This window comes from Suncus etruscus, chromosome 6 (genome assembly GCF_024139225.1).
Source record: "Suncus etruscus isolate mSunEtr1 chromosome 6, mSunEtr1.pri.cur, whole genome shotgun sequence".
In the NCBI taxonomy this organism is placed as follows: Eukaryota; Metazoa; Chordata; class Mammalia; order Eulipotyphla; family Soricidae; genus Suncus; species Suncus etruscus.
The window spans coordinates 117,188,468-117,298,951 of NC_064853.1; the positions used below are offsets into that span (position 1 = coordinate 117,188,468).

General features: G+C 45.7%; 3 protein-coding genes and 1 pseudogene across 3 annotated transcripts; 1 reads left to right on the forward strand and 3 right to left on the reverse strand.

The window, feature by feature from the left end:
* Positions 1 to 18,503: 18,503 nt before the first annotated feature.
* SF3B4 (splicing factor 3b subunit 4) lies at positions 18,504 to 22,374 on the reverse strand. The gene is made up of 6 exons (XM_049775730.1): positions 22,305 to 22,374; positions 21,915 to 22,043; positions 21,236 to 21,778; positions 20,839 to 21,039; positions 19,203 to 19,376; positions 18,504 to 18,895 (listed from the first exon to the last, which is right to left on the reverse strand). The coding sequence occupies exons 1-6, from the start codon at positions 22,336 to 22,338 to the stop codon at positions 18,708 to 18,710; spliced, it is 1,269 nt and encodes a 422-aa protein (XP_049631687.1). The 5' UTR covers positions 22,339 to 22,374; the 3' UTR covers positions 18,504 to 18,707.
* Positions 22,375 to 24,495: 2,121 nt separating this feature from the next.
* On the reverse strand, positions 24,496 to 32,967 carry MTMR11 (myotubularin related protein 11). Its single transcript, XM_049775707.1, has 17 exons — positions 32,692 to 32,967; positions 32,342 to 32,432; positions 31,850 to 31,971; positions 31,582 to 31,642; positions 31,322 to 31,464; positions 30,499 to 30,577; positions 30,275 to 30,395; positions 29,994 to 30,081; positions 29,774 to 29,862; positions 29,559 to 29,683; positions 29,073 to 29,139; positions 28,808 to 28,878; positions 27,934 to 28,100; positions 26,863 to 27,036; positions 26,149 to 26,331; positions 25,467 to 25,760; positions 24,496 to 24,930 (listed from the first exon to the last, which is right to left on the reverse strand). Exons 1-17 carry the CDS (start codon positions 32,755 to 32,757, stop codon positions 24,838 to 24,840), a joined length of 2,034 nt encoding a protein of 677 aa, XP_049631664.1. The 5' UTR covers positions 32,758 to 32,967; the 3' UTR covers positions 24,496 to 24,837.
* Positions 32,968 to 38,439: 5,472 nt separating this feature from the next.
* OTUD7B (OTU deubiquitinase 7B) lies at positions 38,440 to 110,264 on the reverse strand. The gene is made up of 12 exons (XM_049775695.1): positions 110,172 to 110,264; positions 73,907 to 74,056; positions 66,792 to 66,983; positions 60,521 to 60,748; positions 58,087 to 58,188; positions 56,727 to 56,854; positions 49,475 to 49,587; positions 45,928 to 46,055; positions 45,166 to 45,315; positions 43,573 to 43,687; positions 41,183 to 41,267; positions 38,440 to 40,496 (listed from the first exon to the last, which is right to left on the reverse strand). Exons 2-12 carry the CDS (start codon positions 73,989 to 73,991, stop codon positions 39,309 to 39,311), a joined length of 2,514 nt encoding a protein of 837 aa, XP_049631652.1. The 5' UTR covers positions 73,992 to 74,056; positions 110,172 to 110,264; the 3' UTR covers positions 38,440 to 39,308.
* On the forward strand, positions 61,628 to 61,757 carry LOC126012457 (uncharacterized; annotated as a pseudogene).
* Positions 110,265 to 110,484: the final 220 nt, after the last annotated feature.

Below are 110,484 nucleotides of genomic sequence, written 5' to 3' on the forward strand. Positions count from 1 at the left end.
TCAACCAAATTCTACAGATCCTGGAGTTCTTTGATGAGGTTCTTTAGTACTGACAGTCCAGTTGAAGCAAACCAAATTAGATATATAAGTAGCATAGAAAGATCTGAGCAATAACGCAGTGGGTAGGGTGCTTGCCTTTCCCACAGCCAACTTGCGTTTGATTCTTGGCATCCCATATAGTCCCCTGAGCCCTCCAGGAGTTATTCCTAAGATCAGACCCAGGAGTAATCCCTGAGCATCGCTGGATGTGCCCCTCATAAGTAGCATAAGAAGACAACTAAGCTCAATAAATAAAAACAACAGAATGCTCAACTAGCATCAAACAGTTTAGTAAACCCTCAGATAGTAATTTAATGATTCCACTATGAAATACAATTTCCACAAACATATTTACTGAAGTACTTTTCAGTAAAATAGTAAGCAATATAAATAATAAGTTGTAACAAACAATATAAATAAATTGTGCCTTTCTCAGGGGGCAGACATGGAATTGGATGGGAAATGGGACAATTGGTTGAGGGAATGTTACATTGGTAGCGGGATCAGTATTGGAACACTGAATGCCTGAAACAACTGTATTGTGAACAACTTTATAAACCATGGTGTTTAAATAAAGTAATAATAAATTAGGGCTAGAGTGATAGTATAGCAAGTTGGGCACTTGCCTTGCACATGGCCACCAATAGTGATTCCTGAGTACAGAGTCAGAAGTAACTTTTGAGCATCACCAGGTATGGCCCCAAAACAAAATAATAATAAAGTATTAAAAATAAATAAAATAATCTCATGTTAGTAAAATATTTACTAAAAATAATTAGTAAAAGGAATGCCAACCTGGAGCCATGCCTGGGCTAGCACTCTTTCCTGGTTTTGAGGTGATCTGAGGCCCTTCATTTCCCCTAGAGAATAAAGCCCTCTTCAATTTTTTTCCTTTACAATCCAACTGGGAATCAGGGCTGGAGCAATAACACAGTGGATAGGACACACCAACTGGGATTCAGTCCCTGGCACCCTATATGATCCCCCAAGCCCAGCAAGAGTGATCTCTGAGTGCAGAGCTAGGAGTAAGCCCTGAGCACTGCCAGGTGTGGCCCCAAAATAAAAATAAGAGACCCATAGCAAAAGCTACCTCTGGAGTGCCAGAGCAATAATACACTAAACAGGAATCTTACCTTACATGCAGCCAGCCTAATTCAATCCCCAGAACCATCCCAGGACCACCAGCAGTGCTCCCTGAGTACAGAGCCAGGACCACTAGGTGTGACCCCTAAACAAAACCAAAGCATCATCTCTGAATGTGCTTCTGGCTGAGCAGAAACCAGGGATACTGGCCAGGAGAGAGGTGCATCATCCATACAAAGGATGCCCGTTGTAGTGACATGACCTGCAGGGACATCCCTGCCACCTACTAACTGACCTTGGGCACGTGGTTTTCCTAAGTCTCAGGGTCCTGAGAGTTCAACTGCAGATAATGATTTCGATTATCACTATTATCTGTAAGATCCTAGGCTCATACTGTAAGCATAATATCTGAATTTTTCTTCCAATCACAGTGAAAACGGAGAAGAGGAAGAAGCAACAAGGAATAAGCAAGGGTCTTAGATGCTATCAGTGAGTATCTCTCCCAGAGTCCCAAATCCCTCTTGTCTATATTCAAACTAACTGCAGCAGTGTTCCCTCCAGTCAGACCAGAGATGACACCTGAAACCAAGGTCGAGATGTCAGAGCAAAAGCTCAGGAAGAGGTGATGATCACCTAGGACACCCAACTGGATCCCTTTGGAAAGAGTGATTCAAATGACAGTATTGCCAACATGGGGTCTCAAGTACTTGTTCTTCCCGTTTTAATCCTTGTAATCCTTCACGCTCCGCCCCCAGGAGTCAAGGAAAATGGACAAACACGCAGTGTCTAAGAGGCTGGTGTGGCATAAAACGGGTCATGGATCTTCCCTTTTTTTTGTTTGTTTTATGTTTGGGGGACCCATCCGGTGATGCTCAGGGTTCACTCCTGGCTATGCGCTCAGAAATCGCTCCTGGCTTGGGGGACCGGTCTGTCCTGGATCAGCAGCGTGCAAAGCAAACGCCCTGCCGCTGCGCCATCGCTCCGGCCCCTGGACCTTCCCTTTTTGAAAGATCCTCTAAGGGGAACCACATAGAAGCTCCCTCCTTCACAAGACAAGGAGCAAGACTAATGTGATCATTGGTCACTCACCTAAAAATATCCTGATTCTCCCAGCTAAGGCCTTCATTATATGTCACACATATACACACATAATTGTGTGCTTACACGTAATGTGCACCCTCATGAGCATACAACTACATATGCATAAACACAGGGCGCACTCGTGTGAATATACATACATGCAGAGATGTACACACTGCAAAAGCATTCGCACGCAACATGTAAAAGCATCCATACACGCACACACATACATGCACTCGGGCACCCAGAAGCCCTAGAGGCAAGAGTGACCGGAACATGGTTCAGAAAGAAGCTCGGGCAAACCGGGCCCAATTCCGCAGGAAGGACAGACCGTGCAGTAGCCGTGAAGACCAGAAGGAGGAATCTGAGCACATTCTCCTGTGGTTCAGACCCAAACCCACCGCCTTGTTTTCCTCTTTTTTCCCAGCAGAGCTCTCCCCCCCCCCCAAAAAAAAAAAAAACCGGAAAGCAGCAGCTGACACCACCTCGCCACCCCACACCCTCCCCCCGTGGCCTGTATCTGCTCACGATTCATCCCTCTGCACTCGGCCCAACCACCGGGGCTGACCCATCCCAGCAGGATCTGAGGCTGCCACAGCCAGCTCCTACACACCCCCACCCCGCAACAAGCCCGAGAGGTTAGAAGGGAGAGAATCCAGGAGGCAAAATTCTGGGGGGCTGGGGAGGAAGTGCTGCTATTTTTAGCCCCAAGCAGCACCGGCGGCGGGTGTGGGAGAAGCCAGAATTGGGGTGGTGGGATTGACAGATCCAGGGGTCACCTACAGTCAGGCTTAGATGATGCACCTGCCTGGGAGATTTTCTGCCTAGGGGAAGAAGGGGGCTGGGGAGGAACCCCCAGAGCAGAGGTGGGTCTCAAGCCAGCCAGCTCCTTGGGTTGTAGAGGGGTCCACGGGTGGGGGCCCACGGTACCCCACAACTCAGTTCCTGGCATCGCTTCTGGGGCGATGATTGGGGGGCCCTGGGTGTCAAGGTCATTCATTAAGCACCCACAAAGAAGGAAGCGGGGGGCCCCGGGCTGCGAGGAAACACGGGTGAGGTGTCAGCTGGGGCGCGCGGAGGACGAGGCAGCTGCACCCCCGCCCGCTTCGGGGGGACCCTGTGCTGCAGGCACGCGCCTCCCTGGGCCTAGCAGGCAGGCCTCCCCGCAGCCCCCCGCCTTGCCAGGGCTCCCGCATTGCCGATCCCCGGGCCCCGAGGAAGGTGACTCGCGCTCACCCTCGCCCGCAGCCAAGGTCACGCATCCATCGTTCCCGGGGCGCCCTGGTGGGGTGCACGGCGCGGGGGGCCGAGGGGGCCCTGCCAAGCGGGGACCAGCGTTTGCGGGGTGCAGGCGGGAGCTCGCGGACCCCCGCAACCCCCGCCGCGCCTCCCCCGCCAGCCCCGAGGGTCCTTCCGCTCCGGCCGCCAAGGCCAAGGCCGCGGGGTGCGCGGGGCCGGGGTCTCACCTGACCTGCAGCCCGCGGGGCGCGCGCGGGGCTCGGCGGCGGCGTCCGTCCGCGCTGGTCCCTTCCCGCGGCAGCGCCACTGCAGCCCGGTCCCGCGCAGCCCGCGCATCCCCGCCCCGCGCCGCCTCCCGCGCCCCCGCCCGCGCCAGCCTCGCGAGAGAGAGACCGTGGGGGCGCGGGCGGGGAACCCGGGCGCGCGTCGCCGGCCCCTCCTGCGCCCCGCACCTCGGCGCCCGCTGGAACCGAGGAGCACGGGTCGGGTTTGCTTCCCCGACTGAAGGGCACTGAAGGGGGTTCTGGGGGCGCCCAGGGTCTCCCAGGCCTGACCCCCGCACCCCTCGTGGCCCACTCACCTGTCAGTGCTAGCTTTGTCCCCCACAAAACCCCACGCACGGTGCTCCAGGTCTGGGAGCACGGAGTTGGCGTCTGCTCTTTCTTTAGCCCCTGGGTGGGGACCTTTGGCCGCCCAATGCGCACATTCCTGTTCGTTCCCATTGGCATGTTGTTCCTAGAATAGGCACAGCTCTCATGTATGTAGAGATTACATATATCTGCATTTGTATATATACAACCCCTCCAAAATAATTCTTTTTCTTTTTTTTTGGGGGGGGGCCACACCCGGCGGTGCTCAGGGGTTACTCCTGGCTGTCTGCTCAGAAATAGCTCCTGGCAGGCACGGGGGACCATATGGGACACCGGGATTCGAACCAACCACCTTTGGTCCTGGATCGGCTGCTTGCAAGGCAAACGCCGCTGTGCTATCTCTCCGGGCCCCAAAATAATTCTTTAGAACATACCTCTATTGAGATGTGAGGTCGGGGCTGCAGATGGGGGAGCCCAGTTTGGGGAAACATATGCAGAATGTCTCCAGGAAAGGCCTTGAGGATCTATCCAGTTGGCTCTCACAGCTCCATTTGTGGCTTTTCTCTCTCCCTGCCTCCCTCCTTCTTTTCCTCCCTTTCTTCCTTTCCTTCCCTTTTTGAGCAGTGCTCAAAACTCATCCTTGGCTCTGTACTCAGGAATCACACCTGGCAGCTTCTAAAGCCATGGGTCGAACTGGAGAGGACCTCCTACGCCTAGCTTGCAAAGCACGAGTCCTAGTTAGTCCTGTAACAGCCCCAAGTTGCGGGTCCTTCATCCATCTCTCTGCCTCTTGGAACTTCAGATTTTATCTGGACAGCGGCAGATTTGGCCTAGCTGCCACAGGAAGCTTGCCTTTCTGTCTGCTTCACTAAGAGTGGAGGTCTCCAAATGCTGGCAGCGTCCCACAAAAAAGGGGTGGCAGATTGGGTCCCAAGAGACATCACAAGGACCGTTAGAAGCATTGAATTCATCAGTGTCAGGGAAGAGGACCTGGATTTCACCAACTCCAAAGTAATTCGTGCCAAAAAATAAATAAAAACACAATTTATTGAAATATAAAACCAGGGGCTGGAGCGATGGTGCAGTAGTAGAGCATTTGCCTTTCACGCGACTGACCCAGAACAGACCAGTTTGATTCCCCAGCCTCCCATATGGTCCCCCAAGCCAGGATTGATTTCTGAGCGCATAGCCAGGAATGGCCCAAAAATAATAATATATGTATATATACATACACATATAATCCATACATAAATGTTAGTTCATCTAGAAATTTAACTTCCCTAATCCAAAGGTTAAGACACTTCCCTAGAATATGGCTGCAACTGCATTCCAGCCAACACTTCCAAGTGTGGCCCAGAAGTCGAACTCACACTGAATGAAAACTCATGTCTGCATATCTAACATATTCCCTCTCTTTAGCCAAATCAGAATTTTAATGTGAACATATAAATTCATAATGGTACAAATGAATAGAACTATTTATATCTTTAATGGCATTTTGGCTATCCCCAAGCAGGACGTGTGCCAATGGGTTCAGAAAACTCTTCTTGGCTACAATTCTCCACATTCATTACTAGACTACAGACGCTCTTGCCAAGCTCCTGGACTGCACAGGTTGGCCGTACACTCTTTCCTAGATGGGACTTGGAACAGCTGCATTCAAGTAGGTCCCAGGAATTTTCCATCTTACTGATGACTCCTCTTTTCATTGCTTAGGAGTTACTCCTGGCTTTGTGCTTAGGGATCACTCCTTGAAGGCTTCAGGGAACATATGGAATGATGGGGAATGAATCAAGACCAGCTGCATGCAAGGCAAATGCTCTCCTGCTATACTATCTCTCTTTTTTTTTTTTTTTTCGGTTTTTGGGCCACACCCGTTTGATGCTCAGGGGTTACTCCTGGCTATGTGCTCAGAAATCGCCCCTCGCTTGGGGGGACCATATGGGACGCCGGGGGATCGAACCGCAGTCCTTCCTTGGCTAGCGCTTGCAAGGCAGACACTTTACCTCCAGCGCCACCTACCCGGCCCCTATATACTATCTCTCTTGATATTGTCCCTCTTAATATGACTCCTCTTGATACTCTGTTCATTTAAATATAATCATTTTTTTTTTTGTTTTTGGGCCACACCCGGTGACGCTCAGGGGTTACTCCTGGCTATGTGCTCAAAAGTCGCTCCTGGCTTGGGGAACCATATGGGACACTGGGGGATCGAACCTCGGTCTGTCCTAGGCTAGCGCTGGCAAAGTAGCCACCTTACCTCTAGCACTACTGCGCTGGCCCCTAAATATAATCAGATTTTCAATTAGATGATAGCCAAGTCTTCTTCTGTGACTTTTACTCTTTATTATTCACTACTTACTAAAGTAGAAACTTGTACATTAAAGAGAAAGCTTATGTGTTCTTCGTTTATTAAATTCCAAGGAAAGATTTCATCACTTTTCTCAGGATGCTAAGGTTCCAACACACTCCATCAGCCACTCCTTCCCAGACCCTTACTGAAATATTAACATTGGGTTTCCAGGAGTCACATGACTTGAATACTTGCCAATAATTCCCAGATATAGGGTCAGAGAGATAGTACAGTAGGTAGAGTTTTTGCTTTGCATGTAACCTACCTGGGTTCAATCTCTGGCATCTCATATGGCCTCCCATCCTCACAGGAATGATCCCTAAGTAAGATCCAGGAGTAACCTGAAGCACTGCTGGGTGTTGTCTAAACACAAAACAAACAAGGGCCAAAGAGGTAGCACAGTAGTAGAGCATTTGCCTTGCAGGCAGCTGATCCAGGACGCTTGGTGGCTCGAATCCCGGCATTCCATATGGTCCCGTGTGCCTGCCAGGAGTGATTTATGAGTGTATAGCCAGGAGTAAACCCTGATGATGCTGGGTGTGACCCAAAAACCAAATAAGTAAATACATAATAAATACATAATAAAAACAAAACAAACATAAATTCTCAGGTGTGTATCTCCAAACTTGAAGGTCAAATTTAAATCCCCATCAATACAGCATCATCTCATTAATGTCTGATAAACTTCTCTGCATTTAGGGATCATTACCAATGGCTTGGGGACCAGATGGGGTGCCAGGGAAAAAACCTGGGTTAGCTGTGTGTAAGACAAGTGTTCTACCCACTGTACTATTGCTCCAGCTCCAATCTTCTCAGACTTAACTGATCCATAAATAAAATCCTAATCTAGGAATTCCTTAACTCTTCAACCAAGGTGTCTAGGCCAAAAACAAGGCAATAATTCTTGCTGCCTTTATTTCTCTCCTTCCAATATAGCAATCCTTCTGACAATGCCTCTGAAAGATCATCTCATTCCGCTGCTTCTCTGTCACTGTTTCTCTAGACCAGTGTTTCTCAAATAGTGGGGCACACCCCCCAGGGGTGGGGGCCGAGACTCCGTAAAGGGGGACGCATTTGACCTGGGCAAACACTGTCATAACAAACTAAGTCCCGTGTTTATGTCTCTGTATGTCTCTGGAGCTGAGAGTTTCTGTGTCCTGCTTTAAACCCCGCTTCAAAAAGCTATGCATTGCAAAATGTGCTCATTGTAGCCATTAATCCAGACATCACCTCTGAATTAAAGAATCAGCTCAAATTATTTTATATATTTTTGTTTTTCAGGTTAAAGTTATTTTTAATATACTATTTACAGTCACATGGGGGGCCACGAAAAATGTTTTCTTCTTCCTAGGGGGGCATGATACTGCTCTAAACCAAACTCAGATTCTCTCTCTCCTCAACCACTTAAACAGCTTCTTAATTGGTTTCCCTACTTGCAGTTTGCTTCCCTTCAGAAGTCAAGTGACCTTTCAGAAACAAATCAGCTCTACCTAGCCAATCCTCCCCAAAAGAAATGAGTGCCTCTGTCCCATTAGTAAAATAAATAAATAAATAAATAAATAAGGGCCCGGAGAGATAGCACAGAGGTGTTTGCCTTGCAAGCAGCCGATTCAGGACCAAAGGTGGTTGGTTCGAATCCCGGTGTCCCATATGGTCCCCCGTGCCTGCCAGGAGCTATTTCTTTTTTGTTTTGTTTTGTTTTTTTTTGTTTTTGGGCCACACCCGGTAACGCTCAGGGGTTACTCCTGGCTATGCGCTCAGAAGTCCCTCCTGGCTTGGGGGACCATATGGGACGCCGGGGGATCGAACCGCGGTCCGTCTCCTAGGCTAGCGCAGGTAAGGCAGGCACCTTACCTCCAGCGCCACCGCCCGGCCCCCCAGGAGCTATTTCTGAGCAGACAGCCAGGAGTAACCCCTGAGCACCGCTGGGTGTGACCCAAAAACCAAAAAAAAAAAAAAAAAATAAATAAATAAATAAATAAATAAATAAATAAATAAATATAACAAGTATAGTGGGCTGGAGAGAATACAGTGATAAAGGGTGCTTGCCTTGCATGCAGCCCACCTGGGTTCAATTCCTGGCATCCCAAATGGTCCCCTGAACTCTGCCAGGAGTAATTCCCAAATGCTAAACCAGGAATAAACCCTGATCATTGCTGGTGGTAACCCAAAATTAAAAGAAAAATAAAAAGACAAGTACAAGTATTTGAATAGCAAGTGTATTCCCAACATTCAAAAATACCAAATGTCTCTCAGAGAATACCTTTAAATAACAAATTGTGATATATGAGTATAAGGGAATACCACGTAAAAATGGAATTGAGGGGCCAGAGAGATAGCATAATGGTAGGTCATTTGCCTTGCACGCAGCCGACCCAGGTCAGAAGATAGTTAGATTCCCTGAGCCTGCCAGGAGCAATTTTTTGTCTTGTTTTGTTTTGGTTTTTGGTTTTTGGGTCACACCCAGCAGCGCTCAGGGGTTCCTCCTGGCTCTACGCTCAGAAATCACTCCTGGCAGGCTCGGGGGACCATATGGGATGCTGGAATTCAAGCCACCAACCTTCTGCATGTGAGGCAAACGCCTTACCTCCATGCTATCTCTCCGGCCCAGGAGCGATTTCTGAGTGCAGAGCCAGGAGTAATCCCTGAGCACTGACGGGTGTGACCCTAAAAAAAAGGAATTGAGGGGCCGGAGAGATAGCATGGAGGTAAAGCGTTTGCCTTTCATGCAGGAGGTCATCGGTTCGAATCCCGGCGTCCCATATGGTCCCCCGTGCCTGCCAGGAGCAATTTCTGAGCCTGGAGCCAGGAATAACCCCTGAGCACTGCCTGGTGTGACCCAAAAACCAAAAAAAAAAAAAAAAAAGGAATTGAACAGGCAAACAACATAGGACCTTTTAGAAAATAAATTTTCTGTAATGAACCATTGTTCTGAAAAATCTTAAATAAAACGGTTTTTCACCTATTTAAAAAAAAATGGAGTTGAATGACTACATACAATATATTGAACAAAAGAAGCCAAATCAAAGACTCTTCAGTCCATTACACTTAATGAGAAGAACAAACAAAATCAAATCATCTATAGTGCTAGAGGAAGGGAAAATGGACTTAGATGTGGGAGATGAATGGGAAGGGATACATGGAATCTCCTGGCCATTGGGCATGTGCTGTATTTAGAGATGAATAGTCTTTTACAAAGTTGCATACTGAGCTTGAGCAGTAGTCCAGTGAATAAGGTGCTTGCCTTGTATACAGACGACCTGGGTTCTATCCCTACTGCCACATATGGTTCCCAAGCCCCACTGAGCAGAGAACCAGGAGTAAGCCCTGAGCACTTTTGGGTATTGTCCCAAAATAAAACAAACACGCACCTCTAAAATTGTAGTATGCTAGAAAATGAAATGATATGGCTCTTACGTGGTTTCTCACATATGCATATGCCTTGTTTGAGGGAGGCCACATTCAGCAGTGCTCAGGGTTTGTTTGAAATAATATATGGTGTGAGAAATCAAATTAGGGTCTGCTGCATGCAAGTCAAGCACCTTACCTCCCTGTGCTATCTCTCTGGCCCCTGTATGTACTTTTCATTTCTATTTAACAATTTTGGGGGAGGGGTTTGGGCAGCACTTAATATCCTTGAAGCAAAAATTCCAGAAAATGTATGGATCCCAATTAAATTATTTCTACATTAAACTGGGTTCCTTAGAAACTCTTTTTTGTAAGGGTCTGGTTCTTTTCATTTATATTATCTGAGAGTGTTATGTGGTATATGTAGCTATAAACATAATAACAGCAAATACTACACTCAACTCTTACTCTGTGTACTAAATTTTCAGTAACCCCTCACAGCAACAACCATAAATAGATTCTGGCAATACTGCTAACGATAAGGAAATCAATAGGGTCCAAAGAAATAGTATAGCAGGTAGGATGCCTGCCTCACATGTGGCAGATTTGGATTTGATTTGGACATTCTGTTTGGTCTCCTGAAGCCACCAGGAATGATTCCAGAGTGCAGAGCCAGGGGTAACCCTGAGAATCACTGGGTGTGGCCCAAAACAAACAAGAAACTACTTTAGTACATGCATTCTCAAGGGGGATAATCTCATTCATAAAGGGATCAAAAAGTGTTTGGAGAGAGATAAAAAAATTACAATAATTTGTGTCCATGATGGAGAGAGACAATTAGAAAATGTGTGTGTGTGTGTGTGTGTGTGTGTGTGTGTGTGTGTGTGTGTGTGTGTGTGTGTGTGTAGATGTGGAAAGGGGAGGATGCTTCCAAAAGGTTGAAAAACCCTAGTCCAGTGAATAACAGGTATGTAAATTGAAATACATTCATGTGCAGGCAATACTATCTGTGCTGTAAATTGCTAGACAACAACATCCGAAAGAGAAGAGATGAAGACTAGGGGTGAGTCATACTTAATGACAAGGGGTTGTAGTGATAGGACAAAAGGCAGGGCACTGGCCTTGCATTTGGCTGCCCTAGTTCTATCCTTGGATCCACATATGAAACCCAGAGCACTGACAGGAGTGATCCCTGAGCTCTGAACATCATCGAATATGTTCCCCACCCCCACCCCCACCCCCCCAAAAAACCGTAATGACAAGACACTAGAAAGTTCTTGTTGAATCAGTAAAAACATCCCAGAGATTCTAGGAGTTAATGCCTAAGGCTTGCACAGAGGAGGGGCATTCAGCAGAGGCATCAAATTACTCTCATAGGGGTGAATTTCTCAACACAATAATGAATATTGTGATAGGTTATTGTAATAACGGATAAGGTAAGAGGATAATTATCTCTATTATTTCTTGGGTAGCACATAGAAGCTCCAGTTGGAAATAAGCAAAACTTAGGAACCATCAGCGTCAGGGCTGTATTCATTGGCATGTTAGGAAGTTCAGGTCACTTAATAGAGGACTGGGGGGCATTGAGGACAAAGGAACTGTAATAAAATCTCCCAGCACCTGGGGCTACTCCGGGGCTGGCTCCCATCTGCTTCAGGTGCTCCTGGAGCCTCATTCAATGAGTGGATAAAACACCATGAAAGCAGAGCCCCAGTGAGAATAAAGAGGTCAGTTTGGTACCATTATAATTACCAATACCAAAGTCCTGAGCAATTATGGTGTGTGAAATATAACCACTGGTCTTTCCGAAGATTTATCCTCTGATAACCCGTTATGCAGCTTTGAAATGACCTCAGGAGGCTCATAGCTTCACTTGTCAACATCACCAAAAATGATGCTTCTTTGCACATAACTAACATTCCAAGTGCCAGAGAAAGTATAGGATGGAAGGCACACACTTCGTATACAGCCAGCCCTGGTTAGATCCTTGGTACCAGGTGGTCTCCTGAGTATTGCCAGGGGTCCCCATGAGTACAAAGCCAAGAATAACCCCTGAGTACTGCCCAGTGTACCCCCATACACCCCCATTCAATAAGTAAAAAAAAAATGTTTTTTTGTTTTGTTTTTGGGCCACACCCAGCGTTGCTCAGGGGTTACTCCTGGTTGTCTGCTCAGAAATAGCTCCTGGCAGGCACGGGGGACCATATGGGACACCAGGATTCGAACCAACCACCTTTGGTCCTGGATCAGCTGCTTGCAAAGCAAACGCCCTGTGCTATCTCTCTGGGACCCCCCAAAATTTTTTTTTAAGTTAACTTCACATGTCTGTTTTGTCTTCCTGCCATTTCCATCTGACCACCAATACTAGCATGTTCACCCCTCATATTCATATACACTAAAAACCAAAGGATGGGACTCCACCTTGAAAGACTAAACATGACTTATGGACACCACATCTTTGGCATTTATCACATATGGAAGACAAAGTTCTTACTCTGCACTGTAATAAACAAGGCTTTCGGGGCCCGGAGAGATAGCACAGAGGTGTTTGCCTTGCAAGCAGCCGATCCAGGACCAAAGGTGGTTGGTTCGAATCCCTGTGTCCCATAAGGTCCCCCGTGCCTGCCGGGAGCTATTTCTGAGCAGAGAGCCAGGAGTAACCCCTGACCCCTGAGCACCGCCGGGTGTGACCCAAAAACCAAAAAAAAAAAAAAAAAAACACACAAAAAAAAAACACAAACTGAACAATTTTCTTAAAGAGACCTGTGATGCTGTGAAACTTGTACCGGTCAGTGATCTAGAGGCAAGTCTTCACTGTCTGCTTAGCTTGGCTTCCACATTGAGAAGAGAACCTCTTTTCCTACACTGGCTTGCATATTTGCTTCATTGTTATGTAAAGATCAGGGTCCTAAGGCTAGAGTGATAATACAGACAATAGGAAGCTTGCCTTGCACTCAGCTGACTCTGGTTCAGTTCCCAGCACTTCGTCTGGTCCCGAACCCTACCAGCAGTGATCTCTGATTGCAGAGTCAGGAGTAAGCCTTGAGCACCACCGGGTATGGCCCCAAAACTAAAAACAACAAAAAGAACAGGATCCTTTGAGCCTATTAGGAATTTTCCCCTGCTTTTGGAAGAATTATTTTTGTTGTTATTTTTGGGCCAAGCAGTGCCCATCCTGTTCTGTGCTCATAGGTTACTCTCATGGTGTTCATATGAAGTGCAGAGAATTGAATCCAGACTCGCCACATCGAAGGCAAGCATCTTAACCCAGATATATTTCTACAGCCCAGATTCTTTATCTTTTGTTACTGGTTTCAGTGTCTTTGAGTCTTCCATTTTGGTTTGACTTTTGTACAATTTTCACTGTAGTACCTTGTATAGATTTCTTTACTGGAGTTTTCTTTAGTTTCTTCATCATCATCATCATCATCTTCTTCTTTTTTATTTTTTGGTTTTTGGGTCACATCCAGCAGTGCTCAGGGGTTACTCCTGGCTCTATGCTCAGAAATTGCTCCAGGCAGGCTTGGGGGACCATATGGGATGCTGGGATTCAAACCACCGTCCTTTTGCATGCAAGGCAAATGCTTTACCTCCATGCTATCTCTCCGGACCTCTTCATCATCTTCAGTTCAAAGTTGTACTTTCTATTTTTTTTTTTTTTTTTGGTTTTTGGGCCACTCCCGGCATTGCTCAGGGGTTACTCCTGGCTGTCTGCTCAGAAATAGCTCCTGGCAGGCATGGGGGACCATATGGGACACTGGGATTCGAACCAACCACCTTTGGTCCTGGATCGGCTGCTTGCAAGGCAAACACCGCTGTGCTAGCTCTCCGGGCCCTCAAAGTTGTACTTTCTACTGAGGAAACTTGCTTTCCTATTCAGAGGCTTTCTTTATATGCTTAGGACTTCATTTTCCCCTTCATGGCCACTAAGTGCTGTCCACAATTCACACAGGCCCTGAACCACATTTCAATTGAAAAACCACACTCAGAGCCTCAGAGCCCTCAGGGAGACTGTTGGCAGCATAGACATTTGCAAGGTTGCCAGTGATACTTTAAATTGTCTGCCATCGTAATTCTTTGCCTCTGCTTCATTCTTTGTGCCCAGTCCTCAGCAAACCATTCTGAAGGATAACAAATGCTCATTTCCATCATCATAATCTGAAAATCTTCAAGTGATAAATCATAGTTCATAAGAGAAAGGACACTTCTTGGGACCAGAGCAATAATATAGCAGGTAGGTTGCTTGCTTTGCACAGTGCCAATAGGGGTTCAATTCTCAAGCATCCCATATGGTCCCTGAGCCTGCCAGGACTAATTCCTGAGTGCAGAGACAGAACACCTGAGCATTGCTGGATGTGGCCCAAAACCAAAACCATACCAAAACAAACAAAAAAATGACAGGACAGTTCTTAGACCTGAGGGTCCTCGTGTCCACACCCTCCTCAAAATTTTTCATCAGGTATCCTTTGGTGTGGCCTGCACTGAGGTCGGTGATGGGTTGGATGGAGAAACAAGTGTGGCAGCCACATGTTGGTTTAGGACATTCTGTGTGGCTTTGGGCTATTGATTAACAGCATGGTGCCAAGTATATCTGGGTCTCATGCATGCAGAGCATGTATCCAGTCTGTTGAGCTCTCTCCAAGCTCCTGAACAAATAATTTCTTACCCCCTCACCCCAACATCCCCCCTATTATACACTATCTAATCATTAATTCACTTCCTGATTTCTTTCCAAATTTCCCAGATAAATTCTCTCTCCTTTCTCTTGACAGTCCTCATTGAGGACATAACCTGAATTTTGTTGTTTTATGGGTAGTGCCAAGGGGCCCATACTTTGTGTCCACAAGGCCTGGGTTCCATCTGGCACAGCATGGCCCACTGCACTGTCTGGAGCAACCACTATTTTGAGGTCATGGTGCCTGGAGCATCATCAAATAGAGCCTCAAAACAAAAGAACAAAAAATGGGTGACATAACAAGGTTTAAACAAAGCAAAAACTCCTTTATTCAGTTTTTATACTTAAATATAATGAAAATCAGGATTGGAAGAGGGAAATAAATAAAAAATATCATGCTAGAGGTGTTGTTTAAATATAAAGTCCTGGGCCCGAGCTATAGTGCAGCAGTAAGGCATTTGCCTTGCATGCAGCTGATCTAGGATGCACCTCAGTTCAATCCCCAGTGTCCCATATGGTCCCCCAAGCCAGGAGCGATTTCTGAGCGCATAGCCAGGAGTAACCCCTGAGCGTCACTGGATGTGCCCCCCAAAACAAAACAAAAAAATAATTATAAAGTCCTAGTGTGGGGAGTGAGGCCTTTCTCTGCTGGGCAAAGTGTCTATAGCCCCTTTGGTGGCAAGTCTGAAAGTTGCAGGGAAACCTCAGAGAAAAGATCCACAGGCAGTCAGTTGAAGTTTTCAGGAGTCAGCTTACTTAATTCCACGGCACTAATGGCCATGGGTGTTTCCACACATGGCTTCTAAGGGAAGCAGCAGCCTCTTTCCAGCTTTTCTCCATCCATCCTAGCTGCATCTGCCTATCTCTCCACCCTCCCCGCAGCCAGCCCTTTTATCCCCTCAAGATACTCCCCCCCCCCCGGGGGGTGCCAGAGATAGCATGGAGGTAGGGCCTTTGCCTTGCATGCAGGACAGTGGTTTGAATCCTGGCATCCCATATGGTCCCCCGAGCCTGCCAGGAGTAACCCCTGAGTGCTGCCGGGCGTGACCCAAAAACCAAAAAAAAAAAAAAAAAAGTATCTGAATACATACTTCACAGCAGGAGTTCTGTGTTATTAACTTTTTTTGTTAGGCCACACCAAAAACCAAAATAAAAAAAGAAGATACCCTCACCCATCCCATGTATGAGTGGGTCTGATCTTCAGTTGGGATAAGCAGGATGTTGGGGGAAGGGGAACACAGTACAAAGGGTAAAGTGTGACCTCTACCACCCTCCAAAAAACGATGTAAATTCAGTATTTCAGGTATCTGGTCAGAAACTTAAAAGAAAGGGCTCCTACTGTTTCAACCCTTTTTCGCAATTATGTGACACAATTACATGGTTTCAAAGAAAATTACATTAAGGGAGTATGCTAAGGGGACAGAGAAGGTTCAAAGTATCTGAATACAGGGGCCGGAGGGATAGCATGGAGGTAAGGCATTTGCCTTTCTTTTTTCTTTTTTTTGGCATTTGCCTTTCATGCAGAAGGATGGTGGTTCGAATCCCGGCATCCCATATAGTCCCCTGTGCCTGCCAGGGGCAATTTCTGAGCATAGAGCCAGGAGTGACCCCTGAGAGCTGCCGGGTGTGACCCAAAAAGCAAAAAAAAAAAAAGGGGGGGGGGCCGGAGAGATAGCACAGCGGCGTTTACCTTGCAAGCAGCCGATCCAGGACCAAAGGTGGTTGGTTCGAATTCCGGTGTCCCATATGGTCCCCCGTGCCTGCCAGGAGCTATTTCTGAGCAGACAGCCAGGAGTAATCCCTGAGCAGCTCCGGGTGTGGCCCAAAAACCAAAACCAAAACCAAAACCAAACAACAACAACAAAAATCTGAATACATACTTCACAGCCAGGAGTTCTGTGTTCTTTACTTTTTTTTGTTAGGTCACACCTGGCTGTGCTCATGGCATATTCTGCCTCCTGGCAGGGCTGACAGGGCCATTTGTAGTGCTGGGAATCAAACTTGGGCCAGTAGTGTGCAAGGTATCTAACCCGCAGAACTATTATCACTCTGGCTTGAGTTTGATCCAAGGTTATCAATTGGTCCAGAAACACTGCTAAAAAGTGACACTGAATGCCCAGCATCACTGTGTGGCCCCAAATTTAAAAACCATAGAAATTAGGGGCCTGAGAAATAGCATGGAGATAGGGCATTAGCCTTGCATGCAGAAGTACAGTGGTTCCAATCCCGGCATCCCATATGGTCCCATGAGCCTGCCAGGAGCGATTTCTGAGCCTAGAGCCAGGAGTAACCTCTGAGCGCTCCTGGGTGTGACCCCCCCCCCCAAAAAAAAATTAGGGCCAGAGATATAGCACAGCGGCAGGGCATTTGCCTTGCATGCAGAAGGATGGTGGTTTGAATCCCGGCATCCCATATGATCCCCCGAGCCTGCTGGGGGCAATTTCTGAGCGTAGAGCCAGGTACTCCTGAGCACTGCCAGGTGTGACCCCAAAAAAGCAAAACCAAACAAACAAAAAAAAGAAACCATAAAAATTACAAGATACACCAACCTGGACTCAATCCCTGGAACCCCATAAGGAACCCTGAGCCTGCCAGAAATAATTTCTGAGCGTAGAGCCAGGAGTAGCACCTGAGCACTGCCAGGTGTGATCCAAAAACCAAACAAAAAAAAAATAGAAACCATAAAAATTACAAGATACGGGGCCGGAGAGATAGCATGGAGGGTAAGGCGTTTGCCTTTCATGCAGAAGGTCATCTGTTCAAATCCTGGCATCCCATATGGTCCCCCGAGCCTGCCAGGAGCGATTTCTGAGCATGAAGCCAGGAGTAACCCCTGAGTGCTGCCAGGTGTGACCCAAAAACCAAAAAAAAAAAAAAAAAAAAATTACAAGATACACCAACCTGGACTCAATCCCTGGAACCCTATAAGGAACCCTGAGCCTGCCAGGAATAATTTCTGAGTGAAAAGTCAGGAGTAAGCTGATTGGGTATATGACCAAAAAGGAAAAAACATTTTTCTAAATAAGCATAATTTTTAAAAAATGATATACTCAGGACTGGGAAGATGCCTAAAAAGGGTGGATCATATGCTAGAGACCTCAATTTCAATAGTTCAAGCCCCTGAACTGAAGATCCCTAAAACTCAAGAGTCCTGTCGCAACCATCCACAACCACTGAAAGTAGCCTTTGGGCCCTATTCGCTACTTGGGAGGATCATCAGACCACAAAATCATCATACATTTAGAGGACACCAGCTTCCTTGAAGACCTTTTGGTTCACTAGTGTTATCAATTCTCACCAAAAAACAAAAAACAACTCATCCTTGGGCTGGAATACGGTAGGGTGTTTTGTCTTGCATGCAACTGAACAGACTTGGATCCCCAGATTTCTGTCATTCCCCAAGCTTATAAGGAGTGATTCCTGAGCAGAGCCAGTCATAAGCAAGCAAGCAAGCCCTGAGTAGCGCCATGTGAGGCCCCACCCCCCAAAAAAAGTAACATCCTATTTGGTCCTCCCAAGTCCCACCAGGAGTTTTTCCTGTGTGCAGTCAGGAGTATGCCCTGTACACCTCTGCCCAAGAAAACCAAACCAAACTCATTGTTCCATTTTGCAGACACAACTTCTCAATCATGGGCTGCACTTTGGGTAAAGTAGTGCACAGCTTCTGCTCTGCATTTTCTTCTCCTCACCCTAAAACCCTGCCAGAATAAATACTGCTCAGTCCTCTACTCTGGGTCTGATAGTTTCTACAGGCCCTAACTAATTTACTGTCTACTGCTACTAGAGAGCCAACAAGGAATTTCCTGTCACTCACTATATTTGCCAGGCTATCTCTAGTTACTTCACTTGCATTCTTCAATTCATACTCAAAGGGCCCGATGTCCCAGATATTGGACCTTTACCTCACATAAAATTCAAGGAAACAAGTGTACACTGAAGATCAGCAATTACAATAGTAAACTTGACAGAACAAACATTTAAAGCAAGGAATAAACATCATCACACCTCCTTTGCTCTTCTTTCCCAACATACTGACATCCCTTATTAGGGAATAAAACATTGAAGTTACATTACCAAGGAAAGAAAATACCAGAGATTAAACAAGGAATCTAGTTTATTTTCTCTGTGCATTAGCAAAAAACACTTAAGACCAACACAAGGAAAAAAAAATCCTCTGGTGGAAAAAAATTATTCTTAAAAAAAGAAGACCTCAGAGAAATTAGTGCCTTAGCCCCAGGGAGCACCAGCAACTCTGATTGGTCCAAAGAGTTGGAAAGATATTGAGAGGAAAAATAAAATATTACTGTGGGAGAGGGCCTCGAAGTGGGCCACGAGGAGGGACTGGGGGACGAGGAGTGGGTCTGGGTGGAGGCAGGGGGCCCCGCTGGTAGCCGTAGGGTGGGGGTCTTGGAGGGCCCGTGTATCCATGAGGGGGCATCAGTGGAGGGGGTCCACGCATACCATGTGGAGGCATAGGACCCGGATGACCTGAGGAGAAAGCAAGACAAGTTAGTCAAGAAAGAACAGGAGAATGAAATCAGAGATAGCACAGGGGTTAAGGTTCTGGTCTTGTACACGACCAACTTGGTTTTGACCCGTTACCCCATAGGGTCCCTTCTCCTGCCAAGAGTAATCCTTGAACATCTTTGGGTGTGGTTCCAAATCTCATCTTTCCAGAAAAGAATAGGGGGTAGCTGATAACCAGAAAATGGAGGAATGAAGCCAGAGGAGGAGAAATTTAATGAAGTGCAGGGATAGTGAGATGAGGCTGACAGAGGTGGGTTAATCTACGCACCCATGGGAGATCCAAATGGAGGCCCTCGAGGGGGCATGCCCATGGGAGGAGGTCCAGGATGAGGCATTCCAGGCGGTGGTCGGGGTGGTGGCTGTCCCCCTGAGCCTGGGGGACCTGCATGTGGGTGTCCTAAGCCATGAGGGCCATGATGGGCCAACTGCATCTGAGACATCCCTGTGGGAAAAGGGGACAGAAAAGAAAATCACAAGTAAAAGGCTGTGGAAAAGGGACAAGAACAAAGCAGGAAAAGTCACACAAAGAAAGTAAAGAAGGGAGATATAAATCATTGGTACAAACCACCTGACCAACTCCTTAGCAGCATCACTTGCTGATCCTTACCTTAGACACTAGAACACACTGAAGTAGTAATTAGAAATGACCATCCTACTGACACTTAGAAAAGCAGCAAAGAGGGGCCGGAGAGATAATATGGAGGTAGGGTGTTTGCCTCGCATGCAGAAGGACGGTGGTTCGAATCCCAGCACCCCATATGGTCCCCCGAGCCAGCCAGGAGTAATTTCTGAGCATAGAGTCAGGAGGAACCCCTGAGCACTGCCGGGTGTGACCCAAAAACAAACAAACAAACAAGAAAAAGAAAAGCAGCAAAGATATTGTCTGAGCAGAGCTTTAACTTGAAAAGCTGAAAATGAACTTTTCAGGTGGAGAAAGAATGAATATTCCACAGCGTTTTATAAAAAATTATGCTGGGAAAGAGCTGGAGAGATAGCATAGAGTATTTGTTTGCCTTGCTTGTGCCCAATCTGAGATCAATCTCTGGCATCCATATGGTTTCCCAAACACTGCCAGGAGTAATTCCTGAACTTAGAGCCAGGAGTAATGGCTGAGCATCACCAAGTGCAGTCAAAAAACAAAGGAAAAAACAACAAAAAAAAAAAAAAAAAAAAAAAAAAACAGGGGAAGAGGGTGTGGCTCAGTGATAAAGTATGTGTCTTGAATGAAAAGAAACCGGGTTCAATCCCTAGCATAGGGAGAGGGGGTAAGATCTGATTACTCGGGGGCGGGCGGTGGCGCTGGAGGTAAGGTGCCTGCCTTGCCTGCGCTAGCCTAGGACGGACCGCGGTTCGATTCCCCCGGCGTCCCATATGGTCCCCCAAGAAGCCAGGAGCAACTTCTGAGCGCATAGCCAGGAGTAACCCCTGAGCGTCACAGGGTGTGGCCCAAAAACCAAAAAAAAAAAAAAAAGATTTGATTACTCTATGAAAGTAAATTAAGTGGAGAAAATTGAAGCCTTAAGGTCAGGAAATTACTAATTATATGTGAAATGACAGGATAAGGAGGACCAGAACTGGGGCACTGGCTGAGTGGGAATTCACAGCAGTGACATATTGTCATTAGCCATTCAAAAGCAAGCCCTAAGCACTGCTGGGTATGGTTCCAAAATCCAAAAGCCAGCAGCAGCAACAAAACTGGAGAATGAGAACTCAATAGGCCGAGCAAATATTTTACATGCATGGGGCTTGCATTCCATACGAGGCACCTCATGGTCAGAAAGGAATAACCCTTTGGCAAATGCCATGTGTGAGTGCCTCCCTCCAAAAAGACAATTCAGCAAGTAACAAAGACAGGATGTCACAGTACTGTGATTGTTCAAGTGTTTGGTATAAGTAACACCCACCTGGATGGGGCATCCCACCTGGTGGGAATGGGTGAGGATGAGAATGTCCGTGTCCGGGGTGCCCTGCCCCTGGTGTGCCAGCCGAGGGGGGGCCATGTCCTCCGGGAGGCATCGGCGGTGGGGGCATTGCTGGGGGGATGCCAGGAGGAAGGGCTCCAGGAGGCGGCACTGGAGGTGGGAAGGATCCAGGAGGAGGTATGCCTGGAACAGAAGTGGACAAAGAGTTCATGAATGAGGGCAAAGTAAACAAGAGTCAGCGTCAATCTGACCTCTCTAGACAAGAAAAACACTTGCTGTCATCCCTTGATCATCTAGACATCACAAACTGATTCCTGTCATCCCCATCCAGTTCTTTTTCCTTTCCTTTTCTCCCCACCCCACCTGAGGTATTCCATACCTGGTGGAGGGAGTCCAGACCCCAGTGATGACACCACAGGATTGGGAGCTGAGGGTGGTGGGGGAGCATCTGCGAACAGCTGGTGAGGGCGGTCGGCTTGAGAAAGCGGGTTCTGGGCTGCCAGGAGTCGCTCGGCTGCAGAGCCATGCCGCTCGCCCTTCGAGTCTTTCTTGAAGGCGTAGGACACGGTGATGGGGCGGTTGCACAGGTACTGCCCGTTCATGGCCTCGATGGCAGCATCGGAAGCGTCGAACGAGGCGAAATTGATAAAGGCATAACCTTTGGAGTTGCCCGTATCAGGGTCCCGCATGATCTTGGGCGTTTGCAAAATGACCCCGAAGGCGCTGAAAGTATCGTACAATAGCTTCTCGTCGATCTCGGGGTCCAGATTGCCGATGAAGATGTTGGCCCCCACGTCCAGGTTCTTGTTGTGAGCTGACGCCTTGTTCACCCGGATAGGCTTCCCGTACAGCTTGATCATGTTCATGATCTTGATGGCATAGTCGGCATCCTCTTCGCTCAGGAACTCCACGAAGCCGTAGCCTGGAGAGGAAGACCCGTGTGTGTGTGTGGGGAGGGTGTCGTGTGGACATGGGACTTACCAGCCTGTCTTCGGGGCGCCAAGACGAAAGCCAGCAAGCAGCCCCTGCTTCTCCCTCGGGCCCCTGACCCCGCTCACCCTGGTGCTGCCCGGTCACCCGGTCCTTGGGCATGTGCGTGTTGACCACCGGCCCCGCCTGCAGGAACAGCTCCCATAGCAGCGGCTCGCTCACCTTCTCGTCCAGGCCCCCCACGTAGACGGTGGCATCTGGGGGCAGAGGAGAGGAGGCCAAGGGGGTGAGACATGGGGGATCACAGGCTTTCAAAGGCTGCGGACCCAACACTTCCCTCTGCACGGCCTCGCGGCCCCCACGCGAGGTCTGGGCGCCAAGGATCACCCCGCGGGCTGGGTTGCTTGGCCTCCACCGCCTCACGCCCTCCGAGGCGGCACGCTGACGGGGAGCATGTGGACCCTAAGTGGGGCCTCCCCGCCTCCCCGCGCCCCTGGGGAGCCATCCCCGCCAGTCACCCTGGTTCCGCTCCGAGATGGGCCCGGCCGCCATCTTTAGAGCGCTCCCGCCGTCTCCAGGCAGCGGCCGCGACCTCTGACCTCAGAGGCCACTTCCGCTTCCGGGGCAGCCCGGAAGTGGGGCGGGGCGCGGCCATTTTAGGCTCCGGCGAGCTGTGTCGAGGCGTGGCCTGGCGTGGCGGCTTCCAGCTTCCGGTTTCCTTCTCTGCTGGGCCGCAGCTGCGGTTCTGAGCCCAGGCTCGTCACCGGCTCCGTGGAGGGCCCCGCTTCCCCTCCCAGGGTCCCCAGGCTCGGCCCTGCCGCGGGGCCGGACAGATAGCACCGGGTAGGGCGCTGGCCTTGCAAGCAGCCGACCCAGGACCTACGGTGGTTCGAATCCCAGATGGCATCCCAGAGGGTCCCCTTTGAGCCTGCCAGGGCTCTTTTTCTTTTTTTCTTTCTTTCCTTCCTTCCTTCCTTCCTTCCTTCCTTCCTTCCTTCCTTCCTTCCTTCCTTCCTTCCTTCCTCCCTCCCTCCCTCCCTCCCTCCCTCCCTCCCTCCCTCCCTCCCTCCCTCCCTCCTTTCTTTCTTTCTTTCTTTCTTTCTTTCTTTCTTTCTTTCTTTCTTTCTTTCTTTCTTTCTTTCTTTCTTTCCTTCCTTCCTTCCTTCCTCTCTCTTTCTTCCTTTCTTTCTCTCCCTTCCTTTCTTCCTTTTCTTCCTTCCTTCCTTTCTTTCCTTTCTTGTTTTTGGGTCACAGCTGGCTCAAGGGTCACTCCTGGCTCTACGCTCAGAAATCGCCCCTGGCAGGCTCAGAGGACCATATGGGATGCTGGGATTCGAACCACCGTCCTTCTGCATCCAAGACGATTGTCCTGCCTCCATGCTATCTCTCAGGCCCCCAGGAGCGATTTCTGAGCATAGAGCCAGGAGGAACCCCTGAGTGTCACCGAGTGTGGCCCCCAAACAAAACAAAGAGGTCCCGGAAAGAGAACGGGAATCTCTAGGCCCCTTAGCAGAACCGCCTTTTGTTCTGCTCTGTCCCAAGGCCACACGCAGGGTTTATTCCTGGTGCTGGGTTCTGGCTCACTCCTGGCGTGCTCGGGGAGCCCTTTACAAAGCGAGGACAGGACCTGGGTCGGCTCCGTGGGAAGCAAGCGTCCTCCCCGATGGGACCTTCTCTGCAGCCAGGATTCCCTTTGACAGTGAGGGCTTTTTCCCTCAGGACACCCCCACCCCTCAAGCCAGTGAAGGTCCTGCATTCCTAACCAGAAACAAAAACAAAGCCAGCTGGTGCATACATACAGAGCTTTAAGAGCATTTACATAGGAAAATCGCTACACAAATATATATTTATATATATTTAATATATATAAAATATATATAGGTGTTTGGTTTTTGGACCACACCGGTGGTGCGCAGAGTTACCCCTGGCTTTGCGCTCAGAAATCCATATAGATGTCAGGAATCAAATAGTAGTCTGCCCTGGGTCTGCTGAATGCAAGGCAAAAACCCTACCGCTATGTCGTAGCTCCGGCTCCCACAAATACACTTCTTTTTTTATTAACTTGATTAACTGATTGGTTTTTGGGACACACTCAGCAGCGTTGGGGGTTACTCCTGGGTCTGCACTCAGAAACTGCCCCCTGTGAACCATATGGGAAGCTGGGAATGGAACCGGGCCCCTCCCAGGTCGGCTGCATGCAAGGCAAACACCCTACCGCTGTGCTCTCTCCGATCCCCCACTAATACACTTTGAGGAGATTTCTCACTGGCACTCCAAAACCCACAGAAAAACATGGGAGGCGGGAGGGAGAAAAAACAAATTCAGCACATAGAGATGTTACTGGGAGCTGCTATCCTTTTCTGTTTTGTTTGTTTTTGGCTCACACCCAGAGACACTGAGGGTTTACTCCTGGCTCTGTACTCAGAAATCGCCCCTGGCCGACTTGGGGGATTAAATGGGAACCCAGGATTCGAACAGCCATCTGTCCTGGATCAGCTGCCTGTAAGACAAATGCCCTACTGCTGTGCTATCTCTCCGCCCCCTGTGATCCATTTCTTAAGATGATAAACAGCAACTCTAAGCGCAGTTTAATAGCTCTAAGTCTAATAGTGATGAAATTACCCTAAAAAGGTGGTATCTTTGTGTAGTCTCATTGTTCTTTTGTAACCCAGAGAATGATGTGCTGAGGGAGTCTCCAATTTGGCTGTCATAAGGCAGTTTTATTGTTCTCTCTGGGGTTGTCTGGCCCCACGTAGTAGTGCTGAGGTTCAGGGAATATGCAATGCAATGGGATCCAATCTGGAGCAAAACCTTCACTTCAGCCCTGTGTTCTGTTTTGTTTGGGGTCATACTTCATGTTAGTCAGGAGTTATTCCTGACCCTGTTCTTAGGGATCACTCCTAGAAATGTTACCATCTGTGGGGCTGAAGAGCCAGCCAGGGTGGATGCAAGACAAATGCCTTACTCACTGCACCATTTGCTCTGGACCCCAAGGAAGTCAGCAATTTCAACAGGTTTGGGAGAATGAGATTTGGTTCTCTCCAAGCATTCCTAAGATATTTTCGGGTTCCATTGCTTCAGTAGATCCTGGAGATGGGCGAGCTCATCTTGGAGGTCAGAGACCGTGGGAGCCAAGAGGCCTCTCTGAATGCAGAGGGGAAGTGGAGAGAAGTAGAAAAGAATATTAAAACTCGAACCCTGGTTCTAAAAATCTAAATCTGCTCCTCTCACCTTTCATTTTCTTTCCCCTCCAACTGTATCCTAGGTTTTGATCTAAGCTCAAGGTAATGTGTTCCCCCACCAATCCTCTTAATCTCTCCCTTTCCTACCCTCACCCTTTCTCCCTTTCTGTTTCTTTCATCAAACCTATTAACCTGGATTCAAAAAGAAATACTTTCCAATATCCTATCCCTTACCCTTTTTTGGGAGGGGATCATGCTCAGCCAGCAATATTGGCTCTGCACTCAGGAGTCATTCCTGGTGGTGCTCAGGAAACCATATGGAATTCTGGGGATTGAACTCAGGTAGGGTGGGCATATACAAGACAAATGCTCTACTCACTGCTCTATCTTTCTGGTCCTACCCCATGCTTTTCTGGTTTCTATAACACCTCATTTTATCTGTAACGTGGATTTGTGGTATTTTCCCCCACTTCTACCATCTATGTCGTCCCTTCTCACCTTGATTTCTGGTCTTCCCCGCAGGTAGCATCGTCTCCAGAGCCTGATCTGGGGTCCTAGACACCCAGGCAACAGCAGCCCTTCTGGTAGAGGGCAAGTGCCCCAATGTGATGGGAGTCCCCACTCCTGGTCAGCCAGGCTTTCAGAGGAGAGCGTAGGTCGAGGTAGCCAACGAGAAGTGACTGCAAGCAAGGAGGGGCAGCCCCTCCAAGGGCAGAGCTGATTCAAAGGGGTCAGGGCCCCCCTAGAAAAGAGCCACATGGAACTGGGAGGTCCAGAAACCATGAAGCGTGGCTAAAAAGAAAATGGAAATCAAATTACCCATTTCTCAAAACAAGATCAGGAAGAAATGGTAGCTGCTGGCCACTCAAGCCTGCATTCAAGGACCTCTATGAGCCTTCCTTGTGAGAATCTTTACTTTCATTGGACTTCAAATTAGGACTCAGAATAGACTGAAGTGGATTTTCGGGAGCCTGGTAAAATGTGCACATTAGATAAGAAAATAAACAGAAGAGGACAAAAAGATGCCCTCTGTCCAGGATTTGTCTTTCTTGGGCTCTACGAGACAGGCATAGAAGAGTAGATTAGCTTCCTCTAGGAATGTGAGTACAGTCTATCCCCTCTCATCATTTAAAAGGAGGAGCTTATGTGAAACAAGAATTCAGAAGTGTAGACACCTCACCTGATGTCTGGGGAGCCAGGAATCTGGGTGGTGCTCCGGGTCATAGCCAGGATTATGAAATTGTAAAATCTGTTCATTGTTGTAGCGTAAACGCCAGTCCCAGACAGACAACCGTGGCTTACCAGAGTTCCCAGTTGGGAACTGGGCATACCCAGGGGTATAGACTTGCATAAGGGAGTTGAACTGGACAGAGGAAGTAGGAAAAAAGAAAAAAGATGATCAAATGAAAATACAGATTTGAAGCTTCTTTCTCCAGAAATGAGAAGGGCCAACCTTTCCTATTTACAGATGCTAATTCTTACAAATGCTCCCTGGGGCATGGGGCAGTGGGAGGGGAGAAGCTAAGTCTAACGTGGACAAGGACATCGTAGGTTTTGAGAGATGCTCAAAGGGCAGGAGTCACAGAGTTTAGCCCCAGCACTGCACAGTCCCCAAGCAATGCTCAGTTTTGCTCCAGAGAACAATCTGGGAATAGACCCTAAAACCCCTACAAAAATATAAACAGAGGGGCCGGGTAGGTGGCGCTGGAGGTAAGGTGTCTGCCTTGCAAGCGCTAGCCAAGGAAGGACCGCGGTTCTATCCCCCGGTGTCCCATATGGTCCCCCAAAGCCAGGGGCGATTTCTGAGCACATAGCCAGGAGTAACCCCTGAGCGTCAAACGGGTGTGGCCCAAAAACCAAAAAAAATATATATATATAAACAGAGGTTACTAACCTGTCCACTGTGTTTTCCACGCTCCCAAGGAGTATCTCTCAAGAATGTGAGAGTGTCAGGAACCCTGACACTGTCATGAAGAGCAAGAAGAAAATACTCTGAGAATTCAAATTCAGCTGGAAACTGCCGAAGGAGCTGCCAGACACAGTCGAGGAAGAGGAAAAACACTGGGGCCTGAGCAACCAGAAAGAGAGGACTTTAGGAACTGAGGGAGGAAGGTCAGATGATGCTGTGTGATGATCACATAGGTCATCAACAGAAGCCACTAATGGAACTCTGAATGGATGGTAGAAGGGAGGCCCCTTCTGAAGGGACTACCTGATTTAAGCTCAGCCCAATCTCAGAATCCCTGACCTTACCCTTGTCCAGTGTATTTGACATAGAGTTTTCTGTTTTGTTTTGTTCTGTTTTCTGGGCTCTAGCAGTGCTCAGGGCTTCCTGCTGGTTCTATAACCAGGGATCACTCTCACAGAAGTTTAGGGGACAATATGGGATGCCAGGGACTGAAACCAGATCAAAGGCATGCAAGGAAAAGTACCCTCCCCATTGTACTAGTGCTCTGGCAATAGTATTTTGGCTTTGTTTTTTAATTTTTTTTGTTTTTCAGTTTTTAGGTCACATCCAGTGGTTTGCAGGGGTTACTTATAGTTCTACAGTCAGAAATTACTCCTGGCAGTGCCTGGGGACCATATGGGATGCTGGGGATGGAACCCAGATTGACCACCTGCAAAACAAGTACCTGACCTGCTATACTATCTTTGTAGCCCCACTTAAAAAAAATTTTTTTTTTTTGTGGTTTTTGGGTCACACCTGGCAGTGCTCAGGGGTTACTCATGGCTCCATGCTCAGAAATTGCTCCTGGCAGGCACGGGGACCATATGGGATGCCGGGATTTGAACCGATGATCTTCTGCATGAAAGGCAAACGCCTTACCTCCTTGCTCTCTGGCCCCAAAGAATTTTCTTATCCCCTTACTTCTTTGGCAATCTATCTAAGATCTCAACCCCTAAAACAACAACAACAAAAAAAAAAAAAAAAAACAAAAAAAAAACAAAAGCAAAATGTTTTCACCTCGTCACTGGCTGCATTTCCACCAAGTCGTGTCAAGAAAGCATGTCCAGCTGCCACCCATTCTCTCTGCACTAATGTTTGGAAGCCAAGTAGAGTCCTGGCTTCAGGGACTGAAAGCAGCTGGGTGAGTGAAGAGAGGAGGCCATTGAAATCACGATCACTGCACTCTGGGTGACAGAGGGAGAAGGGAAAAAGGAGAGGCCAAAAAAAAAATGAGGACAGAAGAAAAGGGAACGGCAAGAAGTGAGAAGTATGGAGGAGAAATGTTGGGGGGAGGGCAGGATTAATAGCACAAAGAATTAAAGAAAAGGGCCTTGAGTAACTTACTTCTTAGACTCCCTCTGTATCGAAATACCTGCCTTCACATGGAAAGGCTTCATCATACACCTCAAAACAGCTTCCCACTGTCCTTCATAACACAATCCCAATCCCAGTCTATGGAAGGAGGGGAACAGAAGACTGATAATCATGTTATTTGTGATCATAGACTGAGTAGAAAAGGGCAGGTAGCTCTGAAGGATAAGTCAGAGCTAGTAGGTAGTTCCTAATCAACTAGTTCTAGACCACTTCTCATTAGAAACAAAGAAGTCTGGTGGTTCTCTGAGGAGAGTCCAGTCAGGCAATTTTATTTTTTTATTTTTTTGGTTTTTGGGCCACACCCGGCAGTGCTCAGGGCTTACTCCTGGCTGTCTGCTCAGAAATAGCTCCTGGCAGGCACAGGGACCATATGGGACACCGGGATTCAAACCAACCACCTTTGGTCCTGGATCTGCTGCTTGCAAGGCAAACACTGCTGTGCTATCTCTCCGGGCTCCAGTCAGGCATATTAAGGGAAAAGGGGAAGAACAGAGTGGGTTGACCAAAAACATCTCACCTTGAAGTACCACAGAGCGAGCCCTGACTGTCACTAAGACTGAAATGTCACTGGCTTTCCGAAGACAAGATCTAGAAGAGAAGGTGAAGGGTGAAGAATGCTAAGCCTGGAGGAAAAGATTGAAGTGTCATGGAGTGGATGAGAGGCCATCTCCAAGAAGCTTGCCTCTTCTTTATACAATTCTTGGGAGAGTCAATGGAAAACCATCAGGAATCCCAAGTTAATAGGCTGGAGAGGGCTGATCAATAAATCAAAGAGTGAATACCTAACAAAGTCCAACCACCGTGTTCCTTCCAGGGTTGAAAGCCATTTATCCTCAGCTACAGAGGACTCTGAAAATGAGCAGAAGGGTCAGAGAGACAAACTGATCGGGAGAACTTGAGGGTCAGTGTCTGTCATCTAAAGTGCTAAGAACAAGGTGGATGGTAGCTGCCTAGGGAATGGGTTAGCCACATATGTGACCAGGAGTTTTCTGAAACTAATGTCTGAGGTTTGTCTAACATTGTAAATGTAATGAAACAATTTGAATCATGCACATAGGTCGGTGATGAATGGATTTATGGTAAGTAGACTGAAAATGTATAAAGAAGGTGTGCTGGAGTAAGAGAGGAAACAAGTATGTCTGTGGGAAATGGGAGTTGAGAGAAACTGAGGGTTGTTGATCTGAAATAATTATTCTACTGGTAAAAAAGGTAAACCAGATTGGGGGAACAGAAGTGGGGTGGGGTGAGGAATCAAAGGTCATTCTCACCAGGTAGGCAGAGGGCCCTGAGTCGCAAGTGGGCAAGCTGCACCTCTGCAAGACTGGGCAGCTCATCCATGGTGTCCACCAGGATGACATCCGAGTGCCCCGCCTGGAGCATAGCTTCCACTGCTCTGGACAGAACAGATTACCAAGTAAGGACAAGAGTCTTGCATGAGTAGCAACCTCTCTTCCTCTTCCAAACCTCCTAAACCTCCTCTCACCTGATATCTTCCTTGTTAGGGTCACTAGCTGAACAGAAGCCACCACAGCGGAGAAGGTCACTGCCCCCAGGATGATGCCAGGACAGGCGCTGCCAGGAAGAGTGACAGGAGGGTCACTGTAGAAAAAGCCCAGTCTGGCCACTCCTCATGGGGCTTCATGGGGCTCACAGATTCCCATGAGCTTCTGATTCCCAGCCAGGACCCCAACCTTCACACTGACCGGTCCACGGCTATAATGAAAGTGGCCAAATGCTCTTCTGACTTCACTGTCCAATGTTTGCTTTGGGACCCAGAAGTAACGGGGGAGGCTGTGGAATGGAGGTTTGGTATGTCATAAAAGCAAAGCTGTGAGTTTAAGGGAGCTGCTGGGAAGGTATCTTAAAGATTTCAGTTTTGGGGACAAGGGCAGCTTTGTGGATATGCCAGGAAACTGAAGTCTAAGTGAACTTCTTTAGGATCAGAAAAGAGGTGGTGGGAAGGGCAGCTGGAGCGGGGAATCACCTGGTGGCAATGTCGAACCTCTCGTTGACAGTACTGACCCTCCAACCCTTAGCCCCCAGCCTTTTCCGCTCTGTCTCCCAGTCTTCTGAAGTCTCCAGGAGAGGAACTGGGGAACGTTGGTCTGGAACAGGAATGGGGTACAGAGAACAAACAGGAATAGTATCTCAGCTCCTAGTTTTCAGTCAGCCCCAGCTGTCCTAAGCCCCGCAGTTGCCCTCACTCACCAGCCCTGCCAAGGGCCAGGCCCGGATACTGTTGGCCTTGACTGCTTTGAGCTCTGGCTCGGACAATGGCCATGGCCACCTGTGAGGGAAAGGATGCCTTGTACTTTGGCTTCAGTGGAACTGAAAAGAAGGGAACATGGCCTACATGTCATTCCACCACTTCTGCCAATAGAGACTGAGAACCCAGAATACCAATGAAGGGTTGGGGACCAGAGAACCTGCCTTTTTATAGGAACCTTATGAATTTGTTGTTTCACCCTTTGTGTGTTGTTTCTCTTTCTTTTTAACCACTCCTGCCAGGGTTTATTCCTGGTTCTGTGCTCAGGGATCCCTCCAGGACAAGACACTGGGATCATATGGTGTGCCTGAAATTGATACCACTGGATTGGTGGTATGCAAGGTAAGTGCCCTGCCCACTGGATTATCTGACCCCTCACCATTTGTGCTTTTAAGGGGAAAGACTTGCCCCGGTCCAGATTCTGACAATAGGCTGACTTCTGGTCTCTTATTCTCACTATACTGCAATTCATTACATCTTTTTAAAAAAAAATTGAAAAATATTTTTCAGGCCACACCTGGCAATGCATAATAAAGCTTAATCCTGGCTCTGCACCCAGAAATTATTCCTGACGGGCTTGGGGACCAAATGGGATGCTGAGGATTGAATCCCAGTTAGCCGTGTGCAAGGCTATTGCTCTGGCCCTTTTAACTAGTCCTGGGAAAAAAAAGAGTACAATGGGGGAGATGGGGAGAGAATTGAAAATTGTGGAGGAAAGGGTGCCAAACTTGGATGGGAAGGCGAGCTCCCTGAGGGAACTCTTACCTGAAAGGCCTGTGGCTCCAGTCCTCCAGTCTCAAAACCAACTCTGAGCAGCCGGAAGTCTCGCCCATGAATCAGAATTTCCTCAGGTATGAATTTAAGCAGGGACCCTGGACGGAGGAGCTGGACTCGGGACAGGCCCCTCACTGAAGCCAAGAGGTAGAGATGCACATAGGCCCCATCAGGTTCTCTTCAAGAGAAAGTCTCCCAGCCCAGCCCACACTGGCCCAGGCCCTCTGAAAACAGGATGAAGAGATACTTACCGGCCTCTAAGTGCCCAATGTTGACCAGCGCAAAATCGTACTCACTACTCAGGGGAGTGTCCTAGAGGAAGACACAGGATGCCTCTAGGGCATCTGAACTCTTTCCTTTCCCTACTTTGGCAGCCCCAAACTTCTGAGTCAGTCCCCATGTAGTCCTCCAGGCCATCCCAGAATCTTACCCACCCACTGCTATGTGTCCCTAAGTCCTAGATCTCTGGCTCACATCTGCCTTTCTCCACTTACTGTCCTTTGGTCCAGAGCCTCTCACCTGACTCCTTTGCCATCCACAGGGCTGAAAGATGACTCTCAAGTTGGTGCAGATCAGGGTTCCAGGCAACTCCAGTTCTAGTCCCTTCCTCAGCCCCGAGGCCCATGCTAGGACCTGCTCCCCTGCAGAAGGGAAGGCGGCTGTAGCCACTATTGCTGCCCACCCACCTCCCTGATACTTCTTTCACATGAGTTTTGTGTGCTGGGAGAGTCAGATCTTCCTCTAGCTTGAGGGAGGTTTAGGAGAGAAGACTTTTCTTTTTCTCCAGAGCCTAGTGGTTGGCTCATAGCATGCACTAATCTATTGACTGAATAGGAAAATAACGATAGAGGTCCCTAGTAAGACAGCAAAGGGACTAGCCAGATTCAGGCTCCCAGAGAACAAGCCCTTTGAACCCAAGCAGAAAACTGGTCCTTTTGGTGAGGCTGTGAAATGTCCTGAGAAGACTGGGTTTGGAAGGAGTCTGGAGAGCAGACAGGAAAAGTTTCTTACCTGGAAGGCATCCCGAGGCTACACACTGGCCAGGTGGACGGCTCCCCAGCTCTGGCATCCCAAGGCCCTGGACAGACTTTGGTCCAGAGTGCTGAGAAAAACAAAGGGTTAATCCCTGGCCCGAATATTCTCCATGCACCTTTGCAGGCTCTTGCTCAAACTCCCGAGGGGGAAAACTGAGCTCAGGCAAAGGACAGAGGGGCTGGTTAATGGATAATGAGATGAACTTGAGACCAAGTCAGACAGACCCAGCTCCTGGACACGAATGGGCAGCGACACATCCTCCTCCTCCAAGTCTTTCCCAGACATCCACCTCTGCCCCACTGTAGGCCCGATTGCCTTCTCCTTACCCCCATCGCTGGCTCCTCCTTCTGCGGGGCAATGTTGAAACTCTGGCCCCGACCCCCCCACCACATTTCTCTGACTCCATCCGGGGATAGAGCAGTCAAGGAAGAGACTGTGGTCAAGGATGCTGAAGCCCCTGGGGGACAGGTTAACTCTTGCAGCCCAAGAGTCGTACTTCTAGGAGAGCGGCAGGGGGAAGATGCCCGGCAGGAGGGCGCTGGAGGGCCACAACTGATATTTGGGAAGGTGTCCAGCCCTGCAGGGGCCGGAGGAGGCTCCGAGGAAACTCGAGCGACTTCAGAGCAGCGGGGCGGGAGGTCCGGCCCCTTAAAGGAGAACACACACTATTGGGGGGGGGGGGGCTTGGAGGGAGGAGGAAGAGCTGAAGGGTTCCTCCTCTTAATTCCATCTGGATCCTCCCCTCTTACATGGAAATCCTTCAGATGAATTCTCTGGGCTCTTGGGACGAATGGTCTGGGAAGTTTTTTGTTCATTTTTGGGCCACAACCAGCGGTACTCAAGGGTCACTCCTGGTTCTGCACTCAGAAATCACTCCTGTTGGGCTGAAGGATCATTTGAGATGCTGGACATAGAACCCGGTTAGCTGCAAGCAAGAAAGATGGTCTCCTCAAGTTCGGTTTTTGTTTTTTTTTTTAAAGATTTCCCCTTAAAGGGTATGCCAGGCAAGGAAAGTCAAGTTATAGCTAGCATCACCAGAAAGACCAAACAGCAGTGGCTCAGAAATAAGGGAAATTGGGCCGGAGAGATAGCATGGAGGTAAGGCGTTTGCCTTTCATGCAGGACGACGGTGGTTCGAATCTGGGTGTCCCATATGATCCCCGGTGCCTGCCAGGAGCGATTTCTGAGCATGGAGCCAGGAGCAACTCCTGAGCACTGCCAGGTGTGACCCAAAAACCAAAAGTAAATAAATAAAATAAAATAAATATATAAATAAAAATTTAAAAAATAAGGGAAATAGGATCTCAGGGTATTTTCACCTGTAAAGTACTGGTGGGATGTAGGGACAAGTAAAATGTTCTGCTCATCCCTCTGTAGGTTGGAAACTACTTTGGGAAAGGGCCACAGAAAGATGGTGAGGCCTAGGAAAAGGTTTGGGGTGGGAAACCCCAATAAAAGTTCTCCACCTTGACTCTCACCCATGCCCACCCACTGGAAACTGGACCCAACTTCAGCCCTGTGCTCTCCCCTCTTGACACCGGAGCTCCAAATGAATGATTCATGCTCTAAAAGAGCCATGGGTTGGGGACCGGAGAGATAACATAGAGGTAGGTCGTTTGCCTTGTATGCAGGACGATGGTTTGAATCCCAGCATCCCATATGGTCCCGAGCCTTCCAGGAGCGATTTCTGAGCCGAGAGCCAGGAGTAACCCTTGAGCGCTGCTGGGTGTAACCCAAAACCAAAACAAAACAGCCAAGGGTAGAAACCAGTTTCATCCCCTCTCCTCCCTGCTGCAGAAGTGGGTGGGAGCAGTGAGGTTTCTGGGGAACCCTGGAAAAGCTAACATGTTAAGAGACAGAAAACGAGGTCCTAAGGAAGTCCAGAAGCTGCTGCTTTATTGACTCACAGTGGACAGAAGCAGTGACATATTGGCAGATCGGGGTGGGGGATTTCTCCAAGTGACACTCGACTCTCCCCTCCCAAGCACAGCCTTCTGGCCTCAGCGGCATTAACTCCTTGTCTCAGCTGCCACCGAGGAAATAGTGATGCTCTGGAGATACCACCAGAGGCCACCTGGAACCAAGTGGCAGCTGTGAGGAGGGGGACTCAGCAGACTGATTTCAGAAGTCCTCGAGGCCAGCATGCACTTCCACTGGCCATCCGCCGACTTCATCCCCTCCCTCCCCCAACAGCAGTTCTGTGGGGCTACTGAAACCACTTCTCTCCCTTAGAGCCTCATTCTCATCTTAACACTGAGGTTTCCAGGCAGCAAAGAAATCCAGAAAAGAAAAGGCCATTGGGGCAATTAGAGGCAGAAAAATGGGGTGACTTGGCTCAATATCCAATTGATGAAAAGGGAGATGAGGTGAAGGGGATCCCCTCACTCCCCTCCTGCCTCCCAGATGCCGTCCTTTGGAGGGCTAGTGGAAGAAAGGGTGGGGAGGCATGGGCGGCAGATTTTTCCATTTTCAGAACTCTGCTCTGCTTGTGCAGTCAAGGCTGTTTGGAGGTGCAGCTGGGGGAGGGAGGTGGAGCGAGTGACTCATGGATGAATCAGTTACTTGGACAGGCCTGCCAAGGTCGCCCCCCACCATGGGTTCAGGCTGCCTTTTCTCCCTCGATGCCCCTTCCCACGTGGCCAGTGAGGGGGTGGCAGAGAAAGCGCCTGTACGAGAGGTTATCTTAAATATTTTGGTTATCAGTTTAAGTATAGGGGGCACAACTCTGCTTTGCTGACTGGCTGTAGAGGGAGACAGACTGTTCAAGTGACTCACCATGGAATCTGTGAGCCAGGGCCTGGAGGAGGGACGGGAATCAGAAAAATGTAGCTGCCCCAGGCCCGAAGGGACCAATTCTGTCTTCTCTTTTGTGGTGTCTGAACAGTGACTCCTTAAAGTAAAACAATTACAGAGTCCTGGTGCAGGAGTGACAACACAGTGGGTAGGGCATTACTTTTTAGTTGTCCTGGGTTTAATCCTGGGCACCTATATGGTCAGTCCCGAAGTGATCCTGATTGCAGAGCCGGGAATAAGCCCTGAGCACTGCCAGGTATGTCCTCCCCCTCCCTTCAAAAAAAAAAAAAAAAAAAAAGACAGAATCCAAGAACCAGAGTAAGATAGTACAGCACAGTACAATGGAGTACAAGGTGCTTGCCATGAGCACCCAGGTTTATCCTGGCCCCCCTTAAGGTCCCGAGCCCCTACAGGAGCCCCGGCAGGAGCAAGCCTGGAGTTCAGATGGGTCTGCACCCGACCTCCCCCAATGGACATGAGGGAGGCATGCAAACAATTCCTCTTGCAGGCCCTGTGACACTTTCAAACACGCCATGGTCACAGAGATGCAGAGAATGGAGAGGGGACTTCCCCCATAAGCCTGTGAGTGCAGAGTTGAGCACAAGCCCCAGTCCAGAGACTGAATCTTACATTTTCTTTCATATAGTTTATTTGTTGGTAGAAATTAGGCTGAGTGGAAACTTCGCTAAATCTTTGAACTCTCCTGGACACCAGCACATATCTGCGGAGGAACATGGAAGTCTCCTGTGGCTCCCACAGGATTGAAATGCAGGTCTTTAAAGCTTAACAGGGAGCAAAGACCCTAAAAACCTCCCCTCTCCAGTATAAACCGCAGCAGGCACCCCTTGCCCAGGCTGAAGAACTAAGTGCACTTAAAGCTTGGGAGATGACAGAATTCCTCACATTTTTCATACTCTTCCTTAAACTCAGAAATTTTTTCCAAAAAGCTCCTCCTTTTCTCCCCATCACAGTAATTAAACAGGTCTGCCTCATCAACTCCTCTGTCCCCCTACCCCCATTCCTGTCACATCCCAAACCAACCTAATTGTTTTTATTTATCCCACCAATTCCTTCAAAGAATAAAGGCAAAACTAATTTCACTCCTTTTTTTTTTTGTTTGTTTGTTTTTTGGGTCACACCCGGCAGTGCTCAGGGATTACTCCTGGCTCCACACTCAGAAATCGCTCCTGGCAGGCTCAGGGGACGGGATGCTGAGATTTGAACCAATGATCTTCTGCATGAAAGGCAAACGCCTTACCTCCATGCTATCTCCCCAGCCCCTAATTTCACTCTTCACTACAAAAAAACACCTAATGAGGGTCTGAGGAGCTAGTAGAGGGGCTGAGGTTTTTGTCCTTTATGCAGCCAAGTCAAGTTCAATTCCTACCATCAAGTATGCTCCTTCAAGCACTGTCAAGAGAAGTGACCCCTGATTAGAGTCAGGAGTAGCCCTTGAACACAGCCAGGTATGGACAAATTCCCCTGGAACAACCCCCCGCCCAATGCAAAACCAAACCATGACTTAAGGTCCCTCATCGCAAGAATGAAGTTTTTCAATGCCTCAATTAACAAAATATTAATTTCTTTAAAAGCTAAAGGATCTCGGTAAACCCTATTTGATACCACCCTAAGTCAATAACTCCACTAAAATATCCACCTTTATTATTTGAAGAGGTCAAAAGAAATTGGAATTTGCTGATTTGTAAATCAAAACAAAAATAAACATGACATATAACAAACATGATGCAGGTTTCGCAGTTTTGTTCACTTGTCCTCAATTTTTAAACAAATACTGTCTAGAATCTAGTAACAAAAAAAATTCAAACATAGCTGTGCAGTGGAGATTCAACATAATCTTGGTTTAATTCTCAGGGTGAACCCTGGGTCTGTTCCCATTCCTAGTGATCTAGTGGTCCAGGCCAGAACCTCTGAGAAAGGGCAAGGGGGGCTGGGAGCTGTGCAAATCCAAAAGCCAAGTGTGAGCCAATGGAAGTCTGGGTGCAGGCTGGGGACCCAGTCATGGGGTGTTGGTCAGTGAGGTAAGGAAGGCACTAGCTTCGGGCACACACTAGGTTTAAGGAAGGACTGCCAAAAATCCAGTAACTGAGACACTTATTTTAATGCTTTGGAAATTCTTTGGGAAATCATTGTGAATATAAAAATTTCACAATAAAAACTCCCTCACCCTAATCCTAGACCTACTGTAACTGGCCTTTATTTTAAGATCCTGTGATCAAGAATTCATCCTTTTAGTTGCTTCCAGTATTACACTGAAACATAACCTATCTTAATGTTAGATTTGGGGGATTCCTGAGGGGGGACATTCATCTCCTGTCAGGCCACAAGGCCAGAAAATCCCCTCATTTCTTCCTGACAACCAATCTAGCTCCTGTAACTCACTGTGTCCTGAAAACCAGATTCTGATAAGAACCTAAGATTTCATAGTTGTAGGAGTTAAATTAACAGGTGATCAGATTGGGAAGGTAAGCAACTTTAACATTTTTGGATAGGAAAGGGATCTACCTAGACTCTGAGCTGGACTTGGCGAGCTGTGGGCCATGTTACAGGGTAGTGGGGTGGGGGTGGGGGATGGTTAACAACTCCCTGGACAGGGCAGGAGTCTCCCCACATCACAGGACCCAGCCCATGTCGTTATCAGGTTAATGGCATTATATTCCACGGAGACAATGCAGACCGAGAACCCCAGGTACCACTCCAGACACTTAAGTACACTTGTTTCCCTTCTTCATGCACACCTAGGAGTGTAGACAATTGCATAGTTAAGTTTTTTCCAGGTGGTGGTGATGGGGGGTTGGGGGTATTGGCCTAGGTCTCTGGCTTAAAGCTCTTAGAAATGGCGCTGGCCAGGGTAAGCTGTCTAGGTTTGTGCTTTGTGCAAAATGCAAAGGGGCTGCCCTGACTGCCTTGCAGGCCCATTGCCACCCCCAAGGTGGTGGGAGTAATCTGCAATCTGGGTTTACAGGTCACCAAAATATAATTCTCTACCTTTTCATAAATTGCTCTTGATCCCTTCCCCCATCATAACACCAGTCATGTTATCAAAAATATCTCTTCTTACAAAGTATTTTCTAATATTTTAATAAACTAACCACAGATTAAGGTCAGTTACGGCTTAACAAAAGAAGCCGGGATGTTAAATTAATTCTCTCCAAAAAGAAGAGAGGAAAAAGAATCACTTAAATAGGAAAAAAAAAGTATCATTTTCTAAAATGTTTTTGCTTGCTGGGGTCATTTTGTTTCTCTTTTCCCAAAAAAAAAAAAAAAAAAAAAACCCAATTTGTATTTTCCAGAAATGTAGCAGCAGAGGAGAGTGGTGCTCGATCTTGGTTTTTGGTATTGTTTGAAGTAGTGTGGCCAAAGGTCTTTCTTTCTCCCATCCTCACACTCCACACTCTGCAGTGTGGTTACTGCTAAGCACTCAGATCACCTCTGTGTCAGCGCATGGTACACATAAGCAGTTACCTCTGTTAGTTCCTTCTGAGGAGAATTTTTCTCCTTTAATAAAAGCAAATCACAACCTTCCTAACTCAGTTGAACTCAGCCTTCAAAAAAAATTAGGAAGCAAAAGGGTGGCAGATAGTCCATCAGAGCAAGTAGAAGAGAGGGGACATAAAGCTCCGGAAGAAGCGCCCCAACTCCCTTCTCTAAGAGCCCAAGTGACGGCTGCCTGTCCAGACCCTTCAGGAGACCCTGCTTACTACTTTTATTCCAATCCACAGCAAGCGGGTCCCATCTCCAGGGTTCCCTCCACATTCCTGATCCCACCAACACATGCTTGTTCCAACCTGAAGGAACTCTGGTCTGGTATCTCTTTTATTGCCTGTGACCCTTGGTTGCCTGTACTTCTCCCAGACCTCTGCCTACCCACCTACCCACACACTCCTTCCCATGCCACTCTGCCCTGGTCCTGGGATGAACCAGCACTAGGTCCGTCCTGTCCCTCCTCTTTCCTGTCAAGTCCAACTCTCCAGGCCAGGGCCTGGTGCAGCTTCCCTCTCCTGCTGGCACACGACCACCAAGTTTCTGGCTGGGCTCCTGCACCAGCCCATGTCTGCCCTGTGACACACCCTGAGCAAACTGGTGGCGCCTCACTGTCCTTGTTCCGCCCCTTGCACACCATGTCGGGACATCAGAACCTGTGCAGCAGCAGCTCCCCTCCTGGTTCCCGCTCCCGCCTCCGCATCGCTTCCCGATAGCAGCAGGAGCAGAAGTTGTTGGTCTCAGGGTGTCCATAGAAGCTGCAGTTGGGCTGCTTGCATTTGGTCTGCGTCAAGGGAAGCCCCTGAGGGCCCCTGGCCCACCCATCAGGTTCAGGGGGCTCTCTGTAACCGTTGCTGTAGGAGTCAGCCACACGAAAGGGCTGTGGTAACAAGGCGCCTCGGGGAGCACCATCCTTGGAGTGACTGGCTGGCTCTGGGGAAAGGCTGTCTGGAGTGGGGCAGGCTCGACCTGGGGAGCACTGTCTGGGGAAGGTGGCATAGGGAGGGAGGCCCCCTCCACAGGGTCCCCCTGCCAATTGCCTCCGGGGTTCCTGGCAGTGGATGCCACCCCCAGATGGCCGAGGGATGGTGAAGCCCCCCGGGTAGCCGGCAGAGAAGGCCATGGCCTTGGACTCGGCTGGGGCCACCGTTAGCAGCCCATCATCCCCATCAGGCTCCGGCTTCTTGGCTGGAGGAGGGCCACCCCCAACCCCCCCATTCACGAGCTTCCTCTCAGCTTCCTTTTGTTTCTGCTCAGCCAGGAACCTCTCCTCGGCGTCTGCCAAGTAGCGCTGGATCATCTCCTCCTGGTACTGGTGGCGAAGGCCCATCTTCAGGGTTCCCACAAAGATAAACTTGGCCTCCCCTTGCATGGCTGCCCGCAGGATGCTCAGGCTCTGCATCACTTCATGGCTGTACTTGCTCCCACCGTTGACAGCTGCCTCAGCCAGGGGCTTGTCTGCCACTGGCCCGTCACCTGCTGCCTCCTCCTTGCCTCCCTTCCAGCTCTTGAGTGAGTTCTTCTTCTTCTTGTCCAGTGTCTCGGCACCCAGGCCCTGCCCCACAGGCTTGGCTGTCTTGCCATGCATCAGGCCACCCATGTTCTTCTTTAGCTTGCTGCCTAGGGTTTTGCCAAAGCTGCCCAGTTTGTTGGCCACTGAGTCAGCTCGTTTCTTCTCCTTCTCCCGGTCTCGTTTTGCCTTTTCTCTCCTCCTGCTACTCTCGGTGCCGGTGGAGCTGCTGCCAACAGACTCCTTGTCAGAGTCTCCAGACTCCGGAGTGGAACGGGGCTCATCACCAGCAGAGGCAGTGGGGGACTCAGGCTGGGCCAGGGGCGCCTGGGAGAGATGAGGAAAAGGTTGAAAATAGCCTCACGGGACTGGGTCACAGCTCCAGAAACTGGCCTATCCACTTGTCTCATGGGGTGTTCCCGACCCTGGAGCCAGCCTGGGAGATGGTGACAGCCTCGCCTCAGAGGAGTATTGCCCTAGTGGGGGACAGTCATCTACTCTCGGGTCTCTGTCTCACCCTCTGCCATTTAACATCCTTCTGGAGGACTCTAAAAGACACTAAGCTGCTGTGAGCAACTACACTACAAGAACATCCCCAGCGGGGAGGGAAAGGTCCCACAGACACTGGAGTGACCTTAGGAGTGACCGGCAGCATTTGGCCCAGATCAGTCCAAGGAGGACTTTAAAGCACAAGATCTCTAGGCCTCTCCTCCTTTCTGCATGGGCACCCAGTTGGGGTGAATCTCCAACCTCAAAGGCCCTCATGGAGTCCTACAAGCTTTCTCCGGGGTCTAGCACCAAGATCTATAGGGGAGGAAATGGAAAGGGGGAATGGGACAGGAAGGACAGACAACACAGTCAAAACTGCCTTAGTTCCAAAGTATCTGGAGCACAGCAGGTGGGAGCAGAGCCACAGGGGCCCTAAATCCATTTAATACTTTTTCACTTACTCCTCCCTCAGGAGTGTATGCCCCCTCCAAAGAGATGCACTGCCCAAGTGGGGGAGGTCTCACCTGGGCATCCGAGGACATTGGGATCCACTTCACGTTCATGTAGCCATGAAGCAGATGCAACTTGACCTCCAGGGATAGAATAACACTGTAAGGAGAAGAGATGGTTAAAAGGGAACTGTGACGCTAGCTAGCAAAGCCTGGATCCAGATAGGAGATGGCAACAAGGCAGGAGTTTCCACTATAGCATGCAGCAGAACGCTTGCCTGATATGGATGAGCCCCAGTTCCATCCCAGCACCACATGGCTCCCGAGCACTACCAGGAAGGCCTCCCTAGATTGGAGCTGTGAATAGCCCTGAGCACTTCGGGGTGTGGCCGCAAAAGCCACCCCCTCCAATAAAAAATAAAAATAAATCATAGTTCTGCCATAATCATGAGTTTCACAACTTTAAGTCTCTTGGCCCACCCCATAGGGCTAGCTATAAAAATGAGTATTTGAAAGGAACTGCCCTGGTGTCTGAAAAACAGAAAATACTGAACTATAGCTATTACATTTATGGGAAATATTTAAAATAATTTTGGTAACTGAGTTAATTAAGAAGTTACAAAATTTAGTTATTTTACTTTATTTTGAGGCCATATCTGGTGATGCTTACGGCTTACTCCTGGCGCTATGCTTAGGGATCATTCCTAGTGGGGCTCAGGAGGGACCCTATGGGGTGCTAAGGATCAAACCTAAGTTGCTCACGAGGAAGTGCTAGCCCCTTTATTTTTACTTTTTTTCCCCTAAGGTCTCCTCAGGGTCGCTCCAGCTCAGCTAATGGAAGTGCTCAGGCCTGTGCTGCAGTGCAGCAGTGTTGGTCAACCATGGCCAGCTAGTGGTACTGGAGGTGCGCAGAATAGAAATCAGGGCTTGGACCATGAAGGTGTATGTTCCACTCTTCTGAACTGCCTCCCTGGCTCCAAATTTGCAATTTTGCTTTTGCTTTCCTTGGGAGATAGAGGGTGGGTATAGTAGTAGGCAGTGTTCAGGACTCTCTCTTTCCTACCGCAGAAGACCATATGCTATGGATCCCATAGGCTATGGGAGTGGGGTGTGGGTCATTACTGGCAAATCAAATACCTTAACCTCTGTACAACTATTTCTGGTCCCAAATTCTGATTTTTTCAGTTTCGGGCCCCATCTAATGGTGCTCAGGGGACCATGATGTGTTGGGGATTAATAGCAATCTTGCATATCCTCTGAGCTAGTCTGAGTTTTAGGGGCCTAAGGGTAACAAGCGCTGGGGAATGACAAGGGAGAAGATTTTAAATGCATACACTATTCACAGGAGCTATGGAGAGAGCAGGAGAAGGGGCAGACTACTGTGGGAGGTGGGCTATGAGTATGGGAAGACATTTTTCATGCTGTCTATTCACATTTCAGAAAGGCAGAAACCCAGAGCAGACTACTGGAGTGAGTTGATTTCTATGGTGCTTAGGATAAAAATTAGGGTCAGCTAGCAGGAGGAGCCTTCCCCCGCTCAAAGAATGATTTAAAACTCCCCTTAGAGGGGCCGGGCGGTGGCGCTAGAGGTAAGGTGCCTGCCTCGCCTGCGCTAGCCTTGGACGGACCTCGGTTCGATCCCCCGGTGTCCCATATGGTCCCCCAAGCCAGGAGCAACTTCTGAGTGCATAGCCAGGAGTAACCCCTGAGTGTTACTGGGTGTGGCCCAAAAACCAAAAAAAAAAAAAACCAAAAAAAAAAAAAACAAAACTCCCCTTGGAGTCCAGAGTGAGTACAACAGGAAGGGCGTTTGCTCTGTAAGAGGCAAGCTCAGGTTCTATTCCCAGTATTCTATATGGTTTCCCCAAACATGGTGAAGAGTACTTTCTGAATGCAGAGTCACACATAATTCCTTTTTTTTTTTTTTTTGGGGGGGGGGGTGTTATTCCTGGCTCTATGCTCAGAAATCGCTCCTGGCAGGCTCAGGGGATCATATGGGATGCTGGGATTCAAACCACTGTCCTTCTGCATGCAAGGCACATGCCCTACCTCCATGCAATCTCTCTGGCCCCTACACATAATTCTTGAGCATCAGTGGACATGACCCCAAAACCAAAATCGAAACAACAAAAAAGAAGACCTCCCCTATCACAGGTGCTGGGAGAAAAAAATATGATTTGATTCACTTAAACAAAAACATTCTTTTCTGATGACTGTTTTGGGGATTCTAAGATGAGTGGGTACAAGACATTCATGCCATCCTAAGAAAGGAACAGCAGTGTGAGACTCCAAGAAGCCCTGTCTCTCTGACCATAAGAAAAAGCAGCTGTGGACAGCTGGGAATGCCTTGGTCTCCACTCTAATCCACAGACATGGGCCTTGGTGCTGAAGAAACTGCCCAGCAGACAGCACTAGCTAATGGGAGTGCCCAGGCACAAAGCCACAAAAGGTGCAGTGGGCCTCACCTGGCCAATCGGACGTTGTCACTGTCATCGCGGCCCCATTCCCAGCTCTTCCCAGGGTCCACTGCAAAGTGTAAGGGCAGCAACTTGTGTTCAGAATCAGTCAGTGGGATCACAGCTGGGGAGGAGAAATATGACATCAGTCTTTGTGTGAGGAGAAAGGAAGCAATGATAGACTGACCTTGCTACAAAAGAGGTGAGCACTAAATGCCACTGGGGTGGGGTGGGGCTAGGGGAAGTGAAGCCACTTCTTAGTTCTTATTGGCCTTAGTTCTTACTCCTGCTGACACTGCTAAGTTGGCTTTCCTTTCCTCCCCAGACAACAAATGATCTTCACGCCAATATCCAGGCTGTTTTTGCGAGTTCACATGGATTTGGGAATTTCAGCTTTGATAACACAAATACAAGGCACCCTTTGGAAGGTTCTACAGCCTTCATCTATAAGTCTGTCATGTTCTGAGACCATGGAGTGAAGAATATAGGCAATGGTGTTTCCCCTAAATATTTAACTAATATTATCTTTTTTTTTTTTTTAGTTTTTGGGCCACACCCAGCAGTGCTCAGGGGTTACTCCTGGCTGTCTGCTCAGAAATAGCTCCTGGCAGGCACGGGGGACCATATGGGACACCGGGATTCGAACCAACCACCTTTGGTCCTGGATCGGCTGCTTGCAAGGCAAACACCGCTGTGCTAGCTCTCCGGGCCCAACTAATATTATCTTTAAAAAAAATGCTCAGGGGTTCTCCTGGCTCTGTGTTTAGGAATTATCCCATTGGGGCTGCAGAGATACAATGGAGGCAAGTCATTTGCCTTGCATGCAGAAGTACGGTGGTTCAAATCCCGGCATCCCATATAGTCCCCCCCACAGCCTACCAGGAGCGATTTCTGAGCATGGAGCCAGGAGTACTCCTGAGTGCTGCCAGGAGTAACCCAAAAACAAAAACAAAAACAAAAAAAAGGAATTACCCCTGATGGTACATGGGGGTACCTAGGCTGGCCACATGCAAGGTAAGTGCCTTACCTATTGCTCTGTTCCTATGTAACTATCTTTTTATTTATTTTATTTTTTTAATTTTGCTTTTTGGGCCACACCCTGTGACGCTCAGGGGTCACTTCTGGCTATGCGCTCAGAAATTGCTCCTTGCTTGGGGTCCATATGGGACGCTGGAACCACAGTCTGCCCCAGGCTAGCACGAGCAAGGCCTTGCCATTCCGTCCCTATCTTTTTATTATTTTATTTTTTTGGTTTTTGGGTCACAACCAGCAGGGCTCAGGGGCTACTCCTGGCTCTGCACTCAGAAATAGCTCCTGGCAGGCATGGGGGACCATATGGGATGCCGGGATTCGAACCACTATCTGTCCTGGATTGATGCATGCAAGGCAAATGCCCTACTGCTGTGATATCTCTCTAGCCCTTGTAACTATTTTTTTAATTAAACCAACCACACAAAAAAAATAACTATAATGTATCTTCAAAAGCAGTGAAAGCACATATGGCAGTATTTGTGCCGGCCTATCTTTTAGTTCTCTCCTCTTCCACGTGCTCCCATTTGGGCTTTACCAAGGAAATAAAGCAAAACCAAGCAGCTTTTGCACCTTGGTCCTTGATGTTATCCTTCTGCTCCATGGACACAAGCGCCGAGAAATGGGCTTGATCATAGGCGAGCACCAGTGGGGAGCGGTGACACTGGCTGGCTGGAACCTCCAAGGGTAGGTAGATTCCCCCAAAGGGAATAGGGGCGAAAGCTGTGGAAAATCATGAGGGTAAAGATTCAGGATGTATTCTGGTTTAGCAAGCCCTCCCTCCCAGACTCTGCCAACATAACAAGGTTCCCCATTTCATCCAACTCTGATTAACTACTTAAACTTTGGTTTTATTTTGGAGACCATATCTGGTGGTGCTCAGGGGGCTTTCAGGGGACCATACTGGTGTTGGGGATTAAACCCAGGGTGGCTATATTCAAGGCAAACACCTTACCTGCTGTACTACTGCTCGAGCCCATTTAGTAACCTTTTTTTATTTGTTTTATTTTGTTTCTTTAATTGTTTTTGGGCTACATCCAGTGATGTTCAGAGTTTACTCATGGCACTGTGCTCAGGAATCACTCCTGGCAATACTTAGGGAACTATACATGATGCCGGGAAATGAACCAGATTGGCCGCATGCAAGACAAGTACCTTCCCCATTGTACTATCACTCCCATCCACTTAGTAATTCTTTACTGAGAAAAGTCATCAATTGGTCCAACTGCTTTTTCAGAATCTTGATTTATTCAATGTCGTCTTCTCCCCAAGGGTCTCCACTTTCTGTCCTTCCCAGTGCTTAGTTTGGGCATAGCAGGGGCCAGAGTGACTCACCTTCTCCCCCGGAGTCCCTCAGCATAGTGTCCGCCACCACCACTATGGGCCTCCGAAGCACGTGGGCGAGGACGAAGACATGGAATTCTTCCAGGCTCTCATACACAGGCTCCTCGGAGCTCTCCACTCTGGGGTGGGCAGGAAACAGGAGAGCCTGGAGACCAGCTATCCTACAGGGCAGGAGGAATAGCCCTCCTGGCTGTGCACAGACACAGCACCGATTCTATGACCTGGATGCTGACTCCAGTTCATGCATGTGGAATCCCAGTAGAGATCCCAGGGCTCCAGGGCAAAGATCAGGTGAGGAATATGGAGAGAGACCCCTCTCTTTATACCTGTCCGCTCCCAATTCTCATACCTCAATGCATGACTATGCAGTCTCATCCCATACCATAAGCACCCACACACATCACTCATCAGGTGGCACCATAAGAACAAAGAAACAAGAGGAACTGGAGAGAGTGTGCAAAGGTCAAGGCACTTTCTTAGCATGTGGCTGTAACTACATCCCTGGTTTTAATTCCAGCATCACAAATGGTTTCCTAAAAACTACCCCTGAGCACTAGGTCCAATGTGGCCTCCGTGTGTCTCCTAAAAAGAGAGGAGTCAGCCATGAGCATAGCTAGGTGTGGGTCCCCCAGCATTCCAAAAAATTGTCTTTTAAAAAAGAAAAGACATAAATTCCTCTTCTTTGTCCTTACTCAAGAACCACCTCCCCAATCTGGGGAAATTGGTGACAGGAAATAGACAATAGTGAAGGGATACATACTGAGTTGTATGACTGACACTCAACTATCAAAATCTTTTGACCTTTGCATCTCAGAGTAATTTAAAACATTAAAAAAAAGTCTTCCCATGAATAGGCATGCAACCTATTGAGAAACCTGTGAGATGTGACCTCTCACCTATAGTGACCCATCTAGCCTGCCCAAGTGTCCTCTCACCATCTCCACCATGTCCCCCTCTGGTCTCTGTAGGTTTAACTGCCATCCACTCTGATTCTCTTTTCTGGATGACCAGTGCTTCACTTCCAAACATCCCCATTCCTCTGAGCATACTCTTTATTCTAACACACCTGTCCCTCACCACTCACATTCACAGTTTAGCAGCAGCCAACCCCCTAACAATATTCTGTGAAACCTGAGCTTTGCACATTTCAGGTCTTACTTCAGGTCCAACAACAATTAGGATTCCTTTCGTGGAAATTAAAAAATCTGCATTTTGGGGCCGAAACGGTGGCATTAGAGGTAAGGTGGCTGCCTTGCCAGAGCTAGCCTAGGACGGACTGCGGTTCGATCCTCCGGTGTCCCATATGGTCCCTCAAGCCAGGAGCGACTTCTGAGCACCTAGCCAGGAGTAAGCCCTGAGCGTTACCGGGTGTGGCCCAAAAACAAACAACAACAACAACAAAAAATCTGCATTTTACACAATCTTCCCAAATTATATTAATGCACAATGAAATCTGGATAGGCTTTAATTTTAAATATTTTCTTGGGAAATTTAAAACTTTTAAAATTAAAAAGAACATTAGGGGCCAGAGAGATAGCATGGAGGTAAGGCATTTGCCTTGCCTGCAGAAGGTCGGTGGTTCAAATCCCGGCACCCCATATGGTCCCCAGAGCCTGCCAGGATTGATTCCTGCCGGGTGTGACTCAAAATCCAACCCCCCCCCCCAAAAAAAAAAGAACATTAAACTAAACTCTTATCAATCTATTATCCACACTATGATTTGGTAAATCTATTTTATCTCTAACTAGATCTCTGTTTCGGGGTCACATCTGGTGACGGTCAGGGATTACTCCTAGCTCTGCACTCAGGAATTACTCCTGGTAGGGCGCAGGGGACTATGTGGATGCCCTGAGATTGAACTTAGGTTGGCTGTGTGAAAGGCAAATGTTCCTACCTGCAGTGTTACCCATCCAGCCCGAGATCTCTTATTATCAGTCTTACCTCCACCTTACAAGATAATTTTGATGCAAATTCTAATGTCACTTCAACCATAATAAATATTTCAGTTTCTAGTTCTGAAAAAAAGGGAATCTTTTTAAAACTAAATAAAATGCTATTAATATCACCTAAAATAACACTAATAAGCATGTAGAAACTGTTCATGTCCCTAATTGCCTTCATTCAATTGGTTATAGTCACTATGAAGTTAGTCACTTTTAAGGGGGAGGAGTTTGTTTTGGGGACATATCTGCTCAGGTATGTGCTCAAGGCCTTTTATTCCTGACTCTGCACTCAAGAATCACCTGGAGGTGCTCAGGGGACCATATGGGATGCTAGAGATTTAACCCAGTTTGGCTACATGCAAGGCAAGAGCCTCACCAGCTGTACTATCACTCTGGCCCCCAAAATTAGTCTTTTGGATATTTATTTAATTTTATCTAGGAACCTTTTTAGCAGTGGTGGGACCACCAGGGATATACATGACAGTGCCTGAGAAGCTCGGGGGATCATAGGGGAAGATCAAAACCAAGTCAGCCTTGTGCAAGACAAATATCCTACCCACTATACTATCACTCCAACCCCTCCTTATTTCTTTATCCATCTGTCACTGTACTTTTCGATCATTTCTAGATGTAGGCTACTGTAAATAGCACAGCAATGAACATAAGTGTGCATATATCTTTTTAGTTAATGTTTTTGTGTTTGTGAGTCAACTGCCAAGCTTAAGGTAGTCTTTAAAGTTTTAATTTCCCTAGAGCCCAAGTGATGGTATAGCAGGAAGTGTACTTGCCTTGACTGCAGCTTACCCAGTCATCCCATTTGGTCCCAAATCTATCAAGAGTGATTCTTTTTTTTTTTTTTTTTTTTTTGGTTTTTGGGCCACACCCGTTTGACGCTCAGGGGTTACTCCTGGCTATGTGCTCAGAAATCGCCCCTGGCTTGGGTGGACCATATGGGACGCCGAGGGATCGAACCGAGGTCCTTCCTTGGCTAGCGCTTGCAAGGCAGACACCTTACCTCCAGCGCCACCTACCCGGCCCCAAGAGTGATTCTTGAGCTCAGAGCTAGGAGCAAGTTTTGAGCACTGTCAGATGTAGTCCAAAAACAGAAACCAAACACCAAAAACAAATTAAAGAAATTAAAGTTATAGGTTCCCTTTTTCATTTTCCTTGCAAATTATTTTAAAAAAGAAAAGAAAAGAAAACAGGATTACTTGGCATGTGGTTTCCTAATGTTTACCTGAGCCATAATACAATTTTCATGTCTTCACATACTGCCTTATTTTTTCTGGGTCACAACCAGCAGTGCTCAGGGCTTATTCCAGGTTCTATATTAGGGTTTACTCCTAGTGGTGGATTAAGGAACCATATATAGTGTTGGGGGTCTAACTCGGGTTGGCTGTGTGCAATCCCTTACTGTACTGTCATTCCAGCCTCCTTAGTACGCTCTGAGAAAAACCTTTACAAGACACTGAAATCTGGACTACTCAGTTGCATTTCTCATACTGTACTCTAGATTCCAGCATGCTGCTGGCCTCTCTGGGACACATGGACTTCAGAAAAGATTATTTTGGGCCCCTCCACAGCATCAGACTTACCCACCACAGTTGGCTCCATTGGTACCGAGATGCATCCGGGGTTCACTTGAGGCAAGCTTGATAAGCTCGTTCCATTCCTTCTGCCACTCTTCCTCTGTATAAACCAGTCCTGACTGTGTGGAAGAGGCAGTGAACAGTCAGCGTGAGGGGTAGTCTGACACAGTTACAGGAACCTTTTCTATTCCGAGTACTTGGAACCATCTGTATTACAAAATCAAATCTCCTTTCCCTTTTCTTTTCTTTTTTTTTTTTGGTTTTTGGGCCACACCCAGCAGTGCTCAGGGGTTACTCCTGGCTGTCTGCTCAGAAATAGCTCCTGGCAGGCACGGGGGACCATATGCTTGAAAGGTAAACGCCACTGTGCTATCTCTCCGGGCCCTCCTTTCCCTTTTCTTTCCTTAAGGATTTCAAAACTGCTTAGTGGGATCAGGGTCATCCCCAGAAATCCTCAACTGAGTAGGCCCAGTGTGATGGTGGATCCTCAGGGGATCTTATTGCTGACTCGGGGCCTCCAGGGCTATCCCCAGGAATACTCAGGAGGCCCTTGAAGCCAGGGATTAGAACGGGTGGGGTGCAAACATGCTCCTGACTCCTGTTATTACTCTCTCACCAGTGCCTTTTCTTCCTTAGTCAAGACCCAGCTAAGTAGTCTGATTTTGTTCTGACTGCTTCCTCTGCCATTCTTTCTATTCCACCCACTATACTCTGGCTCTCTCTCTTTTTTTTTTTTGCTCTTTTAAGCTTCCATACCACTATTTTCTCTGTGAACTCTGCCTGCACCAAATATATGGTGCCAAGTCAATGGCTTTAGCTTTGTTTTTTTTTTTTTTAATTTTGGGTCACACCTGGCAGCACTCAGGGGACCATATGGGATGCCAGGATTCAAATCACCGTCTTTCTGCATCTAAGACAAATGCCCTACCACTGTGCTAGCTCTCTGGCCCCATTAGCTTTGTATTTTTTATTTATTTATTTATTTATTTGTTTATTTATTTATTTATTTTGGTTTTTGGGTCACACCCGGCATTGCTCAGGGGTTACTCCTGGCTGTCTGCTCAGAAATAGCTCCTGGCAGGCACAGGGGACCATATGGGACACCGGGATTTGAACCAACCACCTTTGGTCCTGGATCGGCTGCTTGCAAGGCAAACACCGCTGTGCTATCTCTCCGGGCCCAGCTTTGTATTTTTTAAAGGCAATCTTTCCTACTGCCCTAATTTCAGTGACTACCAGCTGGATGCTCAGGATTCTAAATCTTTTTTTTTTTTTGGGGGGGGGGTCACACCCGGCGGTGCTCAGGGGTTACTCCTGGCTGTCTGCTCAGAAATAGCTCCTGGCAGGCACAGGGGACCATATGAGACACCGGGATTCAAACCAACCACCTTTAGTCCTGGATCAGCTGCTTGCAAGGCAAACACTGCTGTGCTATCTCTCCGGGCCCAGGATTCTAAATCTTATCTATAGACCAAAGTTCCTCTACTCCTGGCTCTATGTGTAGGGGGTCAAGGGCTAACTAGGGTTGATGCATGCTAGTCAAGTGCCTAAATTCTTGTCCAGCCCCTCCTCCAACTTCTCTACTCACACTTAGGTGCAGCGACCCCCCACCTCTCTATAGCTAGAATTTACTTCCAACCTTTTCCAGAACCACTTTTTTTCCCTCCAGCCCTAACTTAGTTAAAGGCACTATCACCCAAATACCCATTTCCAGACTCCAGGGCATTATCTAGATTCTTCTTTCATACACCCATATGTGACCCTTTAATTAAGAATTATCACACATGAAGTACCGCAGGTCAGAGAGAGTGAATAGGTGGGAGCATGTACTGCACAAACAGGGCCCTGTGTTCCATCCCCACCCTCCCAAGCAACACTGAGTATCCCTAATGAACCCTGCCTTGAAAAGGAGGCCACAAATCAACAACATGAATTATAGCAGTAGCTCCTTAACTGCTTTTACTACTTCCAATTACATTCTTCTGGTCCATTTTATTTATTTTTATTTGGTGCTCAGGGTGCCATATGCAGTGCTGGGAATTGAACCTGGGATGGCTGCATGCAAGGCAAGTGCTCTATCTGCTATAAGCTCCAACTCCCTTTTCAATTTTACAAATGCTACCATTTCTCTAAAATTAAAAATTGATATTTTTGTCATTACTTTACTTCTTTTTGTTTTTAGGTCACACTCAGGGGTTCCAAGTTTACTCAGTGCTCTGCACTCAAGGTGCCCTGCCCCTCACTGATGGGCTCAAGGGAGTACATGAAATGCTGGTGATTGAATCTAGGTCACTTTTTGAAAAAGCAAGTACCTACCTGCTGTAATGTCTCTCTGGTCTGCCTCCTCCCCCCCCAAGTAAGATTTTATTTAAGGAAACAAAGAAAGGGAGAGTAAGGCAGAGAATCTCCAAGATTATGTGATGAGTCCCCTAAAGCAGTATCCCTTGTTACATTGTTTTAAAAAAACCATTACTACTGGGTCAGAACATTCAAATGGCAGGTGAAGGCTGCATACAGTAGCCTCAGGTCAGTCAGAGACACTGGGTATCCTGAACACTGTGCAGGAGTAGCTCTTGAACAATGCAGACATGACCCCAACAAAGAAACAAATCATCATTGCCTATTTAGTATACCTCGAACTCCTTAAAACAGCACACAAAGCACACTTCCTGGTCCTTACTCACCACACCTAGTCTGCTGTAGTTCCTTAAATGTAGTTTCATTTTGTTTTAACTTTGGAACTTTGTCTAAGTTAGAGAAGGGTACTCCTATCCACCTGGTGAATGATTTCTGACTTTGAGAAGATATCTTTTGGAGTTTTTTTTTGGTGGGGTTTTATTTTGCGGGGCCACACCCAGCACTGCTCAGGTTTACTCCTGGCTCTGCACTCAGGGATCATTCTTACTGGGTTCGGGGCACCATATGGGATTCGGGTAATCAAACCTGGATTGGCAACAAGCAAGCACATAACTTGCTGTACTATCACTTTGGTCCTTGAGGATAAGACACAGTCTTCTAAAGGCCATTCCTACACCTCCTGATAAATGACTATTTCTTTCTTTGCATTTTCTCTTCTCAACTATTATAGCTTTCTATCATAAAGATTGCTTTGTTGCAATTATGTGTTTACATGTCATTCTCCTCCTATTTGTGTGTGCATACATGGGCAGAAGATTGAACCAAGGGCCTCACACATACAAGGTCAGCACTCCAGGATCAAACCTGGGTCAGCCATGTGCAAAGCAAGCACCTTTCTGGCTGTCCTGTCTCTCCAAGAAACTGTTTTTACTAAGGTAGAGGGAGAGGTGACAGAGCATTTCAAAATCTAATGGCTTTAGACAAGTGATGGTGAACCTATGGCATGTGTAGGCCTTGCAGCTGGCACATGGGAAGGTCTGCAATTAAGATATACATACAGCACGGCAGAAGGTGAGTGTGCCAGTGTCTGCTTTGCAGCTCACCTGGCAACAGGGCTGGACTGGCCATTGGGAGGACGTGCTGGCACTTTGAGTTAATTCTTTGGTTTTGTGTGACAGTTTGAGCACTTGGGCTCAAAAAGGTTAGCCATCACTGCTTTTGACAATGCACAATGGACTGGGAGATAAGTCTACCTTATTACCTTGGCTGACTTTAGTACTAAAATGAAATGAGTTCTTTGGTTATATTTATATGTGGCCACACCTGACAGTGCTCAGAGAACCATGTGGTATCAGAAATGGAATCTGGGCCTTCAATATGCAAAAACGAGCTCCAGTTCATTGAGCCTTCTCCTGCCTCAAGATAAAATGAGTTTCAGAGTTTAAATACACTCTGATGGTAGAAGCAAAGAGTAGAAATCAAGGGACATTTAGAACACATTTAAGGGGAATTAAAGAGATGCCGTGAGCACAATCATTTTAATAATTTAAGATATGACAAAAACAGTTCCAGTTCATAAAACATCATCTCAAAAAACTTTTTATGTGGTGCAGGATTTTCATATGTATTAGGCTGTCATACATATAAGGTCTCTGCTAAATCGCAGGTTCCTATCACAAAACTTGCAACAGACAAATTAAATACAAAAATGCTTAAGTTATACAAGGGGGTGGGGGATTCTGGTCATTCTTATCTAAAATCACAGAGTAAAAACATTTAGAGCAGGGGTCTCAAACTCGCGGCCCGAGGGCTGTTTGCAGCCCTCCGTACAACAGGAATCTTTTTTTGTTTTGTTTTGTTTTAGTTGTTTGGGTCACACCCCCCAATATTCAAGGCTTACTACTGACTTTGCACTCAAGGATCAGCCTGACTTTGCCTCCTGAAGCCCCCAGGTAAATTGAGTTTGAGACCCCTGATTTAGAGGCTCTGTCTCCCCACTCTTCTTTACTTCTGTTTCCTGTTTTTATATATATAACCACTAGATGGTGTATCTATCTAGCCTGAAAAAGTTCATACTCTGGGTCAGTCTAGAACACAAAGTTTGCTTTGTGTTCAGCTACTGGCTAAACAAAGCTCCCTAGTTTGTCAATGTCTTCACCCATTTCCTACATCGAAGGTGGAACAGAGACATAAATGATCGAAGTTAAAACAATGATCAAGGCCACGTCTCCAATATGGAGCTAACGCAGAATTGAGTACTCAGAATAAAAGAACACACTTCACCAGCCACTATTACTACTTAAGCAGTTCCACTTGCTTGGAACAGGAACAGCTAGCTGGCTGACTAAGACAAGAATTTCTAAGACCAAGACAAGTATTTCTAGATCACCTAGCTAAGAAACACAGTAATAATCTGTAAAAATAACCCATGTGGGGCCGGATTGATAGCACAGTGGAAGGGATGTGGCTGCCCAGGATGGACCTGGGTTTAATCCCTGGTGTCTCATATGGTTGCCCGAGCCAGGAGCGATTTCTGAGCGCAGTCAGGAGTAACCTCTGAGTGTCGCCAGGTATGGCCCCAAACCAAACCAAACCAAACCAAACCAAACCAAAAAAGCCCCACGTGCCATATTTTCAACCCTGGGTGAACAGGTTTCTTGAAGCAGGGTTGCTGCATGAAATAATCCAAACCAGGTTGCGGGTGAAACACATGTAGTCTGACAATCTTCAATCTTGTATTGAGAAAGAGCTTCCTGCTAGAACTGTCTTTTTTATTGAGCACCAAGACCACCCCTGGGTGGGACAGTAGGACAAATAGTTCAAGCTATGTTCTGCTGCCCAGCTGCTCAGGATTGCTTGAACTATGTAAAACAATCTCTGTTTGGGGGAAAAACCAAGTTGTAAACAAAGAAACTAGGGATGATCTTTATTTTGGGTAAAACAAGGTGTAATCTAACAGCAATTCTAACCCTAACATTCATGGCTGGGACTGGGCAAACCTAGTCTCTAACTCTGGCTGCTGGACTTATAAATAGATATTATGTTGCATCTATTAAGCCTGGTCTTATCTCCCGTGGTCAACCCCCATTTTAGGCAAGGTGTGATCACAACAGGGAAGGAAAACTCCAGCTTAGGAGAGTCAAAATAAAGCAGCTCTTCACTAGTTCTAACCCAACTCCCGAAGAACCCTGGAATGTGGTGGTAAAATGCTATGTATGAGGACTTAGCCTTGAGTTCCTACAGCAACCTTCCCCAGGCTAATAGATTGGGCAGTTAAGAAGTCTAATTTTAATGTCATGCTATAACTAACAATCAGGTTCTTTATCTTTCAGAAGAAAACAAAACACATTCTACTTACATATTTTAATTTTTCAGAACATAAAATTCCAATAACTACAATCAAGTACTTAGTTATACATTACGGCCAGTTTCAATATGCAATAAATGATGAATAATGGAGAGGAAAAGGAAATAAAGAGATAGTTCCAGGTTCCACTGTTTCTCAACTGAAAACCTATGGCCACCTCTGAATTCCAGGACATTCCAAGGGGGCCTCAGGTAAATAACATGCAAATGGGAATGAGGGTCATGGCACAAAATTATGGGGTCACCAGGTATGAAGGGGGCAGGGGAAAACCACAGGAAGGAAACAAGGTTGGAAGGGGATGATGGTTGGAAAAAAAAAAAGAAAAACCACTATACTTCAGAATAGATACTCCAGCCATATTTATGCAAAAATAGGTACATTGGAAAATCAGGAGATAAACAGAAGATAAGCGAGAATTAGGGGAAAAGAAAATAGGGAAGCAGTCCATGATCTTAATATAACTTGTCCAATGCCATTATTAAAGGGACTGGGCTAACAAATTACTTGGAAAACTATTAAACCTTTAGGCTTCCACATACATATCACATCTCATCCATCTGTTTATTTGTTTTGGCAGAGCTTAGGGCTTACTCTTGGCTCTGCATTCAGGTGTCACTCCTGGTGGAGCTCAGGGGACCCTATGTGGTGCTTGGGATGGAATCAGAGCCAGATGTGTGCAAGTCAAGCACCCTATTCACTGGTACTATATGTATGGATCCCCAGTTTTTTTGTATTTTCAATAAACAAAAGGAATATATAAAATAAATGGCATAGGGCCCGGAGAGATAGCACAGCGGCGTTTGCCTTGCAAGCAGCCAATCCAGGACCAAAGGTGGTTGGTTCGAATCCCGATGTCCCATATGGTCCCCCGTGCCTGCCAGGAGCTGTTTCTGAGCAGACAGCCAGGAGTAACCCCTGAGCACCGCTGGGTGTGACCCAAAAAAAAAAAAACAATAACAAAAATAAATAAATAAATAAATAAATGGCATAGGGGTAGGAAAGTGGACACAAGCAAGCACAGGCAGTGATCACCTCCTAGCACCCAGCCCAAGATTAGCCCTCAAAACCCTCCAAAACCAAATCAACTAACACAAAAACCAGCTACATTAGAAACAAATAAACATGGGGCTGGAGAGAGCAGAGCGGTAGGGCGTTTGCCTTAGATCAGAAGGATGGTGGTTCGAATCTTGGCATCCCATATGGTCCCCCAGCCTGCCAGGAGTGATTTCTTGAGTATAGAGCCAGGAGGAACCCCAGAGTGCTGGCGGGTGTGGACCCCCCCCCAAAAAAAAGAAACAAATAAATGTGAATAATAATTACAGAGAAACTTCTTGGAGTCCACATCCCACAGGTGGACTGGGTAGCAGTGAAAGAGAGCACAACGTCAGGTCCTGGCTGAGGGCAGGTATGGCTATGCCCTGAGTTCCCAGGACCGCATGTGAATTAGGCCCATCTCCTGCTTACAAGAGGGACACCATTATTCTCACACTCAGAAAGCTGTACCACAAAGCACCCCTGCCCCAAGCTCTTCACCTCTTTGTTCTGCTGTGTTTGCTGCCACCTCCATCGCCTCCTCAGCGCTTCCTTCTCAAGACCCTTCTCCATGAGAGAATGGAGAGCTTTCCGCAGTATTAGGTCCCGGTCGTGGAAGCCCCACATGCCTGTGGCAAGGAGACAGTGTTAAGCTCCCTTCTGCTGTTCAACTCCTCAATGGAATGGCACAGGCCTGGCTTGAAGCTGGGGCTCAAAGAAATGCATGTTAGGGGGATTATGCATGGTGATGAAGAACAGCCATGTTTAAGCGGGAAGGTGAAGGTGGGAAATCCGCCACACCCTGCCACTCCCAGGATGTCTGACTGACAAATAAAACCCAGACAGGCAGTGACCCAAATATAAAGGACAACTGAAAAACTAGGATTTTCCTAAAGCCTGGGAGGACAACATATTACAAACAGGCAAACAAGTCCACAAAGGACTAATAAAACATCTATTAATAATACACTTAAAAAAATGAGTGAGGGCCCTCGGATTAAGAGGCCTAATGCCACAAGTCTGATCCCTGGCATAAAAAGTATGATCCTAGTGGCACTAGCATTATTTTTTTTTTTTTTTTTTTTTTTTTTTTTTTGGTTTTTGAACTGCAACCGGTGACACTTAGTGGTTACTCCTGGCTTGGGGGACCATATGGGACGACGGGGATTGAATCCAGGTCCATCCTGGGTCAGCTGTATGCAAGGCAAGTGCTCTATTGCTGCGCTCTTGCTCCCGCCCCAGCAGTAGCATTTTTATCTTAGGACACTACCGCTTAAGTGTGCAGTCCAGAGCCAAGAGCCATAACCTGAGGAGGGGCTGCAGAGTGAATATCAAAAAGCATGGGAGAGGGAAAGGAGAATATTGGAGATGTAGGGTGTACAGAGCTCTATGCTGCTACCTTACAACTGCCCAGATTGGAAGCCCTGCCCCAGAGATCTAGTTAGTGGGTCATGCTGTGCACATGTACAGACAGACATACTCTCCTTTCTTGTTCTGAATCATTATTTATTTGCTTATTTAGGGCCTTACCTGGCAGTGCTCAGGTTTAGTGCTGGGGGGCTTGGAGGACATATATGGGGTCAAGTGAATGCCTTATTCTATGTAAAGCTCTCTGGTCCTGAACCATTACCTCTTGAGCCTGTATTGGTAAGAACTAATTCTGCACGTAAGATTGAACTCTAATGCTTCTTTTGTTCCTTTTTGTTCTGTTTTGTTTTCGTTTTGTTTTGGGGGAGTCACAGTCAACTGTACTCTGGGGTTATTCCTGACATAGTGCTCAGGCTTTCTCTCTCCTACCCTCTACTATTGCTGCTTCCCAATGAGACCCTGGAGGGAAAGAGGAAGGCACTTGGATACTTACCAAGAGAGGCTGCATGCAGGAGGCAGTTTCCATCTCCAGTAGTTGCCAAAGGGAGCAACCTCTGACATGTGGGATCCACGCTCACCCACCAATTCAGACGGCCTACACAGAGAAAGGAGGAAAGAGGGAAAATGCTGCTAAAACACATTTCAACCAGCCTCTGCAGGGATGCATATCATCTCTTCTATTTCATTCACTCATAGCTGCATGGCCAGGAGGTAGGGAACATTTTTTATGTGGGGATTCTCTATGAGGAAACATCTGTCAATGTCTGGAGATAGATCTGCATCTGGTAGAGAGATGCTACAGGCATCTGGCAGAGAAACCAATGCACAAGACAGCTCCTATGACAAAGAGCTAGGAACTGTCAGTGCTAAGCTAACTTGTCCTGGATGAGAACATCAGTCTTAGGTGTAAATCCATATTGACTACTTGATCTGGCTCTGCCTTCTTCATTCTGGATAGAACAAAAATATTGGAAGCTACTCGTCCTTTCTCTTGAACATGGATCTTGCTTGTATGTTCTTTTAAGTCTATATTTTACCTTAACTATGTAGCTGCTTATTTGCCTTTTCTGCTCTGGAGAATCCCATGTTCTCTCTTGAAAACTATTTTACTGGAGCCAGAGTGATAGTTCAGTGGGGAGGACCTTACATTGAGGCTGACTTGAGTTCTTTTCCTGGCACCCCATATGGTCTTTTTTTTGGGGGGGGGGGTTGGGCCACACCCAGTAACGCTCAGGGGTTACTCCTGGCTATATGCTCAGAAATCGCTCCTGGCTTGGGGGACTATATGGGATGCTGGAGGATCGAACTGTGGTCTATCCTAGGTTAGCATGTGGAAGGCAGACACCTTACGGCTTGAGCCATTGCTCCGGCCCCCCATATGGTCTTCTTTTTTTTTTTTTTTTTTTTGGTTTTTGGGCCACACCCGGTGACGCTCAGGGGTTACTCCTGGCTATGCGCTCAGAAGTCGCTCCTGGCTTGGGGGACCATATGGACACCGGGGGATCGAACCGCGGTCCGTCCTAGGCTAGCGCAGGCAAGGCAGGCACCTTACTTCTAGCGCCACCGCCCGGCCCCCATATGGTCTTCTAAGCCCTGCCAGGAGTGTTCCCTGACAGTAGAGTCTGGAGTAATTCCTGAGCACCACTGGTGTGGCCCAAAACTTAAAGGAAAAAACCAAACAGAAAATAAACAAAAATAACCCCCCAAAAAACTGTTTTACCTTACACAAGGATGTGCACACACACACGGCCAAAGATTGTGCTCAGTCTCATACAAATAGTAACTGCATATGAAATAGTTAGCATATCTGGCACATGACTTTAAAGACATGAGTAATAGGGGCCGGAGCAGTGGCGCAAGTGGTAAGGCGTTTGCCTTGCAGGCACTAACCTAGGACAGATCATGGTTCAATCCCCGGTTTCCTATATGGTCCCCCAAGCCAGGAGTGATTTCTGAGTGCATAGCCAGGAGTAATCCCTGAGTGTCATCGGGTATGGCCCCAAAACAAAACAAACAAAAAAAGACATGAGTAATGTAAGACAAAACATCTAAAAAAAAAAAAACAAAAAAAAAACGAGCTCTTTCAAGGGAGTTTTAATTTTTGTTTATGGGTCACACCCAGTGGTGCTAAGAGGTTATTCCTGGCTCTGTGCTCAGGAATCACTTGTGGCAAGTTCAGGGTACCATAAGGGATGCCGGGGATCAGACTCAGGTTGACTGCATGCAAGATAAAGTGCCCTACTTGCTCTGCTATTGCTCTATCCACCCCCAGAGGAGTTTTTTAATATCCACCTAGTGTTGCCAGAACTTTCACCTGCTTCATATATATCATCAAATCATTTAATTCTGTTAGATTTATTTTTTCCTTTTTGTGGTTTTGGGGTTACACAGAAAGTGCACAGGGTTCATTCCTGGCAGTGTTTGGGGAACAATATGGGGTGGTGAGAACTGAAAACTAGGGTTGGCCATGTGCAAAGCAGGTGCCTAACTCACTATAGTATCTCTCCAGCTCCTATATCATTACCTCTAAAAATAATCTAAGATAAACCCAACAAAAAAATTAAATCTATTGATAAAGGTTCATATAATTCATATATACAAACAAGACTTTTAGATGAGCTTCTACTGTGGATCATCTCAAATTCAGTTCATTGGTTTCCCAAGAGCACTTCAGATTTCTGAAGTGCATCTCTGAAGTAAATTTTTCCTGGGTCAATTTTTAGATATTGATTTCCAGTCCCTCCACAGTTCCTTCTAGTTTCTCTTCCAACAGGAAATTCTCAGAAGAAAGTCTTTTACTTCTAACTGGTTGGTTCTTTGAAGTGCCCAGATGGTTGCATGCTAACCCAATGAGCTGTCCAGTTACTCCACCAGATCACACCTTAACTGGGGAAGCCTCTGGCAGAGAAGGCAGAGAGAGCACATACCTGCCTGCTCCAAGGCCACCAGCATTGACTGCTCGATGAGGTCTCTCTCAATGAAACTTCGGAAGTCGTCAGTGTACACTGTTAGGTCTGGGAGCTGGAAGGCACAGATGGGCATTTCCAGGGGGTGCTCACTTCCCCCCATAGCCCCACCATTGGAAGACATGTGTGAGCGCGCCAGGGAGATGATACTGGAGCTGGCATGGGAGATGCCCCTAGACAGGCGTTTCTCTGCAATGAGAAAGGAAATCACTGAGAACATGCACAGCCCATTTAGAGATTCTGAACTTGCTTGATCATCTCTCCCCATGATATGTTTCCATGAGGGACATGCTCCAAGTCTAAGGGGTTCCAGAGTTCACAACCTTCTTTCTCAAATACAAGAGAACTAGAGATGATGGTGATCTGGCAGACACTCATATTGATAAATGAGACATCTCCTTCTACCCTTTCTGGAATCTGCCACAAATCCTCTCCCCATAACTCTGCCTCCTCCATTTCTGCTTGCCAGCAGAACAGGAACCCATCCACTTGGCAATTTGTTCATTGGTGAGAAGATGAAGGGAAAAAAGGGGAGGGGAGTTCGATGCCACTAATCTGATACTTTTCATAGTTTGGGAGAATGCAGAAAGAAATTTCCGTGAAAGAAAATTAATGACAAATCTTACATACTCAAATTTTATTTTTTTTACATATTTACTAAATGTCTTTATGGTACTTGTACCTATCAGAAATGCACAGGTATAGTTAATTCCTGTTACAGATGAAGTCAGTAATGCAGGCAATTCTGAATACACACTACCTGCAACTTTTTACCAGTCATAATCATAATTTGTTCAATGTAGTATTGCAGTTCATTTGCATTGTTTGAATCAGAGCAAGATTATCAACAGAGATAAAAGGTCTTAGGCAGCAGTTTTTAACCCATTATCTCCCACTAATAAATAGAGCTGTCTTAAGTTACTTTATTGTGATCACAAACACAATTAATTGTATTTACTGGTGCCAGGGATTGAATATAGTATCATCTATCACTCTGCTACATCCCTGAAACTGTGATGTTATTTGTGTGTGTATGTGATACTATTTTATTTTTAAAAAATTGTATGAGTGCTGCCTTAAGGCCTACCTCTGTCCTATGAGGTACGGTGTGCAGAGGCTGCAAATAGCAAACAGACTCCAAGTAGAATCAGAAGCCCACTACTGGTATGGGTCATTCTAAATAACTTTGGAGACAGTCTTTAGTAATAATAAATAAATAAATAGATAAATAAATAACATGCCCCAGCCTACCACCTTATAGGCACATTTTCTGATACTGCAGTGGTGCTCAGGAGCTGTTGCTCAAGGTTCTCTTATGTGCTGATGGCGTTTGAATCAAGGTCATGGCTGAAGCTGCATGCTAGGGAAATATTTTAACTTGTAACTATCTCTCGCCCATAACATTTTTTGAAGTTAGCACTGGTGATGGGGGGTGTTCTTTACATGACAGAAACCCAACCACAATGTTTGTCAAGGTGTTTAAATAAAATATTATTTAAAAAAGTTTAGATTTAATATGGCCACTTTACATCCAATCTAGTTAAAATGGATCAGATATAAAGTACCAGGTGCTCATGGTTAAATAAAAATAGGGAATGAAGAGAGAGTATAACAGGTATGACATTTTTCTTGCATGGGTGAACCTGGGTTTGATCCTCACCACTACAGATAGTCAGGAATGATGGCTGAGCATAGCTGAGTGTGACCCAGAAACAAAATAACAGCAAAAAAAAAAAAAAAAAAAAAGGAGAAACTGCTAAATGTTCAAAAAAATATCCTTTGTCCTCGAAATTCCTATTTCAGTTTCAGAGACCAACTTGTATATTTTTCTAGAATTTCTTATGCACACAGAGGCACATACAAAGTTTGATATTTTTAAAAGGGGGGCTATTTTTAATAGGAGGGGCTGGAGCAATAGTATAGCAGGTAGGGCATTTGTCATGTATGCAGCCAACCTGGGTTCAATCCTTGGCAACCCATCGATTCCCAAATCCACGAGGAGGTAGCCCTGAGAGCAGAGTATGGATTAAGTCCTGAGCGTTGCTTGGTATGGGCCAAAACAAAATAGGTAAACTAGACACATACTAGATACGCTGTACCTTTCTCTGGAGCTTTTTTTTTTTTTTTTTTTTTTTTTTTTGGTTTTTGGTTTTTGGATCATACCCGGCAGTGCTCAGGAGTCACTCCTGGCTCCACACTCAGAAATCGCTCCTGGCAGGCTCGGGGGACCATATGGGATGCCGGGATTCGAACCACCGTCCTTCTGCATAAAAGGCAAACGGCTTACCTCCATGCTATCTCTCTGGCCCCTTCTCTAGAGATTTAAAAAAAAATAAATTTATGGGTTATTTTGTTTTGTGTTTTTGGACCATATTAAGTGATGCTCAGAGGTCACTTCTTACTCTGCACTCAGGAATTATACATGGAGGTGCTTGAAGGACTATATGGGATGCCGGGGATCAAACCTCAGTTGACCATGTGCAAGACTAAGTCTTCACTGCTGTACTCTCTCTCCGGCCCCCAGAAAGATATCTCACACACACACACACACACACACACACACACACACACACACACACACACACACACACACACACACACACACACTCACTCTCTCTCTCTCTCTCTCTCTCTCTCTCTCTCTCTCTCTCTCTCTCTCTCTCTCACTCACTCACTCTTTTTTTGGTTTTGGTTTTGGTTTTAGGGCCACACCTGGTGACGCTTAGGGGTTACTCTGGCTATGCGCTCAGAAATTGCTCCTGGCTTGGGGGACCATTTGGGACACTGGGGGAATCAAACTGCAGTCTGTCCTAGGTCATCCGCAAAAATGCCCTACTGCTGTTGTGCCACCACTCCAGCCCGAAAGATCATATTCTAACTAAAATGCATAATGTGTTAGAGTTTCACATTTTCTTTCTTTCTTTTTTTTTGGGGGGGGGGGCCACACCCGGCAGTGCTCAGGGGTTACTCCTGGCTGTCTGCTCAGAAATAGCTCCTGGCAGGCACGGGGGACCATATGGGACACCGGGATTCGAACCAACCACCTTTGGTCCTGGATCGGCTGCTTGCAAGGCAAACACTGCTGTGCTATCTCTCCAGGCCCGAGTTTCACATTTTCTTAGCTATGCTAGTGAATGTTTCCCAATTGCTGTTTTATTGTATATATTATTAACAACTTATTCTCAAATTATGTCTGCAAAACTGTTCAATGTCTTTGTCCACAGAAGTCAATGGAAAAGGAACTTACCGTATATACTCAAGTATAAGCTGAGCCGAATATTAGCCGACCCTCTAATTTTACCCTAAAAACTGAGAAAACTTAGTGACTCAGAATAAGCTAAGGTGGAAAATGCAGCAGTCATTGGTAAATTTCAAAAATAAAAATATATACTCAAAAAATTACAATAATTGAGAAATCAGTATGTTAAATGTTTTTCAATATTTATTGCTAAAGAAAAACGGTAAACTAGCAACAATAACTTTAAAACTTTAAAGTGCAGAAAACTGTAGCTTAATAGGTAATCAAGCTAAAGCACAAGTTAAAATCCTTCAAAATTGGATTCCTCCTCCTCATCTGTATGTCCAAATAGAGCTTCAGCTGTATCTGATGTGAGGGTATCAGTATAGACATTGTCATCATCACTGAGTTCGCAGATATCATCATCACTGCTGTTGGTCTCATACAAAGCGCTGAATATTGTGTGATAAATAGTTCAGTGGCATCCAGTTCAGTTCAGCCGCCTACCTCTTCAGCTCAGCCGTGACTTGTGAACTGAGCTGAAGCACCAGCCACTCCAGCAGAGGGCAGAAGGCGACTGGAGACTACAAGAATAAGCCGAATTCGGGTTTTTCTGCACAAATTTTGTGCCAGAAAAACTCAGCTTGTACTCGAGTATATATGGTAGATGCTACACTCTTATTACAGTGCTTATTATAAGGAAGATTTATCAAATGTATTTTCAAGGGCCCAGAGAGATAGCAGAGCGGCGTTTGCCTTGCAAGCAGCCGATCCAGGACCAAAGGTGGTTGGTTCGAATCCTGGTGTCCCATATGGTCCCCCATGCCTGCCAGGAGCCATTTCTGAGCAGAGAGCCAGGAGTAACCTCTGAGCACTGCCGGGTGTGGCCCAAAAACAAAAACAAAACAAAAAAATGTATTTTCAAACTGTATATATCTGCAAAAATGTTCTTGTGATTTTGTTTAGAGAAGTTTATGAAAAGGAACTTGGATGTTCTAGACTCATATTATAGTGCTCAGTGTAAATATGTTTAAGAATTTTCAAATTAAATGCGTCTGCAGAAAGGTTCTAATGTTTACGTTCAGAGAAGTCTATAAAAACTTTGTGATATGTATAAGATATGGAAAAATACTGAACGATGTATACAATTTAAGCTTTGATGCTTTTAGTTCTGATCTGGAGGGGACAGAACCATAGCACAGAGGTTAAGCGTTTGCTTTGCATGCAGTCAGCACAGGACAGACCCTGGTTCCTGGTTTGAATCCTGGCATCCCATATGGTCCCTCGCGCCTGCCACAAGAGACTTCTGAGCACAGAGCCAGGAGTAACCCCTGAGAGTCACTGGTGTGACCCCAAAACCAAAAAAAAAAAAAAAAGTTCTGATCTGGAGTTCCAATCTCTGGTGGAGAAAAGTAGAACAAAACTTTTGTAAGGGGGCCGGTGAGGTGGCGCTAGACGTAAGGTGTCTGCCTTGCAAGCGCCAAGGAAGGACCGCGGTTAGATCCCGGTCCCCCCCCCCCCCAGCCAGGGGCGATTTCTGAGTGCTTAGCCAGGAGTAACCCCTGAGCATCGAGTGTGGCCTGAAAAAACAAACAAAAAACCTTTTGTAACTTGTATCATTTGTTTGTTTGTTTAAAATAGAGAGGGTGGAAATATAATACCCAGCTATCAACCCTAAACAAAGGTGTTCCCCAAACATCCTCTTCCCAGTAGCCTTTTGTTTTTGTTTTTTTTTTTTGGTTTTTGGGTCACACCCGGCAGTGCTCAGGGATTATTCCTGGCTCCAGGCTCAGAAATTGCTCCTGGCAGGCACGGGGGACCCTATGGGGCACTGGGATTTGAACCAATGACCTCCTGCATGAAAGGCAAACGCCTTACCTCCATGCTATCTCTCCGCCCCCAGCCTCTTCTTTTGATGTGTAAAAGTCCACTGGATAGTTACTTTTGTAACCTTCCCCCACCCTGGTAGATTTGGTTCTGATAATAAAAGAGAACAGTTTTGGCTTTGGGGGATTTGGTTCTAGATAATTAAGAGAAAGCAGTTCTGGCTTTTGGCAGCGAATGCAGAGGCACATAGCAGAGAGGCTATGAGTCAAAAAGCAGATTGACCCCAATTAGTCTTTTCATGACTGCTTGATGTATTATTTCTCTGCCATTACTCTGCTTCATCAGATCAGTACGCCTAAGGGGTTAGAAACATGTGTGAGGTGGTCTCACCACTTGTGGATTATTTTGCAAAGTATTCCACATTATGAATGATTACAACTTGTGTAGCCATTACTGTACAAACAAATATTAAGTTTGTTTTCTGAGCCACATCGGCGGTGCTTGGTGAACTGTGCAGGGCCAGGGATTAAAACCAGGCCTGCTATAGGCAGTTTGTACTCCAGCCCACTGAGCCAATTCTCCAGCTCTCAGCGTTGTTTTAAGGCCTTAATTATTATAAAATCACATTGTATTGTATTCTGTGCATGCATGTACACATGCATTGCTTGCACCTCACATGCATGTTGTCTAGTTATATTTAAGCAATAATAGATACATCCATACACATACACTTATAACAAATACTTAGGAATGAAGATACTGAGTCAGAACATATGTGTTTTGTCTCTTTTGTTCTGGGTCACTCTGGAGAGGAAGCCATGTGGAACCCAAACCAAACCTGGCTCAGGGTCTCAAGTACTTCGAGCTATATCTCTGGCTATACACTTGCATTTTCAGTTCTTTGATAAATACTAACAGGCACTAGAAGTGAGGCTCTAAATTCTACCTCTGTATACCTTTCAACTCAGACATCTCCTTCTTTCTTCAGTACTCAGGATGCAGAGATGGGGGACACAGCAAGGCTACCTAAGAAACAGCACTCCTCAAAGGAGCACAAAACCTTCTGACTACATTCAGAGCCTCCTCAAGAATCAGGAAACCTCCTGACTGTCTGCAGTGCTGCTCTCCCCGACCCCCGCCACTCTGTCCACAGAAGGAACTCTGTACCTTGAACGATGTCATCTTGTCGCTGGAGTGTGGCCCGAGGTGGGCGAGTAGCAGGCTCTCTCTCAGAAATCCCCTTTTCAGGGGTCCTGGAACTCCCACTCCCTTCACTACAGGGCAGGGGCAGATTCTCAGCATGTACTTGACTGAGCTGCTCAAAATCACTGAGGGCGGCACTCACGTCCCAATTCTTTCCTGGAGGGGCAAAGTAAAAAGCAGATGGGGCCAAGTGTGGAATCTAAGGGACACCACTGTAAGATCACTCGCAACATTTCCAAAAGTCAGCACATCAATCCCCGCACACTTTAATTCTTCCCCCGCTCTTCACTCCTCTAACTTTTCTCATACTCCAAATGGAAGAAGACTACAGTCCTGATTTACTTTTTAGTCTATTTCCAGGAAACTGTAATCTCCCTGAAACAGAGGGGCCCTAGAGCTCTAGTAACCTAAAACTTCGCTTTACAGATGATGGAAACAAGAGCTAAAGCAGTACAGTGAGTTCCCACAGTTGCCACAGTGGGGGTCCAGCCAGGTCTCCAGCCAGGTCTCCTAATTCTGAGTCCCAATTCTGAGTCCTGGCGTAGAAATGGCCCCAAAGGTACCTAAACCACCTGTAGTGGAATGTGTCTTTTTCTAAAATAACTGACAGCTGTTTGTTATCAGATCCTCCCCCAACCCCAGTATTTTGGGCCACAGCTGTTGGTGCTCAGGGATCAGACTCCAGCAGAACTAGGGGGACCATATGTAATGCTGGGGACTGAACAGGGTCAGCCAGGTGCAAGAGAAGTATACTCAACACTGTACCACAACTCTGGCCCTGTCCTCAGATTACTAAAGGGAATTGTTAACTACCAACAAATTTAAGAATCTGCACTCCACAGTCATTATGGAGTTTCCTATTAAACAGAAAAATTTTCTGTTGGCCTTCTCTATTAAAGTATTCCATCTACACTGCATCTCTTTCTCTTCCATTATATCTGCCACCATCTTAATTCATCCCAACTACCTTTTATCCTCACTTCTAATCCATTCAGAAGAATCACATGTATAATTCTTACTTTGTTTTGTTTTTACACCAAGCGGCATTCAGGTTACTCCTGGCTCTGTGCTCAGAAACCACTCTTTTTTTGTTTGTATTTTTGGGTCACACCCAGCAGCGCTCAGGGGTTATTCCTGGCTCAATGTTCAGAAATCGCTCCTGGCAGGCTCAGGGGACCATATGGGATGAGCAGCGCTCAGGGGTTATTCCTGGCTCAATGTTCAGAAATCGCTCCTGGCAGGCTCAGGGGACCATATGGGATGCCATGATTTGAACCACCATCCTTCTGCATGCAAGGCAAACGCCCTACCTCCATGCTATCTCTCCGGCCTTCAGAAACTATTCTTGGCCAGCTAAGGAGACCATATAAGATGCCAGGGATGAACCCAAATCTGTTCCGTATCAGTTGTGTGCAAGGTCAATGCCCTATCCACTATGCTATTGCTCCAGCACCTCACATGTAGTTCTTCTGAAGTACACTCATTCTTCTCGTTCCTCATATTACCTTCTCAGTCTCTCTCTCTTGCCTCTCTCCTTGGTCCTTGCATGAATCTATTGCACTTAAATATATATATATGGATATGTGTGAGTGAGTGTGTGTATGTGTGTGTGTGAATACAGGGAGAGAGACAGCTCTAAACAAAGAAACTTCTGTTCTCATGAAGTTTGAGAGTATGAAAAGGTGTAACTGCAAAAGTAGGTTCTTTTTGTCTGACATGCGATGTTTTCTATGATCTGGATCTTTATCCTGTTCCGTATACTTTGACTCCCTTGGTTGTCTGAATATGATCTATACAGTTATTACAAAGATTAAGTGATTTCTTGAAAGATCAAAGACTAGGCATATATGTATGTATTTGTTGTTGTTGTCGTCATGTTTTTTCTTATAATTCACAAGTTAAATTCGATGACTAGACCATATTTAACCACTTTGTTTCCTGAAGTATTACTTTGTTCCCTATTTCAGGTCACACTGGCCCCTGCAGTTTCTGGACATGTAAAGTCTAAGCCCACCTGTGTCCTTCCCATTGACTATTCCCACTGCCTTCAAAGGCTGAGGTGTTTTTGTTTTACTTTTGCTTGGGCTTAGGCTTGGTCATGGGGCCACACCTAGTGAAGCTAAGGGCACTATGCAGTTTTAAGAGATCAAACCTGGGGCTTCCACAGGCAAAGCATGTAAGTCCAAACTTTTAAGTTAACTCTCTTAACAGTCACATTCTTTTGAAGGGGAGAATGTTCGGGTTATTCCTAGCTCTGTGCTCAAAGGTCACTCCTGGTGGTGGCCAGAGGACTGTATGTGATGCTGGGGATTGAACAAGGCAGGCCAAATGCAAGGCACATGTCTTAACCCCTATAACATGTCTCCAGACCATTGTTACACTCTAAATATGGCCTGGTTACCTAATTAAAAATCACAACTTGGGGCCTAAGCAATAGTATAGCAGGCAGCTGATCTAGGTTCTAACTCTGGTACCCCATATGGTCACCCAAGCCATACCAGAAATAATTCCAGAGCACAGAGTCAGAAGTAAGCCCTGAGCACTGCCAGGTGTGCTCCTCTTGCTCCTTCCCCCACCCCAAGAAAACAACACAAAATCTACCACCTGGGTAAGAAAGACAGTACAGCTTGTAGGGCTCTAGCTTTGCACATGGCCAACCAGGGTTCTATCTTGCAATTCCGTAAGACCTCCCAAGTAGGGCCAAGAGTGATCCTTGAGCTCAAAAACCACAACTCACCTCACCATTCCCCTTCCCATGTTTTACAGTACTTTCAGAATTTTATAAGGTACTTTGTGCTAACACTATTACTGATTATTGACTGTCTTTCTCAATTGAAAGCTAAGGGCAGGATTTTTTATTTGCTCTCTTCAAGTGCCTTTAACCTAGTACAAAATAGACAATACATGTTCACTAAAGAATGGATTACTTCTGAAAGATGAATGACAGCTATTCTGAGCACTGTGCATCTGTATTTCTAACTTCTTCTATACTCCTTCAGATCAGGTTCTCCAAACACCCCAAACTGCATCTTCACCATCCTTCCATCCCCCTTACAGGCTTCTCCTCCTCCTCCTCTATTCCAAGCCAGTCTGGCACCCCAATCATTCAGGCCAGAAATCAAACCCCTTCAGCTGCTTTGCCATGTTCGCCACACTCCAGATGCTGCTCTTCCTCTTCCCTCACCAGCAAGCTAAGTGACCTAACAGGGGTCCTCAAACTTTTTAAACAGGGGGCCAGTTCACTGTCCCTCAGACTATTGGAGGGTCTGACTATAGTAAAAACAAAACTTATGAACGAATTCTTTTTTTTTTTTTTTTTTTTTTTGGTTTTTGGGTCACACCCGGCAGTGTTCAGGGGTTATTCCTGGCTCCAGGCTCAGAAATTGCTCCTGGCAGGCACAGGGGACCATATGGGATGCCGGGATTCAAACTGATGACCTTCTGCATGAAAGGCAAATGCCTTACCTCCATGCTATCTCTCCGGTCCCATGAACGAATTCTTATGCACACTGCATATATCTTATTTTGCAATGAAGAAACAAAACAGATACAAATACAATATGTGGCCCGTGGGCCATAGTTTGAGGACCACTGAAACATCCCTCAAATCTAGTCTAGCTTCACTGTAACACCCCAACTGAAGACTCTACCTAGCCTCTTGGTCTTCTGGGAAGGACACTCTAATCTCTCCTATTTTAAGCCTGCTCATTTGGTAGAACACCCAGTAGTGTTCAGAGGTTACTCCTGGCTCTGCACTGAGGTGGTTCTCAGGGGACTAGATGGAGCACTGGGGATGGAAGCAAATGCAAGGCAAGAGCTTTCCTTGCAATACTATCTCTCCAGCTCCTTTCTGTTTGCTTGGGCCACATCTGGTGGCACTTGGATTATTTCTAGCTCTGCACTCAGAAATTATTCCTTGCAGGGTCAGGAGACCATATGAGATGCCAGGGATCAAAGTCAGGTTGGCTGTGTGCAAGACACTTAACTGCTGAGCTATCGCTCCAGGCCCCCACTTATTCTCCAGCGACCTACTAGTAGTCCAAATCCTCATCTCCTCATGTCAAGCTGGCAATATTCTTTTTATTTCCTTCCTTTGTTTCTTGTAGTACTAGGGATCAAATCTAAGGCTTCCATACATTCAAGGCAGGTGTTCTACCACTGAGCTATAAACCTCACCCCTGAGCTGAACAAACACTGGTTTTGTTTGTTTAGGGGCCACACCTAGCAGTGGCTCAGGGACTGTTTTTGGGATTCTGAGCCCAGTAGTCACTCCTGACAGGGTCATGAACTGAACCAGAGTTAGCTGCATGCAAGACAAGTACCTTAAGCCCTATACTATGTCTTCAGCCCACAAAATTAGCCATAGTCTTCACTGACCACTAATTACCCTTCAACAACTATAATGTTAAAACCCCAAATATTACTGTCACTTCCACTAATTATTTTAAGATATATAAAATCTTTTTTTTTTTTTTTATGGTTTTTGGGCCACACCCGGTGGTGCTCAGGGGTTACTCCTGGCTGTCTGCTCAGAAATAGCTCCTGGCAGGCTCGGGGGACCATATGGGACACCGGGATTCGAACCAACCACCTTTGGTTCTGGATCGGCTGCTTGCAAGGCAAACGCCGCTGTGCTATCTCTCCAGGCCCCAAGATATATATAATCTTACTGTCACTTATCTGACTAACATTTTTCCAATGACCATCAAGTGAAATGTCATGCCACAAATAGGCTCCTTATTCTGTGCATTGAATCTGTTTCCTACAAGCCGTCTCACTCTTTTTTGCTATCGCTTCCCCAGCATGTCACACTGTCCTTGATCCTAACACAAGGTGTAAAGCAATCCTTTCTACACACTTTCTCAACTGTTTCTTCAAGGTTCCCACACACATTCTTCAAAGTTCATTAGCACAAAAGTCCTCCTAATCTAAATTAGGCTTCTCTCTTGTGCTTTAGTACTAAAGTTTTCCTTCATCTCAAGAAAAGTACGAGTGCACACAAATGTATATGTAGCATTAATTTGCAATGTAACTGTTAATAGCTAGATCTACAAAACATATTGCTTAGGTACAAGTCCAACTGAACCTCAGATTTAACAATTATTAATACTCGGAGTTGGACAGATCCTATAGCAGAATGGTTGGCTTGTATTTGATCAACACAGGTTCATATGATCTCGAGTCCCACCAGGAATGATCCCTGAGTGATCCAAAGAAAAAAATCACTTGGATGTGGTTTCAATCCTTAAGGAACTTAAAACCTAAAATTAAAACTTAAAACCTAGAGCATTCGGGGGCTGTGGTGACAGGTCAATGGGCATGCATGAGACCCAGTTTCAATTCTTAGCACTGTATGATGCCTTGAACACTGCTTAGAGCAGGGGTCTCAAACTCAATTTACCTGGGGGCCAGAGGAGGCAAAGTCAGGGTGAGGCAGGGCCGCATAAGGGATTTTGCTTACCAAATATTCACAATAAAAAAATCGCATTAGTAAGAAAAAAATCGCGGCCAGAGAAATAGCATGGAGGTAAGACGTTTGCCTTTCATGTAGAAGGTCAGTGGTTCGAATCTCGGCATCCCATTTGGTTCCCTGAGCCTGCTAGGAGCAATTTCTGAGCATAGAGCCAGGAGTAACCCCTGAGCGCTGCTGGGTGTGACCCAAAAAACAAACAAAAATTTGGGCCCGGAGAGATAGCACAGCAGCATTTGCCTTGCAAACAGCCAATCCAGGACCAAAGGTGGTTGGTTCGAATCCTGGTGTCCCATATGGTCCCCGGTGCCTGCCAGGAGCTATTTCTGAGCAGACAGCCAGGAGTAACCCCTGAGCTCCGCCGGGTGTGGCCCCCCCCCAAAAAAAAAAAAAAACCCGCAAAAAATCGCATTAAACATTTGCATACCCCGATTTTTTCTTACTAATGCGATCTTTATTGCAATTATTCAGTAAGTGAATAATTGCAAATAGTGCGATATTTGAAGGCCAGCCGTGGGCCGTGAATTTGAGACCCCTGGCTTAGAGCAATCCCTGAGCATCACACAAGCAGGAAGTTCCTCTAAATACACACTGGATGTGATCTAAAACAAAGCAAACAAACCTGAAAACCACAGAACATTCACACTTATGTGCAAAATTAAGAAAAAAAATGTGGGAACAAATTAAAAACATTAATTTCTATAAATATAAAGAAGTATAAAGCAGGAGAGCAGATAAAATCTAATGAAAACAAACAACACTTTAAACATGAAATCTAATTTACTAAAACAGGTTGGGTAGTATGGGGCTGAAAGGGATTAGAAGAGGAGTGATACTGGCCCTTTGTTGACTTAGTAGAGTAACATTGTATTCCCCCCTAAAATATATCAATATTTAACACCTATAAATCAATGCTACTTCAATAATAAAAATAAAAATAATTTAAAGATTATAAAACAAAACCACTGGATTTGCAAATATAAAACCCAAACAGCATCCTTATAAAAAAGAGGAAAACTGGGGCCGGAGCGATAGCACAGAAGTAGGGTATTTGCCTTGCACATAGCCAACCCAGGACAAAATGGCTCAAACCCTGGCATCCCATATGGTCCCCGGAGCCAGCCAGGAGCGATTTCTGAACACAAAGTCAGGAGTAACCCCTGAGTGCCACAGGGTGTGACCCAAAAAAAAAAAAAAAAAAAAAGGAAAACTGAGGCTGGAGCTGTAGTATAGTGGGTAGGGCACTTGCCCTGCATGTGGCTGACCCGGGTTTGAGCACCTCCAGGAATAATTCCTGAGTGCAGAGCCAGAAATAACCAGTGAACATTGCCAGGCATAGCAAAAAAAAAAAAAAAAAAAATTAAAAAGAAAACTTATAGATTCAATTAAGCTTCTAGTAAACTAATATAAAATTTTACTCGCATTACCTGAGTGTAAATAGTAAACTGCCAAACTTGAGGTAAAAGGGGATTATTTTTTCATTAACAATCATGGAGAGTATTAACAAAGTAATTAAGTTAAATGTACACGACCCATTGGATCCCCTTCATGGCCTAACAAGAGAGATGGAGTTCTCCTGTCTTTTCACGCTTCCTGCACGGGTTTTTACCTTCCAGAAGATCACGGGCCAACCCTGGCTCTGCTCCTGTAGAACGAACAAAATCTGAGAGGACTGCATCCATGTCCACAGTCATGTGATCATGAAGTACTTTCAGGCAGCTGATGTACAGGGGACATAGATCAAAATTTAGGCTTCCACCTGAGAAGGAAATAAACACACTTAGACTTAAATTGCATTAAAAAGAGCTGACTATTGTTTGATTTCTGTGGTGTCCAAAACCAAAAGGAAAACTAAACGCTAGCTCGTTCAGCTCAATCCAAAGTATCCAAGAGGAATCTGGAGGGGGCCGGAGCATTAGCACAGTGGGTAGGGTGTTTGCCTTGCATGAGGCTGCCCCAGGTTTGATCCCTACTATCCTATACAGTCGGTCCCCAAGCCTGCCAAGGGCAATTTCTGAGTGCAGAGTCAGAAGTAACCTGTCAGTGCTGCTGGGTGTGGCCCCAAACCAAACCAACCCAAACCAACCAAAACAGAAAAAGGATCCCTAGTTCCTCACAAATTTATTTTCATTAACCACAAAACTGCAATATACTCCAAACAATGCTTTCCTCCTCTTTAATTCCTCCTACATAATTCTGCCATTTTGAGTATCATTTGCTTCATCAACAAAAGCACAGTTGTCAGCCTAGAATAACATTATTCTCTTAACACAGCACCAAGATTATCTTCCGGTCACCTGACGCACCCTGAAGTTAGTTTCAGGAGTTGCTTCTACTCTAGTCTATGCTTCTGAAAGTATGTTTCTAGGGGCCAGAGCTACAGTGGGCAGCACATTTGCCTTGCATGTTGCTGTCCTGGGTTTGATTCCTGGCATCCTAATTGTCCAGAGCCCACCAAAAGTAATCCCTAGGTCAGAGCCAGCAGTAAGAACTGAGCACTGCCAGGTGTGGCATAACAAACAAACAAACAAACAAACAAAAACAAAAACCACCCTAAAAAATAGATTGTTTCTTTTTTCGGTTTTTGGGTCACACTCAAAAACTCAGGGGTTACTCCTGGCTCTATGCTCAGAAATCGCTCCTGGCAGGCTCAGGGGACCATATGGGATGCTGGGATTCAAACCACCTACCTTCTGCATGCAAGTCAAACACCTTACCTTCATGCTATCTCTTCGGCCACAGGTGTATGTTTCTTAGAGTTGGAAGTGTGTACCTTGTTCGATAAGGTGTCCCTAGCATGTATCGCCGGGCACTTAGCATTAATGCCTTCAGTAAATATTTACTGAATGAATGAGGACTATAGGTGGAAGAACCCTAAGACTGACTGACCAGTGCTCTGGGGCTGAGGAAAAAGGAGAAGCAAACTGATAAAAGGACTCAGAAAAAAAAACCAAAATTGAACATGCTATTATGAAAAGTCAAACTTTGCCAATTTCATGAGCTCAGATATTTATTTCTCTTTGTGTCCCCTTAAATCTGAGAAGTCTCCCAAGAGTTTCTTAGCTATTCTTCCACTTTTTCTTTTTTTCTCTCTTTCTGGTGGTATTCCTTCAATTTGGAGTTTATTCCTCTTAGGCAGCATGTCTTTATCCACTCACAGCACTTGGCTGTCCAGTATGTTCTCTGAGAAAGATCTCATTTTACAAACTTGTTTCTGACAGAATCTATGTCCCTACCTGGGAATCTGGCACAAATCCACACACCGCTTCAGCAGTAGAGCTGAAGAAGTAAGGTGTCCAATCCTGAAAACGGACTCCACCTCAGACAGGTCTCCAGTTCTGTCTACCACATCACTCATGCCCTAACTTTGGGGAAGCATTGCGAGAAGTCTGAGGGCTAGAGTGTCAATAGGGAGGGCATTTATCTTAAATATGGTCGACCCAGTTTCAATCCCTGGCATTCCTTATGGTCCCTGAGCACTGCTAGGAATAATTTCTGAGTAAAGTGTCAGGAGTCAGCCCTCAGCACTGCTAGGTGTAGTCCTTACTCCCAATTAAAGAGGAACATTCTGGAGGATAACTGGTACCTCTTTAGGAACACCTTGTGTGTACTTGGAAATGACTCTTGGATCCTTTTTAGTCACACAAATTCCTATCCCAGGATATAGCATATTTAGATTCACAGTTAGTTCCTGATTTCCTGCATTCCTTAAAAATACAAAAATGCGGGCCCGGAGAGATAGCACAGCGGCGTTTGCCTTGCAAGCAGCCAATCCAGGACCAAAGGTGGTTGGTTCGAATCCCGGTGTCCCATATGGTCCCCCCCCGTGACTGCCAGGAGCTATTTCTGAGCAGACAGCCAGGAGTAACCCCTGAGCACCGCTGAGTGTGGCCCAAAAACAAAAACAAAAAACAAAAAAAAAATACAAAAACGCAACTAAAGAGTAGTAATGTGCAGATGATAAATCCAGTAGGTCTTAACTTGAAGATAATGTGGGGGTTGTTTTTCTTCTTCTTTTTTAGTTTTGGGGCCACAGCTGGGAATGCTCAGGGCTTACTCCTGGCTCTGTGGGCTCTGTGCTCAGGAATCACTCCTGACAGGGTCAGGGAACCATAGAGGTGTCGGGGATTGATTTCACATCAGCCATCCATAAAACAAGTACCCTGCCCACTGTACTCTCTCTGGCAAACAATAAATATATGTTTTAGACTCTAAAACATTTTTCTCTAAAATTTAGAGAAAAATAATGTAACTACCATCACATTATCACCTGTAATTACTGTATCAGAAGTCCAAAAGTTGCCATGAGAAAAGACGTTTCATTCGTAAATGGTCAAATGACTCCACAGAGTTTCAGTGGCCTCCAGCGTACTCTAGGTGTCAATTCAGTTTCTAACAGGAACTTCTTCCTTTTACTATTGTTTCTGAAACTATGAACCTTAAATTCTCTTTTGGTCCGTGTATTATCAATATCTAATTTAACTCCATTTCAGTCTCACAAGAATTGGAAAATACAGATAATATATGAAGAGATTTTGATCAAAACTATTCTAAATTTGAGGGGCCGGGTAGGTGGCGCTGGAGGAAAGGTGTCTGCCTTGCAAGCGCTAGCCAAGGAAGGACCGAGGTTCGATCCCCCGGTGTCCCATATGGTCCCCCCAAGCCAGGGGCGATTTCTGAGCACATAGCCAGGAGTAACCCCTGAGCGTCAAACGGGTGTGGCCCAAAAACCAAAAAAAAAAAAAAAAAAAAAAAGACTATTCTAAATTTGAGACCAGAGTGATAGTACAGTGGGTAGGACACTTGCCTTGCACATGGCTGACCTAGGTTTGATCCTCAACACCCCATATGGTACAAAACCCTGGAGTTAATCCAGAGTGCAGAGATACAAGTAAGCCCTGAGCACTACCAGGTGTGGCCCCCAAAGAAACAAACAAACAATATATCAATACTTAAGAGTTCCTTCATGACCCATAACAGAATTAGTGGCTTTTGCCTTCCCTAATGTAAGTGAGGAAACTCTTTAATGTTATGATTCTCATAGGCCCAGGAGCTGGTAGCTGTCCAGAACTTATGTGGGTAAATAATACAAAACCAAAAGTATCACTACAGGGCCAAATCAATAGTACAGTACCTAGGGTACTTCACCTTCAAGTTGACCAGGTCCCATCCCTGGCACTATTTATGATCCCTGAGTGTAAAGCAAGAAGTCCTGGGTATCGGCTCCTCTGACCCCAAAAAGTATATTTTGATTCCCCCCTTACAATAAAAAGGAAAGAAATTTAGCAAAGTCACTAAAGAAACTAAAGTCACCTTGTTAACTTTTTAAAAATCAATGTGGTAAACATACAACCACACGAAACAGAACCAACAAAAAAGGTGCTCAGGAGACAAGAGCAGGATTATTTATGCTCCAGGTCTGTAAATTTCATGTTTAATCCCAGCCAGATAAAGGATTCTTTAATCCCAGCCAGATAAAGGATTCTTAGCTGAGGAGTCTGTAGAAACCATTACTGTCAACATATAAAAAGAATGCCAAGATAGGCATTCTTTCAAAATATTCTTAAGTAGTACAGCATTCTCTAGAATAGCATGCTCAAAATCTTGAATCATTAAAGCAAATCTCTTGACAGTATATTTTGTCTCCAGGTAGAAGGGTGCTGCTCTTGGAACCCCAGCTCAAGGGGAGGAGAGGGTATTTGTTACATCACCACCAACACCCAGTTGGAGCTTTTCAAATTCTAAATTGGAGTATCTAAGACAAGGTCTAAGACTTGCCATTCTTGGCTCTTTGTCAGCACACTTTAAGGAAAACATTGTGAAACATTGCTTTCAAACTTTCTGATGGAACAGAAGAGTCTCTCAAACTGATTAGTACTTAGACAAATCCACATTGCAACCAAATCCTCCAACCTTCTCAATGGAAGGGCCTCAGTAATCTGTAAAACTGTGTAATCAGCCTAGGACATCCGAGCAAAATACCAACCAGTATTCACATGAACACAAGCATTCATGGGGAGCTGGTGAGAACGACTTCCGATACCAATCAGCTCCTAGGAAATGCTCTGATAGGCTGGGGGCCTCTCCAGCAGTGTTTGGGGACCTCAGGGCCACTTGCAGTAGTGGTTGGCCTGGGTGTGCAGACTGACAGTACTCAGGCCCTGCAGTGCTGGCCATAGACTGATGGGGCCAAGGGGTAGCCAATGATGCTTGGAGGGAATAAGGAGAAGAAGCTTCAGTGCAAAAAGCAGGCAAGCCTCACGTCCAGAGAAAATGCTTTTAAATTAAACTTTTTTAAATTATTTTTTTTGGGGGGAGGGAGCTTTGATGGCTTCACCTAGAATACTGCATCCAACCAGACTCCCTCCCTTTCAGGTTTGAAGGAAGTATATATAGCTTCACAGATAAATAACAGCTCAAAACTTTGCAGACTCAAAACCAGCCTTAAAAGAAAAACTGAAGTCAACTTTAAGACAAGACAGATCAACAGACACACCAAACTTCTACACAAAGATGACACTAAATCCCATGACAATTATCTCTCTCAACATCAATGGACTAAATGTACCTGTTAAGAGATAGAGTGGCAAAATAAATAAATTAAAAAAAACTGAATCCAACATTTTGATGCCTACAAGAGACACATCTGAATAGTCAGAACAAACATGGACTCAAAATCAAAGGCTGGAGGAAAATCATCATCCATCACTTCTATATAAGGGTCGACCCTTTAAATCTTTTGTTTGTTTGTTTTTTGGGCCACACCCATTTGATGCTCAGGGGTTACTCCTGGCTAAGTGCTCAGAAATTGCCCCTGACAAAGACCTACCACTGCTTTGGCATTGACTTACTCCAAAGAGTGCTCCCAACACCCAGACGACTCAGCAACAGTCTGCATGAAGGGCAGATCAGCCTGACATCAATGAAAGAAATGCACAGAACCCAGAGTCTTTAAATATAAGAATCTGATACCAACAATAGCTAAAGTGTGAAAAAGTTTCACTGGGACCTTGAGAATGACTGGAGTTAAATGGACTGGTATGCCTGGAACCCAGAGTCGGTCTTATGCCAATAAACTTCTGTGGTGAGGCCTTTTTGTAATCAGGTCAAGGATTTTTTTTCCATTTTCCCCATTTTTCTGGACCTATGCAAACAACGGCGATTGCCACTATCACACCTTTATTATATATTTTTTACTCTTATCCTTTAAGAAAAGAAAATACAACTTACTGAACTTAAAAACAAATAACTGTAGTAGAATGCCTGTCTCGAATACAGGCAGGGGATGGTAAGGGGGGAGGGGGTAATGTTACACTGGTGAAGGGAGGGTATTCTGGTAATGACTGTAACCCAACTATGATCATGTTACTTAAATAAAAAATATATTAAAAAAATTATATAGGTATATATATTTATATATACCTGTTTTCTTAAAAAAAAAAAAAAAAGAAAGAAAGAAATTGCCCCTGGCTTGGGGGGACCATATGGGACACCAGGGGATTGAACCTTGGTTGTGATCTTTCCTTGGCTTTCCTTGGCTAGCGCTTGCAAGGCAGACACCTTACCTCTAGCGCCACCTCCCGGCCCCTGACCCTTTAAATCTTATCCCTTTCCTGTCAGCCTTCCCATTCTATTCCTTAACTTTTTATGTTGCCTCAAGACATGTTCATTAAGACTAACCATTTATTCTTTTTGCTTTGGTTTTGGAGGCTACACCCAGGGTATTGGAGGAGTCATTGCCTGCAGCACTAGGGCTCTAACCCAGGGCTCCAGCAAGCAAAGCTTGAGCACTTGCCCTTCTGAACCATCCTCCTAGTCCTAAACCAGGGGTCTCAAACTCAGTTTACCTGGGGGCCGCAGGAGGCAAAGTCAGGGTGATCCTTGAGTGCAAAGTCAGTAGTAAGCCTTGAACATTGGGGGGTGTGACCCAAACAACTAAAACAAAACAAAACAAAAAAAGATTCCTCTAGGGCAGGGCCACAAAATGTTGTACGGAGGGCCGCAAATGGCCCACGGGCCACGAGTTTGAGACCCCTGTAACACATCAGTGTCTGCCATGTTCTCTGGATCAAAACTCATACTGTTCCTTGGATCATGCACTCAGGTCAGGATTACAAAAACAACAATAAACGAGAAACAATAAGGGCTGGGGACTTCAAACTTACAATGGTCATTTGTAATGGTCACAATACAATAGCATATTATAATGATCCTACAATGAGTCAGGAAGTGAAGTTACATGTATGAACCAGAGAGTGAGTCAGAACTAAAACAGGAAATTGGAAAGAATATTCTGAGCAGAGGAAATAGGTACTGTATTTGCCGGCGTATAAGACCGGGCGTATAAGATGACCCCCTAATTTTGAGGTTAAAACATAGGTTTAGGCCTATATTCCCTGTATCAGACAGAACGTTCCTGTGCTGCATGTGCTGCATACACATGTGTTCCTGTGCTCATGTACCACAGTAAGCCAATCACAACAAGCAAAGGTTCAAAGGTTATACTGTCATAGACTTCCTCTCTGACTCTGGCCAATCTGAGCAGGCTTTTTACAGTGTAGATTCGGGTCCAGAACATTGTCTAATTTGCATGCATGAAAAGCCTGCTTGGATTGGCTGAGTTAAGAGAGGCGGTCTGAGCAGCCTGGCAGTGATTGGTGCAGGATCAAGTTGGAAAATTTGTTTTGTGGCAATATTCAGAAAATTTTTGTTTAGTGGCATATTGAAACATTTTTCGGGATATACTCGGCGTATAAGACAACCCCCGATTTTCGGCTGACCTTTTTTTGTTTCAAAAGTCATCTTATACGCCGGAAAATACAGAATCCAAGTTCTATGGAAGGAAGGAGGGAAGAGTCCAGAGAAAAGTGTGAAACAATGAGACAGGCTATTAAAAAGTAGAGAGAAGGGGGAATAGGTGTGATCAAATGTGAATTATTAACACATTACATAATGCAATAGTATTTTAACAAAAATAAGATATCAATTTTGAAAAATACCCAAACTCCTATTTTAACAAATGAAAACTCTTCATGTACTGGTTCTACCTAATTTTTTTGGGGGGGGTGGGCTGGGGACAGGACACTACAGGAAATGGGGGTTAGGGCCATGGTTGGAAATGCTCAGGGATCTCTCCTGGCAGGAATTAGGGGACCACTGCATGCAGTACTGGAGGCTGAACCAGGGTTGGCTATGTGCAAGGCCAGCAACTCCTTACCTGATGGACTCTCTCTCTCTGGCCTCCTCCTAATATTGGGGCTCTTTTACTTTTGGTTTTTGTTTTGGGGCTACACCTGGCAGTGCTCAGGTGTTACTACTCCTGGCTCTGCACTCAGTAATCACTCCTGGTCAGTCCCGGGTGGCCGCGTGCAAGGCAAACTCCCTACTGCTTGCTGTGCTATCACTCTGGCTCCTCTTTTACTTGGGCCCTTTTTATCCTGGCAGTTTTTCAAGTACACTGTGTCCTTCTGTTCCCCCTGCTTAGATGACAGCTGACCTAGCATGCGGCTTTGTCTGTCTCTTTCTTTTGGCTTCATCCATGCCATCCTCATGTTCTACAAGTAAGATATACTAGCCTATCAAGGCAATCATTTAAGACTACGATGAATATCATTACATTTGCAAATTCTTTTTTGCCTTTCTGAGTGAAATTACCCATTTCCTTCTTGTGCTCTGGTTGTCATATTATTTGCCACACAGTATTTATATTTATTTAACAATTTGAGGACTGAGTTTGGTCTTGTTCATCTTGGAACCCAGCACATAGTAGGCATGCTTCATTTCTACTCAGATGAGAGTAATTTTATTTGTACAGCAACACACACACACAATAGTACTACTGATAATCTGTATCATAAGGAGGTAAGTCTAAGGTTTACATAATCATATTTGCAACAGATTTCAAACTGGTATTTAATCTGAATCATTTGCATGCTTAAAGATTTACAGAGACAAAAATGACTCCAAATTCAATGACGATTGTAGATACCAAGCTATGTCAAAATGCCTCACACTGTCTCTAGCATCTCCTTCCAGTGCCAGCCCACACTCTCCAGAAGCACTGACTTGTTTAGCTGCATGAGTCCTTTCCATTCCACCCAAAACTTGATAGGAAACAATGACATTCTCAAAGGTCAGATTCTCAAGGAATAGAGAGAAAGCAGAGGGGCAGAAGCCCTCAGAAATGTCTTTCAATTCTGATGAAGTACAAGGAAGAGATGAAAGACAGTTAGAAATGTGTTGTACTTAACATGGGTCTTTCTCATTATAAATGACTACTACCTCACTCCCTGTCTGCTTTCCTGCTTTCCCGAGTGAGGCAGCCAAGAAGATGACAGCGAAAATAATCTCTTCAGGGGCCAGCACAGGGTAAGCTGTCTCCATCCAATAGGGTAGAGCCAGAGGAGCACACTGCTCTGCTTGGCAGCTGCCCGCATCTTCTAGCACATGAACCCCACCACAACATGTAGTAAGAACTACATCGTAAATGTGACAATGGGGAAAAAGGCATGACAACACCATGCATAGAGAATAAAGATGGCAGCTCTGATGACCTGAAAAGTACCGACCACCTGGTTAGCTCCTCAGATAGGGAGTTTAGAGTAGAAATATGGAGGATGTTCAGAACTCAAGGAAAGCATAGCTGGAGCTGAATAGACTACAAAGATGGAAATCAGAAAACTCCAAGCTGAAATAACGGGACTGAAAATTTGGTAGATGAGGTGAAGGCCTCAATGAAAAGCCTCTCCAACAGAGTGGCAGCAGCTGAGAACAGAACAACTCCATACCCTACAGTAGAGAAAATTGGAAAGGAGCCTTAAAGCAAATGATCAGACAATGGAAAAAAAAATGCTCAAAGAATGGGAACAGATGAAAATAGAAGTCTTGGATAAACTCAAAAGAACAACGTAAGAATCACTGGTGTCCCAGAGACCCAGGAAGAAAATCCCCAGAAAGAATCAACAGTCAAGGAGATCATTACAGAGAAAGTCCCAGAGCTAAAGAACACATGCAACCAAATCCGGGATACCCGAAGAATTCCAGCTAAAAGAGACCTGAAGAAAAGCATCCCAAGACACATCCTAGTCACAACAATAAATCCCACAGATAGAGGTACAATACTGAAAGCAGCAAGATCAAAATGAGAAATTACATTCAATGGAGCATCCTTAAGATTTACAGCAGAGGGCCGGAGAAATAGCATGGAGGTAAGGCGTTTGCCTTTCATGCAGGAGGTCATCGGTTCAAATCCCGGCATCCCATATGGTCCCCTGTGCCTGCCAGGAGCAATTTCTGAGTCTGGAGCCAGGAATAACCCCTGAGCACTGCCGGGTGTGACCCAAAAACCACAAAAAAAAAAAAAAAAAGATTTACAGCAGACCTGTCACAAGAAACCGTTAAGGCCAGAAGTCAGTGGTGGGATAGAGTGACAAAACTCAAGGAAATGACGGCTTCATCTAGAATACTTCACCCAGCCATACTCACTTTAAGGTTTGAAGGATATATACATAACTTCATAGATCAACAGCAGCTCAGAAACTTTACAGACTCAAAACCAGCCTTGAAAGATAAACTGAAAGGTCTACTTTAAGACAAGACAGGCCTAAAGACACACTTAACTTCTACACAAAGATGGCTCTAAATCCCAGGACAATTATCTCAACATCAACCGGCCAAATGCACCAGTTAAGAGACAGAGTAGCAAAATGAATCAAAAAGCTGAATCCAACATTTTGGGGATTATAAGAAACACATCTGAATAGTCAGAACAAACACAGACTCAAAATCAAAGTTGTAAGCACACATCAGGAAGGAAGAAGGGGCCTATATAAATAGCTTAATGACACTGCTCATAAAATTAGAAAACGATCAACAAAATGAATCCAAAATAAGTAGGCAGAAGGAAATAACAAAGCTTAGAGCAGAGATTAATGAAATGGAAACCCAAAAAATAATCTGAAAGATCAACAACAGAAAAAGTTGTTTTTTTGAAAAAAATAAAGATTGATAAACCACAAACAAAACTCAAAGAAAGAGAGAGAGAGAAATTTAATAAACCAAATTAGAAATGAAAAGGGGGAAATCACTACAGATAATACAGAGATCCAAAGGATAATCAGAGACTACTTTGAGAAACTATGCCATGAAACATGAGATCCTGGAAGAAATGGGGGGGGGGGGAGAATAAAAAAAGAGAAATACAAGACATTATAATAATGCCCAGAGAAAGTAGAGATGAGGGCCGGATGGACTGGCTCAAGATATGAAGCTCACCACAGAGTGGTGAATGCAGTTAGAGAAATGACAACAATGTTAATGAGTGAGAGAAGTGGAATGTGTGTCTCAAATACAGGGAGAGGAAGGAGGTAAATGGGTTTCAGCTGTCATTTATCCCTGAGAAATTGTACAACCAAGGTCTAGATCAGGGGTCTCAAACTCACGGCCACGAGCCGTTTGCGGCCCTCCGTAAAACATTTTGTGGCCCTGCCCTAGAAGAATCTTTTTTTGCTTTGTTTTGTTTTAGTTGTTTGGGTCACACCCCCCAATGTTCAAGGCTTACTACTGACTTTGCACTCAAGGATCACCCTGACTTTGCCTCCTGCAGCCCCCAGGTAAATTGAGTTTGAGACCCCTGGTCTAGATGAACAAATATTTGCACAGCTACCTGTAAATAGGGCTTCCATTTTACTGTCACTTTTTTTTGGGGGGTCACACCCGGCAGCACTCAGGGTTACTCTTGGCTCTGTGCTCAGAAATCACTCCTGGCAGGCACGGGGGGGGGGGGGGACCATATGGGATGCTGGAATTCAAAGCACCGCCCTTCTGCATGCCAGGCAAATGCCCTACCTCCATGTTATCTCTCCGGCCCATACCATTTTTTTTTTTAGCTTTAAAGGCATTTTCACAAATATGCCCTGATTCAATGCAAGTTAAATACCCTGAGGTTTTTTAAATCTCTACATAGCATGGATCTTGGACTTAAGTATTCTGAAAACAGGCTTATATGTTTTTCCAGGGATTTACAGCAGGATCAATTTAGACTAGCTAACCAAATACAACAGGATAAAAGAACTCAGTATTACGCTCTTAAAAAGGTACCCACGGGGCCAGAGAGATAGCATGGAGGTAGGGCATTTGCCTTTCATGCAGAAGGTTGTTGGTTCAAATCCTGGCATCCCATATGGTCCTCGAGCCTGCCAGGAGTGATTTCTGAGCATGGAGCCAGGAGTAACCCCTGAGCACTGCCGGGTGTGACCCAAAAACAAAACAAAACGAAAGGTACTCACGCTTACCACACAGTCTACTTGCCACAACAATCCTCTAACCATACCAACTCAACATCATATTTCTTTTTTGGTGTGTGTGTGGGGGGGGCACACCCAGCAGTGCTCAGGGTCACTCCTGGCTCAGTGCTTAAAAATCACTCCTGGGGCCCGGAGAGATAGCACAGCGGCGTTTGCCTTGCAAGCAGCCGATCCAGGACCAAAGGTGGTTGGTTCGAATCCCGGTGTCCCATATGGTCCCCCGTGCCTGCCAGGAGCTATTTCTGAGCAGACAGCCAGGAGTAATCCCTGAGCAACGCTGGGTGTGGCCCAAAAACCAAAAAAAAAAAAAAAAAAAAAAATCACTCCTGGCAGGCTCAAGGGATAATATGGGATGCTGAGGAGGGGATCGAACCTGGGTCTGGTTGGCCGAGTGCAAGGCAAACGCCCTAATTGCTGTGCTATGGCTCTGGCCCTGGCCCCAATACTATCTTTCTATTTCCGATTTCAGAGGAAGTTAAAGCACAGAGAAAGGCAGGCTAGGAAGATCCTAGGTTAGGCGCTGCCTTGCAAGCTTGAGGCTGACTTCTAAGATTGATCCTTAGCATCTCACACAGGAGTATAAGACCCACAGCTCTGTTGTTTAGCTTCAAAGGTGTCACAACCAAGAACGCAATCCCCAACACCACAGTCAACAGCTGTGCAGCCATAAACACTGCAATTTAGAAGTGTGTGAGCAAAGTAGGTATTAAACCACTAAACCAATTCCAGAAACATGGACTGAATAGCACAACAGACAGACAGCATTTCATTCTACACACTCCAGTTACTGCTGAGAATACTGAGAAGCAGATGAGTGAGACCACAACTTGCTAGAAACTCTATCAGGAACCAGAGAGAGAGTGCAGTGGGTAGGGGACTGACCTGGCATGCAGATGACCCAGGTTCCATACCTGAGCCCACCAGAAGTGATCCCTGAGAAGAAAGCCAAAAATAAGACATGAGCTCTGCCAGATGTGGTCCAAAAAAACAAAAATACAGAATGAATTTTTTTTACTAACCAAAATCATATATTCATTTCCAAGAATATGAATCATCAGAAGTTGAAAGTCAATGTTTCTGAAGATAAAACAAGTTTCCTGATCAAATAATTTCTGTTCCATTAACCTTACTACTTAGGAAGGTCAAAAACTGTTCAGAATTGAAACTTGTTTTGTTTTGTTTTGTTCAGGGGTAACACTTTGCTCTGCTCAGGGCTTACTTCTAGCTCAGCATTCAGAAATCATTCCTGGCAGGACTTGGGACCACACTCAGTGCTGGGGATTGGACCTGAGCATTGCAGGTAAGGTACTTGCTTGTGGCTAGCCTGAGTTCAATCCTCAGCACTGTATGCAGTCCTACAAGCACTACCAGGAGTGATCCCTGAGCACAGAATCAGAATAAGCCCTGAGCACCACCCGACATGACACACACACACACACAAAAAAAAATAGAGACAGTCCTCTAACTTATCAAAGCTCAGGCCCGAGAGATAGTATGGAGGTAGGGCATTTGCCTTGCATGGAGAAGAATGGCAGTTCGAATCTAGGCATCCCATGTGGTTCCCCCCCAACCCATGCCTGCCAGGAGCAATTTCTGAACGTAAAGCCAGGAGTAAACCCTGAGCACAACCCCCCAAAATCAAAGCTCCAAACTAGGTTAACAAAAAAGTGAAGCAACAAGCACTTTCAATTTTATTAAATAGTAAATGATTATGTTTATCAACAACAGCACAGGACAACAACAAGTCAGTAGCTTTCCGACAGTGAACATTTATTACTCACCAAGTATCAAGCTCTGCTTAAACACACCCCACATAAATTATCTAATAAATCACCTCATGAGGTATTTGCCGATACTCCTGGATTCCCTGTATTAAAAAATTCCAACAGGGGTCAGAGCGAGTACAGAGATGAGGGTGCTTGCTTTGTAAGTGGCCAACCCAGCTTTGATCCCTGGCACCATATATTGTTCCTAGTCTACCAGGAATGAATCTTGAGTAGAAAGCCAAGAGTAACTTCTGAGTAGGGCCAGGTATGGTCCAAAACTTTTAATTAATTGATTGATTAAAAATTCCAATACTTGCAACCTTGATCTCACCCAATTCTTTTTTTTTTTTTTTTTTTTTTTGGTTTTTGGGCCACACCTGTTTGCCACTCAGGGGTTACTCCTGGCTATGCGCTCAGAAATCGCCCCTGGCTTGGGGAGACCATATGGGACGCCGGGGGATCGAATCGCGGTCCGTCCTACGCTAGCGATTGCAAGGCAGACACCTTACCTCTAGTACCACCTTCCCGGCCCCTGATCTCACCCAATTCTTGAAATCCAATTCCTACTGGAACTCAACTCCTTTATCTTTAGTTTGTTTGAAATTTTTTTTGTTTGTTTTTTGGGCCACGCCTGGAAGTGCCCAGGGGCTACTCTTGGCTCTGCACTCAGAAATTGCTCCTGGCAGGCTAGGGGCCCATATGGGATGCTGGGTCTGTTCCGGGTAGGCCACGTGCAAGGCAAAAGCCCTATCGCTGTGCTATAGCTCTGGCCCTATCTTTAGAATTTTTAAATGTTTTCTACAGGGTGATGCTCATAAAAAATCCAGGAGATGACAATTAAAAACACCAAAGTGGGGCTGGAGCAGTGGCACAAGTGGTAAGGCGTTTGCCTTGAGGCGCTAATTTAGGACAGACTGTGGTTGAATCCCCCAGCATCCCATATGGTCTCCCAAGCCAAGAGCGATTTCTGAGCAAATAGCCAGGAGTAACCCCTGAGTCTCACTGGGTGTGAACCCAAATCAAAACCAACCAACCAAAGAAACAACCACTGAAGTGTGGGCCAGAGCGATAGCAAAGCAGGAGGGCATTTGCCTTGCACACAGCTGACCCAGGATGGACCTGGGTTTAATCCTCGGCTTCCCACATGGTCCCCCAAGCCAGGAGTGATTTCTGAGCACATAGCTAGAAGTCACCCTTGAGCATCACCGGGTTGGCCCAAAACCAAACGAACAAACAAAAAACACTGAAGTATGTATTTTGCATGAAGGAATCCTGGAGTCGAGACCCAGCAATGCACAATACCCTGGATATTCCTGAGTGACATCACACCATACCCCCCAAATATTCCTTTTTTTAATTTTGGAGAGTGTTGAGCAGTCTGATGGCCATACCTAATGGTGTACAGGACTTACTTCTGCTCTGCACTCAAGAATTACTCCTGACAGGGCTTGAGGGAATATACAGAGTGCTTGGGATTGCATTCGGGTCAGCCCTGAACAAGGCAAGCACCCTAGCCACTGTACTATTGCTTCAACCCCCCCCCTTTTTTTTTTTTGGTTTTTCGGCCACACCCATTTGATGCTCAGGGGTTACTCCTGGCTAAGCGCTCAGAAATTGCTCCTGGCTTGGGGGGGGTCCATATGGGACTCTGGGGGATCGAACCGCGGTCCTTCCTTGGCTAGCGCTTGCAAGGCAGACAACTTACCTCTAGCGCCACCTCGCCGGCCCCACAATCCCAATTTTTTTTAAGTTCATTTTTTTGTTTTTTTTTTTTTGTTTTTTGGGCCACACCTAGCGGTGCTCAGGGGTCACTCCTGGCTGTCTGCTCAGAAATAGCTCCTGGCAGGCACGGGGGACCATATGGGACACCGGGATTCGAACCAACCACCTTTGGTCCTGGATCGGCTGCTTGCAAGGCAAACACCGCTGTGCTATCTCTCCGGGCCCTTTTTTTAAGTTCTTAACTCCACAATAAATACTACTCATCTCAGAAATAACGCAGTAATAGCCATAGTATTAACTAAATAATATCTTGAAAATCATACCAGATAAGGAATAAAAGAGAATAACAATTTTTATTTTAACTGAACCAAAGACACTGGATTTTAATATTCTTTCCAACCTCGAGACTATTTTTTTGACCCCTGGTCGAGGGATAGTACCCTCAATTTGAATGGTCTGCAGACAGCAATTTGATCCAAGTTACCAGTGAACAGGGGGAATGAGAAAAAAATTCCAACTGGTATGATTACATTACAATCTTAACAACACATTACTCACCATTGTGCTACAAGAAAGAACTTGCAAGTGGGCAAGGAACTTTCAAGAAGCCAAGGAAACAAAGACTGTCTCAGTCCTTAAAGCACAAACATCTCCAAATGCCACAGCAAGGCACTGTCTGGGCAGTTAGGAGTGGGCTAAAAGGAAGTAGGAAAAAAGGAGAGGAAAAGCACTGTTGGGTAGGTGTGCTTCTTAGCTCTCAGATACATCTCTTTCTTGGGCTCATGGAGAACCACCCTGACAATGAAATACAGGAATCCCACCTTATTTGTATAATGAGATGTAATTACAGAGGACATGCAATCTAGCTCAATGGCAGCATAATACAATAAAATGGCTTCAGACATTTTCTTTAAGATACATAGAACAGATATGACTATTTCTGAACACTAGTGTCTCTCTCTGCTCTCTTCTCTTCTCTCTCTCTTCTCTCTCTCTCTCCCTCCCTCCCTCCCTCCCTCCCTCCCTCCCTCCCTCCCTCTCTCTCTCTCTCTCTCTCTCTCTCTCTCTCTCTCTCTCTCTCTCTCTCTCTCGAGCCACACCTGGCAGTGCTCAGGGGATAACTCTGGCTCTAAGTTCAAAATAGTTCCGGGTAGGCTTGGGGGTCCATATGGGATGTGGGGGATGCCGGGAATTGAACCCGGGTCCATCCCAGGTCAGTTGTGTGCAAGGCAATTGCTCTTCCGCTGTGCTATCAATCACTCTGGCCCCTGGCTTTGTTTTCTTTTTTTGTTTGTTTGTTTTGTTTTGTTTTGTTTTTTGGGTCACACCTGGCAGTGCTCAGGGGTTACTCCTAGCTCTGTGCTCAGAAATCGTTCCTGGCAGGCTCAGGGGACCATATGGGAGGCCAGGATTGGAACCACTGACTTTCTGCATACAAGGCAAATGCCTTACCTCCATGCTATCTCTCCGGCCCTAATGCCCTGTTTTCTTGCTTTGTGAAGTTGGGCAATCATTGTAAGGTTCTGTGTCTTAGCAGGGACCTCCTCAGACAGGTACTACAAAAGCCTTAGATTAGAACTATAAACAGTGCCCAAGGCATTAAAGTGATAGTACAGGGTAGGGTAGGGTGCTTGCCTTATATGCAACCAACCCAGGTTTGATCCTCAGCATCCTATATTGTCCCCTAAGCACTGCCAGCAATGATCTCTTGAGTAGTTAGGAGTAACATCTGAGCAACTCCAAGTATGACACTCCCCTCAAAAAGAATGAAAACAACAACAACAACAACAACCCATCCATAAGCAGACCTAAGGTTATCCTATGGAATTGGGTTTTTTTGAGGCTTTTTCGTTTGTTTTTTGTTTTGAAGAACACACACACACACCCAGTGTACTGTGCTCAAGACCCTATCTGTTATACTATCACTCCTGCCATATGGAATTGTTCCAAGTATTAAATGTAACATGTTTAGTACAGGGTAGGATTTCACTATTAGTTTTCAAGCTGAAGAGGCAGCCCAAAGTCTGATGAGCACATGCTGTGAGCACGAGTTCTGGGTTTGATTGCTGGTACCACATAGTTGGTTCCTTCCCCACAAGCCAGTAGTAGACTCTGAGCACCACCTCATGTGGCCCCAAAACCAAAAAAGTAATCAGCAAAATTTAAAAGTAGTAAAGCTTTCTTCCCTCTACTCTCTGACCAGTTCTAGCAGAAATGTCAAGCAAGGATTAAGAGGGGCTAAGCAGAAACTGAGCATTGTAAGATGTTTACTGATTTGGGAACTCATCATAAAATCCAGGACATTTATTCTTGGCAGGCAAAATATTACCAGTGCCAGACCCTTACAGTAGATAGATAGTAAGTTACTTGACCCAGAAAATGCTATTTTGGGTCTTCAAGTATCTTTTTGTTTTTGTTTTTTTGGGCCACACCCAGTGACGCTCAGGGGTTACTCCTGGCTGTGTGCTCAGAAATCACTTCCTAAGAAAGAAAAAAAAGAAGAAAAAAAAATCGATTCCTGCTTTGGGAGACCATATGGGACGTTGAGGGATCGAACTGCGGTCTGTAGGTCAGCCGCGAACAAGGCAAACGCCCTACACTGCACACTACCATTCTGGCTCCTTTTACCAGATAAAAGTCATGGAAGAAAATAAAAAGAAAAGAGAGGGCCGGAGCAGTGGTGTAGCAGTAAGAGATTTGCCTTCATGCGTCTGACACAGGATGGACCGCAGTTAGATCCCCAGCATCCTATATGGTCCACCAAGCCAAGAGCGATTTCTGAGAGCATAGCCACGAGTAACCCCTGAGTGGGTTAGAAGAGAGAAAGAATCACTCATATCTTAAATATACCTGACTACATATTTTCAAACCAAATGGAAAGCAATTTTTAGAATGCAATTCCCTAAAAACTCAGTGTTAGCAACAGAAATCTATTGATTCACATTTACTGTCCTTTTGAGCAATAAGATCTCCTAAGTCAAAGGTTCTTAATTGCTGATAGGGTAAAGAATGCCTAAATATTCCCCCTTTACTCCAAACTAATGTGGCTTCCAGGGCTAGTCACTAAAAGGATTCAAGGCAGCATTCCTGATATGCCCAGGAAGAGAACTATTTCATTCCCGGAACTGCGGGGCAGAGGCAGAGGACACAGTGTATATTTATTTATTTATTTACTTATTTATTTACTTATTTATTTATTTTGGTTTTTTGGGCCACACCCGTTTGGTGCTCAGGGGTTACTCCTGGCTAAGTGCTCAGAAATTGACCCTGGCTTGGGGGGAACCATATGGGACACCGGGGGATCAAACCGCGGTCCTTCCTTGGCTAGTGCTTGCAAGACTGACACCTTACCTCTAGTGCCACCTCGCTGGCCCCACAGTGTATATTTATTTACACCAAAAATTTGAAGTAATCACTTTTCCTGACTATGAAGAGAAATTGAGTTCTGGAGGTCTGGACACTGCGATAAGTGGCACCAAGATCACAAATGTCAACAACATTATCAACACCCATCAAAACAAAATCAACCCAACAAAAATAAGATTTTTTTAATTTTTTAATTTTTATTTTATTTTTTGGTTTCTGGGTCACACCGGGAAGTGAAGAGGTTACTCCTGGCTCTGTGCTCAGAAATCACTCCTGGCAGGCTCGCAGGACCATATGGGATGCCTAGATTCAACCCACAGTCGGTCCATCCTGCGTCTGCTGCGTGCAAGGTAAATGCCCTACCACTGTGATAGCTCTCATGTCCCAATAAGATTGTTTTTAAAAGATATTCTAGACCATACCAATAGGAGCATGATAGGCAAAGTGTATTTAGCTTCTAAAACAAAAAGAAAACCTGCATAGAACTAAAAGAACCTTTGATTAAATCTCATCAGCTTCCCATTTCACTTCCCAGGTATTTGCCCTCTGTTATTTAAACATTTAATCAGCAGCACCTCTTATAGACCATGTGTGCATTACTCTTTTCTATTTTATTTCTCTATTTTCCAAAGCTCTTTCTCCATTAACATCATCCTAAGTGATTCATTTCCTGAGTGACCTAAAATAAAAACTTAACATATACAATTCCTAGTTTAGGGATTTTCCACTGTTAAGAGTGAAGCCTGTGCGGTCTCTAACTCATCTAAGAGCCCAACAAAGATTCATCTAGAGCAAATACTATGCTTCAGACTGGAATTGGTTCTGCTCCTAAACAAGATGGGCTCTGCTCAGATTTTCTCTCCCTGGACTCCCAAGGCTCTGCACTTAGGGGTCACTCCTGATAGACTCAGGAATCTCCAGGGATTGAACCTGTGTGTACCACATGGAAGTCACATACCTTAACCTATTCATTTCTTTTCTTTTCTCTTCTCTTCTCTTCTCTTCTCTTCTCTTCTCTTCTCTTCTCTTCTCTTCTCTTCTCTTCTCTTCTCTTCTCTTCTCTCTTCTCTCTTCTCTCTCTCTCTCTCTCTCTCTCTCACTCACTCACTCACTCACTCACTCACTACATGTTTGCTTGGTTTATCTACTTTATAGAATCATATACCCAGGGTGGCATAAAAATCTCTTGGGTTGGGGCCAGAGAAATTAGAGGGGGGACTGCATTTACCTTGTACATGGCTGAACTGGGTCTGATCCCCAGCACCCCATGTGGTTCCCCAACCACCACCAGGAATAACTTCTGGCTGGAGCGTTTGCCTTGCAGGTAGCTGTCCCAGGTTTGATCCCCAATATCTGTGTGATTTCTGAGCAGAGGCAGTAGTAACCCTGAGCACTGTCAGGTGTGGTTCAAATACCTAAATAAATAATTTTTTTAAAGGAGTAACTTGGGGCCAGAGCAATGGCACATGCGGTAGGGAGTTTGCCTTGCATGTGCTAACCTTGGATGAACTGCAGTTCAATCCCCTGGCATCTCATGTTGTCCCCCAAGCCAGGAGCAATTTCTGAGTGCATAGCTAGGAGTAACCCTTGAGCGTCACCGAGTGTGGACCCAAAAGCAAAAATAAATAAATAAATAAATAAATAAATATAAAAATAAATAAAAATAAAAAGGAGTAACTTCTGGGGGCTGGGGTGACAGTACAGCAGTAGGGCGTTTGCCTTGCACATGGCTGAACGATGCAGATTTCGATCCCCATTATCCCACATGGCCCCAAGCCAGGAGCAATTTCTGAGCACAGAGCCAGGAGTAATTCCCAAGCACTGCCGTGTGTGGCCCAAAAGAACAAAAACAAGCTCAAAAAGGGGGCCGGAGAGATAGCATGGAGGTAAGGCGCTTGCCTTTCATGCAGAAGGACGGTGGTTCAAATCCCGGCATCCCCATATGGTCCCCTGTTCCTGCCAGGAGCGATTTCTGAGCATACAGCCAGGAGTAACCCCTGAGCGCTGCCGGGGTGACCCAAAAAGCTCAAAAAGGAGTAACTTCTGAAAGCAGACCTAAGAGTAAACCTGATCACCACTGAGTGTAGCCAAGAAAAAAAGAGAGTTCCTTTGGGGGAGATGTGTCTCATACCTGCTGTTGGCCAGGGCTTACTCTAGGCTCTCTGCTCAAGAATCATTTCTGGCAGTGCCTGGGGGACCATATGAGATACTAGGGATCTCATACTAGGTTGGCAGCATGGAAAGCCAGCACTCTCTACCTGCTGTACTATGACTCTGGCCCAAAGATTAAATTCCTCACATTTCTGGGGCCGGGTAGGTGGCGCTGGAGGTAAGGTGCCTGCCTTGCAAGCGCTAGCCAAGGAAGGATCGCGGTTCGATCCCCCGGCGTCCCATATGGTCCCCCCAAGCCAGGGGCGATTTCTGAGCACATAGCCAGGAGTAACCCCTGAGCATCAAATGGGTGTGGCCCAAAACCAAAAAAAAAAAAAAATTCCTCACATTTCTTTATAAAAAACATAAATGTAGATCCACAGATCTACATATACATAGATCTACATTCCATATATATAGAATATGTAAACTATGTGCTGGTATCTACTGGGCTCATAAAAAGATGAACATGCTTTTTGTTTATTTTTTGTCTTGGAGACACACCCAGCAGTGCTCAGTGGTTACTTCTGGAGGTGTTTGGGAGACTATATGGGATGCGAGGGATTGAACCTGGATGGGCTGCACATAAGGCAAGAGCCCAACCCACTGTACTTATCTCTCTGGCCCAACATTAACCATGCTTTGAACTAGAGACAGGCTGTTTTAAACCAGAGTGTGTGTGGAAGAAATGCTCTAAGGAGAGAGTTGCAGGAGGGAATCAACTTTCTTGTATGTGGCCACAATGGCTGTGACCTGGTACCTGAGCCCTACCAGGAGTGATCCCTCTGTGTAATGCAATCAATCCCAGTTCAGTTCCCAAGCATCAAGGAGTCAACCCTGGAGGCATTGAGCACAGCTGGAGTGTCCTCAGTAATCCTGACACTGAAGCCACCTAACTGAATCACCAGAAGCACCCCACCTCCAATCCCGCTCCAAGAACCAACAATAAATAGAACAAAGTCCAAATTCTTGTTTTATAGATGTGAGATGTCCCAGTTTTTGATCAGATCAAGTTTTCAGTCAGGTTCGGGTGGCAATTCTGTGTCAACTCAGGGAGATGCTGAATGCCCCAACTGAGATTTGCTGGGAAGAAAGCAACCCTAAGCACCTCACAACTGATAAAAATTTTGCAGAAAGCTTATCAGTTCAGCAAGTCTAGAAAGTCTATGTCATGCAATTACATAGACCAGAATGGAATCATGTTTCCTTCTCCTATTCTGGAGTCAGTTTTTCACAACTTTGGTTATCAGACACAAACTCACACACATAAATCCAACTGTGTCCTATTAACTGACTACAAGTTCCAAGTATCAAATCCCCCTCCAATTTGTAGTTTATTTACTGTTAACACTTCCTTTCTGAAAGGTTGTGGGGTTTGTTTTGTTTTGTTTTGTTTTGGGGGCACTTCTAATAGTACTCAGAGCTTACTCCTGTCTATCAGATCAGGGATGACTCCTGGTAGGGCTCGAAGAACACTTATGTGATGCCAGGAAAGTTCATTCCCTCCTGTACTATCTCTCCAACCCCTCCTTATAAAGCATTTTGTCCAAATTCTAGTACAGTGTTGTGTTTAGTACAAAGAAACATAGTCTCAACCAGGCACACTCACAGAGAAATTTGCATGTATCCTTTATTTAAAAAAAAAAAAACAATCTCCAGAGCCATAGCAATAGTACAGCAGGTAGGGTGCTTGCCTTGCATACAACTGACCCAGGTTCAATTCCTGGCACTACACAGTCCCTAAGCCTGCCAGGAGACCTAAGGACTATGAGTAAGTTCTTTGCCCAAAAATTAAATGTAATTTCCATAATGACATATTTATCCCAAAAAAGCATGAAGATAATGGGAAAGGAATTTTGTTAAAAGGTCAGGAGCCGGGCAGTGGCGCTAGAGGTAAGGTGCCTGCCTTGCCTGCGCTAGCCTTGGATGGACCATGGTTCGATCCCCCGGTGTCCCATATGGTCCCCCAAGCCAGGAGCGACTTCTGAGCGCATAGCCAGGAGTATCCCCTGAGCGTCACTGGGTGTGGCCCAAAAAACCAAAAACCAAAAACCAAAAAAAAAAAAAAAAAAGGAAAAGGTCATCAGGGCCCAGAGAGATAACATGGAGATAAGGCGTTTGCCTTGCATGCAGAAGAAGGTCAGTGGTTCAAATCCTGGCATCCCATATGGTCCCCCGAGCCTGCCGGGGCGATTTCTGAGCAGAGAGCCAGGAGTAATCCCTGAGCGCTGCCGGGTGTGACCCAAAAAAAAAAAAAAAAAAAAGCACCGAACTGCTAATATATTTTAGGCAACCAAAGAAGCTAGGAGGCAGCAAATATTAAGTTTAACTTTTAAGAATTATTATTTTTTATACTTTTTGGTTTTTGGGTCACACCCAGCAGTGCTCAGGGGTTACTCCTAGCTCTATGCTCAGAAATCGCTCCTGGCAGGCTCAGGGGACCATATGGGATACCGGGATTCGAACCACCGTCCTTCTACATGCAAGGCAAATGCCCTGCCTCCGTGCTACCTCTCTGGCCCAACTTTTCAGAATTCTGAACTATGAAAAGGCTCTAATCCCTAGTCAGTAAACAGTGGGGACCAAGCATTCTTCATGTCAGATAATCTTATCCTTCGTGCTGATAGGTGTTCCAGAAAACAAGAGTCTAACCCTTAACCAGACACAAACACTCACGAAGAACTCCTATGAGAGGTATACGTAGAAAACAAAACTTGCTGATGCAAATATGTCTGTGATATGCCATATGTTCTTCGTCTCATCTCAATTCCTCACACTGGACAATCTATGGAAATACCAAGCTTTGCTCACATGAAGAATTCTCTTCTATGATGTCAGTTATTAATGATTCAAAAGGTACTCGTTCAAAATGACCCAGACGGGGCCAGAGAGATAGTACGGAGGTAAGGCCTGGCATGTAGAAGGACGGTAGTTTGAACCCAGCATACGGTAGTTTGAATCACGGCATCCCATATGGTCCTCCAAGTCTGCCAGGAGCGATTTCTAAGCATAGAGACAGGAGTAACCCGAGTGCTGTCAGGTGTGACCCAAAAACCAAAAAAATAAAATAAAATAAAAATGACCCAGACTTTTTTTTTTTTTTTTTTTTTTTGGTTTTTGGGTCACACCGAGCAGCGTTCAGGGGTTACTCCTAGCTCTATGCTCAGAAATCACTCCTGGCAGGCTCGGGGGACCATATGGAATGCCTAGATTCGAACCACCGTCCTTCTGCATGCCAGGGAAATGCCCTACCTCCATGCTATCTCTCTGGCACCCCCACGACCCAAACTTTTTAAAGGAACCATTTTAGAACCTCAAACAAAAAACTTTCAAAACTGAATTTTATATGTGAGGTTTCCAAGTAGCTCTGTAGCCCAGATACTAACGATTCAAGGTTTATAATTTAGAAGAATTCAAAGGAAGAGCCTCTGGAACTTTATCTCTTCCCTTTCAAGTTTTGCTCCTCAGCCTTACACTGCAGCATCTGTTAACGCTCTCCAGTTTGGAGGCTTTCCTCTCACTCTGCCCCCCCCCCCAATGATCTCTTACCATAAAAATTCATCAGGGAATCACAGTGAGAATCTGGGGCTAGAAACTAGGGTTATCTTCATGCCCATTAAAGCCCCAATTAGAAGCAAGATCCACAGACAACTTTTCTCTTCTGTGATTTTTCCCACCAGTAGATCGCTCCTATCCAGACTCATGAGGAGACATGGGATTAGCAAGAGAGGGGGAAAGGGGAGTCACCTACTCAAAAAAATTTTAAGCTCATGAAAGGATTCATTAATGTAGTTAAGGCTTATTCCCTCAAATAATGATACAACTCTCAGATATTCCTCTACAACAGGGGTCTCAAACTCGCGGCCTGCGGGCCATTTGTGGCCCTCCGTACAACATTTTGTGGCCCTGCCCTAGAGGAATCTTTTTTTGTTTTGTTTTGTTTTAGTTGTTTGGGTCACACCCCCCTATGTTCAAGGCTTACTACTGACTTTGCACTCAAGGATCACCCTGACTTTACCTCCTGCGGCCCCCAGGTAAATTTGAGTTTGAGACCCCTGCTTTACAACCTCCCCAAATATCCTAAATGTATGCAAAGAAATAAAAACATTGAACCAAAATCTGGGCTAATGATATCTATGGCAGAGAATGGGTTGCAATGAAATTTCAGCCATGCATTCTAGAATTATTAATGGATACAGGATGAGCCAGAAGGTCCCTGACAATGTTCCTCAGAACATTTCCCCAGAGAAATCAAGATCTAATATATTAAGCTTAAATGTAAGAAACTGCTGATATGTCACAATAAAATGGCAATTTCATAGACTTCAACTTAATATTTAATTTCTTCTTGGCAGGGAAGGGAATAATTTCCATGAGGCCAAAACAGTGCTATGTTATGTCATATTCTTACATTCCAGAATTAAAAACTCCGAAATAGCTTGTTGAGATACTATCTGGTCTCACCAACAAAAAAGGTGTCATCAGGGGTGTACATGTTTGCCTATATGTGTAAAGTAACCGGAGCCTTTCTTTTTGGGGGAGACAGAGAATTTCCACTTCTCAGCCATGTTAAAGAAGTAGAGACAAGTTTCTCACACCAAGTCCTGTCTTCAGTGCAGTGTCAAGACCTTGATGACAATGGCAGAATTTGATCGCTAGTGAACTAAGGCTGGCTAGAGGAGCATACTGCCTCAAATGTCTCCAGCATCAATTCCCAAGGATGAGATCACTGATCAATTCCCATTCCTTTTCTCTGGAAGAGGTTGTAAGTTTCTCCTGCAGGTTCTACTCCTGACTGCCTTCACCAGGTATCCAGCCAGGACAGCGCTAATGCTGCTGCATAAGCTTTATTTTTTATGGGCCCATTATAATGCTCAACATTAAAGAGCTGACTAATACAAAGAAGTGTCTTATATTTTATTTAATAATCTAACCATTTGGTAACTACTAGTTAGAATATGTTACTGGGGTGGGTCTTGGTAAAAGTAAACTTGATTGCTTTCAAGGAGCTTATGGCACAGTAGAGAAGGTGTGCTGAGGGGGGAAGAATACACAACTACAACCACACAAACATGAATAAAATGATAGGTTCAGAAGTGGATAAAATCAAACCCTATGGGAGTAAAAAAAAAAAAAAAAAAGATCGAGGAAAAGGTTTTTGTGGAAACCAGATATAACTGGGACACTGCTGGGTTGGAGCTTTTGAACAGGACAAGTAGGAAGGGTAAATAAAGGCTGACACAGGCTAAAAGATCAAGTGATTGAATGATGGACCTACATGCATGTAGAAACAAAACACAGAACGACATTAATAGCATGAGTTTATAGAGGATTTCAAAAAAAAACTGCATTGTTATATTTTATTCATATGTATAAAAAGGAAAAAACATGGGGCCGGAGAGACAGCATGGAGGTAAGGCGTTTGCCTTTTATGCAGAAGGTCATCAGTTCGAATCCAGCTTCCCATATGGTCCCCCGTGCCTGCCAGGAGCTTCCCCTGAGTACTGCCGGTGTGACCCAAAAACCACAAAAAAAAAAAAAAAAAAGGCAAAACAAAAAATTTGGGGGCCGGAGAGATAGCATGGAGATAAGGCGACCTTCTTGTAAGCAGAAGGTCGGTGGTTTGAATTCCGGCACCCCATATGGTCCCCCAAGCTTTCCAGGAGCAATTTCTGAGCATCGAGCCAGGAGTGACCCCTGAGCGCAGCCTGGTGTGACTCAAAAACCAAAAATAAATAAATAAATAAATAAATAAATAAATAAATAAATAAATAAATAAATAAATAAATAAATAAATAAATAAATAAAGGAAAAAGCAATTAAACATAAAATGGAATAATACATAACAATTCACAACAAATCATTCATTTCCCCAGGAAAAAAAGGGAGATAGGACATGGGGGTTCAACTCTTTCAAAGTCACAGCTCAGAGAGAGCAGAGAGCAGAGAGAGGCAGAAAATAGTGGTAGCTAGTGCCAGAAATACAGGATAGCCAGGAAGGCATTCACCTTACATACAGCCAGCCAACCTGGGATCAATCCCTGATACCCTCACCTTGCCAAGTGTAAACCCTAAGCACTGTTAGGTGAGGTCCCAAAACAAAACAACAACAAAATATTAATGGCTATTGATAATCTGATTTGTGAACTCAAAATTGGGGTTATTCCCCCTGAACTTATGTAATAATTTCTTTGTCCAAATTGCTGTTGCTGCTGTTGTTTAGGCCACACCCAGTGGCTCTTGGTTACTCCTGGCTCTGCACCCAGAATTCACTCCTGGCAGGCTTGGGGAACCATATGGGATGCCGGGGACCAAACCCAAGTCGGCCGCATGCAAGGCAAACACCATACCACCTCAATGTCCAAATTCTTTTTTTTTTTTTTTTTTTTTAATGTCCAAATTCTTAACTAAAGGCCTCTGTCTCTGGGAGGACAGCAGAGTATTAGCAGAAAGATAGGCAAGGAGCAGAAAGTCTTCTTGTGACTGTTAGGGAAAAGACTTGAATTCGGCTCCAGATGGAGAAAATATCAACTACTCTGACATGGTGATTCAAAAGGTTAAGAACAGGGTTAGGTGGAAGGCTGAGCAAAGGAGAACAAAGAGGAAGATTTTACTGCTCCCCTTTATCAGATAAGAAGAGAATGAGAACTACCTTCCCACATAACACGAATGCCAGGGAAACCAAATCATCACTCCTCAAAGTCAAGAAAACTTCCAGTTACACAGGAATTCAGATGTGAGTAGCTGTGTTGTGCCTCCTCTCTCCTCCAAACACTCACAAACAAAAACAAAATGTACTCTTGCCCACTTGAGAAAGAATTAAGAATTGGCAGCAGTGCAACAGTAGACCATTTCCAAACCAGGGTGCTTCTCTGGAAAAATCAGTGACCGGGCCCAGAGAAGGGAGTGAAGAAATTAGAACGGGGATGAGTTTTGAGGAAAAGCTTAGAAATGGTCAATCCATCCTTGCCCAGTCTTTGTCCCCCAACTTTTCCAGGGGAGTCTAAGAACCACAAGGTTTCTTCTTTCACTATTCTTTTTTCTCCAGAAAAATGACTAAAAACCAAAATATAAATACTCTGTATGTTAATGGTTCTTTATTTTTGGGAAGGGGAGAGATGGGGTCTGGGGTCTTGGTTTTTTTGGGTCCACATCCAGCAGTGCTCAGATCTTACTCTTGGCTCTATGCTTGGAAACAGTAACCATTATACTATCACCCCAGCCCTCACTCGGCACTTTAAACCCCAACAATATACCTTCATAAAAATCATGGGACAAGAAAGGTAGCCTGGCAAGTGGCCGACTCAAGTTTGATCCCCAGTATTCCATATTGCTTCCAGAACTAGAAAGAAGTAATTCCATTCCTTAGTGCAGAGTCAGGAGTAACCCCTGAGTACAACTGGATGTGACCCAAAAACAAAGAAAAAAGAAGGATGATTTAAAGGCACTAATATTATCTAAATGGCTTCCAACCAAAAAAATTATTAGGGCTCGAGACAGCACAGCGGTTAGTGCACTTGCCTTGCATATGGCTGACCAGGATTCCATCCCTGATATCCCCATACAGTATCCTGAACACTGCCAGTGTAGCCCAAAAACTTAAAAAAAAAAAAAAAAAAAAAGCCAACAAAACTTAATATATAGGTTTTAACCCCACTTTATTGCTTTTCTCTTCTTCAAACAAAACCACATAACTTGAACTATCTATCTAGTTCTGCCTCTCAAATAGAGGGGGAAATAAGGGAGGGTACCAGGACCAAACATATGTATGATCACTATGTAGTAAGCTAGAGGAGGGGACCACTTACTCTAGAAGCCCGGGGGGGTGAGGGTGGGGGAAATGAGATGCAAGATGGGAAGGGGGGGGGGTGGGGGTGGGGGTGGAGGAAGGACAAAATTGGTGATGGAAATTCCCCTGATTCAATGTTAATATGTACCTAAAATACTACTGTGAAAGATATGTAAGCCAATATGGTCAAAATAAAAATTATAAAAAAAGAAAAAATTTAATATATAGGAAAGATTTAGAATGTAGGAATAATGACAAATCTTGCTTTTTTTTTTTTTACTCACTTGCTTTCTTTTTTTTTTTTTTTAAAGGTAATTTTTTTCTTTGCCCAATTATCAGAAATAATTTCTTTCAACAGTTTAGCTGGCAGGTGGCATTTAGGCCTGGTATACACAGGGCCCCAGGCCTAATCCTGGCACCCCATGCCCTCCTTGGCACCACCCAGGAAAGCTCTGGTGGCACCTAGCACAGCTGGGAAGTCTCAAAACAAAAACAAAAGTTGTTCTTACACAGAGTAAAATGAAGCTGAAAAGAAAACAACTCAATAGCTGGAAAGACAAATACAGCTTAACACTCAATAAAACAAACATCTTGGGCCCAAGAAAAAACACAGTGGGAAGGCGCTTGCTGATCCAGGACGGACCGTGGGTCGAATCCCAGTACCCCCATATGGTCCCTGGAGCCAGCCAGGAGCGATTTCTGAGCCCAGAGCCAGAAGTAACCCCTGAGCGCTGCTGGGTGTGCCCCCAAAACCAAAATAAACAGACTAAAAAACCTCAACAACAAACACCTTGACATACTTATACTTCTGAATCATTAGTTAAAACACTTTTAACAGGTTATTCACACCACTCCAGGGCACCCATCTGCACATGATCAAGCTCCCTCCTCAGCAGTTCTCAGGTGGCTCTAGGTAAATGGGACTGGTCAGACAGGCAACGGGATGTTTCAGCACAATGTGGTATGGTGACCTGAGATAAACAGTGGAATATGACACACCAGGGAATTAGAGAGATGACTACTTTATTAATCACTTTCCAGTTACCAGCCACTGAGGACTGAATTCCAGACCAAGTTCCAACACTAAACTGCTGAGACCCTGGGACATCTCTCTCCCAGCCCATCTCATCTGCAAATGAGGGAAGCATTAAGAAAACAAACAATCCCTCACATACAGATTCCACAATGCTACAAACAGAATCACCCAACATGTGTAATACTGCTTAAAGGTAATCAAGGTTTTAGTCTGTTAGTTTGTTCTTAAGTGAAGTTTAAGATTGTTCTCGACAATCCATCCTTTATACCACTGACAAAATCATTTTTATGGAACATGAACCTATCAATCCAGGGCTTAAAAATCCCCACAGTACGGCACAAAATAAAGTTATCTCCTGCCTCACCTACTTCTCCAAGCTCACAGACTTCCCAATACAACAATCACATCAAAGTTACCTGCAGAAGCCGGGCTGTTTGTCTCCTTTACGCTTTTGTTCATGTTGTTTTCGTTGTCTGTAAAGCACTTCGCCCGGTGAACCAAACATCCTTAACTCATCTTTCAAGACTCAGATCAAATTTCACCTCCTCTGGAAGGTCCTTCCCAACCTTTGCATTTTCAAGACAGAAGTGACCTTTAAGCCCTCTCTGTTTATATATCTCTGCTATACTTGAGATACTGGAATCCAGCATTGACCAAACTTTACTCCATACCAACTTTGTAATGACAGAGGAGTCCTCCTGCTGCAGCCACTCTACTTCTATGGGGAGACCATTCATGAGTCCTCACTACTTAAAACTTGTCTCAGATGATAGACTTTTCAGGGGACAGCTGAAGGTAGAGCTAGCTAAGGAACAGGCTCCAGGAAAGGAAGAGCTGAAAGAAGAGTGGAGGAGATCTAGTTTTGAACAGTGTTGTCTGGCCTCACTGGTTTTCAAATTCCACACCTGTGTTAATGAACTGTAAAACTTTCTCAGTCTCTAAGAGAGATAATGGGGGGGGGGACTTGCTTTGCATGCAGCTGACCTAATTTAATCCCTGGCATCCCAAATGGTTCTGTCCCCAACCACACTACCAAGAGTGATTTCTGAGGGCAGAACCAGGGGAAAAAAAAGCCCTGGGGCCAGTGAGGTGGCGCTAGAGGTAAGGTGTCTGCCTTGCAAGAGCTAGCTAAGGAAGGACCGCAGTTCGATCCCCCGCGTCCCATATGATCCCCTCAAGCCAGGGGCAATTTCTGAGAGCTTAGCCAGGAGTAACCCCTGAGCATCAAACGGGTGTGGCCGAAAAACCAAAAAAAAAAAAAAAGCTCTGAGCACCACCAGGTGTACCCCTCCCAAAAAAGGATATGGAGGAACCCCAAATTCTATCCCTGGCTCGGCATGGTCTCCCAAGAACTGCCAACATCAAGCACAATGAGGATAAGATGATAAAACACTGTTGAGAATAATCCTGTGTAAATTAAGATCTGACAGTCCATTGACGCTGTCAGAAATACCAACAACTCCTGACGTAGGAGGTGTATAATAATCCTGAGCTCATGACAGCATAAGCACAGGGTTTAGTAATGATAATGAGAAGGAGAGAAGAAAATCTGTGATTTTTTTTTACACTTGTCAAATGTGGACACCTTCCCATTTAAAGAAAACTTTTGTTTTGTTTTGTTTTTTGGGTCACACCTGCAGCGCTCAGGAGTTACTCCTGAGTTACGCTCTGAGTTACGCTCAGAAATCACTCCTGGCAGGGACCATATGGGATGCCGGGATTTGAAACACCAACTTTCTGCATGCAAGGCAAATGCCTTACCTCCATGCTATCTCTCCGGCCCCTAAAAAAACTTTTTAAAATTAACCAATTTCATAAAATTTTATTTTGGAAGGAAAGATCTGATTTTCAGTAGAACTCATTCAGGATGAGTCTCTATAAAAATCATTAAGATTCCTCCAGGTGTTATTTTTACTGTTGATTTTTTTAATCTAGGGATCAAATCAAGGGCCTCACATGTCCAGCCCTCATCCAGAGTTTTGAATAGACTCATTCAAGCCACAATACTGACATCAACTACCGATGGCTCTCCCGTAGGGAAAGTGTGTCTCCATTAATATACTCAATAGTCAATCCACAAACTGATTATTCATCTTTGTGGATTTTCTTGCTCTGTTTTTGGGGGCCACACTCAGAATTATTCCTGACAGGGGCCAGAGAGGTAAGATGGAGGTAGAGCATTTGCCTTGCATGCAGAAGGATGGTGGTTCGAATCCCGTATCCCATATGGTTCCCCAAGCCTGCCAGGAGAGATTTCTGAGCATAGAGCCAGGAGTAATCCCTGAGTGCTGCCGGGTGTGACCCAAAAACCAAAAAAAAAAAAAATTATTAATGACAGTAATCCAGGGACCCAGATGGGATGCCAGTGATTAAACCCTGGTCAGTTTCAAGGAAAGCAACACTATCTTTTTTTATTAATTCCTAAAGCAAAATCCTAATCCAAGATGACTTCAATCCAATTTGCCTTAGCACTCCATAAAACAGCTTAAAAATGCAGATTCAGGGGCTGGAGGGTTTGCCTTTCATGCAGAAGGTCATTGGTTCAAATCCCAGCATCCCATTTGGTCCCCCGAGCCTGCCAGGAGCGATTTCTGAGCGCTACCGGGTGTGGCCCAAAAACCAAAAAAGAAAAAAAAAAATGCAGATTCATATTAAAGTCTGAGTCTCAGAACACTCAAATTCAGCTAGTTTTTAAAAAGTAACATCTTTAAGCCAAGAACTCAGTAAATTCTGAATCATCAAATGGTTCTCTATAACAAGCAGAATAACAAATGCATAGAAATCATGGTTCCATCCTTACCATAATTCCTTTAGAATTTATCGGAGATTTATGGAGATTTAAATGGAGGAATGCACAGGTTGAGTTCAACTAAGTAAGTAAGATCTGTGCCTATAAGAACTGCAATAAGGCATCTTGTTTTCTGTCTGATCCCTGGAGGTAAGGGGGAGTCCAGAAGAACAGCAAATGATTCCAACACACTAGTGCCTGCCTACCTCCTTGTCCGTAGTTCTGAGGTCTCAAAGCTTCTCATGAAATCTAGCCTTTGTTCTAGGACCCACAATGAATCCATTGACACTTGCACTGAACCCAACAGACTCTGGCCTCTAAGTCCCCTCGCCCTCTTGCTGTTCTAGCCATGACTTGACCAACCCACATTCTCACCAGTCACATTTATCCCCCCCCCCAAGTACAGCTTAAGTCATTCATGTCATCAATGCACCCTATAAATTTTTTACTTTCTATTTACTCCCAGTACTGAATGACTGTTCCAGTTTGCTGTATAGCTCACAGATTTTTTTATTTTTATTTATTTTAACAAGTACATTTACTTTGTCCCTCGAGCCCCAGATTGTAGTACATTATAACATTTCTTACACAAAGCAATAGCTCACAGATTTAATAGACAATGTAAAAGGAAATTATTCAAAATCACAAAGTAAAAAGTATAACCACAATTTAAACCAAGTACCACATAACTCCACAAACCTATGTTTCTTTTTTTAATTTTGTTTTAATTTTTCGGTGTTTTTTTTTTTTTGGGGGGGGGGCCATACCCGGAGGTGCTCAGAGGTTACTCCTGGCTCAGAAATAGCTCCTGGCAGGCACAGGGGACCATATGGGACGCTGGGATTCGAACCAACCACCTTGGGTCCTGGGTCGGCTGCTTGCAAGGCAAATGCTGCTGTGCTCTCTCTCTGGCCCCAAGCCTATGTTTCTTTATGACTCAAATCCAATCTCTCAGGTCCACTTCAAATTTTACAGACTCAAATCTTCTCTAAATTACCCCCATTGGATCTTACTTTGCTATTCTAGTTTTCTAGCCTTTATGTACTCCATTTTTAGCATAGTAAACTGGGTTTTGCATATATATTGAATCTTAAATGTCAAAGCCTGTAATAATAACAACAATAATAATAGGGTCCAGATGAATAGTACAGCAGATAGGACATTTGCCTTGCACATGGCTGACTGGGTTTCAATCCCCAGTATCCCATATGGTCCAAGTCTACCAGTAGTGATTCCTGAGTGCAAAGCCAGGAGTAATCCTTAAGCACTGACAGGTGTGGCACCCAAACAAACAAAAATAATAAAAATAATAGCCATTTATATGCCATCTTTTCTGACCCCACTCCTGTTCCAAGGGCAAGGACACCTGTTTTTAAACACCTTTTATGTCCCCTGAAAGCCTGTTACTGGAATTTGATGTCTATTTTAGCCACAGGAATGTTGAATCATTTATTCAGCAGGGATATCTTACTTTAAATTCAATTCCCTCCTATAACATTAAAAAAAAAGTGAAATTCATGCAGCCGCTAATATCACACACCTACCAATTTTTCAGTATTTAAATGTATAAGGTGTTACAGAAAAGATCCCAATCTGCAAGTTCCAAACTCAAATCCAGAGGACAGAAAGTTCAAAACATTGTTTCAGGATTTGGCCTTTGCTGGGGTGAATATTTTGCAGTAAGAAATGGGAGGGGGTGAGCCTGCATAGTGTCCTCTGCCAGCATCCTTTCCAGGCTTGAAGCCAGGCACTCCAATGTTACCAAGTGGCTCTCAGGGCTCCCAGAGCATTGCAGAAATTTAGCTATACTGACCACTGAAATTAATCCATCATAATTCACTTGGTTACACACACTGAATCTATTAATTTCAAAGTTATCTGAAAATTATAACAAGTTCAGGGTGCTCCACCCTCAATTTGGGGCTTATTCAACCTCTTCCAATTTCCATTCTCCTCTAACTATAATTATATATGCAGTTTTACTAGGAAAGACAGTCTCTAGAAAAAGAGAATATACCTGATATCATCATTAATACTGACATCAACCAATTCACCCATTAAAATGATTACAGAGGGGGCCGGAGAAATAGCATGGAGTTAAGGCATTTGCCTTGCATGCAGAAGAACGGTGGTTCAAATCCGGGCATCCCATATGGTCCCCTGAGCCTGCCAGGAGCGATTTCTGAGCGTAGTGCCAGGAGTCACCCCTGAGCGCTGCCGGGTGTGACCCAAAAATCCAAAAAAAAAAAAAAAAAAAAAGATTACGGAGACTCTGGGATGCACAATTTTGTTTTAAATTAGATTTTAACCTATAAATTAAATCTTCTCTCAATAGGATTCCTCATAAAAAGTGATCAAGGGACTTCAGGAAAATTTCTAAACTGTAGCTAACACAACTCCATCAAAGTGCCACTAACAATTAGCACTTACTACTGGTCAACTGGTCTTCTATTAGTTAGCAGCTCTTTGTTCAAGGTCCATCCTGCCCCTCTACCCACCTCACTTCCCCTGGGGTTAGAGTCTGAGACACCCATTAAATGAAATGAGTGTCAGGCAGCAGAATAAAATCAGTTCTAGTTGGGGGGAGGGGGGAGATAGCTTTCATTTTTTTACTTGAAAGCCTAATACCCAAAGTTGATTATCTGTTTAAATTCTAAATTATTCATGTATTAACATAGGTGCTGATCATCTGAAATGGAAAAAAAAAAAAAAAAGAAAACATCATCTATTTTCACTTTGGTCTATCTTTTCAGCCTAGTTGCCTTCAGAATGATTCCTAGCATGAGCTAATATTTGAATTCACTTGCGATCTCTAAGTACATAGTAACTGGCCACTTGTCGAGGGAGGTGCCCTCTAAGGCAGGCGGGGCAGAAAAAGGGATGGGCTGTTATTCAAGTTTCCAGGGAAGGCCCCATCGATCCTGCTTATTGTACAGCACTATGCAACCTGAAAAACAGCATGTTCCAGAATGTGAAGAGAACTGATGAAAACCGGAGGACTAAAAAAGAGAGAGAGAAATATAATCGCTTGCCTCTGCTATTCTACGGCACAGCAAATGTTTATTTATCATCGCAAATCCTATTCTTCCATCACCCAGCACCACCAGTCCCTGGCATCTACCTCTTCCTAGGAAGGAAACTTCTGTGATGTTCTTAAGAGTGCTGCAAACTTAATACGGTTTTGCAAACAACAACAACTTGCGTCCCTCCCGTCCTTTCCCACCTTAGAAAAGGGTGCTGAGAACCAAAGGAAGGAAAGAAGGGAGGAAGGGTCCAGAGCTTTCTCCGAGTTTCTCCACAACATGTATTTGCACAGGACGCGAAGTTCCAAACCCGAACATTCCGGACGGTCTACATGTCACTCGGTGTGTGTACAACAGCTCCCCCAAAACGGATCAGAAACCTCAATTCCCCGACCCCGACCCCAGCGGCCCGAGTCCTGACGCCGGGCGGGCGGGCGGGCGGGGAAGAGGGCCGGGGCGGGAAGGCGCGGGGCTAAAAATACGCCGGGCCGGCGCGTAAACAAGCCCCATCCGCGCGGCGCGGCGCGGCGCGGCGCGGCCCGGCCGGCGCACCGTTAACTGAGCCCGGCCGCTCCGAGCGAGCGAGCGGGAGGCGCGCGGCGAAGTTTCCAGGGCTCGGCCGAGCGAGCGCAGCAACTTTTCCCCTCCGAGCGCGCCCCCCGCCCCCGCCCCCGCGCGCGCACGCGCACACACACGCACGCATGTGAGCGCACACACGTGCACGCACACGCAACCCGGAGAGTCGCCCCTGTCGTGTGGGGACGCCGACTGCACCCGACGAGCCGCGCGCCGAGGCCGGGGCAGGGCAGGCTGAGCCGGGCCGGGCCGGGCCGGCGGGGCTCCCGTGGAGAAGCGGGGGCGGGGGGAGAGGCGCGCGGGCCCGGGCGAAAGTTCGGGGAGCGCGGGGGCGGGGCAGGGGGCTCCGTTACCTCAGACTCGCGGGCGCGGCTCGAGGCCGGGGGCGAAGCGCGGGGTCCGGCCGCGCGCGCCGCTCCTCCTTCCACACGGCTCCGGCCGGCCCCTCCCCCGCGCGCGGGGCGACGGCGGACGCGTCCGACTGCGCCGGGGGGGAAGGAGCCGCGCGGCCTCCTCCGTTCCGACTCCCGGCGGCGGGTTCACGCTCGGCGGCTTCGCTCGCCACCGTCCGGCCGGAAACAGGCGCCCGTTTCCGGCCGGAGCGGGTTGGTGGTAACACCCAGGCCGCGCACCCCCGCCCCCCGCCCCCACCATCCCACCCGGCGC

What these genes read in the sequence shown, in the direction of transcription:
- SF3B4 (XM_049775730.1), bottom strand. Translation starts at nt 22,338, where the DNA reads ATGGCGGCCGGGCCCATCTCGGAGCGGAACCAGG. An exon ending in CATCTCGGAGCGGAACCAGG is followed by an intron (nt 22,044 to 22,304) that starts GTGACTGGCGGG and finishes CTCTGCCCCCAG; the next exon opens with ATGCCACCGTCTACGTGGGG. An exon ending in TCCATTTGGATCTCCCATGG is followed by an intron (nt 18,896 to 19,202) that starts GTGCGTAGATTA and finishes CTTTCTCCTCAG; the next exon opens with GTCATCCGGGTCCTATGCCT.
- MTMR11 (XM_049775707.1), bottom strand. Translation starts at nt 32,757, where the DNA reads ATGTGGTGGGGGGGTCGGGGCCAGAGTTTCAACATTGCCCCGCAGAAG. An exon ending in CCTGGCCCTTGGCAGGGCTG is followed by an intron (nt 30,396 to 30,498) that starts GTGAGTGAGGGC and finishes TTCCTGTTCCAG; the next exon opens with ACCAACGTTCCCCAGTTCCT. An exon ending in TCGCTCTGTGGTACTTCAAG is followed by an intron (nt 28,101 to 28,807) that starts GTGAGATGTTTT and finishes TCTGTCACCCAG; the next exon opens with AGTGCAGTGATCGTGATTTC.
- OTUD7B (XM_049775695.1), bottom strand. Translation starts at nt 73,991, where the DNA reads ATGACTGTGGACATGGATGCAGTCCTCTCAGATTTTGTTCGTTCTACA. An exon ending in GGCCCGTGATCTTCTGGAAG is followed by an intron (nt 66,984 to 73,906) that starts GTAAAAACCCGT and finishes TTGCCCCTCCAG; the next exon opens with GAAAGAATTGGGACGTGAGT. An exon ending in AAACACAGCAGAACAAAGAG is followed by an intron (nt 49,588 to 56,726) that starts GTGAAGAGCTTG and finishes TCTTCCACACAG; the next exon opens with TCAGGACTGGTTTATACAGA.